Source organism: Scatophagus argus, chromosome 4 (assembly GCF_020382885.2).
Source record: "Scatophagus argus isolate fScaArg1 chromosome 4, fScaArg1.pri, whole genome shotgun sequence".
Lineage (NCBI taxonomy): Eukaryota > Metazoa > Chordata > Actinopteri > Scatophagidae > Scatophagus > Scatophagus argus.
The window spans coordinates 2,400,704-2,544,882 of NC_058496.1; the positions used below are offsets into that span (position 1 = coordinate 2,400,704).

At 43.1% G+C, this 144,179-nt stretch overlaps 1 protein-coding gene across 7 annotated transcripts; it reads right to left on the reverse strand.

Annotated features, from left to right (window-relative positions):
• Positions 1 to 40,116: 40,116 nt before the first annotated feature.
• Positions 40,117 to 97,871, reverse strand: pbx3b (pre-B-cell leukemia homeobox 3b). Of its 7 annotated transcripts, none has more exons than XM_046386804.1 (10): positions 96,314 to 97,871; positions 95,721 to 95,794; positions 52,764 to 53,005; positions 51,736 to 51,926; positions 50,601 to 50,736; positions 49,801 to 49,830; positions 45,091 to 45,256; positions 43,892 to 44,004; positions 42,959 to 43,048; positions 40,117 to 41,331 (listed from the first exon to the last, which is right to left on the reverse strand). In XM_046386804.1, exons 1-10 carry the CDS (start codon positions 96,559 to 96,561, stop codon positions 41,239 to 41,241), a joined length of 1,383 nt encoding a protein of 460 aa, XP_046242760.1. In that variant the 5' UTR covers positions 96,562 to 97,871; the 3' UTR covers positions 40,117 to 41,238. The 7 variants fall into 7 exon arrangements, with proteins under 7 accessions (XP_046242760.1, XP_046242762.1, XP_046242761.1 ...); XM_046386806.1 differs by lacking the exon at positions 43,892 to 44,004 and adding an exon at positions 44,437 to 44,514 and having other exon boundaries at positions 96,314 to 97,868; XM_046386805.1 differs by lacking the exon at positions 49,801 to 49,830.
• Between the last annotated feature and the right edge of the window lie 46,308 nt (positions 97,872 to 144,179).

Below are 144,179 nucleotides of genomic sequence, written 5' to 3' on the forward strand. Positions count from 1 at the left end.
AGAAAATGCGAAACAAGCAATAAAAGTAATAAAACTGTCAATCTGACAATAACAGGCTGATAAAGTGATGCTCCTTAAAGCAGCTGTAATCAGTATTGTTATATTAACTAAGGATCACATGCGTGACAGCAGTCGGTCGCAGCGATGACCCAACCGGCCGATCATCGAAGGACTTCAGCGGTTTCCCTCAGCTCTGTGCAGCACTTCAGCGTCTTTCAGCTCATTGTTTTACATTTGGGACAATGTAAGAACACAACTCAACAAAACACATGACAAAGAATGAAAAATTATGTTATATTATGTTACTATGTTATATGTTTTTGCACCCTCTCACTGTTCTCTGTTGAACAGCGAAAATTAAATCAGTGAAAAAGCTAAAAACCAAACTGCATGTAACCCATCCATCCATCCATTTTCTATACCGCTTATCCGTCAGGGTCGCGGGGGAGCTGGAGCCTATCCCAGCTGACTACGGGCGAGAGGCGGGGTACACCCTGGACTGGTCGCCAGTCAATCGCAGGGCCAACACACAAAGACAGACAACCACACACTCTCACACTCACACCTAGGGGCAATTTAGAGTAGCCAATTAACCTAATGTGCATGTTTTTGGTATTGTGGGAGGAAGCCGGAGTACCCGGAGAAAACCCACGCAGGCACAGGGAGAACATGCAAACTCCACATAGAAGGGCCCAGACCGGGATTCGAACCTGGAACCCTCTTGCTATGAGGCGACAGTGCTAACCACTGCACCACCGTGCCGCCCGCATGTAACCCAGCTGTAGGCAAACTAAAATTAGCAACTAGCTGATGAACATTATGGATCATTCAGCAGCTGAAATGTTAGATATTTCATTCACGACTTGATGGAGAATAAAACTTAAAATAAAAAAACCTAAGAGGATTGTGAATATTCAGCTTACTGTGCATTTACAAGGTAGAAAGACAAGAAACACAAATCAAGGGTTAGGGTTAGGGTTGGGTTAGGGTTAGGGTTGGGTTAGGGTTAGGGTTAGGGTTAGCCCATGTCACAAACTTAAATGGCGCTAATGTGTCAGGTTTATATTCACCTTTTTTCTGCTGCCCCCCAGTAGCCACAAAAACTGTTTTGGACAACCTAAATAATTTTGATGTCAGTTGTTTTGTTATATTTAATAGCCAAACGTCCGATTAATTTTGTGCAACAGCAAAACAATGTGACACGTATTTATTGAACTGCGAACCTGCTCTTCTCAACTGCAAACGCTGCTTTTCTACTTGATATTCTGTCGTGTTTAGGCCCACACGTGTGTCTCAAACATTTTTCTCTCGCTATCTCCCCCTCCTTCTGTATCATATAGACACAGACAGAGAGAGAGAGAGAGACAGACGGACTGCCCGTCCCTCCACCCCTCCACCCCTCCACCTCCATGGCTATAATAACCTCCTGGTGTTGGAGCAGACTCTCTGAGAGATATCCTTGAGCCTCACCTCCATCTCTCTAACAGGTCACGCCGAGATCCAGGAGATAGTGAGCTATAGTTAAGGTCCAGATCTGCTATCTAGACTTGAGTGATGGAGGAAACCATGTGGCGACATGTTTATTGTCACCCAGATGGTCCACAATGCAGTGGCTTGGCGAGCCACATCCGTCCCTAATATAATTCATGGGGTGGCACCATTGTGGGGTGACTGATAAGGCCTTCACTTAGCCCTGCACTGGTCACTTGTCTCAAGGAGACTCCAAAGAAACTTCACTCTGTACAAATGGTGGCCAAAATATCTAATCCCTCCAAGGGTTGCACTTTAGTGCTAAAACTTGTAGCGAGGTTACTGGGCTGGGCAAGGCCATTTATAATAGGAGAATTCTTTCTTTACCATTTGGCTCCTTGGAAGAGTTCTTGTTTAGAGAGAAAAAGCAATTCCTTGTGAGAAAACAGAGCAGGAAATGTAGAGCAGATGAGAGAGACGAGAATAACTCAGTGCAAGCCCACCCACAGTGGGACTCGGGCTGTCGTGGCTGACCAAACAAAAATCAGGCCTCTGGAGTCTTTTGCCTTGGCATGTCAAAACATTTTGCCACCTTCAACTTAAAAAATTTCCCTCAGCGGTAAAAAGCTGGGAAAATGTTATTCTTACAAACGACAAAATTGTGTTGTGTTTGGTGACATTCTGAAAGTGAAGGATGCCATCAAAAGTTCAGCAGGGCGAAGGTTAAATGGAACCAAATGCACGGCTGCCTCAGAAGTGAGCGACGGGGTCACCGATGGGTAAGATCACAGGGGATCACAGGAGATCTGCCTGGCGTTGTGGTGACTCCTCAGATCTGTTTCCCATCAAACCGCTGTGGTTCAGATTGTCCAGAGAAAAGGAAAACGTTTTTAACTGCATGAGGATCTTCAGAAATCTGTTCACCATTATCATAGCGTGTTGTCATTCCCTGATGTGACTCTTTCACATTGTTCATGCTCATGTACAATTTTAGCATAATTATCAATACCTTCTGTCGTCTGCACATGAAAGATGGTGAGGCTAAAATAATAATCTTGTGTGGAAACAGACACTGCATCTCCATGTCTGCTTCCATGAAGCCATTCGCAGCCGCGTCAGATATTTCACCTGATAAATATTAATATTGTCCTTGTCTTTCACCTTTTCAACCTTTCGGCATCACCTTCTGATTGTTTTCTGGCTATTGCAGCGTTAACAAAACACACAAATACAAAACACACTCAGATTAAAAAAACAGAAACACCTGTGATGATGCAATGCAGTGCAACAGAGAAGTCCTGCAGTGAATCCTTCCTCACTGCCTGACGTCTGTGGCACGATCTGAGGCCGTGCTTGTCAAGTAGCTTTACATAAGATGAAAGTTTTTATTAGCAATTCGTCTTCTTCATTTACACATTATGAAAGAGCAGATGTGTCACAAGTGGGAAACCACATGGAACAGGACTGAAGTGCACAGCTCTGGGAACAGGTCTGGATTTAAAAGACTCACAGTCTTTAATTTCCAAATAGAGTTTTGTACGCAGGTGACAAATCAAACAGGTCAGTAGAAAGAAAGAAAACCCAGAGAAAAACACAAGAAGGGGAATATTGAGGCTGCAACACCAGAAACAAACAGTACTGAGATGAACAGAGTGGACACACACACACACACACACACACAACAGGCTTTAAATACTCAGGTGAAGGGAACGGAAACGAGGCACAGGTGGACCAAATCAGGGTGTGGACAGGAAGTGGGGAGGTCTGAAAAGAGAGGACAAGCGAGTAACAAAATAAAATACGGAAACGTGGAGTATGACTGAAGAAGCTGGACAGGATGTGGTGAATAAATTCAACAGTGCATGACAAACCTCGGCACCACCGACACGATAAAATCGTTCACGGTTCACTTGCAAATCCATTGATTGTGACATTCATTCCAACTCACTGAGTTTGGTGTGAAACATACAACACAGCAGTTTGTCAAATGAAACAACGAAACAAAATATAATCAACAGGATTTATGCACACAAACCTTAATTTTTTTGTGACTCTCAGCACGACTGCCTTTTGTGGAATCAGGAGGTGGTCGGGGTGGATGATGGGTGGATGGTGGGTGGATGATGGACTGTGACGCCGGAATCCAGGGTTCAAATCCTGTCTGTGGTTTGGGTTAGGGTTGGGTTAAGGTGAGGGAAAACTCATGGCTTTGGTTGTATGTTAATGAAACATACAGAATTCATGTACATCGACATGACGATGAAAGAAGTGGACATTTCTCACCCATGAGAATGAAATTTGGCCACTTTTTCGTGAACTGCCGTGATGCTGGATTGGAAACAGCATGAATGCTGGTGTTAATCTTGCTGTACGTTTCTCTGCGATGTCGTTTTGATTTTATCTCTACAAACAGGAACGCTTACCTGTGGTTTCCCTTTTAGTCTTTAAACTAAAAGACTGACTGTACAGGAAGACAAGTAATTTAAGTTCAGCATGCTGAATGACAACGCCCTCTTAAAGGAGATTTTTTAATGTTGTGGCAAGTAATTACATTCTTGGCTTGTTTGTGAAATGAGTGTGTAACATAAAAAACAACAGGAACATTCAGCCGCTCTCGTCTTCATATTCGCTGCAAGAGCAAACACACGAAACGAATCCTCTGACAGAAACAAAACTGTGTACAAGTACTAAAAATTCAGAAGGCACTCATAAGTGGACTTCCAATCTACATCGGCAGCCAGGGCTTATTTTTCAGCAAGACCAATAGTTGGAGTTCTGCCTATCGAAGCAGCATCTTTATTCGGATGGAAAATGAATCCTCAAGGAACATGGCCAGGCGCTTTATTGTGTATGCAGTGTGTGGCCAGGTTCAAATTGGCAATCAATTATCCAATTAAGACTGACAGAAATGCACATCAGGAATTCCAGCCCATCAGTCCAAGCTTCTGATTGGAACACGATTAGAGGGACTTAATTAAACCCTAGGTGCTGGGTGTTTAAACATCATTTGTGTGGTGTCGGAGGGGCTTGGAAAATATAAATCTGGACTCCGGATTCTCCTCACTTATCCCAGTTACAGACCAGAAAAGACAAGAAAAACCTGCAAAAATGTCGCCTCGATTCCATCCTGTGTGTGCTGTTTATTCAAAGGGGTGCGAGGAGCATGGAATTGAAAAATTAAAATACATGCCCTTGGGAAGATCAGAAGAAAGAGATAAATATTTGTGAGAATTGCACAGTACAATGCAATAACAATAGCCGCCATGATATTGTGTCACATTAGTCTTAAAACCATTCCCACGGTTTAGCGGGCTCTGAATAATTCAAGGACACACCACACCATGGAGAGCCGTATAAGTGTGATGTGTAGAATGAAATGCAGCTTGCTTCTCACATTCTTGGGGGGTGTTTTCTTATGTGGCCAAGCTCTCCTTCTCCTGTGTGGTTGTTTAGTGCCTGTATTGATTTCTGAGCTGTTTCTTCCTCCTATGTCAGACAGTGTGAAATGGAAGGCACTGCATTTTAATATTGGGGTTGTGAATTAATCATTTTTCCTGATAGCAAAGCTCAGCTCCATCCCTGTAGGAGAACACCTTATCACAGCAAATAGGATTCAAAGGGAGAGGAGCGGTATAATCCACAGCTAATTGGATGAAATGGCTGTGCTCTCTCCCTCCTTCCAGGGGCTAGCGTCCATGCAGCCCCCTCCGCAGGGATCTCGGAGCCACCGAAGAGGTTATTACAGTTTGTCCTGAGGGAACATTAATACCTTAGCCCTTGTTCAGACATGCAAATAATCTAATTCAAGGTCTAGCTAATTAACAACTTAGCTACAGTAAAGATAAAGAGGCTCAATAATAAGCCTGAGCTGCACCACCTACCTCAGATACACCAATGTCACCAAAACAGGAGGTGGACTTAGAAATTAGCAAACAACCTTGTGTTGTAATGAAAAAGAGGGCTTTGAGCAAAACGGAGAACGATTAATACGCTACTGGCCACTTGAAGGGACCGTAGGAAAATTTAGATGAAGGGGATGTGGTCTACATGTAGAGGAGAGGTGGGGGAGGGTTTTTAATGATCCAATGTTATCTCTTCAGAGAGCTCGTCATGTGTCACTATCCCCATAACAACATCCACCTTCACTTTATTCTGCATCTGACGGTGTAAACGTGTTGTGTAAAATTTTTGTTATGTTGTTGTTGTCAAGTTTTGCTTTGGCTTTGTGAACACTATAACCACATTGCTTTAAATTGGAGTAAACAATCTTATGAAATTCTTACACACTTTCAGTTATAAATTGTAAAATTAATGGAATGAGACAGTAGTTTTATATTACTTTGAGATATTGTGGGAATGTGTTGCAGTTTTTCCTCTCGGTCAAGGAGAGTCTCCACAGTAAGACTAATACCTTGATGATTTTTCATAAATTTAAAATGATAAGATGTGCATATTTGAGGATACCAGGAAGACCTACAATCAGATTTTCAACCCAAGGCAAGGCAGCAATTTAAAAAGAAAAGTAATTTAAAAAGATTATTTTTTTATGTTGGTATCTAAGATTAAAATTAAGGTATCATAATAACTTTAATCCAAAAGAAGCATTAAAAATGCTGAGGGCACTGCTTTTTAAAAACATGTTTAGCCCCACTCTCCACATCAATAATTTTCATACAGTCCCTAAAAACAAAGAATGGAGTCCAGTAACCCTGAAATCCTCCCTTTGTTTTACAGCAGCCATCCACTCACTGCTGTCTGAAACAATCTTTACACAATGCAGTCATGATCATGGCCGCTCTTCACATTAATGTTACTACCAGTTCCAGCATTTAAGTGTAGGCTACTGCAGTTCTGCATGTAGTTTGTCCAAGTGGTGTTGCCGTACTCCAGCAGAAGCTGTCGCTCGTCTGCTGTGGTACAATCAATTCACAATAACAATATAATGGTGTTTACTTCATATTTGACGATATGAAGTATCAGTCAACTTCATTTTTACATTTGTTTATTATTATTATAGTCAAAATATGAATATGAAGAAGAAAAATCTGTAATCACAATTGTACAAAAAAATCAATTACACAAAAGATCCACAAGGCCACAACACCTGCACTGGATTATTTATGCAAAATTATCATATATGCACTATTAACACAATATCAATGTTTCATTTTTAAGTATCACATTTTTGGTCACCGTCGTCACGTCACAATAACCCTGACTACAGAACTTTAATAAGAAGTTCACATTGTCCCTGTTGTTCAGTGAAGACACGTTCCACTTGTGTATTATTCACAACACGTCGACTGATATGCATGTGATGTTTTCAGCGGGTGATCGGATGGACATGTCAACATTTTTCTGACACTTAGCATGCTTAGGTCTAATAAGAGTTTCTCCTTGAGTGCTCACGCAGTGTACTATGGGCACTTATTTGAATAGCCTCTGTGTGCTGTTGTCTCATAATAAGCGGCAGAAAAATGGAACATGTTTTAAGGCATCTCTGGCTTTTCCAGGGTAAAATGTTAATCCAGCTTTAGCAAGGTTACATGGTCAAGGTTGCCAAATTACCAACAAGCACTAATCACCTCTGCCTCGGAGCCAGTCTGGCTCAGAAGCAAACACTGTGGAACGTCGCTCCCAACCCCCAACCCCAACCCCACCCCCACCCCGCTGAAAAGCCTCACCACACACACACACACACATGCGCGCGCACACACACACACACACTCTGTGCCTTTCCCGTGTATGAAATTGTGATTTACAACATCAATTTACATCTGCCAATATCAAATAACTTTTCCTTAAGAAGTTTCTGGTCCAAAGGGTCTCCCTCTGAGGTTGTTTAAAACACACTGCGAGCGCACATCAGACTAAAACAAACATGAAGATCAGTGACCTTTAGAGATCACCATCGAGAGAGGATCAGCATCAATTAACAGTGAAACATTTCAGACCGGGAAATCAGCACATGTCTCTTACTTTGTTTGGATTCTTTGGAAATTGACCGTGAAAAACGAGTAAACATGTGCTCATCCAGAATAGGATTGACATTTGGAAAAACAAAAAAAATAAATATTCCAACTCACATGCTGCTTTTTTTTTTTTTTGACAGAACGAGTAACAGCAAATGACTGGCTGCTGTATAACCTGAGCTCTTCTCATCTGTTCAGTAAGCATAAGGAAGGTATCATAACGACCACCCACGTTCAGCTTCAAGCAACGTTACCAGCGACGGATGAGGTTTCTCGTTTGTTCATTACGTTGCCTTTATTGTTTTATTCCCCTTCATGTCAACAAAAGCAACAACGCTCTCACCTTAAGTTTTGCCTGTGCCACGTTCCTGTGAGCTCTTGTCCCAAAAAACCATTAAAAACACAGTCAAGTTATCGTAATGTGCGATAGGTGGAAATGAAACACATCGAGTGAAACATTTTACACGAAAGTAAAACTTCTAGACTCACACAGCGAGTAAATTTCTGACCCAGTCGTCCCCTGTTAGCATGAGGTGATGCAGACAAGACAACACATGATGTGCCCACAATCTGCATGCTGTACTTAGCAGTACGTCTTTTAGTTCCTCTTATTAAAAAATGTATTACAAAGGGTTAATGAAAGTATAGCATAAAATATGGTATACCAAGTGTTAGAGTCCAATCACTCTTTTTAATAGCTTTGTAGCGGCCAGAAAATCAAGTATTCATGAAGATTGAGGAAGATGATCCAGTGAACTTCAATTTAATTGGTGCAAATTAAAACAATCCATCTTTTGCAGCTGTCTATCTATCTGCTATCGCCACTTCATTGCTCGTCTTGCACCTTGATTACAATTATCTTTTAATAGCAAAACTTGTCAGCAGTTTCTCTCCCTTCTGATTTACACGCCGGCCCAACACAGCGTTGTTCCACTCATATAATTCATGTTTTAGTGTAATGCAGAGTGAGCCTCCACTGGGCAGACGCAAGATGTATTGACACCATCACCTCATATCTGCTGGGTGCTGTGACATATGGCAAACTGTCTCTGTGCAGCCCAGGCTGGCAAATCCTTCCCTCATTCATACAGAAAGAGTGTGTTTGCATGCCTGGGGTTTGGTCCCCATAGACTGCGCTTGGAGTGAAGTACACCAATGGATTACAAAATAAATGCATATGCAGACGCTATTTTTTTCTTTTGCAGCGTCCAATAATGGTTCCAGGCAATTAGATCGAAAGATGACACTCTGACTTTTAATTTGGGACAACGTGATCTCTCTCCGCTCTTTCATCCTCCCCGCCCCTCACCTGATATGCTGAGCTAAGGCCTTTCCAAAGACACATAGTTGTAGTCTTATTTTACCATAAAATAGGATCTTGCCATTTCCCTGCAATGAGTGGAAGTTAAAATACTCGACTTGAGTTTCATAGGTGACACAGATGGCGGTGGTGCTTTGGGAATGGAAGCCATCAACTGACGCTGAGCTAAACAGAACATCACGTTTAACAAGACCCAAGCAAAACAGCAGCTGAAAACACTGTGAAATACTGTGAGTGAGCGGGAACAAAAGAACTTCTGTATTCGTGGTGCGCTGCCCAGCGTCTAAAGCCACACTGCGATCTGACTTTTGGAAATCAAGCTTAAGTGTACCTCTGCATTGGTTAGTAATGTCCACGAGCGAGTTTCAGAACAGCTTTCATCAGAAAAAAAATCATATTCTGCGTAAATCTTCCTCCCAAAGTATCAGCAGCAGACTCATTGTTGCAGCAATAAAATACATCCCAGTCAAGGGTTCGAGCATTCGAAATTGTCGGACATTACAGCAAATGAGCCATGCATGGGCAATCATCATCAGACAGGTGGAAGAAAAAGAGCAAATATTCATATTTCATAACACTTCATATCCAGATATGTCATCAATGGGAGAAAAAGCTTTGCTCTCCAGTTTTTTATTGTCAATAATTATTCACTTACCGAGTATCACAGATGCATTATGTTCTTACAATTCCTTATAAACTGAACAATTAGAAAAGCAAAACAAACGTATTTGCACCTGACACTGATTTTTGTTTGTATCTCTGTTGGTGAATGAACGTGTTCCCTTCGCTTAAAAAAAAATAAATAAAATGAAATAAAAAAATCTGTTGCCGCTTTGGGGAATTGTTCGGCCATTTTCACTATGCCCCAAATAAACTTGGATGTTCTCCATCCATCAGGTGACTACATGGAGAGCTGACCTGTCATAAATTCACTCTGTGGGGATGATGACAGGGCCGGAGCCAATCTTCATGAAAGAATAAAAAAAATGGCACCGGGTCCCCCCCCCACCCTCCAGTCACTGGGCCCCCCCCTCCAGTCACTGAGCCCCCACCCCTCCTTCCAACCCCAGCTCACCCTTTACCCTCAGCACCAGAGCACCTCGCTCCCTATCTCCCTGCCTCTCTCTCTCTCTCCCCCTTTTCTCTCCATGGGTAAGCAGGTAATCATGAGCTGTCACAGAAAGGTGACCCATTAATGTGATGGATACGGTGTGAAAAACAAATGGTGTGAAACGTGTGGATTGCTGTCCTTACTGCACCTTGGCCTTTTGTTCTGTCATATCAATATCCACACAGGGCCTCATTACACCGCTGCACTACACAATGAGTGGAGCGCCAGGGTCAAGACTGCGCCACGCTCCCTTTGACTGGCTCCGACTGGGCTTTTCAGCTCAACCTCACCCCAAAGGACTCCCAGGTAAACAGGAAGAGGGGCAGCTTCTGGAGCCAGAGACAGCACACATCATCCCAGACTAAATAAGAAACCCCCCAGCAGTCCTGCATCCGTCAGGGGGCCTGAATCTGCTGCCTCTACTGCATATGTCTACAGACGAATGAAAGAGCTGGTCTTCTTGTCCAGTATGGGTTTCACTTTGAAATTCAGCTTCGTGTGAGAGCCTGGACATCACCTGTATGTCCATAAAGTCGCGGGTTTTATTTAATGTTACATCCACAAGGTCAAAAGCATGGCTTCACTGCATTGAACCCACGCTGCTGCGCTCAGTGTTCGACAGATTTCCTTTGTTTTGTTTTCCCTGCAAACTTTCAGCTGGCTGTAGATCACATTTTTCTCAGACAATGGCAGGTCGCATAGTGATAATTGAAACTCTACATTGCCAGACTGTGTGTGAACAGCAGCAAAAGAATCAATAAGTAGGCCTTAAATGAATGTGTATGGACTTCTAAATTGCTTCAGGCATACTGTAAAGATGGGCACTTAGATTTTCAAAGAGTCATACTGCCAGTCAAGGTCAGCAGGGGAAGCTGCGACGAGCTACTGCATCACGGTCCCGGCCTAACCCGGGACTGTCCATTACACTCCCCCACCGGATGGTCAAGTGCTTATTAAAGACCGAGGCTAATTCCACTGCCAGGACCTGTGATCCACACAGTTACAGCTAATCACCAATTAAGAAATATAATGGATTACAATCAATTGATTTTATGTGCAAGATACAGACTCATGGGCCCTGGAGACCTGTGTGCATGAAGCTGCTCTGAGTTTCTTGAAATATTCAGAAGCTCTGATGAGCAGTGCCAATATTAAAGAAAAAGAAGGATTTTTCTTTTTTCAATGGCATGACCTGTGAATGTCTCCAGCGATACAACAGCAGTGAAATGCACCGCGGCAGTAAGCCAGTCCAAGAGATGTCGATACCCCCCCTGTGTTCCCCCTGAGGTCTACAGCGGTGGTCTGGTGGACACCTCAGATGAAACGCTGGAGACTCTATTAAGGACAGTGGTTACGGGCCACAGACTAATCTAGTATGACAAACTGGAGGTGTCCTGTTATTTCCAGACCCGGTGATGAATCGAGGGCTGTAGTCCCCCATGCTGTCATGTCAGAGTGGAGCTGAAACAGATTGAGGGGGAGCTGACAGCAGATTGATGTTGCGGGCTTCTTCCCTCTCCTCTAAAACCCACAGAATCAGTCCATTAGCCCTCCTCCCATTTGTGGGCCCACATTCAGATCTGAGACTCCCCAGAGGCTGAACCAAAGATGTGCAGGCAGGCCAGTCAGGATATTATTTTCATTTTTCACTTTTTTATTGCTTAAAACTATCAGGAACATTTTTATGTAAAATCACAGAGTCTATCTTATGTTTTATGCAAAGCGCACATGTTGTGTTAGTGGCAAACATACTTGTGTCCGTCCGTGAATCAGAATTAAACTTTTAGCTCCTGAGATAAATATTTTTAGATTAGATTCTTAGCTTTATGAGGAGGACAGACGGCTCACTCCAAACATTTACCCTGTCTGAACCTGGGCAGAATGATCATTTTTGTGACTCAGCTCACCTGATCCACAGACTGTGATTTGGTTAGGTTTATGTTTAGACATGACTCCTAAGCAACTGAATCAAAAGATCATGAATGGGAGGCCTGCCTTCCATTTTCAAACAATTAAATTTAAACTAAGTCCTGCATATTTAGCTGTTTGGTGGCCGTACAACCACTGAGGCCCAAAATGTTAGCAGGCTGCAATTCACATTTACTTATCCTGACTATATGAGGAATCTTCAGCCGGAGGTTGACTTTGGTTATCGTTAACAGAGGAATGAAAACAGTGACAGACTCCACAGTGGGTCCTGGTGTGTCTACTCTCCCCCCTCTCCTCACCCTCTCCCCCTGCGATGACCGCATCCCCACTGTAATGTACCTGTGTGTGTGAAGGACATCCCGACCGGCAGGGCTATCACAGACACAATCTCACAGCACTTTAATAACTTTGAGAGCGGTCAGCACCCTGCGCTTTAATAACACTCCCTGTCAGCTCACCCCACACTGCGCAAAATTGTCTCGTTGGAATTCTTTATGGTGGAGGCCAAAGAACTCTGGTGATGGGGATGGAATATAGCCACGATCAACCCACTTCTACCTCTAAATGGTTTTCCAAGAGTATGTTTTTATCTTGGGCTCAAAACAAACAGGTGAGAAGACAGGCGCTTGCTTTATGACGCAGCAATAAGCTTTTAAAATCGGCTCTGTCGGGTTTGAAAGAAGAAAAAAAAACACTTTAGGTAGAGCTCACCTAAAGTTCACTCACTCATATGATAAAAATGTCAGAGCTGGCGTAGCTGCTGAACGCACACGGACACACAGTGAAGAACTTTCCTGCAGAGAGCTCCTATCAGTGGTACTAATCGATGGTTTTAACAGCTCAGTCTGGGACGTTACACCTGCTGAGGTTCACTATAAACACCTGTGTGGCTTCTTCCATGTCTTACAAACACGGTGGATGTAGCTCACCTGACATGGATTTAAAACGTTGCTCAGATATTAAGAGAATTTATTATTCTATTAATTTGTTTTTTTTATTTTAAAATCATGGCATGTTATGAACCTGCTGAGTAACTTTTATGTTAGGATGACTTATTGGCTGTATTGTAATTTTAAAGGATCTGTAGAAGCCAAAAAAGGTAAACAACAACAGGGTGTCCATGTGTATCTACAATATGTGATGTTATTATGAAATGGAAACGATCATCTTGCTTCATAATGCATCTTACTGCATTATGAAAACACTCATCACTCATTATGAATTATAAGTTCAACTATCTTATGGATGTTCTCGACTAGTTATAAGCTAGAGGTTTACTGATGATGCATTATGACTACCTGTACTCACCTGTATACGCCTCAATGATCACTTGAAATGAGGACTCATAGCGTGCTATAACAGTTCATGCAGTAAGTCACAACTATAATGTTTCATGACTGTTGATATGTGCAGCAGAAAGCTTTATGTGCATTTGTAATAAAACGTTATGAGTTCAATTTGAATGAACACATCACATACGTTAGATGGAAAATGTGTCTAATTAGTTTGAGTTCGAGTTTATTATTTGATGTGCATATAAATAAGCAAATATACAAATATAAATCTATGGACAAAATGCAGATTTTGGATGCTCTAACGATCTTGTTGTGTCTTTGGTACAATTTGGCTGCTAACATGAGCTGCGAGTGTTTGAGTTGCAGTCACATTAGACGATTTCTAGATATGGAAGTTTAACATTTTCCCCTCGCTGCCATTTGGAGCTGCCGACATGCAGAGCTGCCTGGTGTAGCCTCAGTGTCCTTATCATTATGCAAATATTTGATTATCTGTTAAGGAAGATCACAGCTAGCAGCCTCCAAAAAATGCAGCGTGTTTATCTCCAGAATACACATTAAAGGAAAATTCAAGCTGAGCATGTGAAGTGTAAATCACCCTGTGCTGCTCACAGTGTGCAGCGGTTGTGTTTCAGAGCTAATGATGGGCCCGGGCTGTGTTTTTGTGATGCGTCTGAGATTATAGCTCTCTCCTGCAGCACTGGTGCTGCCTTCCTGGTCATCACTGCCTAGTACTACTGATTAACATAATCAGCCAACATTAGTTATTCATGTGATGTGCAGAAGCGCTCGGGGGTCAAATCTTTGCCCTGTCTAATAACCTATGTTAAATATTAAAGAAGTACATGGGCTGCCTGATTTACATGCCTCTCATCCTGCCTTTAGATGCCGAAAAAAATCACTCCATGCCTGTGGTCCATTAGTTAGACCAAGAATAAATATATATTGTGCTGAAAATGCATTGCTTTGAAGATGTGAGGGCGTGCTGTTGTTATCTGACTATGTACAACAACTGTATCCAGAACTACATCATGTGCAAGAGCTTAAGTTCATGTTAACTGAATGTGCGATCGTCTCCTGTACAAACCAGCCGCCGTTAGCTGACATTTCCACCCTCTTTTCATCTGTGTGTATAGTATATAAGAAGCCTTTTCCCCTTGGTTTCATCTGCCCGTCTGACAAAAGGACCCCACTGGGCATGCATGAACTGACTTGCTGCATCTTTGTGCCTCACATTTCTTGATTAAGAACAATGAGCAGAGAGGCTAGCCAGGCGCCGAGCTGCCCGTGTTGGCTGAGCGGGGGGGGGGGGGGGGGGTTGCTGTGGGCTGCAGAGAAGGAGGCCGGTTGGGAACCCTGAGGAAGTCATTAGGAGACCAGTGACCTCACTGGTGCAGAGCTCAAAAAAGCTGCCCACTGGCATGATGTCATACTTCACATGTCAACCTTCATCACAGCGACACAGCGAAGAGTCCCAAACTGTAAAAACTGCATTGTTTACCTGACAGCTTTACCTCTGTTTGATATGCAGCAGGTGACTCAGCTGCGAGTCGAGCAGATGAACAATACAAACAACGAGCGGTGCTGCCCTGAACTGGAACCAGTGGGACGTAAATGTATATTAACTTCTCAAAGATGTATGGATACAGCATGTAGGACTTGTTGATGAGTACACCATAAACAGGCTGTTGATTGTCATTCAGCTAAATTGGTTCTTTGAGAGAAGTTTGCAGAGTGATGTTGGGCGCAGAGGATGAACAAGTGATGTTGAAGTGCTAGCAAAACAAAACTTAATGAAAGTCTTCTGAAAAGCAGCTTTAATGTCTCAAACGATTTTCAGCATCGTCACGTCAGTTTATCAAATTAAATTCCATATTATCTGTCCCCATAGGTCTTGATAACAGTCAAACATTAGCATTGTTTGTATTTTATTTTGTGCTATCATGTGTGAGTACAGACAAGTTTTCATCCCAAAAGTTTAGTGCTGCACTTTGCTGACCGTCAACAGTGAAACATTACGGTGAAGCCTGCAGTGTTACAGATGCATCAACATGCACTTTACTTTACCAAACTCATACAGTGACAACTTATGATACTGCATGGGCTGTTAAAGCACACTGTGAGTCCTCACTACTGCTGATTGTTGAGGTGTGCTCAGGTGAGTATAGGCGGTCATAATCATCATAAGCCCCATCAGTCAACTTCTAGTTTATAACCAGTCAAGAGCCTCCATAAGACACTTGAACATATAATTCATTATGTCACATCTATAATATTTAATAATGGTTGATATCAGAGGACATTATGTGTCTTTATGAGTGTAGTCATAAAGCAATATGAATGCATTGTAATAAACTACAGATGTTGTCTTTTCTACCGTTTGCTCTTCTATAAAATGCATTACTAAAAGGAAACGTGGGTCCATTTTTCCTAGTGTTTATAAACTTTGCAAGGCTAAATTGTTGTAGCTTCAAAATACAATTAAAAGCTGTAACATACCTGGTAGTCTCAGTCATTCTCTCTGGGAGTCATAAAAGTCTCCAGCCCTGCAAAATAAATACAAACACAGTTCGAGCAGCAGGTGGATCTCCAAGGTGGCACTATGTTCCAATTCCAGGTTGGGCCTTTAATGACACCTTACACTGTGGAAGTGAATGGATGCACAATTTATCAGCCATATTCCCTCACCCTGTAGGACCAGGAGGACCAAGTGTGTAGACTAATGAACTGCAAACTCTCCTCCAGGCTTCCCTTTGTAATGATGGAACAACTCAGGATTTTCTTTTTTCTTTCTTTCTTTTTTTAATTCGGTCCTTAAGAAAATAACAATCCTCCTTGGTCCTGCTCATTATGGCATGGCCGCAGTGACCATTAGGAAATGAAAATAACTTTGCTCATTTTGTGCAAAGCAAAGGCCTTTAGGCTGAAAGAATTGAATTTCTAAATATAACTTGAGTGTGCACAGTTTGCTGTGCTCTCCCATAAAGGCCTGGTGTGATGGGCTGGCTTACAAGGCCGCGTAAATTGCAAATAGAATCACTGTTTGCTGCAGACAGATGAATAAGAGATTTGAAACAAAACATAAAAAACATCATTGTGCATTTCCTTATTACCCTGTGTGGGAATATGCAAGTGAGATCTGCTGTGTGGAGGCATTATCTCACCCCCATATGGCCTCAAGTGTTTTCAGCCCAGTGGCTGGAGCTCGTGGGCACGTTGTTGGGAAGTTTTTAAATGTCATAGACTACAGATTGCTACTTACATTGTTGGGAATGTATGTAATGTTTTTGATTACTTCATCAATATAATGTATGCATTTGGTTGCTTTTTAGCAAATATTTTAAACTGGGTTATTAAGCTTAATAAAATATAAATCTGTAGCCTAATGGAAGGACACCAACAACAATAAAATAAAGAGGTAAAATATGGATGTAACACTTTTGTAATCACCAACATTTTGTCTTCATTGTTAGACTTCACTGTCTGACTCTCCTGGAAGTTACAGCAACCAAATGAAAGCCACTGATATCTTGAGTAAAATTACAGATTTCTCTGGGTTTGACCGTTGCTTTGAGACAATGCTTCATTTTAGATCTGTAGTTATCATGTAACTAGTTACTCCCCAGCACTGCTTGTGTGTTGGGTACATAATCTGAACTTAAATCAGTCAAACATCACCACAGGTCCTACAGTCAGTTTCTACAAAAAGCGAGTCTGTAATTACCAGGCAGATTGAACTTGTATTATTCTAAGAATTAACAGCTCCAACAGTCCTTAAATGCTCCCATAGGATCTGGGGATACATATGGTGAAATTGAATGTGCTGTTCAGTATGGGGGCATTTTAAAGAGAACGATTCACCATATTTTTAGACCTTACTGTCTCATCACAGGGTCCTTTTTGGTTATATCTAAAGTAACCACAGAGGAGAGACAGAAATGGGTCAGGTAGAACTTTTTACTCTAAATTTGCTAAGCATGTTTTGTGAATGTTCAGTTGCTAACATTAACGTAAATTTAAAGTGTATAAATGTGTCTAACTTTTGCAAATGTTAGCCACTATGCTGTGCAGACAAAGTAAAGCTGAGGCAACGATGGTGTGTTTCACTACTTCTGAATTCATCTCTTGTATTTGTGAAAAATACAAAAGGGAAAAAGTAAAAATGAGCTATTTCTTATTTCAGAACTGCATGGTCTCATATAATAGCTGTGGGCACAAGCAGGTAGGAAGATAAAAATATCCAGATTGTCCTAAAGAGCTCCTGCTCGAAGCCGAACGCCGTGAGTAACGCTGCACTGAATCTGCTCTTGTCAATACATGTGCTGAGATTTGTTTTGTGCTGCGTTAAGGGAACATGTCACACACAAGCAGTGTAGTCTCACGGCGCTCGTACGCCATCGATTCTCTCACTCCAAACACAAATGTGGTGGCAAGCCCGACGTATTTGGCAGAGACCAATGTCCAGTGGTTACTGGATGAATGGGCCACAATATTGCACTGAGTGAGCGCACTCCCACATCGAGGCTGGACTGCTGTTTAAATCAAGCGGGCGGTCACACTCGATGTGTACATCACCACTGAGGCATGGTGAGCAATGAGACGCCTGTACAAGGCCCCTGCTGGCCTATTGCAGGGCTGGACTGCCGAGGCCCCTGGGCTGCCTAATCAAATCTGAAACCATCACATTCACTAGGCTCTCAGGCAAGGATGCATGCAAAAAGAAAAAAAAGAAAAAAAAAAAGACTACATCACCAATCATACCCCTCCCCCACTGCTCTTAAATACCACCATTAGGAAGGCATTACAAAGGAATATGTAAGTAATGGAAGTGTAGCATTTCATTGCTTTCTCCTGGCTTCCCTTGAAAAACAAAGATCTGTGTTTAAGCAGAAGTGGAATCCATTGTTAAATCTGGTTTAGGAACACTTGTGATGTACAGTGTCAGTATCATCAACCATATGCAGCTGATAACAACAATCTCTAACTTTCCAGACCTATGAAATTGATGTGTTTATTTAGCGTGTCCAAGCCGAGGCAGAGCAGTAATAGCCTTGTCTGGGGAGGGGGTGAAGATGGAATCCCGTCGCTTTACCATCGATGTAGGATAATGGTTTCCTTTGATGGAGATTTGGGCCATCTAAACATAATTAGGCAAGCGTGAACAATGATCTCCATAAAGTGCAGAGTACTAATTAAAACAGTTCAGCTTTACAGCATTTCAAACATGACAATAAAAATAACAAGAGGACCCAAATGGATTGCACACTGTGCCAATAGTTGGGAGAAAAACAGATATTCAAAGGGCATTGAAATTACTCTAATGGAAATGTAGCTGAGCAGAAAAATATATAATTATAGAAAAATATATGTGTATTAAATTAATGACTTCTCCGCTTTCCTTTTAGCTGTGAGATGAATTATAGGATTCGAATGCAAACATGAGCTCAGAACAAGAAGGAGGAAAGTTATCACATCAGTGATGCAGAAGTCACGGCCATCAAGTGATGGGAGTCTGTTTTTATGAATAATAACAGACTGAAAATCTTACTGTTACTGCGTGTAGAGTGTGAGTGCAAACTGTATATATTAAAGCACCGTGTTTTGTTCACTACTTTGACCTTATTTTCTCTCCTAATTAACATGTTTCATAAGTGTTCAGTTAAGCACCATTACATGATAGCCTTCTGATTACTAAGTGTCTGCAGTCCATTAATGCTGGCTGTCTAAAAGCATTTAAAGCCCAGAAGATCAGAATAATAACAAAAAGGTTTCCTATTGTGTGTGTGTGTGTGTGTGTGTGTGGGATTCAAATAGCCAGTCTCTCGAGAGGTGCATTGATTCCTAAATGAATGCAAGGCTAGAGAAAAATGGATTTCTTCCTTAAGATGTGACTTTATATCTCTTCTTTAAATCCCTGCAGCACTGTGTGCATTTGATTACACACTGAGAGGGAGGAAATCTTTGCATCTTTATAAAATATTCATTGGAGTGGATGGGTGAGGCAAGGCTCTGTAGATGGTTGCTTGGTGATGGAGGAAATCTTTGGAAGTTCGAGTGGATAGAAAGAGAATTTGGTGTCTGCTGTGTAAATCACATAAGTAGGTCAGACGTTTTAATGTCATAACCGTTAAAAATCAGCTGGAATTTTGTACTCCTGTTAAAGAGACGGTCCAAAGTATTTAATGAAAGGCTTTTTTCCTTTTTTTCCTTTTTTTTTTTTTTTAGTCCTTTAATGAATGGTGTGCATCTAGTAAATGAGCTGATCAAGTGATTTACTGTTGTGAGATGGCTTTTGTTACAGCATCCTTCATCCATTTTACACTGACAAAAGATTGATTTAAGATACAATCGTGATTAAATTATAGCTGGATCCTTTATTACCCACTTGGCGGTCTATGGTCTGTGGTGCTAACATTAGCTGGGGCCTTCTTTAAATTCTCCAAGTTGATATAATCTTGTGGTGACAGTCCTGCAATTCTGTTTACAACAACTATCTGTTGTTGCAAAAATAAAACAGCAAATACAAATTGAGCTCAGTACAGATTGTTGATCTGATAATTGGCCGACAAAATGAATGGTGAGTAATGAGGTTTTAAAACACAAACGCTAAGGCAATTAGCTTGTGCGCTCTCAGGAGTGCATGCTGCTGGCAACCATTGTAGACCGTATATAAAGATGGACGACGCTTCAACAAAAATCATAATATCCCAGATACAAGCACTAGTGACGTCATTTGGAGCCAGAGTCTGTGCAGTAGTGATCGCCTGGTGGAGCAGAGTTACAGAGACACCAGTCTGAGCCAATCAGGAGCAGTGCTCAGCTGTCAATTATAATGATGTTCCGGCCCCTTTTATAGGATTAAATGATTAATTAACATTAAACTTATCAGAAAAATGAGCTGTACTGCAGCATGTCGCTCATCTGCCAGTGACGTGGATATAGATATCACTGATAAACTGAACACACGGGTGGATAAAAGTTAGCTTAACAGCGCTATGCGTGATGTGTCTGACACAGTAACTTATGAATAAAGAAAGAATTAAGAAGTATATTTATATAACAAAGAAAGAGTCCCAACAACATGTGGCTTCATCTGACTTAACTACAATGCTTTATAACAGAAATGTGTTCCTAGTTTTAGTGGCCTCAGGGTTTCTTTAGCTGAACTTTAGGAAATACATTTACATAATACTTTGTACTGCAACTGCTGCACGACAATTCAACAACTGTGCCTGCATTAAGATCTCTCTTCTCGTATCTTCTCTTCTCTTCTCCTCTCCTCTCCTCTCTTCTCTTCTCTTCTCCTCTCCTCTCTTCTCTTCTCTTTTCTTCTCTTCTCTTCTGTCTGTGTGACCGCTGTGTGTTTTCAATGTGAAACATCCAGTCACACTTGGCCTTTTCACAATGCCAGAAGGTGTCACTGTTCGTGCAACACTTCCACACTTAACCCTGAGAAGCTGAAATCACCATCCTGACACAGTGTGTAAAGACTGCCCCGATTACATCTGATCTCTGAATACTTCATCAGTTTATCAGGTAAATAAGGAAGGTTATTAACACATTATTTAGAGACTGAGCAGATTTACAGTATCTTAAAACAAACAGAGTTGTGTGTTTTTTTGTAAATGTCCTAAATGATATTTCATGCATTAAAAAGACATCCAGTGCTTTGGCTCAAGTGAGCTACTCTCATTTACTAACGTTGTGATGTAAGTTTTGGGACAAGCAGTACAGTTCCTAAACTGCTTTTGAGCAAACAGGGAACAGCTCTGAAACTTCAAATTAAAAAAAGGAGTTGAGTGAACAGAAAAGACAGACGCAGCACTGACACACACACACACACACACACACACAGATTGAGTGGAAGGGCTTGTCAAAAGACTAATACCCCTTGCTTGGTATCTTCAGAACTGACTGGATGACAAACATGTCTGTCAGCGCTGTGCCAATATAGTTTAGGGCCTCTCGTGATGGGGCACACACCCAATGACAGAAGCAGGTCATTTCCGCTCCCTGGCATCATAAATCCACCGTCTGGCCCCTGTCCGGCTGCTGATGCTGCAGAACACCACACAGGGTGGACCTGTCGGAGCTCCATGAGCTACTGCACTGTCCCCATAACACGCACGCACACACACACACACACACACACACACACACACGCTGCTAACACTCTTTATGTATGTGCTCTTGTATAGCATCTCAGGTGAGGGAAAAAATCTATCTATCTATCTATCTATGTATACTTTTTGTAGTGGCTTACAGAGCATCTTTCAGGATTTTTCCCCTCTCTTGTCAAGGAAAAAAGCAAAGCTGTCAAGCTGTGGTTCACCTGTCCTTTGTGCACAACCTGACACCTCACATTCCTGTCTGCAGTAAAAACTGCACTTAATATACAGTAGCATAGCAGGAATACAGTGCGAGCACGTCAGCTGGGGGATGAGGGATACTGCGCGTAATATATTCAGTAATATGTTTGCTTAAATCAGGCTCAAGGTTAAAACAACACCTATTTCTCTTGGCGTCACATCTCTTTGGCAGAACACAGAGTTTCGATGTGCCAAACATGACACCTCCACTCACTAATACAAGAGAAATAAAGGGTGAATGATAAATAAGTCTGCATTTTCACACCCTTCCAGCATATACCTCACCCTGCTGCTCCTCTCCTCTCCGAGACAGAAATGCAAATAGGTCATTGAGCTTCATCCCCCTTTTGCCCTAACGTGCCATGACAGTCTTTAAATTTCTGTTTAAAGCCACTTCCCTTTGAAAAAAAAATATATAGGAACCTCTCCCATTTAGCATGAAAAGGTATTAATGTTTCCCTACGTTAAGGCTGGGGATCAAAATATGTGCTTAAGGGAAGCCATGACCGCTTCCAGGAAGGCATGACCGGGGTTGAGCAGAATGCTAAATGCCATACATCCTCAAGGTTATCTCTGAAGACAGAGCCCTTTTGGAATCTGCTTTATTTTCTTGAATGCATGCATCAAGTCAGCTGAACGGAAAAGATGAAGGTGACTCCCGGTCGAATGCTTTCTCCCTCTCCCTCTTCCTCTTTCGCGCTGTACACCTTGCTGTGTCTGCAATGAATGGTTGTAATTTGGAGGGTCCGTAGCAGCCGGCGTGCAGCGTGCGGCTCCGTCTGCGGACTGGGATCAGGCAGAGGTACAGTAAGCCAGGGGCTAATACAAAGCACTTAAATGTGAAAAGTGTCATTTCCATCCCCAAGTCCCTGAATATTGAAATTAGGTCATCAGTGCAGCAGAGGCCAATTTTCACCCTCATATATCATAGCTGCCCCTGCACCCGAGGTCTCATTACGCCATACATGGTCAATAAGCCATTAACATGCAGCAGACAATACAATGTTCACACAAAGACAATGTGTCTACTGTACAGTAACAGTCGTGAGTCGGCGTGCAGTAACTCTGGGCAGAAGTACACGTTTTACAGTATGGAGAAAGAGAACTAACAACCACGATTTGAAGTATTTTGGATGGTTTTGATGCTAGTAGTCATTTGGAAAGGAACGGGGAGCAGCTTTTGTATGCAGAGTCCCCCCTTTTTTTTCTCCAACATCAGTTTGCCAGTGTGATATTCATTTGTTGGAAGCTGTGCTGCATAAACAAACAACGCCCAAGGCTACCACTGGCTGGTTAAACAACCACAGGCTGTTTTCTCTTTCCTCCACCACAGCACATCGCAAATTCCTTGTTGGACCACAACATGCTCTGCTACGTTTATTTAACAAATACATTCTGACAATTTCACCTTACCACATGTAACACCCTGGAAGAGTTTTATGTCGAATCTTTAATTAATTTAACTTCATAACAAGGCCAACATCGGAAAAGTGTCGTAGTTGTAGTAATGAGTGGTTCACGTTGCACTTCCTCTCTCGGCTGTAATGGTATAAACGTTCCTTTGTTTGTCGGCATCCTACTTTCCTCCTCGCCATTACCCTGCAATAAACCGAAGGCATCAACATTCCTGTAACAAACCAAAGGCAGATCGAGGCCCCTGCCGCTGCCGTAACAAATGGGCCAAATCATTGTCACAAGCCATGTTTCTTTCTCCTTTAACGTGGTTACACGACTGTGCCGGGACATTTATGGACTGCCTGATCCAGTGCTGGCAGATTAAAACAAAATCAAGCCAAACCGGGTTAAACCTCGTCTGTGACGAGTCTGTCCAGCATGTCGTACACCAAAAACAAAAATACAAAAGAAAAAAGAAAACATTTTATTAACAATAAAACATTGCTTTATCTTATTTTCTCCCTCTGATTCAATCTATTTTCCTCAACATTTTTTCCAGAGTACCTTCTTCCTGCTTGTGAAAATGGGGTTTGTATTGATGAGCTGGGCCCAATATTGATTTCCCATCATTCCTGGTGTGGACATTTTCTGGTCTATTATACTACAGTCGCAGCATATTCCCCCAGCAGCCGTAAAGTGGATATATGGACAACCTGACCTTGGCAATATGGAGATAATGAAATATCCTTAATGACCCTTCCTGAAAGATTTTACAGGCCGGACTATAGACTGCCAGCCCATGTACAATAATAGTTAGTGGAGGAGGATTTTAGAGGCCCAACTAAATCTCGGGCTCTTCCACATGTTGGGAGGACTGTTAACGTGTCTATTTTACCAGGTTAATGTAACCATTAAGGGCACACAGTTATATGATGGTAGCTAATATTGAAGACTGGTTTATGTTTGAGGGCAGAGTCAGCTGTTGCACCGCGACACGCAGCATCAGAGAAGAGCAAAACATTAAGTACAACATGTTTACAGTGGAAGATGTTCAGCCATCATTATTTTGAATTAATTTTGATAAAGATTTCTGTCACACTTTATTTCAGCCTCTCCTGTTCAGTGGTTACAGTCACTGTGGCACTATAAACACTTAGTAAATGGTTATTGTATGTAGATGTAAGCAAACTTAAGAATATTTGAACTATTTCTTAACATAATATAACTTAATAACACAGCAAAACATACAAATATGTAAACAGAAGACATAAATAATTCATATAAACAGCTAATACATCATATATAACACACCGTAACTCACTACCATGAAGCTGTAGGCAGATTTACGGATATTTTTAATCATTCGTTGTCTTCATTGACTTTAACTATATAACAATTAATAATATAATTATTAATATCAGTGACACAGTAGCTCATATCGTATTTGTAAATATATACGATTAGATCTTCAGTTTTCACTTGTTATTAAAACTCCCACAACACGATCTGTGGATCATCTTGAGTAACCTGGTCATGATTTCTGCAAACAGACACGACTGCCACTTTGAGCACCACAAGTGAAGTGTTATCCAAAACTCTGCAGCTCATAATAAAACCACCCTGATGGACAAACAGCACGACAGGTAAGAGGAGACATACGCAGGTTTGACTTTGGGCCTTTGACCACTTTTGTTAGCATTGCTGAGTTTTAGTAAAGCACACGGTAGTTTAAGAATAACACATAGTGAACATGACATCAGTATTTATTAGTTATTTGAGTTATTTGATGTCCTTATAGCCTTCCGCTGTTTCATACTGTAGTATGTTTACACGCATTCATAGGTTGTCTTTGTAATTCCTTAAATGCACAGGTACATCAGGTTTAGAGCTGTTTATCATATATACAACATTATCTATGTTTCCAAGCATTCATTGACTATATAGTGTCAGTTAGAACAGCTTCAGGAGCAGGTTTAATTGTAGTCATGTGACGTTAATGAATACGTATTAATTGTCTCTGTGATGCTTTCAAATACAAAGTAAGAGAGTCTGGGTTTCAGTCATTTCCAAGAAGACACTGCAGCCAAAGACAGAAGTAAGAAATGAATGTCTGAACTCTTGTGGTACTGTAGGTATTTGGGTGTCAGAGTTGGTTAGGCGTCAGCAGGTGGAAAAGGGAGATCATTATTCACATGTCACGCTGACAGTTGTTTCAGAGATTGGCGCCGATAGCAGCTGATAATCATCCCCAGAGCGAAGCAACAATGAACTTGCCCTACCACTCCACTGTCTTCTGAGCACTTCAAACATGCTCCACTTCAAACACAAAAGCTCCATCTCCTTTGATGTCATTGTCAAAAAATGAGTTTTGTTCCGTCGCGTTTAAACTCCACCCCCTCGGCTGAAACCTAGACGGAGACGTGCGAGAAACAGATTCTGAACATGAAAAGAGCAGCTGTGTTGTCTGATACAGCCCTTTATCCTCAGGCTGCCGTACTTCTCTCCCCTCGCCTCGCCACAATACACTCAGAGCTGTGCAGCACCACAGTACATAACCTTTACACAGTCTTATACCCGGAGCCGCTCGTGTTAATGTGAATAATGTTTACGGCACAGAATACATATTTATTAATAATTCACTCCCAGGTTACGCCTTAACTGCTGGAATCTAAGGCGAGTCAGGAAGTGCAGCCGAAACATCCAGCATTACATCCCCAGCCGGCGGCTCTTTGTAAGGCTCCTTTACTAAACAGGACCTGGTTGCAGAGGCAGCTGGCTGAGCATGTCTGCTCCTGATGAAATCTCACTACAGACACGGCTGCTTCATAATGACTATAATCACAGCAGATAAGCAACTAGTGCATGGGAAGGAGGGTGGAGATCAGAGGGTGAAAGAAATAGAAGGAGAGAAAAAGTAATTGAATCTTTTGGAGGCACATTCAGATGAAAGCCACTGGCTGTGTGGGAGATGCTTTTCAGGGAATGACATTTAGATTACAGAGGTGCCCTGTTCACCATCACGGTCAATACCTCCTTCTTCACAATAGCACTCCGAAGTCTCTGCAGCGCTGCTCTCAGAATAAAGAAGGTGTTTGAGCGGTGATGTGGATTTTGTTGAGTTTACCGTGTGGATGGTTTCGGGATTTGGGAGGGAGCTGCATTAAAATACAAGAGTTTTTGTTGCGGTTCGTACAGTAGGTCATCTGATTTGATTGCAGGGGGGGATCATCATCATTACCACCGTTATCGTGGTGATGCACCAGAGCCGTTGTCACACTCAGATGTAAGGATGCTCGGCTCCTGCTGTGTACGGTCATTTGAAATATTCATCGAACCGCCCCATCAAAATGTAACCCACGGCAACTTCCTCCCCAGCACCGCCGCCCGCTTTTATCCCTTCTATCTCCTGTATTGACACAGACCGGCATATTCCAAATATTAGAGGGATCACATATTGCCCCTGTGACACACTTCAAATGCATCTCAGATTAATGATATATCACGGCGGGGGATCTACAAAAACCATTAGTAAGCCTGACACTTTGACATCAGATTTTAAAAAATTTCCAAGTAATCTTTTTGATTTATGAAAGTGTGTCCAGGTTCATCGGGAGTGATTCCAGATTTATCACATCCTGGTTAGAATTATTAATGATTTTCAATTTGTAAATCCGATGCTGCCATGTTCAGAGGAGCTCCGTGGAATCACCAAAGGCTGATATCGGAGTCCGAGCTTCGCTCCTGAAGCATGATTACTTTATCAAAATATTGCTACCTGTGACTTACATTTCACTTATTTTCCACTCTTGCAGAGCCTTTCCCGACGCTTTCATTTCGCTCTCCTCACGTACGAGTGCCACGCACATTTTTCAAAGAAACGTCTTCTAAACACCGGAGCAGCCGCAGCTTATGCCGCTGCTCGGCTAATCTCCTGAAGTTGGGCATTGCACTATTAGTTCCGAGTTCCTGACACATGCACTTTTGAGGACGCGCCGTGTCAACATGTCAAATGGATGTGGCGCGCAGACAGCTGTACATTGCAATCTTTCTCAGTGCTGATGAGAGGCACAGCGAAGATCATCATCACTTTCCAAAGATAGCCGACTATGCGTTGATGTTTGCCCTGATGTCACGTCAGCGCGGGTACTTTACTTCTACTTACCGTGTGCGCTCACAGTGACGATGATCCGCTGTGTCCGAGGGCCCCTTTGTGTGGCATATGCCAACTCAGACCTGAATGAGAATGGCACTTTGCAAGCAAGCACAACAAGACGTACCGGAGTGACACCTTTTGCTGATTAAAGCCGTTCAGGACAAACCAGCAGACGTGGACAATAAACATAATTACTTCAAATGCTCTGCTCCATAAGTAAGTACAGGATGAAGATTTTGCAAACGTTTCTCTCTAGTTGCTGCTCCAGTTTTTACGTCTTTAGTCTCAGGTGTGTGAAACTGTTGACAGGCCTGTTCAGTCCCTGTTCTCAGCCCTTCACCACATCCACGATCCACTGCTCATAGTGCCAACATCAGTTTGTTAGTAAGGGTGTCTCTTTAATTATTCAAAAGACTGCATTGTTTCCTCTACTGAATACCACAGACAGTGTGCTAACACCAACCAAAGCGTGTTAAATGAAGCCATTAACTACTCACATTCCCGCAGAGCGTTAGATGAGACTGTAACGCGTTCACGTGTCCGCTAGGCTACAGCTTAGCTTAGCTTAGCTTAGCTTTAGCTTAATTAAATATACAGACTGTGAATGAGTGGAGACATTTTGATTATAATTTATCTGACAAGGAAACAAAACACACAATAAACAACTTTAAACTTAATTTCATTGGTAGCATTATAGAAAATGTATTTATAACTTATAACTTAACTTATATAACTATACCTTCAATGAAATAGAGCTCAGCAAAGTTTTACATTTACTGAGCACCTTTTCTGTCAAAGTGTTAAATTACCATCACAAAACTGTTACAGTAGATTACAGTCCTTATGACTCCATTATGACCTTCCTCCTCATCGTGCTTTTAAACGGCGATTAAACTGCAACGACTGCAAATGTGAGGAGCAGAAGTGTGCTAACCGGGAAACAGACAACTTGGCATTTACTTGCCACAGGAAACCCAGCCAGAGCGTGACGTGTTGCATGTTGAAGTTGGACCAAAAGTACACAGTATTCTCTGTTTTAGCCCCAGCACTGCCTGCTGGGCTGCTGATTGTGTTTTAAGATGAAAACGTTCTGTGTACCCGCTGCTTTCATGTCACTTTTCTGCTTCATCCAGCTGGTAAAACAAAGCATGCAGGTATGCACGTGACCATGTCATTAAAATAAGCAAATGGTGAACTATTTCTATGAAACTTAGAACTATAATTCAACAAGTGAAGGCAGATACATGCAACAGTGAAACTGTCTTAATCTCTCTAATTAAATTATCTGAATTTCCGACAAAACGGCGACCATGAAACTGACTAATCTAAAACTAGAGGTTGAGAAAACATGATGATGATGATTGTCCTTCACAGGCTTTAGATTTGATCACATGTCTGATAAGTAAGCTTCAGACTGCTGTTAGGTTGTTGAAAGAGAACAGCTGACTTGGTACCAAAGAGTCGTTGAAAAGAATCAGATTGTTGGCGAAGGTAACATCAGGAACAGCTGACCTGCGTCAGTCTGAAGGTGTGAACACCTCACTGGTGACAATAACAACACCTCATGGTTTTCCTGGTATTCCAGTTTTCCTGAATTTTCTGTTGGTTGCCAGGCAACCCCGCCATGACCTCAACACCCCAACATTCTGACATGTTAATGTGTGAGCTTCAGAGGAGCTGCGAGGTGGGTTTTGTTACCTGCGTACAGGACCAGGTCAGCTGTCTCTGTCTTCGTGCTAAGCTACGCTAACTGGCTTCTGGTGGCAGCCTTTAATGCACAAATATTTTGTGCATTAATCCACTCCATTTTAATCACTGTACAGCTTTCTATTTTACAACATATATAATTTTACATATTTTAATGGTAAATTGATATTATATATTTATTACTCTTGACTTTTGCAGCACTTTTTTCCCCTTTTGTCTCACCTCTTACTGTTTATTCTGACTGTCACACACCACAACACCGAAGGAATGGCAATAAACCATTTAATAAACCGTTTCTGATTCCGATTCTGAAAAGTTAAAGTGTTACCAATCAGGGCAAATTAGGTTTTCTGTTTAATTGGTTACTTTTATTCTTGTTTCTTTTCCGACTGGTGAGTCAGTGTGGTACAGTGTTTATTGCTTTGTGGTAAAGAGCCCAGGGGAATCTGCGGATTGCTGTGGATGTAATTAACAGAGATGGAGGGGTGGCAGCAAAAGAATTTCAAGTGAAATGACGGCTGACTCCCCACCATCAGACATTTTATTTTTTCCTTTCTGTTTCCTCTTAATGTTGTCCTGGAGTGCAGAGTATTTTTAGATTCCACAGGACTTCTGTTAATATTCTCCTGCTCAGCGTTGACTGTGTCAGTTGTCTGGGTGATGATTTCCCAACCTGCTCATCCCATTTCCATTATGTGTGCTTGACTGGGGACATAAGGCTGTTAACCTTCAAGAGCTGCCCACAAGAAAGGCCATAATACGCTGTTTCACTGTGTTAAAGGCGATCTAGACACGCATCTGCTCATTATGGCCCTGACAAAAGGAAAAGACAGAGCCTGATTCATTAGTCACACCTAAATCTGTGTGTTTTCTGTGGTCCAAACCTTTGCCCACCACAGCCCTTATAGTATCATTTAGCATTTTCACCCCTCATTCAGTTTTCCTCTGTAATCATCGGAGTTGCACTTCATTTGAGCAGGGATGTGTTGTAAAATCCAGATGCTCGGAGAGGAAACAGAGACAGGTTGATTTCTCCTGGGGGTGAAAAATGGAGGAGGGAAACGTGTTCTCGCCACCAGTAAAATCCTGATTTGAAATAAGGGGTTTAAAGACAAAAAAGGCATCATCTTACAGCTCGGACTTTGTTGAATCGTGTCTACAGCGCTATCATGTATACTCTGTCCTGTATGAATTCCTGGAAGTGCATATGAAGGGAGACAGTACAACAAGCACTTCCAGTGACTATATTTTACATTTTGGCTCAGAGGCAAACAAGAGTTTTGCAGACGTTCTAGGTGGGATCAGAGTGTGAAAATCTCGTCTCTCGCTCCCTGCCAGTCTGCTCAGCCCTGACAGCCTTTGACAAAGGGAGCTGCAAGCTAACAGACTTGACAACAAGTGCCTGCGACAGCCATACAAATTAAGGATGACTTATGATGAAGTATTGTGGTCTGAGAGGCAAGGCAGAAAGTACCAGGACTTAATTTGTGTCAGACTAGCAATGATGGTAATGAATTCCTGCGGTTGGGTTGGACTCTGTGCCAAGGTCTTGAAATTCATGCAGTGAAGATCCTGCATGCGGATTCCCCATCGCAGCACAATATTTTATTGTATCAGACGCTATTCCTCTTGTTCTTCACGTGAGTCATGCCTTCGATTTTATGTCCTTGTTAATTTTGTAAATAACGCTGCTATTTTTGGTCACTGCCCTGGCCCCAATTTTCAACTTCATTTTAAGCTATAAGGTTCTCAGGCAATGGAGGCTGATCATTTTATCCATACAGTAAATGACCTTTTATTGAGAATGTCAATAGGAGGATCTGGTTACCTATGTTGAGGGAGAGGGAGGAACTTAATTGCTCCCAGTGAGTGCAGTCTGAGGACTTGATTAGACCTTGAACCACTTCTCATGTTTTTCATTTGTGTGGTGACGACCTTCCTCCTGACTGAAATCAGCCCGAGCTCATTCCATGTCCACCGCTCTCTGGAGATTCATGCCCCAGTGACTCCAACTGACTGCTGACTTCATTCTGGTAACGCTGGGAGAAAAAAAAAAAGAAAAATCTGTTAACTCTTCAAAAGGCGTAGGGTTCATTATATCCATTCTGAACAAAGTATTTCATTTTTTATTTCAAGAGCAGCAGTTGGTTTTGTGGAATACAGATACAATCTAAGTGCCACTCAAAGGCTTAAATTACCCGAAATCAAACAGTAATTTGGTACAACTTCACTTTTTCTTGAAATATAAAGCATATTTCTCTTTGGGAAACCAGTTCAGTCAAATGCTTATGAATCATCTGAATCTTGACAATTTGTGCTTCCTTGTTTTTAACTGAGAGCTCAGTTGAATGTGCATAATGAGACGGTAAAGCGAGAGCTGCTTCTGCTGTTTTTATTACATCAAGGAACTACAGCCACAAAGAAGAGAGTGAGAGAGAGGGGAAGAAAATGGAAATCACAATTATAGCGCTCAACTGACCCACCTGCCATTAGCAAGATGAATTAGCCGGGTCCATGCTAGTGACAACAGCTACAGAGGGAAAATGATCCTGGTGCCTCATAGACCTGGGCTCCCAGACACCACCAGGAAGCAGACAGGGGCCACATGGACCCCAGAGACCAGGAGAGGGAGAGGGAGAGGGAGAGGGAGAGGGGGAGAAATAAACAAGATAAACACATTTACTAAGGCTGCGATTGTGTGGAAGAGTGATAGGGCTTTACTTGTTGTGCAATAAAATAAATTATGCAGCACAGTGGTGCAGATTGTAGCACAGATCAACACGGCGGCCACACTGGTTTCACTGCCGTCTGTGGTGATTCTTAAAGCACACTGAAGCTTAATGCGGAGACATGTGAAAGGCCTCATGGGAGTTTGATGAATGCAAATGTGCACAGTGTTGTCTGAATGCCTCTACCTGATTTACCAATAAGCCTGCAATTATCCTTTCCTTTGGTTCAATCGTGATGAGTCGGTGTCAGTTAGTCGAAGGGCTGCTGTGCTGCTGTTCACAGCGTACAGCTGCTGTCTGTGGGCTGCAAATAAACTTTAATCTAAAGCTTCCCTGATGATCTTTAACTGAACAAAAAGCATGTAAATATAATAATAAATGTTAATAAATTTAAGGTGCACATATTTGATTTATGATTATACTGTAAAATAGTAAGAAAATATGGTTTGGTCCAAATATAAGCTATTGTAGCAGAAGAATGGACAAAAGTATTGGGACACATGACCGTTACACTAACAGGGACTTTAATAACGTCTCATTGTAAACACACAGACGGCTTTGCAGCTCTAACAGCTTCCACTCTTCTGTGAAGGCTTTCCACAACATGTTGGAGTGTTTCTGTGGGAATTTGTGCCCATTCATGCAGCAGAGCATTTGTGAGGTCACACACTGATGTTGGACCAAAAGGCCTGGCTCACAATCTCCGTTCCAGTTCATCCCAAAGGTGTTGGATGGGGTTGAGGTCAGGGCTCTGTGTGGGCCAGTCAAGTTCTTCCACACCAAACTCATCCAACCATGTCTTTATGGAGCTTTGCTTTGTGCACTGGGGCACAGTCATGCTGGAATAGAAAAGGGCCTTCAACAAACTGTTGCCACAAAATTGGAAGCATAGCATTGTCCAAAATTGTCCAAAAACAGCTCCATAAAGAAGTGTGTCTGGATACTTTTGTCTATATGGTGCATATATGTTTGCTTTAAATTGCACATCCTCTGATCACACATTGTGTAATGAGAAAATAAAGCAACATGCTCAGGGTTAAATCAAACTCGTTGTAAACAAAGTAAGCACATTAGGTTTAGGTGTGGTCGCTTCAAAGGCCGACATCAGAAAACAACCAACTCTTGAATTAACATGGACAACATCTAATTTATTAAAAGTGAGGATTATTATGAGGGTCACATGTGCTCTGAGTGTGGTGGAGGATGTTGCCCCCGAGGTTGATTTTTTCACCTCACTGGTTTTAACGCTGGAAAATGTGTTGTACTGAAAACAAAATGTCCGCATAAAAGCGAGCTCACTTTCCTCATGATATCGAGTGGCCAGTGTGTGTGTATGCTCGTCAGGTTCGATGGCCAGCGGTGGCACAGAGACTGATGGCATGTAAAATATGACATCGTGCCAGTGGGCAGCTTCTCTGCACCAGTGAGGTCACTGGTCTCCTAATGACCTCCTCAGGGTTCAGAGTCGGCCTCCTTCTCTGCAGCCCCGGGTCTCCGCGTCCACCCAGTACATGTGCATCAACACGGAGCTGCAGCCTCTCTGCTTGTTGTTATTAATCAATAGTCAGGAATAAAAATCCTTTACATTTGTGGAGCAGCTGAACACAACATTTTCTCTTTAGATTCCTCACCACACTGAGTGAATTTCAGAAATTCACGCTTTTATTATGTTAACTAATGACACGCATCCTGCGTCACTTATAGGATTAAACGTCCCGTTCACGTCCCTGTGCGAGAGAACAGCTTGATGGTGTTTGCACCATCAAACTCTCGTTGCTGGACCAACGTGTCCTCGGTATACCCGCCTCACATCTGTATTTGTTCTGCTCTGAATCATAGGTGGCCCAAAGCTGTCTTGATAAATAGCTACTCCAGGCAAGTATGGTGTATGCTCTCTGACACTATAGGTCACATAACCTTGTTGTCGGGACTAAGACTAATGCAATGTGAAGTGTCAAGTTATTATACTGAAACTAGACTGTGGAGTGGAACCTGAGCCACTGTGGTGATAGCAAGTAGGTGAAACAAGGCAAGGTGAATGTAAAAAGGTCATAAAAGGAGGAGACACTGAGCAAATGAGAGGGTATGGAAGGGAAAATATTCGACACTAAGTGGGTCTTGTTGGCAGTGAAAAGGGGCACCGAGGCTCTCGGTAGTCGACGTAAATCATAATTGGCTGCTCGGAGCTGGAGCGATGTAACACAACACACAATGCTGACTTGGTAGTCGCACACGATGCCAGGAAGAGAATGTGTTTGTTTATTTCGGGAGAACTAAATAATGCAGTAATAATCCCCCTCACCGTGTCTCCCGAGCAAATGCCTCAGCACCTGTCAAGAATTTGCAGTATGTTGTCTGTTGAGAGAGTTGCAAGAAGAAAACATGTTATCATTACAAAGCCAAGTAAACTAAAGTAATTGTCTGCAGATGGCAAAAACAAGCCGCAGCTGTTAATACAGAGTGAAACATAAGATATGAAATATAAATGTAGCAGCAAGGGACTGAGAACAAACTGCATCAGACCAAAAAGCTAATGACTTCCCATTACACGATGTAGCCTATAGCCACACTGCACCAGTGTTGCAAAAATTAGCTGTTATTTCACATAATTACCAGAATCAAAGCAGCTGGGTGGTGGATTTCAGGTTTGGAGATATTTCAGTTTAATTTTATGTTCTTGTGGTGATATGCAGTTGTTCATCAGGATTTCTAAACAATGTCGTGAACTCTAAACTAAACCAAAACGAGTCTCAGAGAAGCCATTCTGCACGTTCACTGTCTTACTGACACATATGATATCTGTCCATATAAAACCATCAGCAGGTTAGCTTAGCTTAGTATAACAGAAGAAACCTGCTCAATGTGGACAAAAGTATTGGGAAACATGACCATCACACCAACAGGGACCTTCCAATCACTGGAAGTCAGGGGCCGAGCCCAAAGCTTGAAAAACGGCGCCATGCCACACCTGAAGTCAATAATAAAGAGGTGTGTCCCAATACTTTTGAGCATATAGTGTAGAACATGAATGCTTCTGCATGTTCTACACTATACGGCACAACCAACCTCTTGCTGAAACAGCAGTGACGAGGGTGAACATCACACTTCGTCTGGGTTCTAAACCACAAACGCAACCCCTGCAGAGCTCCTTCAGCGGCTCCAAACCGCTCTGAAGACTTGCAGAAGCTTTCGATAATCTTCCTCAGCATGTTGTCATCCTTCTTTGAATCATCCCACCTCCAGCATGAGAGAATGTAGCAAACAAACTATTTTATGTTTTGGACAAAAGAAAAAAAAAAGACAGAGAAAACATCAGAGAGTCACAAACATGTTGTCACTTTAGGTGGGCCTGTCACTTCATACCTTTTCTAAAGCTTGTAAATGAATTTCGTCTGTTGTCTCGTATACTCATTCAATGACCCGCTCGCCTAATCTTGGATAACAAATTGGTTCTGCTGCTTTATCTTTTTTCCAGAAGTTGACAAAAGGATCATTTGCTTTTGGATGTCAGCACATATATATCCAGGAAAAGACATGGGGACGGAAATGAGACACACTGAGAGAGTGAGACAAAGGAAGAAGACATGAGCCTTCTGGATTCAGGATTCAGCTCACATGGGCAAAAACACAACCCGTCGCCTTTGACTTTGGTGTCTTAACGGGTCACTTTGGATCTGAACCAGCATGTTGAAACACCAAGAACAACAGAAACAAACCAAGAGGTGATCTACTGGATCAATCCCACAAAAAAAGTCATTTAGACCCCAAAATATCAAAAGACGTAAGCTTCTCAGTCGCTCCACTCACAGCGTGATAGAAACACACACAGTTTGAGCTCATGGAGTGTTTTCTTTGTGTATTTTTAGAAACGACACCCGTGTATTAACATTTTCTTAAAAAGAATAAAGATTAAGCATGAATGAGGCCATGAAGGACAAATTTTAATCAAAAGCAGACGCTGCAGCTCTATAGATCAAATGAATAGAAGAGCTGTCAGCGTAATCAGTTTTATATTATGGTACTTGAACCCTTCGTTGCCTCGTATGAAACTGTGCGCCACGCTGAAGGTTACATCGATCATCCGCCTTGGTGACTTGCACCTGCTTTGTAAGTTGTGCACTTCAGTGAATAGTGAAGTAATGAAGTCTTTACGCAGTGAAATTAGAAAGGTCCAAAGCTTAAACAAAAGCAGCTACTGATTAATTAAGTTATATGATATAATTTTGGAGTTTTTATTGTGAAATGGATGTCTGTGAGAGAGAGCGACAGACAAACACAAAGACAGATCGGGTCCTGGTTTTTCTTGGTGTTTTGTGTGACTGGGACCAGAACCCAAATGCACGACTCTCGAAGTTTCAAAATAAAGTTTTCATTCACAAAAGTACAAAACTGAAAATCACTCTTCAGAGAGGAAAAAAACCTACACCAAACTAAGAAACAAAAACCCACTAGACTGAAGCTTGCCAAAGAAAACAAAGCAACAAGGCCTGATAACACAGTGACATGGAGATGACGCCGACTGTCTGACACAAGGGACAAGACGAACTGAAACAGGACAAAGGGAGACGAGGACTATATATACACACAAGGTTAGGGCACAGGTGGAAACAATCAGGGCGGAGACAGGTAATCCCAAAGGAGGGAAAACAGACAAAGGGGAAAAAGCAAAGCTGATGACAATAGACACAGACAGGAAGTAGTGACAAAATAAAACAGGAAATCACAAGAGAACACAAAAACTGCTTAAATAAACTTAACATCGCTTCCTGGACGTGACAGTGACTTGGTGTCAGTATTTCTTGCTCGCTGACTTACGTCTGCTGAGACACACAAACCTTCACACGCCTGCTTGTGCCCAACAAGCAGCCAGAAGCCACCAGAGGAGGCTGAGGTCGTCGGCGCCGCCGTCGAGCACCAGGACGGGCAAATGGGTTGAAATGAAATTGAAAATGAACTTCCGAAAGATGTAAGGAGGTGTGGGATCAAATGTTAATTAACTCTGCTGTTTTAAGCTCAAAGGCCACACAGGACTCATCTCTTAATAGAAGTCAGTGCAGCTGAAGAGATCAGCGCAGGAAGTCTGTGCTCCATTACGCTCCCTGCTCAGTAAATCAAACCACTGCAGGCTCCTCTCAGGCTCCTCTCAGGCTCCGGTCAGCAAACTCCAGCAAAACAAACTAATCAAAGGAGACAAGTGAACCAGATCCACTGAAACTGAGATTCATTAGTCAACTAGAGTGCTTCTTTAACAATTAAAATAAAATACGAATTCAGATCAGCATCACATTCAGCTGCACCAAGAGCAAAGAAATTTTACTGAAAAGGAATTTTCTGTAGGAATTACTTTAAACTGGGCTACAACCTTTATCACAAGATCCCCTGCACGTATATGAAGTCCACATCACACTCATCCTGCTCAATGCTGGACTGCCATTGGCCTCCAAACTATTTGTGATGTCACAGATTGTGCTCGTAGGCTCCGCCCCTTAAAATCCGACTTTCACAGTGAAGCTCAAACGTTCAACTGTAGAGGAAGGGGAAGAAAAGTTTTGCCTGGAGGAGCATTAAGCATTTATAAGCAGTACACAGACATTTCATCAGTAGTTCATCACACAGTATACAGCTGTAAAGGGATATACATGATTATTAATGCATTTGTCAAAGGTGTGAATTCTTCCACCTGCAGGCACCCACACGGTAAACAGAGGCAGGTGAGCCGACAGGTAACGTATGATAATACAGCACATCACGGCTGTAATTACAGTGTGTTGTAAAGCTCAGCAAGAGGATCTAAAACCAAAGGCAACCAGTCGTTTTAATAACTCCACAATACTCACCACAACCTAAACTACTTTCAGTGAGTTAAGATCCATGAGGTTTGCTCATGCTGTACACGTCTCAGTCTACAACATCGTTCATGATGTCTGCGACACACTCATCTAATCAAAGTTATTTAAAGTACCTGCAGACTTGAAGGATGCTCTCAGGTGTTCACTGCTGTCCATAAAGAGTCCCATTTAAGAGCAAAAATGTGTGCCAGCTTCTGAATTTGAGTTTGAACCTGATTCCAATTTAATTTAACTACAGTGTGATGTAATTACAGCTTTTTACATTTTAATAAAAAACAATCTCCCCATTGAAATGCAGTGTAACACGGGTCTGTGAACAATGCACTTAAAGCTATAAATCAAAAAAATTACCTTTTATATTTAATCTAATATGAACTCTCCCTTAATAATATAAATGATATCTTTCTCTAATTTAATTGGCACCAGCTCTGTGCATATTGCTAATATAACTCTGGATTTCCATATTTAATGATGCATGCTTTTCATGGTGAATTTTACTTAGAAAATGTCATCTTTAATGAACCCTAGAAAAATCTCTAATAGGCATAACCTCAGAAAATGTAACTTCTTTATTTGAAAGGTTCTGGGGCCAATTTTGCTGAGTGCGGTGCTTAAAATCCAATAGCCGAAGTCTCGAGGAAGAAAATGTATCTATTTGTAAAGGTAGAATGAGCAAATAGATTGTAATCCAAATGGCAGCGCTGGACGTCCAACTAAAAACGCTTTCAGGATCCCTGTGAGAGCAAATCTGTATGCATATGCACGCTCCGTTTTATTAGGAAAGAACAGTGTAAAGCAGCGCGGCCGTGGAGAAAGTCAGCATGTTGCTCTAAACGTTTAAAGCTGCAAAATCTCCCTCAAGCAGAACTCAATCATAAGTAATAAACATAACAAAAAAATATTGAAAGTTCATAGTATTCGTGGTATTCATACTTTTCTGATTTACCCCAAAGACAACATTATTTCTTTCATTTAAACTGTCCCGGAGAAGAAGGCATTTGGAAATCTGCGTCATGTGATATCAGGATGAAGATATGATTTCCAGAGAAAGGTGTTCATTGAAGTTCTGCACTGGTTGACTGGACAAATGTGCTCTCCCGGGAAACAGTCTGTGCTTTGCGCTTGAATTAAACTCATGCTATGCCGTCACATCTCTTTTTCTTGTCTTTCTATGCTCATATGTCGACATCAAGACAAATATGAAACACGCACGCAGACAAAAGCTTCAAATCAGCTGCACGTATTCTGCACTGGCTGCAGTGTACAAACACAGCGTGTTGGTATTTCTATGACTGAGAGACACAAACGCTGGACACCAGAGCGGGAGGAAGACAGGGACGAAGAACTCTGAGAGAAAATGAGGATAAATGGATGTCAATCTCCATGTGGAATTGGTAACCAATGATCCATTAAGGCAGCCTTTCCACAACAGACAGACAAAATAGCCTGAATTAGAAGAGCCTGACATTTCAGTTAATTGCACTAACCGTGTCAGCTCCACAGAAGCTGCAAACCAGGTTAAGTCGTCTTCGACCCGCCATATGAAACAGGAGCAGAGGCCTCGTGCGGAGGTGACGTGTGCAGGGACGGCTGCATGCAAATAAACTTGAGATGTTAGCGTGGAAAGTGGAGCGCTGTGGGGCCTTCAAACAGCAAATTTCATGCATGCTGGTGAACTTCTATTCACCGATTTGTGCCAATTGTGCTTCGCTTGTGCTTCGCTAAAGAAAAGCACAGAATTTAGGCACCAGGTGATAATTCAAACTATGGTGGACTATAATGTCTCAAAAAATGCATGTGTTGTAAATACTGAGGAGACCTTTTGGAGATGTGGACTCGAGTCACGTGACTCAAGTTTCATGATTTTCGACTCGATAAAATGAAACATCTCGACTACGTTTCTCACTCATTTGGTGCTGCAACGTCGTGCACCCAGTGAACTCTGAAATCTGTAATCTGTTGCTGTGCATGGCAAACTCTGTGGCCGCCAACGAGGGCTTCATGGTGCGTTCAAGTGCACCCTGTAAACTCAGAAATCTGTTCTCAAAAGGCCACGAAAGAAGTTCAAAACAGGAAAGTGTCTATCTTTACCTTATGACTCACGTTGGACTCGGAACTCTAACTTTCAGGACTCGTGACGTACTTGTGACTTCCGGGTAAACAAATCACTTGGTGCCCACTCTGTAAATAAGCACTGAAGAAAACACGAAATGATATAAAAGTCTGGTTTCTATCTTTGGTGAGGACAAATAGATGAGGTTTAAATGAGGTGAGCGTCTGTGATGGAGAAAAGTCTCTCGATGTGCTGAGTCACTGAACACGAAAGAAGCACAACCTGCCGTCCCGAAAGCAAAAGGTTTATTCATGTTTGAAATTACACAACTACCACAAGGAAGACTTTTCAGTCCAGGGTGTAGTCTGGTTAGAAAGTAACACTAAACATCTTTAATACATTAGAATCACTGCCACAAATCATTTGTCATGACTTTTCAGTTTCAGAATCACATACAATAGAAAAAAGAGAAAAGAAGTTTTGAACCCTGTTGAACAGAGCTGAAAAATGTACAGTTCTGAATACTGAAACCTCTATGCATTACAGTTTTTATAGTGATTTTTTTTCTTTTCTTTTTTTTGCATGATTTAGTAACAAGATGAGCAACATTCAAAATGTTTTCTTTTTTTTTCCCTTCAGTATTTACAACAGTTTTACTGTTTGGCGTTAATTTATCAACAACGTTCATCGCACCCCCTCGTAAAAGCCACAGACCATTAACTCCTTCAGCCCCACCCCCACCCCTCCACCCCCTCCACCCCTCCACGTCTCCCCGTCCATTTCTCATGGTATTAATATTGTTATCACTTTTTTTATTTTTTGTCATTTTAGGCTGCCGTACAGCAACGGCATTTTATTAAAAGATTAAAATATACATTAGATTACATAGAGAATGAAGAGTTTACAGTGTTACAAGATGTACTCAAAGTAACTGCGTAAAAATAGAGAAAAACATTAAATAAAGGCAAAGGAAACGATGGCGGTGATATTGTTTAGAGGTAGTAAGTGAGCACTCTAAGCTACAGAAATGTCGGGAATTATTGGTTTGTATGAATTTGAATGAGGTAATAAAGCTGCGTATTGATTGGTGGGATGTGTAATCACTCTTCAGCTATATTATGTACAACTTTTCCTGTGTAACGGGGGCTCCTTCCTGTGCACCACGAAGGAATGATCTACTGCGTTGGGATTTGTTGATAAGCAGTACCAAAAAAAAAAAAAAAAACAAATAAAAATGTTTACATATGTACATACTAAACATCAAATTATAAAATATGGAACGGTGTCATGTTATAGTCAAGCAATCAATTACACTTCTGTAGGTTCCAGAGTTTGAATTTTCCTCCCTACTAATGTACACGGCTGTAAGGCAAAAATAAATCTTGAAAGTAACTACAAAGCTGCCATTGAGCTGTCAACAGCAGCATTGTTGAGTTGCTGGACAAGATTGCGAGCGCATTACAGTCAAAGAAACAGCTGCTTTAATCTATGCGTCGTGTGAACTGAAAGAGAAGCCAATTATCAAAATGGGAGGCGGTAATTAAATCAAACAAATGGCCGTCTAAAATGAAAAACGAGTATCATCCCGTATTTTGGGTTCAGATCCTGAAAGTTTCATCTGTTTTCTGTTTGTACGTGTGCGTGTGCTTACCCCTACGTCAAACAAACAAGAGCGCGGGTGATTAAAGTTGATTTATGGAGACAGAAAAGAAACCGTCAGGAAACGCTGGGCATCAAACATGGAGGATGTGTGTCTGTGAGTGTGGCATAAAATCTGAAGGAACCAGAAAATGAATGGAAAGTTTTTTGTGTACGTCCTCTGCCGTTGGTCAGCCACTGAAAAGAGTCCATGCCCAGTTTGAGGCGAAGATGCATTAAGAGCGGATCAATTCGAGGTATCGGAGTGCACACTTCCTGGTCCTTCTGTCGGAGATATCACAGAAGACGGAGTCGTTGCATCTTGCCATCCCCCATTAGCCTGCCACACAAACGAGAAAAGGTTGAGATTACACACACACACACACACGCTCTCTGCAACATGAGCTCGGTGCATTTTTGTTCATCCAAAAATGGAAACAAGACTTTTACTTTCTGGTCTTGTCGGCTGATATTAAAATGCCGGGTGTACAGTGATGCTGTGCGATTAGTCCGGGATTCTTTTGCGTCGCAGAAGCATCAGCAAAGAGAGAACAAATTCGTCTCGTGTAACGGCCAATGGGAGCACTCCCTGAAATCAGTGTCTAAGCAGATTTCAGCAGCGGCCGACAGCTTGTCGCTACATATTCTCCTGTCAGTCAGGAAGAGGGAGGGCTCGGGCCGGGTGAGGTGGGGAGAGCTGAGTGGAAGTGACAGGGCAGGGCCTCTCCAAGAGAGCCAGTCTTAGCCAGCCTGACTTTGCTTTGCTCCAGGCATGACCTAGCCTTTACTGGATCCTCCTACGTCACCAACAACAAAGCTAAAGGTTAGTCTATGCTAATGTATCTATAAGGCACGTCGAGGGCTGCTCTGGCAAACCAGGAGCCACAGTTTGGTTTGTTCAAAATATTTTCCTTCTGGTGTTACTCCCGTCGTTGAGGCTCCCTCTGCCCTCTGCTCTCCTGTTGTGTTGTTCAGGTGCTGTTTCGGGGGGGGAGATCATACTGAGCTGTGGTGAGCCAGTAGGCGCAGCACTGAGCATGGAAGTGAGAAACCCTGTGAGAAAGTGAAAAACACTTGATCCTGGTAGGAGCTGACATGTCTAAAGAGCTTATAGCAGTGAGGCTTCAGCAAAACCGAAATGACATCAAAAGGGCTGAATGCTGGTGACGTTTGCTTACATAAAATGTGCTCTGTCTCTTTTTTCTTCTTCTTCTTCTTCTTCTTCACTGAAATCATTTTTTAATTTCCAGTAACACGGCTGTAAAATCTTAATGTTGATGCCGAAGCTTTAACTAATTTCAGGCTGTGAATATGCGTGCGTTTTACCCAACAGGCATAACAATATAAAGAGAGCAAATAGAGAGATTTTGATATAATACAGACACACACACACACACACACACACACACACACACACACACACACACACACACACACACAGCTGTCTGATAACATTTCTCTCTCTCTTCATCCTCTCTCTCATCAACAAAATTAATCTTTACTCTGATAGCTTCAGATTATGCTCTGCTTTTTTCCAAAAAGGCGCCATATCAAACCTCATCAAGGAAGATGGAATTCATGTCTGCAAAGGGCTGCAGGCGATCGCATGTTCATATTTTATCACCAAGATAAGGCTGTGGAAAATTCTGCAAAGCATTTCAAAACAGCCAAATGCAACGAGATACCGTGCAGAGAAAAGACCCCCCCCCCCCCCATCTCATTTCAAGTCAAACAAAGTATTAACAGATGTTTATTAAAGAAAAGCTGGAGGTTTATTAAATATAACTTTTATTGATATCAGGTAACAAAGCGACAGGACGCGTCTGACGCTGCACGGCCGCGGGAAGCCGAGACACACGCAATCGAATGCACTGCACTTCTTTAAATCCAATCAGAAGTGAGCAGCAGGGTTTGATGATGAAAAATAGCAGTAATTAATTTCTCTCTTTGTCTCAGTCTCTACTTACATTCAAGCCATGTGGACTGTACATCGTGTTTCCCCCCAGAGCATCATTGTATCCTGCCGTCTGACTGATAACATGGCGCAGGGTATCCACCTGAGGGGGGAGGGGGTGAGGAGGAGGGAGGGACAGACAAGGTGGACATCAACTCAGAGTCTCAGAGCGGGCCGGCACTAACTGAGAACATGCTCGGTGAAGACACTGACTAGTGTGAAATCACAGTCCTGAGATCAGCAAATGCACTAAGCAGAGCTGTAACACTGTTGCTAATGGAAAAACACCATAATAATAAAGGGCATACTGATATGACTAGCATGCTCAAATCTAGTGGACTTTCTGTCTATGGAAGAACTAAACTGGCAATAATTTAACAAAAAAAAACAACAAACAAAAACACTATGGCTGTTTTAAATTAGCTTTAATTTTTACCTTAATCATGAGCGAGCTTACTGTACTGCCATTTTTGGTGCATGGTGGTGATTGTGTGTTTGTTGTGTGGCTGCGTTAAACTTACAAAATGGAGGACATCAACAACACACAATAACAAGATGAGACAGCAATATAGAAATACAGAAAAAAGGGGGAAAACACGGTACCAAAAACCCAATACCAACCCAAGAGTTCAAGTCAAAGCCAAATGCATTCACAAAATCTTTACTCAAGATGTTTGGAATACCAGTGAATTGTGGCATGACAGCAGTGGGGTGGGATTATATTTTGGCGGCCAAAATATTCCATCCAAAGCGAAATAGTCAGTCAACACGTTAGGTCAATGGGAGGCGGTAATTTGAACTGCCCGCGCACGAGCAGCGCGGCTTTTTCTTATTTTCTATTTTTGGCTGTGCTTCAGACTGCACTGTGGATGGCTCAGTACACAGGCAAGACAAGGACAGCTCTCTGCACTGGTAGTCAGGAACTGTCCCCGATTGTTGATCCTACCTGTGACTGTACATTGGCTCCGACTTGTGCCCCTTGGTAAGAATCCCCATTCAGACTCTGCATGCTCAAGAACATGTCCCCAGAGTTTGGGAGGTTAAAAGAACCTGAAGAACCTGGAAAGGGAGGATGTAAGTAGCTGAATACATGAGAAGGCTATAAAGGGAAAGCACAGACACGCACACGCACGCGCGCACACACACACACACACACAAACAAACACACCATGTCTGCATACACAGACCCAACTCAAGCAGAAAAATACGACCACTCCCATAAAGCAGGCAACTACAAGGGTGGAGAGGAAGGAGAGGAAGGGAGGCAGAGGAGCAAACAGAAGAGGACGATATGCAGAGGATCTTTTCACGAATGCGGTGGACACAAATGAAATGGAAATCACATGACACAAGGGGGACCGGTTCTATATGCGGCTTTGGTCGCTTAAGCTCCCAATCGTTCCACATCACCTACTTCCAATCTAACGTTGGCAAGGAGGTATCACATGGTAAATGACAAGGACAATAAGAAGCTTATGAAAAGACCAGTACCAGTAAACATGTTGGTTAAAAGAGTGTTTTTGCTCTCTGCAGAATCCAGCTGAAACTCTTCATCTTTCATCTGGAATCCTGGGTGCAAGAAAAAGGGACCACTTCATAAGCTTACCACATCCCGACGCAGGTAGTCCAAACTCAGCATTACATCAGTCAACAAACCGGACTAAGCATGCCCTGTTAGGCTTTTTATGCCACTCTCATTCAATATGAACTTCATACAATACCATTACTGTAGGTAAAAATGCTCCCAGCAATTATGTTTCGCTTTATTTAGCAAAAGGAAAAAACAGCGCTACCATTCAGACGGACTACATACCATTACATTACAAATGACAGGAAGCTGACAGAAAGTCAAGGGAAAACAAATCCCATGGCATCCTTCTGAATATTTTATTTTTTTATTTTATTTTGCCAAAAATACATGTGTTCTCGGTTCACAAGTCAGGAACGCTCTCTTTATGCATGAGTTTGCTCGGCATCAGCTGTCTTATAGACAGGAGACACTGTGATCCCCGAGCTGGGAGCAGAGCCTGTCACTCCTGCCTGTGTGAATCGTGCATGAGAGAGTGAGGCAGCAGGTTAAGGGCTGAGGTAGAGGGCAGATTTCTTTTTCTTTTTGTCTTTTTGTCTATATGCAGGAGTGCCTACCGGAGTTTGGTGTGGTAGGGGAGTTGGCCTGGCTGTTCTGCACTGCAGCGGCTGCAGCGTGTGCTGCATTTACAGCAGTCTTGGCGGCGTACAGGTTGGCCTCTTCCTGAAACTTGCCGATATTTTTCTTGTACCGGATCCTTTTGTTGCCAAACCAGTTGGATACCTGCGTGGGAGAGCAGAAGAAGGAGGAGGAGCAGAGGAGTCAGACGTCAAGCAGCCACAGCACCGTGCACTGAGCAGTGTGATTGTTTCAAGATGTCATGTTTGGGTCCATCAAGTACCCAATTCCCAGCCCCTGCAGTAATGTCCGCCGGGTACACAAGCTAATTAAGCCATAATCAGGAGCCACTTGTGTCTTCTCATGGATGGGAGCGTGACACGCTCTCAGATCCGTCTCCTGGCAGAACTGAAACACAAGGGGCTCCTATTGCACAGCCTCTAAAGTCAGTGTAGTATGTGCATTTCTAATATCAGGGCTGAGTGTTAAAGGTGCAAATCCTTCAGTGAAATTTGTCAATGTTCAGATTTTACCCCCTGAAGAATATTCACTGATTCCAGATCAGCCAATCTGGGTGATTGACACCTTATGTAAATATTAAATTATTAAATGTTATAAGGCAAAGATGCAAACACAGCCTGAAGTTGTTCACTACGCATAAGTCGCATGTCAAATATGACACATACAGTTTTTACATTTAACACACCTGTCCTCGCTGATCGTTTGTGACAAAAATTCTTATTGACGCACCACACAACCTCATAACCACATAAACAGTCGCCCTTGATTAATGGCTGGCCTGAGTAGCTGTACTGAATTGCTTTGGTTTTTGAAAGGTAACATGACGCTAGCACAGCGATGAAACACATACATGCATGCTAAGCGAAGCAACTTTCGTTTGCAATTATCAAAGACGAGAGTTAGGCGGTAAAGTCACGTGAGGCGGTGAACACAGCGCGTCGGGGGGCACTCGGCGTTAATCGACGCGTTTAAAGACAAGTTTTGAGCGAAATAAACGGAGCTCTGAAGGCGAAATGATGACACCCTGCATCAGTCAGACGCAAAAGTTACCGTGAGGGGTTGAACCTTATGTGTGAATGCTGGCTCTGCAATAACCGTGGAATAATAATGAGATGATGCTTGTTTTTAATGGCTCTATAAATTAGAGTGTCTTGTCGCTGTGCTGCTGACATCCCCCCACCCCCTTTCAGGCCCTGCAGCCCCCGGCCGGACCAGCCAAAGAGCAGCTGCCCCTAATGACGCTTTATTTAATTTCCACCCATGTGCTTAAATTTTAATATCCCCAGCAGCCCGCCAATGCTGCAGCGTAAAAAACTGACTGGATTTGCAGGACATCAGATCATTTCTATCCTGCACGTCTCTGCGCTCTAAATCTTTAATATCTAGGCAATTAAAATTAATGACCATTCAGGCGAGGCCCACTGTTGGCAGGGTTTCCTTGACATCAATTGTTTGATGGGTTTACCTAGAGGTTAAACTAACAAGCAAGGTTTAATTGGAAGCAATGAAAGCCCCGGCCATCATCCTTTTTACTTAACCTGCTTATGGTGGATGGTGGAGCCAAAGACGCCGCAGTGTTCTCGCTCTTTTCGACAGCTCACAAAGTGGCCACAAACCCCAGGAAATCACAGAAAATCTTTCTCTGGAGCTCATCAGTTTCTTTAATTTAACAAAATGTTCATGCAAACAGTGTATTAAACAGAACTGCGTTTATTAAAATGTCAGCTGTGCACATGAAGACAGATTTGTGTCATTAAGCCTGATGGTTGACTGTGGCTAACACTAACACCAATAAGGCAGCGATGCATGCAAATTCTGGGCTTTTGCATCGAAATGTGATTATTTCACAAGTTAGTGACAGCTGAAACACAAACTTTAACCACTTTATTTCATCTCGTCCTTTCTGACAAAGTGTGTCATGACTGTAGTCCACCACAGGCCTGGACAGACTCGAGTCCTGCACACCAGCCGTTTCTCTCCTGCCCACTGAACTCCGGCTTCAGAGATTCTCGGGTTCAGCTAAATATTGAACAAATGCGCTGCACTGTAAGGCGCGGAGCACAACCCAATCTACAGAACTAATTCCCTTTTATCTTGTGGCAGGCCATGCATTCAATTGACTCCTATGTGTGGTGAGAAGCAGGTTGTGAGATTGAATTACCTGACATCAGCAGCCTCAAAGGCAGCGATTGTATAATGACCACGCAGACTCCTTGCAAGAACGCGATACGGCTGCCTTCAGTGCTGCCCAGCAGAAAGGCTGCAGAGCTGCGGTTAATAATTCAGACCGTTTCGCCCTGCTTCGGCCCCTCGCTACTCAGTGTAAGGCAACGCACGACGTGACGGAGATCTGAGTACATCTGAGGTTACTGCGCTCTGCAGCCTTAAACACACATACGTGAGGTGGTCCCACCAGCTGTAATACCATCAATTATACAGGACGCATTAATAATGAATAAGAACTCAAATCTTTGCTCACTGTGATCTGAAATATTGAAAAGTGTCACTCAGAAGAAAAATGTAAAGGAATCTTGAAGCGCGTTATTAAATATGGCCGCCCTCATTCAGGAGTCCATGACAAAGAGATCCTGCGATTAGAGGAACAACGTCAGCACCTCGCAAGCAGGATTTGATAGTCAAATCAAACACACTGACATCGATATCAGAAACATAACAGATTGGATTCCGTGTTTGTTAGACCTGCGGCGTTTGGACATAAACAGCGATGGAAGAAGTGCTCAGATCACTTACTTTACCAAAGTTTTAAAGTGTAGAAATACTCTGGTGCCAACTCTGAACAACGAGTCTCACTCACATTATTGGTGCATCCATGTTCAAGTCACTTTAATATTACATACATTTTAAATACATATTACTTCATATACTGTAATACTGTTTGTGAATTGCCCCCTGAGGCTCAATAATGATATAATTACATCATCATTTATTGATTATATTGTATACTGTGTTCATTTGAATCTGGAACCTCAAAATCGTACTTGAGCACAGTACTTGAGTAAATGCACTCAGTTACTTTCCACCACTGGATATAAATAAAATAGTGGAGTTGACCTGCGGGAATCTTTTATCTGTGCACCACTTGCATTTTAAGTACTCCCTGCTAAAATGAGGCAGAGCGTTTCGTCGGCGATGATGTATTGAGCGAGACTGCAGACCGATATTGGCACACCATTCACGACGGATGGTTTTTACTTAATGAACTGCTCGTGCAATCAACAAAGCACGCAAAAAGTATTTTGGGGGTGTGTGAGAAATGACTTGGCTGAGCCCTCGTGCAGCCGCGGCGAGCAGTTTGTGGCTCTGAAAGGCCGGCACACGATGACGGATAACACACTCACGGTGCGCCCGGCATCTCGTCGAGCTTCCGACTTTGCTACTCACTTAAAATGAGCCAAAGCACTAAGAATAAGTCAATAAGAATGTCTGCCGTGGCCTCCGCTTGTCGAGGACTACGCCACTAATGGGGCCTGAGATGAGTTCAAGTGAATTTTTAAAAGCCCTCTAATTTCTGCACAGACTGATTTGTTCTCATGGGAACTCGTACAGTGGCCTGCATTGCCAGGCACTCAGAGAACAGAGCGGAGCTCCATTTGCAGGGGTCGCTGGCCATTTCTTTAACAAAGCACACAGTGATCATGGGGTGGGTGGGGGGCTCGATAAACTCAGAGCGCAGTTCGAAGATTCAAAAGACCACACAATTAGCTCTACAAGGAACAAAGAAATAATGTGGTAAACAAGAGCCAAAAAGTAAAATTTCATGTGACACATTTGTACACACATAATATGGTGATAACATGGGTGTAGTTTACAAATATGACTCAGGAATAGTTTGTTCCCATGTGAGTTAAAGGGACACTTCACTCCAAAATCAAAACAAAAAAAAACCCCAACATATTTCTCCCCTCACCTGTAGTGTTGTTTATCCAATCGGATAGTTTTGGCGTGAGGTGCTGAGTTTTGGAGAAATCGGCTGCAGAGGCGTCTGTCTTCTCTTGAATATAATGGAACTAAAGGGCACTTTACCTGTGGTGCTCAAAGCGCCAAAAGAAATCAGTTTGGAAAACTTAACAACAGCGTCTCTTTCCAGAAATCATGATTCAGTTACTCAAGATGATGAGCTGTGACATTAACCAGCTCACATGGCTTAGTTAGCAGGCCTCTTCCTTCTGCATGGAAGGAAAATAGTTCCTACAAGAAACTGCTCACAACAAGGTGTGTAGATCATCTACCGGCTCATGTTTTCTGGAAAGAGACATTACTGTTGAGTTTTTCAGATGGATTTTTTTTGGCGCCATTTCGTACCATTTACTTCCATTACATTCAAGAGAAGGCAGGCGTCTCTACAGCTGACATCTCCAAAACTCTGCAGCAGCTCACACCAAAGCTGTCTGGATGGATACGCAGCACTGCAGGTGAGGGGAGAAATACGTGTTTTTAGATTCCGGGGGAAAACTGTCCCTTTAAAAGTGGGATGTAAATGCCTATCCAGTCTTTTTAAAATGTAAATTCAAACTTCAAATAGTGTAAATCATGATAGCATTAGCATTGGTCCAGCAGTGTGAGGGAGGGAGGTTCTGTGCAGTGGAAAACTGTGAGGCTATTACATACATAAACAGAGGAGGTACAAAAAAATGAAAACAGTGGATCAGGAGGAAGTTATGACATACCTGTGATACTGTGATGGTGCTTCCCACCCCCTGAAGGCAAAAAAGAATGGGCTTTTACAGTATCTGACTCTTCATGACTACACTCAATATACCCCTCAACACCCCCTCCCCACACAGAAAAAGACACTGCAGATTATTGTATAGATTCATGTTTCTCTGATACTGTGTCTCACGAGGACAACCATAGAACAATAGAGTATCAAAAAAAATCTGGTCACAGTCATAGCAGAAAAAGGAGAGCACAGGATAATAATACTTTGGATGTGGGGGTTAGGTGTGAGAGATATTGCCTTCAGGTTTACCCAGCAAGCAGGCTATGCCATGTATAAAGTGGGAAAGTTGCATCTTTAAAATGTAACTGTGAATTAGCAGAGTCCTGCAGACATACAGATAAATATCATCCGGCGTTGTGGAGCAGCAGACTTCAACTGCTTTTCTTAAAGTAATGGATGAGGCCATTTTTCTTCCCAGCTCATGACCTGAGTGGCTGACCGGGCAACAGAGAGAGCACACATGGTGGATGGGAATGAGGGGGTAAAATGGCAGGGGACCCAGCGTTGGGGCGACTAAGGAAGGACAGCATAGTGCCGTGATTGAGGCCAAGATGATATAGGCCTCCCCTCCCTGAGGCCCAGCTGTGACTGACTGGGACCAGCCTTGACTGAAGCATCATTAGGCAGCCACAATGTCAAGGTTAGCTAAGGACATTGTGTCTTGGTGGTGTGACCTACGGTGGCTGTCCCTCTAGGCTCTTCCCACCCTGATTACCCACCAGCTACTGTTAGATGAGCACTACCCACCTGGGAAACTGTGATGCTGCACTTCTTGGCAAGCTCCTCTTTAGCCTCCTCGCTGGGGTACGGGTTGCTGAGGTGCGAGTAGAAATATTCGTTCAAAATTTCCGTCGCCTGCTTGCTGAAGTTTCTCCTTTTCCGCCTGAGTGGGGAGCAAAACGAGAGAAAGGCCGAGCGAGCCTATTAGCGGGACCGGCATTAACTCATCCATTTGGATCGCACAAATTGCACAATCAATCTCACACATAAATGGTGAAAATAATGAGGAATGGGCTCTAAGGGCCCTCAGGAGCAGAATATCGTGTCCTGCTCCAAGAGTCTCGTCAACACACAGAAGACCAGACTCCGACCAATAAACTGACAAGCACACACACACACACAAACAAACAAAACACATACAATGTTTAATTTGGTCTGTTGGTCTCCAATCTCCAGCCCAAGCGTGTAATGTGTGGAGTTTAGTGCGGCGGATGGGTGGGCTTTTGTGATGGAGCGCAGAGCCCAGTCGGAGTGCATCTCGGTACATTATAGAAATCACGGCATGCACAGTTGAGCATTGTTCCTGAAGTGCCACAGCCCCAGGGATCTCCAGCAGAAACAAGCAAACTCTAACTAGATCTGGGTCCCCGTCCCTCCCAAGGGCACTACTTATCATGTTGTTGAGCATTTGCTTATTTTGCCTTGTTTACCGCACTTCACACAGGCAGTGGGCAGCAAATGTGCTTCCACTTGGCTTGCTTGGCCCGCACTTGTGCCGCCGAGCTCCACGCTGCACCACACTGTTAGCGATTAGAGTAATCCACAACACCTGCCGATGACCTCCCCTCCATCCATTACACATGACTCGGCCCCTGTTTCATCTGGTCTTAACTGCTCTCAGGTGCGGGTGTCATGATAGTCTTGAAAGTGGATGACGCATGGAACAATTAAAACCGCGCATCCCTGCAGTGCTCACACCGTGTGCTGTGCCAGAAAAGTTGGCTAGAACACAAACTTGGGACTAAAAGTGACCTCGTCCAATGCATTCGCTTATGTGGGTCATACGGAAGCAGGAAAAGTTTCTGGACGTCAAACACACACACACACACACACACACACACACAGACGTATATATACGTGCTACCTCACACGATCCACTGACCTGGCATCAAGGAATCTGGAGCGCAGGATCATGACAGCCTCACAGGTGCTCTGCTTCAGCTGCATCTGGATGGAGCTGAACTTACGGTGGATGATTCCCACCATGCGCTCAATCTCTTTGGGAGAAATGGGCCGCGTGCGAGACTGTTCCCTCAGCAGGTTCATCACATGGGTAGTGAATTCGTTACATGCCTGCCAAGTGACAGACAAAACCATCCCAGAGTCAGTTTGTTAAAATCGCAGCAGTGAGCTTTTTACAACTCGCGCGAGCTCTCTGGCTCCTGTTCTAAAGCTGTGCACACTTTTCATACAGGAAATGAGTCCATTACACGATAGCCCTTTCTGTTAAGTGTGAGTGCACTCTTTAGATATATATATATATATATGTATGTATATATTCATATATCACTTTGATGACATAATAGGTGAAGTCATCTTTGAATATAAATGCAGGCTTGCAGTGAGGCTTGGCCCTGGTGCAGAGCGAATTCAAACAGCTTTTCGTTAAACCAGTAGTTCATACATGATTAATTAGAATAACTCATTTACGTAGTGCACACTTTAGCTCATTACTCTGAGTAAAATTCGTTAAGTATTTACATTTAGATAATTAAAACCTGGAAACACCCTTAAGAAAGATGCATTTACTCCAGGCGAAGTGTTGCGTGCCCCCACGTACCCACCTCCTCTCTCAGAGAGCGCGGAGTAAATTAGTCTAATTTACCTCACCGACTTGCTGAGGCATCACTGCTACACCTTCTATTTTCACCCATAATGCCTCTGTGTTTAATGGCCGGCTCAAAGTTCGAGGTGAAGGAGCTGATTGTACGTTCATTTAACACACATGACTCAGGCTCCTGTGGATCTATAATCAGCTACAACACTGTGAATAATACTGCAGTTTCTTTTCCCCGTCATGCACACTCTGTGCAGCATTCTCGCTCGCTCTGGGAATAAAATCTCAGATTTTAAACCTTTTAACAGTGAGAAAAAAAAGAACAAAGTTTATCTGATTCTCCTCCTCCTGACCTGTTCGTATTTCTCCAGCTCCGTGTGGTAGATCTGTCTGATCTGGGTGAGTTTGGCTCTGTAGTCGGAATGTTCGATGGAGTTGTCGCCTGCTCCGCCCGAGGCCGCGGCTGCAGCTGCGGCGGCGGCAGAGCCGCCGCCCTTCTCTGGTCCTGCCACGCCCTCCGCCAGCAGCATGTTGTCTAAACGCATGAGCTGGGGGTCCGGGGGGTCCTCCTCCTGGGCGCCACGGATGCTGAGACCTGCAGCAACACACGAATAGGAGCAGAGGGTCAGCTAATGCCATCCAGGGACATGTTAAGACCGAAGACAATCACCGCGATAATGAAAAATAAAAGAGATGGAATCGGCCCACGCTGACGTGCAGAGTGCGATTAAAAACACGGCGTCTGGGTGGTGTGCTGCAGTGTGATGTTTCCCCTGCAGGTACGAACTGGGTGCCTCCTGTGTGAGTGTGTGTGTGCGTGTGTGTGCTGTGTTCCTGTCGCCCATGTCTATGCCTGTTCTCTTTTATTTACACACTGCGCTGCACACTGTGTGTACAGGAAGGCTGACATGACAGCAACATCCATAAACTGACAAATGCTCAATGGTGAAGTGGCACTTCTACTCTGTGAAAGGATGCTAAACAGAAAACTATACCTCTAGCAAGCGTCTCTGACTGTGACACAGTGAATGCCGGGAACTCCAAAAAGTAACTGCTGCCTCCCTCATTTCCATTGGCTCGAATCTTGAATTTCACAATCCTAATCGTGCTCTAAGAAGTGATGAAAATGTGCTGGTGGAATCTAAATTGGTGACCCCCAGTCTGTCATGTGCACACCTTGATGCATCCGCAACGCAAGAACAACACCAGGCTTTACAAAGAAGAAAACAAACAAAAAAAAACCACACTGAGGGTCAGAATTACAACAAAAACAAGCTCGAGCAATTCACCCTAATAAGTGGATAAAAATGTGGCTCAATGGGCAGTAAATACTGAGTGGCTACTCGAACGTTATGATTACCCGAGTTGTTTCAATTCAATAATCCCTCCCGCAATTCAGGGATTTTCAACAGCTCATTACAGCTTCATTAAGATATGGCCGGCCTCTGGATTCTAAATAAGAAGATTAGTGGCTCTATTGTGTCAGCCAGTAGGCATGCAATCAGAGGAGCCCTTTTACGGCGCTTTGACCGACTGACCCAGCGCACCATCGGCAGGAGTAAATAAAGAAAACACTCCTCTTCCTCCATCCTTCTTCTAAACACATTCTTGAATAAAAAGGGAGAAAAAAAGCAGGAAACACATCATATGGTGGCCACTCCTCTGATGTTTTCACCTCTGTCTGTGTTTTGTTCAGCCGCAGTGCCACTGAAAAACAAATTTGCCTCTATTTATGGATCGGCTGGCTTCGAGTCTTTTAGGTGTAATGGTGTGAGAGGAGTGGATGAATGTGGCTATTTGTGTTGGAGACATTGAGATGCTGGACAAGGCTCCATCAGGCTTGCAGGAGCCAAGCCATCCATGTGGACAATATGCCGCTGCTCCACTAACCCTCATCCACACATTCACGCTGCAGCTGCACACAACTCCACCCAAAGCTCTCGTTCTGGACAGGCTCGGCTGTTTCCATTCCAGTTCGTGCAGCATGAAACAAAATGATTCAAATGTTGACTGACCAGATGCTCGGCTACATATCTCAACATGCTCTAATAGCTGGTGGTTTGTCTGCCGCCACAGCTCATATTTTCCTAATTCAGTATTTACTCCCACTCTCTGGTTCAACACAAGCTCGGCAGGCTGCACTTTCCTTTGTGCTGCAGGAGGCGGTAAGTAGGTAGGCATGTTTTTCATGTCAGGTATATTAAATATAACTCTGGGACGCGGCGTACATTTCCACACCAAACCCAGTTGTCACTTTCACTCCACTCACTCTACATCCAGGGGAAATGCAGCTGGGGGAATTTACAGGGCTTTTCAGCTAAATGGGCATAAATCACTGGTTTCATTCAACCTAAATAATCACAGGCCATAAACAGCTACTAGACTCTTACCATATATTACCTTAAAGTTCCTGTGTGCAATAATGTGGCCGTTCACGGCAAAGGAAAACAGGGCGAGACATTAGAAAGTGACATGTAATCCTGTTAGTCTGCTGACATGTGGAGTGGCCGTGACATTTTTATCATACGTGTCCATTTCTATTTGGGAAATCAGCGGGATAAAAATGATTACTGCGCTGCCCCAAGAAACACTCGGCCCTGCAGGAGTCCACCAGGGTGCATTTGTGCCACGGCGGCTACGGCTGGCCATTCATAACACGCGTGTTGGGAGGGATGATGTCTGGAGCGTACAAAAAAAAATTAAAGAAAAGAAAAGAAAACGTAGCCTGCAGAAATATTTCAAAAAGAGGTATCTCTGCCTCACTGTCTCTCCCTGTGCACCTTTTGTTAGGGGAGCCAAAGATTGCGGATTCACTGTCTAAGCTCAGCATCATCACACAACTTCCACAAAACAGGCTCGAGCAAGATAATATCTTTAATTTGCTGTGCGCTTGACAAATCTGTATAGTAACTTGCAAAGCCACAGTCACATTCTAGCCGCTGCAGTGCTGCTCAAATCCTTATCCTGTTTTTGTCTGATGATATGGGTATTAAAACAAGTTTGGGCACCCGAGTTTAGCTCTAATCCACCTCCACAGTCAAAGTGGGATTAATCTCAGGAGTCGTGTCACCTTGGTAAAGCCTGCGAGCAATAGGAACTTAAGAATGAAAAATCTATATAAGGTATTTCACATGACTCCGACGATGCTGGCTCACTTAATTACCAGGACCAATTTAATGATGTAAAAGAGAGAGAGAGAGAGAAAAGAAATCTGAAATTGTAATAATAACATGTCCTTAATCTGCCTCATTTGTCATTCAACAATACAGGTGGAGTAGCTGTGGAGAAAGCACTTGCCTTTATGATTGTTCCTCATTTCTCCTGTGTGACGGAGACAAAAGGAGACACTGTGATTAATCCATCCCTATCAGTCAGGGGTGGTTCTTCTTTTCATTTTTTACAGGTTTCACCGTCGCTATCAGATCCGAGGAAGTAACAAATTTGACAGATAAAGACAATGCAGCCCCCTTTTCTCTCATATACTCTCCCCTGTTCTCTGTTTATAATCATTTCCGGTCCTGGGCTGTTGTCTCGTACATCATTCCCTGCTTGAAGCCCTGACAGTGATCTGAGCACTGCCTCGGGCCGCTCTCCTTCTCCTCCCACCTCTTTTTCCCCCTGTGCCCTCTTTTATTCTGTGGGCTTAGCTGACCTTTGGCCCGCTGCTTGTTTACTCTCATCACTGAAGTGTGAGCAGGAGAGCCATAAAGGCAGAGCCCTGCTGGGTTAATGTGGCCTGCTGAAGAGGAAAGGGGGTGGCTCTGGGCTTCTCCACCTCATTCTGCTGCACTGACTGCACTGTCAGGCGCCAGGCGATACGCTGCAACAGTCCTGCACACAAAGCCGGGGATTTGTCTTTTTATGTAATATTTTTCTTTCTGCCGCCCTGCCTCGGCGTTCAGCTGTGTCTGCTTCCAAAACATCCTGTTCATTACGAGTAACCCTGACCCCCCGCAGCTCCTCTCCCCGCCAGCGCCGCCGGTGAGCAGTTCCGGCCACGTATCGACACCCTGTTCATCTAATTGCATTGATCCGCAAAGGTCTCCCAAAGCTAACTGATCGAAACAGAATTTATTTTCTGTCAATACTTGCAAAGGTCATCTCTCTTAAAGCCGCGGAGAAGACGGCGTGAGCAGAGAGGCGGCTCGGTGGAGGAGGTGGAGGCGGAGGTGGAGGAGGAGGAGGACCGTGGCATCTAGCCTGTTACTGAGGCTCGTCCAAGGTGAGCTTTAACTCTGGCTTTGGCACTCAGGATCCAAGGCTTCTAATCCACCGTGTTATTAAAACCCGCTGCCAAAGCAACACACTGGAGACTACAGAGAGCTTAGGGTATCCATTTCACAAAGAGGCCAGTGTCACTACAGCGGCGTTCCACATCTCCTTTGACTTCATATCATCTCCTTTGTCGTGGCGCCCGGATCAGTGACTTTCAGCTCCAGAAAGCGGGGAGCTGGATCAAATTACCATTGAAAATCTTTTGTTCTGACAAATGAAACATAAGGATCCTCTTTCATCGATGTTCTTAAAGGCTTTTTTAAGCTTGGCCTACATCCACATGGCACAAAGAATCTGAGAGAATGCCTGCAGGCTCTCTCTAGCATGTACAGTAATTAACATGCCATTAACACATTAATACACATTAACTATTCCCAATGTTAATGGCAGAGTAATTACCATACCTGATAGCCCACTGTGGGGAAGCCAAAGCACATTTGCCACTTTTGTGTTTCACTTTTCTTTGTTGGGTGAGAGAAGAAGATTTGAAGAGTCTGCTTTTGTCCTCACAGAACACATGAGTACAATTACTCAAGTACTGTCCTCAAGTACAAGTTCAAGGTAAGTTTTTTGTGTTGTTTTTTAAATTTGGGGTTTGTTCATTTGGAATTTTTCTGATAAACTAAAGGACAAAGTTAGCTGATTAACAAGCCAACGGTACATATTGCAGCTAAAATGAGCTCAGCCTTAAGCATCTTCAGCAGTTAAATGCTTCAATACTTTAACATCTTTAGAGGTTGGAAGAATAAAAGAAAGAATTCTGATTGCATGCTTTTCTTCATCTTCAAACCTAAAAATAAAATCAATAATCAAGTTTGGGAACCTCTGATCTGACATAAACACTGAGAAGTGGGTTCATACAACAACGCAGCAGTTCTACCTGGAAAGAAGAAAGTTTGCACCGTGAGGCTGGGAGGACGGGCTTTAGAGCTGAGGCTGAACCACCGGAGGGGACAGAGTCTGGTGATTAAATGCGGAGTAAAAGGAGGCAGGGAACGGGCCCTAAACTGGGGAATCCCTGTCTAGAATGATGATGTATTTCCTCCCAGTGCGGTGAGTGATAAGCTAATCAGCCACGCTGACAGTGAAGTGTTACAGCCCCTCAGTGCTGGGTCAAGACTTCTCCCATCATACACCACCAGCACACACTAAACAGACAGCGCATGGAGGTGGTGGTGGAGGTGGTGGTGGTGGGGGGGGCAAAAAGTGGCTCTGGTCAGAAAAGAAGATCTCTGTCAGTTCAGGTAGCCTTTGTCCCTTGATGATGATGAGCCCCCACCTCCGTGTCCCACCCTAAAGAGAAGAAGGAGGAGGAGGAGGAGGAGGAGGAGGAGGAGGAGGAGGCGGCTGTGACAGCAGGGGTGAGGGGCGTGAGGGGAGGGTGAGGGGGGGGTGCTTGCCAGTCTCGACCCACGACTGCAAGACAGGAGCGGAGGTGGGCAAAGGGGTGGGAAAAGACAACCCAAACAAACATCTTGAAGACATTTTGCCAAGCACACCAAAATTAATCACTGTCCCACGGTGGCACTGACATTTGTGGGAAGTGACACACAACATGACAGACTAGAGGGAGAGGATGAAAGGAGGGTGAGGGAGGGTGAGGGAGGGTGGGAGGGCTGGGTAAACAAGAGCCACTGTCACTCGCTGCGATCATGTGTGTGTACTTGTGTGTGTGCGTGCGTGTGTGTGTCTATATGTGGACGTGTGAGTGCCCGCTTTGTTTCCTGCCCTCTAAGACTCGGTGTGGGCAAACGGCCAAGTGGTGCAGTGATGGCTGACCAGGCCTGGCGGTGGCGGCCGCACGCAGCGGTTGGGGAGGCTGGCCAAATGAGTGGACAGGACCTCCGCTACAGATCAGCACACTGACTGACCCTACAGAACACATACAGCACGGGGCTCCAGCGTAGGGCTCACATGGTCCGCTGCTCACAGAATGAATCGCTGAGACGCTCGTGTGTTGTTAAGGCAGACGTCCCAAATCTAAGATGAACGTATGAAAGAGTTAAAGAATATCTGAATGCTTTCGCTGCAGGTAGACGTGTTTAGTTTACGACTACGAGACGAGTTTAGACTGCATGAGACAGTTATTGTGTCCTGTGTTTCAATATTTCATTTTACCTCCCCTATTGTGTTAGCATGTTTGGCTTATTTCTTTTCTTCAGTTTCATTTTATATTTCATGTATTGATGGTCTAGCTGCTAGCCTCAATTTGCTGCAAAGGTAGGCTGATTTGTTATTCAGACCCCAAGCAAATAATGCAAATGTGGCACTGAAAGCCACTTATGAAATACCCAAAGGCAACTAATCACTCCTCCTCTCGTTCCAGCCTTTCTGCAGCCTCCTAATTAGAAGATGGAGATTGCATGAAACCAGGTCACACAGCAGGTCTTGTACACACTGATAACCAGGCAAACATGCAGGCAAAACTCCATCCAGACACCAAGCCAAGCATGCATTATTTTAAAGGCTAGAGGTGAAAAAATAATGCTATTCAGGTTATTAATCCCATATATTTCACTGTACGCTCCCAAAGAAAGGATTTAAGCTTGAAGCATTTTGTGTATGTGCTCTGCACTCGTGTGTGTGTGTGTGTGTGTGTGTGTGTGTGTACATGTGCACTCGCTCATGTCTGCATGTGTGCGTGTGAAGGCTACATGCTCGCATAAACAAAGAAACGGCATTGGTAGCATACAGCCAACCATGATCCACTGCCAGAGAGATTATTCTTTGCAGTGGCATTTCTGCAAGAGAGTTGACAGTCCATCATTTAGATTTTGCAGTGTATCCACGAAAAGGCTGCATTGCCTGAAGCAGAAGGAGCTGCTCTTTCCTTCAGTGTCTTTTATAGAAGAGAATTCAGCTTCAAATTGTAGAGCCAGAATCCTTTGCTAGCTGTGCTAGCGTGTAAGGACTCTGCTACGAGGCAACTGAGGTTATGACACTGGAATAAACCTGCGCTTGACATGCTCATTCTCCGAGTGTCTCTTGGTGGGGACTGATAATGCTCACAAAAACACATCCACCTCCAGTTTCATGGGTTGCACGCACCTGTACAAGAGCGCTGTTTCTGCAGACATCCTGAGCCTGATGTTGCTAGGTCTGCAGAGTGCAGTGCGAGGGACTGGATGGGCGGATCAGGTCCAGGCCAAACAACAGCTTGTGACAGAAGCAGGCCAGAGAGGACGCTGAGACACGCAGAGACCTAACAGGCAGCCGGCCTGCCATCCACTCTTTTTCAGCTCTCCTTATACTCAACACATCACTTCGGATTCATCGCGAGTGTCTCTCAAAGAACACGGCATGAATAGAGTTTCACATTAACATAAGAAAGGCGTGAAATAACTGTGGAGTTTTCAGAGCAAATGAGTGAATGATTGCTGGGAGAATATCATCTCCCTCATTTCATTCGAGCGGCTCAATCGTTTTATTGTACACCTACAGATGATAGTCCACCTTTTTTTGTCGTGCGATACCCTGCGAACAAGGTAGCAAAGAAAAAAAAAGGTTATTTGGTGCTAATTATTCCCAGCATGTACTTTACACACCATTTAATGAGTTAGACTGGAGGCATGGCCATTGGCTGTGACTTGCTCGCCCAGTTATCCAAGATGAACCGTGCAATCTCCCTCACGTCACCCCTGTCATGTGTACCGAGTCCCCCTCCGCATCCAATTCCCTGCTAGGGCTTCACTGGAGCAGAGAGGAGGCGCCGCTGAAGCAACACAACAGCTCCCGTAGCGTCTCTGCACACCGGCGAGGGGGCGGGGAGGCGGTGGGAGGGGGTGGGGGTGTGCGAGAGCTGGGAGCTCACTCTCATAATTACAATAATTAACAGTTGCAGATTTAATTGGAAGGGAAGGCATTAACAGGACGAACATTGTGGCGGCGCGTGCAGAGGGAACCTTTGCTGCAAGAAGCTTTTGTCTTCTCTGTACCTAATGGCGCCTTTGCTGCGGATGGCGAGTGCTGACACAACACAACACAACACAAACCAAGCTGAGGGTTCAGACGGCGGGGCTTGTCAGGACTCAGACTGGAGGCAGATAATTAGGTGCCAGGTTAATGAGAGCACAGGCTCTTGATGGCATTTGGTTACTGTATGTGGGCAATTAATGACTTTGTTTTTGTGTTTTTATTGCCCACTTGAGTGGAAAACATAATACATTATTTACCTCAGGCCTGAGTGCGGCGTTTGATGGAGTGGCGCTGACTCTGGATAAAGAATTCATTCATCGCGGTGCATTCAAAACATGGGAGTTAGTGACATGAAATCTCAGTTCAGTCGTGACCTTTTCAGAGTGTGTTGCCTCATGGTCGTTGTCAAGCCAACGTTGAGGCTGCAGGTCAGGCGCAGGACGAAGCGGCCACAGAAACACAGCAGAACAAAGAAGCCAAATCCCGTGGCCGCGAATGTTCGGTTAATTCAGCATATCAGGTTTCATAATGTATTTGCGAAATTCCACAGCCCCGCTAGAAAAGCCCCACTTTCATTCTCGAGGATTTATTGGCAATGAATCCACTGAGAGGTCTTTAGACATCCTCTTCTTTAGCCCAACCGCTCGACGCCTCCTATTTTGGACTTAGTTGTTCTCTTGCCTGTGGTGGCCAATTAGAGTGCTATAAGATAAATGGGCACCCACAACTTTGATGTCCATCTTTTTAATAAGCTTTGGTTAAGATGACATCTGTGTGAAAGAGTTCAATATCTTCACAGTGGGAGAGAAAAGAGGTTTATTCTAAAATGAAATATCATCTAAATACTGCTGGAGGTTTAGGCTGGGCGGGGTGGTGGTGCTGGTGGTGCTGGTGGTGCTGTTGGGGGTGGATCAGAGTGTCGGCTGCGACTCCGGCGTTGCATTCATTATCTTCTGCTGCAGTTGTGCAGATTAGTCAGCGAAAGATGATTTTTAGAGCCTCGTGAAATCTGTGCTTTAACACGACTGATTCAGCCTCAGCACAGACACATTTTTTAACGCACACATATGCAGAATATATCAAGCCTGAAAAACGCTGGTGGTTTGGGTTGTTTTGTTTTTTCAAACAGAGAAAGCCAATTAATTACCCCGAATACAAACGTGCACCGCCAAAAAAAAAAGAGAAAAAAAATCATTCCATGTTGGGAATATGAAGCAGTAATAGAAGAAAAGTACAGTGTAACAATATCTAAAATGCAGGGGTAATAAAATGGTGCATGAGAGAGCTGGAGAGAGAGCATATATCTAACCTCGCCTGCGGACGTGCTCCTTTATACGTGTGTGTAACTCAGTCAGGAATAATGTAAATGTCTGGAGAGTCTTAAGACTGAGCAGGCCCGTATAAAAGCACCCTGTTTCAGGCTAGTAAAACAAGTCAATAAATACGGCAGAGAAGCCGCTGCTGTCTGCTGCTCTCTGCTGAATGAAAACAGAGGTGAACTGCTTATTTTCAGTCTGGCACCAGAGGTTGACAGCGGCATAATGGGCGCTCATACATTCTGACTATCACTCGTCACAAGCTATATCTGTCAATATTACACTCAAGTGCATTTTAGATGTAAAGCAGGCGGCCTCCGGAAAGACTATTTACGGCCCGATGTGGTCAGCTTCTAAACAAGCGGCCGCTGCCCGCCGTCGTTGTGGTTTTAAAGGGCTTTTCGGTTACACTTTTTACTAAGACCACTTCTATGGTGTATTGTGGGGGCATGCATAGTGTATTATAATGCATTCATAATTCCCTGAAGGACCCCTGAGGGTCCCTGGACCCCAGTTTGACAACAGCTGATTTGTAATAATTCAGTCATCATGTGGGTGAAGTAAAGTGTGATGCATTTTCACACATTTGAAAGAATCTATGCTGCTTTACAAGTGATTATTATGATTATTGTTAACATTATGAAGAATTTCGGTGTATGTAAAAAAATATACTGACAAAATAGAGTTTGAAGTATGTATAGGTGGGTACAGGTAGTCTTAATGCATTATAAACCAAATGAGTCAGCCTCCAGTTTATAACTAGTCAACAATATCCTTAAGACACTTGAGCTTATGATTCATTACAAGTCACATCTATAATGTTTTATGACTGTTTACATCAGAAAGCATTTTGTGTGTTCATGAGTGTGGCCATAAAGCATTATGAATGCATTGTAACACACCATGGACGCCCACCCTGTAGACGTAGCCTTCACAGAAACACTGCTGCTCCCCTCCTTCGATTCATCAGTTTGTCTTTTTGTTGCTTCTCGCAGGCAGAACAAACACTAGACGCTGAGCGCCGGCGGGTTCGGCTCTTACATTATGAGAAGGCAGATTCTTCCCGCTCCAAATGGGGAGCCGATGACACAGACTCACACAAAATGGAAACACCATTAGGTTAGCAAACACTTCACTGCGATAACTGCTACCTGATTACAGCGGGAAAGCGCAGCCGTTGTTCTGCTTTTCTTTTTTTTTCCTGCATACTGTGTCAACACTTTGGGAAAGCAAATATTTCAGTGACTACCCTCCTTGTGCTTTAATCCATATGGTGCATTCTGTTTGTCGGCCCAGATGTTACAATACCAGGATGGGTTTTTCAGAATAAGAGGAGCGGCTCGCCTGCTCCATGCTACACAATGACTACACAGAGGTCACACACCATATCACAGCAGGGCCAGCGTCAATCCTTTATTAAATTACCCACATATCTCCCTTTCTGTCACCCCACCGATACGACGGTTATCTTTTTCATTTACGTAGCGGATTTTCTAGGGATTATGCATTAAAGATTAAGGGTGTGTATACCCAACACCTCAGCACAACAAAATGCAATGCCTCAGACAGCGCCTGGCTGATGTGTGTGAGGCGAAAGGAGGTGCTATAAAACAAATCCTCAGCAGCCAGAACCGGACAGGGTTTATTCTCCTCAGACAATACAAGCTGTGACTACACAGAATGTTTCAGCCCTAAAATACTGTGGTAAGCAATACAAATCCCTCGGACAAAATGAAATGTATTAAACATGTGGATTTCATAAATCTCCCTCTCCTCGCTCTGGGTCAGAGGTATATTCACTGTAGAGCTCAGCAGGCACTTTTCCCTCAGCATTGTTACTCCCAGTCGCGAGAGCTCCGAGTGGTTTCAAAATGAATGTCAGCAAAAGCTGCACGTGTACGGCGAACAGCAGATCCTCGCAGCGAAACAGTTCAAATCACTTACCCCTGCTACTTTATAAGGGTATTACAGTGGTGCAGGGATTTAAAGGTCTGCTACAGAAATATTACTGCGAACTAGGATCTACATGGTCAATGGAAAAAAGGCTCCAAAGATGGATAGTTCTGTGCGGTTCTCCAGGATCACTTTCCTCAGTGCAGATAGCGTCAGAAAAGGGGGAAGAAAAAGCCATTCTGATCCGAGCACAGCACTGTTAAACACCCAACTGGGATCCCTTTAACCTTGAATAGCACACCAAAGGTAGAGGCAGCCTGGGGCTATGGGGGGACTGGCTACCACAACTCCCTGTGCCATGCTGCTCCACAGTGGGGGCCCTACATGGCCAGATTGCCTGCGAGGCCGGCCGAGGTGGTGCCACAGAGTAAGCATTCATCTGCAACGTTCATTTAAGTTGCTCCATTATCTATTTGTTTTCTTTTCGGGGCGATTTGTTTCCGGAGCGCCCATGTTCACCTTGTGCGTGCCGGAGCATCTGTCGGCGGCCGCTTCACGCAACATCCGCGCTAATTTTCCAGCTAACCTGACGTGCAATTAAATCTCCCGTCTTTTAAGCAACGCGCCAACAAGCTTCAGTGTTTTTATCTGCTCCAAACTAAAATCTAATAAACAAAAGTATGAATGATGTATGAATGTTGTGCGTGGCTCTGCTTTGTGTGGGGGGCCTTGGAGAAAAGATGAATAAAGACAGAAGATAAATTAATGTGTGAAAGGATATTCTTTCCCTCAAGCTCACGTTACGGCTGAAGCAAAAAACAAATAATGAAGCCTACAACCTATGAGTCACTTCAGTGCCATTGTATAATTCAATCATTTTTGTGACAGCTGACGATTACTTCATCACCGCATAAAGACAGATTAAAAAGTTGTCAAATTAAATATTAAAGAAGGACTGCAGGCAGCGGTGAATTTTTAAAGGAATAACACAGATTGGAGATGAAATGAGGCACCTATATGCATATTTTATGCCATAGGGAATGAATGCATATATTTTCCTCTAGGCCACCTACTTTGTAATAAAGAATGGTGAGTGTATAGATGTGGTAATGCAGCACAGCGGAAATGATATGAAAGAGAAATTGGTTTTACATAATGATGTCAAAAGGAATATGGCTCTGCATGGTCATGCGGAATAAAGATAAGATTCTCTTTCTCCGTGAGTGAATATTTCGCTAATGGTTTCTTCATTTCCTTAAAGAATAAAGAAGTCAGCTCTGAATGAACCTTGAATGAGGTTTCTATTGAACGAAGTTAACATTTATCTTTCCGCAGCAGAGGAGATCTGTTGGAAATACCCACGTGTGGAGCAGAATACTGAACGTGAAAGCTTTGTCATCCGTTGAAATAAAGAGAAAGTGACAAGTGACAGAAACGCTATCAGCCCAGAGAAGGTTTGAAGAGGAGAACAAAGCGGCAGAACGCAGCGCGAAGAGGGTTAAATCTCTATGAAGAACACAGCACAGGGTGCGTTTCACCAAGTCAGCATCGATTGGAGTAAACAATGACTGATCAATACGCACATGAGAGGATCCCTCTGACAAAGACTCGCATGTACGTTTCATACATCTCCCAAACAGACAGTGTTTTCTCAGGGCTGTTGAATTAACAGCAGTGCACCTCTTTATGAGCGCCGTTTGCTGTTTGCTCTGTGCGGCGCGGATACACTCCTGTGTCCGCACACACACTTACTCATGCATTAAGCATCGTTGTCACAGAGGCCTCCTTTCCAAATGGTTCAGCCTCCACCATCTGCAGGCGTTCCCAGACACACCGCTTTGAATCTGCCATAATGATGCATGACTAAGTACAGTTAAAGTGTTGCAGTCTGTTGGCAAAAAGCAGTCAAGCACTTTGCTATAGTGTCACAACGGATAAACCATACAGCCGAAGGTTGACGATGGATAAAAGGCAGTGACAGGCCTAGTGATGTGACTCTGTGTGTGTGTGTGTGTGTGTGTGTGTGCGGATCCACATGTGCACGGGAGGTTAGAAACCATGGCACAGCAGATCTGTGAGTGTACTTAACTAGGATGTGAAATAGGGTTGGACACAGTGACATAAAATGCTGTGCTGGAGTCTGTTGAAACTGGGACACGGTTTAAAAGTTATTCCCTGTGCCAATAAGCAGGCATCTCCCTCCACCAGTGTGGTTTTCAGGGAACCACAGAATCATGGATTTGCTAAAACTGTTTGTCACAGCACAATATGAAATCTCACCCTCACCAACACAGTGTTCTCTTCTTGGCTTCCATCTTCTCAGAAGCGCTGTAATTCTGTCCTCTTTTGGTTGAGCTAAGCAGTGAGGGACCGAGGCCTCCCTCTCAGCTCTGTGCCCTCCTCGCTGCTCATTTCACTGACTCCTCCAGTCCTCTTCAGGGTGGATACTCAGCTTACAGTGAGCACAGAGGAGACAAAGAACTCTCCATTATACTGTACTCTGTTTGCCAAAGTCTTTAGTGTCAAAATGCTCCGCAGACTCTGTTGCTGCTTTGTCAAACTCACCGCTGCAGCCGCTTTCATGTAAATGATCTTGAACGTTATTTTCTAAAGAACGCATTTTAAAGAGAAATTCTCATTTCTGGCTCTGCATCTTGTCACAAACCCTTTTCTCTCCTATCTCCTCCCCCCTCTCTCCCGCTCCCTCCTGCCGCAGACTGCATAATTGATGCAAATACTGTCACATGTGTCAGGAGCGGAGGCTCTTCTAGTTTACTTCTGTGCAACACTTTACCGGAGAACATTAAGTGGAGAAAGCAGCCTCATGCCAGGGGTGGAAAATCAGCTTGTCAGTGGTCTCATTCACGCAGCCGTTGCTTCGGGATTGTTTCATCGAGGTGATTGAGAACAAAAAGTGCGGGCGCAAATTCCAGCTTATGTTCAGGAGCCCTGCCACATACATTATTTATATTTGTTGCCCACCATAGTCTCCCCAGTCATCTGAATGCATCATTGCCTAATTCTCAAATATTTTCTTCAGATTTCCTCCGATTTGCGCTATATCCTTTCCACATCAACCACGGCAAACCATTAGACTCGTACAGCCCACTTTTTGTGAGTGACACGGACCTGAAAATATAGATAGCTGCTTTCAAGGAGTGCCAGGCTGTGATGGGGAGGCTGTAATGGCTGTTGAGTGACTGGAGTGCAGCGAGAGACAGAAACAGGATTTCATTTACAACAACGATACAGGAGGAATTATGTAAAATGGTAACATTCCATGCCATTTAATGAGCCATATTCACTAATGTCTATGGTCTAGCAGTAATAAAACGCACCGCCTGCCAGAGCTCGCCCGCTACACTGTTTCTGTCTATTTCAAGCTCTGTATGAAACAATGGTGCATAACAGAACAGGCAGACATTTGCAGTTCTTTACCCTGTGTGCTGAATGCTCTGCCCTCAGACAGAGTGAGGCGCTTGTCTGCTACCAGCTCTCCCCCTCCTCCCTCCCTCGCTCCCTCCCTCTCTCTCCCATGCTCTCCCTGTCCTCTTTTTGCTGGTCCTGGTCTGTGCTACAGATTAAGTGACTTGATCCTGCAAACATGTGAAGAATTCAGCTCCACAAAGGGGTCAGACAAAGGCCAGGGGATAGCCTTACAGGTCCTCCTCCATTAGCAGATCCACGGAGGTGTCATCAGGAGGGCTCTGCAGGCAACAAAGACGCCTCAAAAAGAGCAGATTGCCAATTGATGTTTATCTCCAGAGTCATTACTAAAACCCTCACAGCCTGCGTCTGCTTGGACATATGATCCCTGAAATTAATGGGAAAAATTGATTAGCCTTGCACTGTGCACATGTCATGTGTGATGAGTTGCATTGGGAAAAAAAATAAATTCATGGAGTGGTAAATGGGATCCTACACGTTTGCTCTGTGTCACAATCTTTACAGTTTTTCACAAGGCAATTTTTTCTTTTTTTTTTTTTGCACAAACAAGTTCTCGCTTGTGAACGGCAATACTCACGCCAAGTGAGCTGCAAATGCTGACTGTCTCTTTGTTCACATGTCTCTTGATATAGACAAAAAAAAAAAAAAAAAAAAAATACCCCATATTTTCCAGCATTCACAAAGAATATCTGGGGCTCCTAGAAAAACATTTCAACTGTAATAAGCTTTCTCCAAGAGAGTCTGAAACATTTCACTGGGCCTCTTTGAAGCTCTCACTATGTTGACTGTTCATACATAGACAGAGCTCGGAAAGCCTGAGCGCCATATCGCTGTAACCTCTCAGCGCTTCTGCATTAATAATTAATTGCCTATGTGAGTAAACACCACTGTAGATACAAGAATGCCCCTAACGACACAAACTGCTGCTCCCACTTAAAGCCGCACTCTCAATAAATCTGGACGGGTTTCCAGTTACGTGCTAATGTTGCATACATTCTGTCACAATCCAGCAGTAGCTCCCGTGTACACATTCCTCTTTGCAATTTAACGACGTTTGGCAAAAAATTTGCTCAGTTCTGCGCGATTCAAGCAGGTGGCTCCATCGTTCACCCTGCAGAGTCGGAGCTGCTCAGGAGGAGATTTGGAGGCGTTGCTCTTGTGCAGTTACCCTTTAGCTTCCAGGCAACATGCTGTGAGTTTACGGCTAACACAACCTCATTTATATTACTTATAGTGAGGAATGTATGTGCGAGGCCTGGAGAACATGCTGACCTTGTCACTGTTAGCAGCCCCCCCCACCCCCCCACCCCCGGTGCTAGCGAGGAGCCTTGCTGGTGTTCAGGTTCTGTTACCCAACGGCTCGCTGGCCTCCTGCTTGTGTTATACATAAAGGAGGAACTAAGGGCTTCTGAGTGGGACTCTGGTGAAAAGATTTTATTACATGAGTGCAAATCATAGCAAGAGGCAATATCTGGTTTTGAACATATCTGGTGCTTATGTCTGAATACAAGAGGAATGAAAGGCAATGCAACAAATCACATTACTGCGGCTGTGCATCAGCAATGAGCCTTATTTAGTCTTTGCGGCCGGCTATTCGGGATTCAGGAGCAAAGAGAGCGTCTTTTATCTTACTATAAATCCTCATTATTTCTCATAGCACTTGTGAAGGCTAAAGAGTAGAGCAGAGCATGTTCTCTTTATTCTGCACTCGCTGACAGACATGGCCAAGCACTTTGGGTTAATGTAATATCACAGTTGGATGCCTCCTCAACTCACTTACATTCCCTGTTAGCTTAAAAGTCCTTATGTGGGGGAAGAAAAAAGCATGTGATGCATGAAAGAAGGTGGCGGCTGTGGGAGCCTGTAAAGGCAGAGGACCCACAAAAAGTCCAGATGAATTACACTAAATGAATAATCTTTGACAGGCCTCGCGAGAGAATAAGGCTGATAGATTAGAGGAAAATCATATTTAAATGTTTTTAATCACACAATACATTATTATGGAGAAAACAAAAGACTAAAAAAAAAAAAAAATCACATCTGTGATATCCTCAGTCCCATTTTGTCATGGGGAAACGTTAGTCTAAGAATAGAAAAATGGACTGTAAAAAGTCCATGGTTCATCTACTGAGACTGGCATATCAATTAGGATTGTGAATAAGAGTGTAATTGAAAGCAACAGGAGCAGAAAGAAGCGGAAATTCATCAAGGCAAGCATGGAAAAGCACAAATGAGATCCGAGCGAGACACAGAGAGCCTCGTCCCCATTCTTCTGCTGCCTCGTAGCCTGGAACACTTCCACCTAATGTCCCCCAACAATGAAACCAGCAGCCAAACAAACTCTGCCCGCCGTAGTTTCCTTTAATAATTCTAAGCAGGCTAATTGTTTTATTAGAGGTAAATATTTCTTGGACTATCTCTCCTTCCAGCCACAGTGGATTCATAAACTTGGTGTTAACAGCACATTGGGTGCTAAAGTCTGCAGCCTCAGGGGCCCCAATAAGTGGTAAATCGAGTTGTATAAAAGTGAGAAAAAGGGAGCTCCATGTGCACCAATTACGGCAAGCTCATCAGTCACGACTTGTTGAAGTGGTTCACCACCTCTTAACACGTCATTTTGGGCAAACTAAGAAATTTAAGTGGTGCCGAGGTCAGGGGTCACCTTGCTCGGACTTTTATAGGTGGTTTTATTGGGAGCGCTGGTGCTCGGTGGCTGTGATTGCTTCCCAGGCCTGGCTCACTGGCCAGCAGCATCTGTGTGTCTTCCTGCACTCTTATCTGTGCTGGCAAGCGAGCACACTGGTGCACGCCTGCCACACAATCACTGTAGCACGGCTCCACTGTCACTAAATGGCACGTTCTCTCAGCCCCAGTCCTCCCTTTCCTCGCACGGGCTTCTCCAGCTGCAGCCTAATTTCCTGTGACTTGCCTAATTACTGTAATTAAGGATTAATTGCCATTAATTATTCACACATAAGCTCATCGCAAATCATGGGGTAAATGTCTTATGAAAGCTGCCATACAAGCCATGTATAAACACACTAGGATGCTCCAGGCTGCTGAATCGATCACTCAGCCCTCCAGCAAATCTCCACGCCGCACTTAGGAAAACAGCGATAACTCTCCCCAAAATCAACAGCCTATCCAGGTGATGGAGGAATCAATTCACATGCTTTATTCGTCTCAGCTACGTTCGCTTTCTGCTCCCAGGATCACCAGGACAGGAAGCAGACAGAGAAAAATGTCTCGAACGTGTTGTAAAGTTTTGATAGAAAGGACACAACGTCTCAAAGCACAAGATAATGGAGGGGATAAGGATGCGTAAAGGCGGCTTTAATCTACTCCTGTCATCTTATCCTTGCTGTTAGCAGCATAAGAATCCATTCGATCTGCAATCGCAGCAAAGAAGAACATGAAACTCTAGTCGAATTCGTCATGATTAAGGTCATTCCCTGAAAACTGGTAGGAAATCCATTTGTGTGGCACTTTATTTTTCATTCTTTCTCTAAATTCTGGGAAGCCCACTTAAACCTGAGAGATTGATTTTGGGTCAAGGAGAAACATGTCATTAACCCCTTCCCCCAGGAGGAGCTTTTATCTCCTTGAAAAGAAAATAAAAAAGTGCCCAGTGACGAGTGGGACGGTCCGGCTTTTGGTGGGAAAAACTCAGACACGGCGTGGGCAAATATTTACACTTGCCAACACTCTGACAAGTCCCAAGAATTTTTAGGGAAACTGTTTTCGAGGCTTCAGCATCATAAAATCATAATAATGGTGATAATGTGAAACCGCCGAGTACGAAATGTCTTCCACAGGCCTGCATGCAAACAGTGTTTAAAATGAGACGTTTTTACAAGGCTTTAAATCAGCAGCGGAGCCATGTGTTGACAGAGAGAGGGGAAAAAAAAGAAGAAGTCAACTTTCTGCTGCTTCGAGTCTGCAAGAGCGCACAGTAACATACAGGACTGACAGTTACGTTCTGAATCCTGGTGGGATCTCTGGAAGCTGCTGACCGGCGAGCGCATGGCGGACGAGACGAGAGGCGACTAATTGTTGGACCGAAGGCAGCTGTGGCAGATGAATGCAGGAAACATCTTCATTTTGGGTGCACAAGTTTGTGCATCTGATTTAAACATTTATGTTAATGGACCTTCTGGCAGCTCTTTAATGCTCTACACTCTCTTGCAAACAGCCTCTTTGCAGATCCATCATTGGGCCATCCTGCAACAACAACAACAAAAAAATATCCAAGCTGCACAAGGAGGGGGGACCAGATAATACGATTTCACATCAAGACGAGGGGATAACAAGACTCCAGACATACACAGGCAGCTTGAGCCAGTGCTGGCAGAATTTCCCCTGATCAGCATTACTGCAGCCACAGTTTAATTTACAGAGCTGAGCCAGTCTCGTTTTATGTGTTTGTTAGATTAATGTGCAGAGCCATACTATTTTTACTGCTGTAGACTTTGATCAAGTTCAATTTATTGGGATTAACCTGGAGATCAAGTGCGGTCTGTGATCCATTTTGTACAAGAAGGATCTATTTTCTCCAGCTGTGACTGAGTTTCTAGTCCTTGTAATTAAACACAAGTTTAAACTGTCAAACCTGTCTTCCAGTTGTGACGGTTCCTTGCTGTAGCATATTAATTTCTTCTGATTTTGAACTAACTTTTATACCCTTTGACTTTGCCGCGTGCCCCTTAAATTAGTATGTGTTAATTGTTACCTTACAAGCGGCGCAGTGCTGTGATAAATGCTACTTTTCACTGAGACACAAGAGAAGGGCCCGATTGTGTCGTGGTGTTAATATGGAAACGTGCTGTACAGTCAACATGTCACCGCGCCGCGTGTCAGCTTGTGAGTTACAAGACCCCACAAGCCTGTGCAACTTTCAGCAGACCCTGCTGCCCCCACACATTTCACACTCCCACCTCCCTCGGCGTGACACCTCCCAGCACGCACATGCATCATCGCGTCACTGATGCCTAATTGATACTTCCCTATTTATCGTCACCTTCCCTCTCTTGTCAGCTGACTCCATTCTCCGTGTCGCTTTGCATTTATGGACTCCCGGCCGCCTTGATCTCGGTAATTAGAGTTTATGTGCTAATTGGTGTAAATACAAAGATGGGAGTTGCAGGCGAACACTTCACACCGCAGCTATAAATTGTGTCTCTGATAAGTGTGGGTTGTAGTGCTGAGGGGACAGCAGACGTGTCTCTAGGAAACTGATATTTCTGTCAGCAGCCCTCGTCCTCCTTTACGCATTCAAATCGCAGCACAGACTGAAAAATATTTGGACAGCTTAAGACATCTTTGCATGGTCCGGATACGAAATTCTCATTTTACCGTTGGATGTCAAATGTCACAGAAACTATTTCAGGACAAAGATGTCAGCGTAATTGTCAAGACAGGAGAGTGTTTCCATCCTGGATTAGATGAGGATATATGGTCCTGCATTTGTATCAGATCTGCTACCTTCATTCAAGCTCTAACATTAAATCAAACACAGTGAATTTATTTAAAGCATGAAATCACTTGCAGAAACCTAAAGTCCTAAAATGCCACCGGAAATGTGGCAACTTCATGTCTGGTACTCTTTATTCTTTACTGTCTTTGTGTTAGGAACATGGTGGTTTGTCTCTTTTATTATTCAGCTACCTTACAGCAAACTCTTTAGGTGATGCTTTTGTGTTGTAGACATCTTGAGGTTATGACATGTTCATGACTAACTGCAGGGACCTAAAGAAGACTGAAGCCTCTCACTTTAATAATAATAATGACAATAATAATAATAATAATAATTTTCTGGTTCATGGAATGAAATGAAATCACAGCCTTGTGAAACCAGTTCCAATCATTTGTGCTCAGAGCTGTATGGTTTGAAGTCACAAATATAATGCTGTTATTTAAAATGGTGCAAGTTCACGTAAATTTTAACCGTGAATGGTGACTTACACCACTATTGTAGTTGGCTTTGACAGTCATGACGGTCACAACGCTTCAGATTTCCTCCATTCTACTTTTTAGTTATTTATTTTACACAATGCAACCTGTATGTGTTAAAAGAGGATCAAGTCAACAGTTATTCATTGTTTCACTGCAGCCTTGACAAAGAAAGAACCGCAAAAGGTTTTATGCAAATATATGAGGGGAGTAAAAAAAACAAAATTACCGTAATCTCTCAAAACTAAAGCCACAACTCTTTAATGTTCAGTGATTAGATCCGACTCAACGGCTAAAATAACCTTAGTTCAAAGACAAAACATAGAAAAATGTCTTTTCACTGCTACATAATTCTTAAACCATCTGCTTCAAAATGCTCCATTTCACTGTAATGTAAGACATCATTATGCAGATATCAAATAGCAAACTTTTGCACTGAATAAAATCAACCATGTGCCTTTCACATGCAAACACACAGATGTATGTTTCTTTCCCAGCCTTTTCATTTTCAACTTGGTTCTTTTTAAACTCTGTGTTGTCAGCAGATGTCCTTCTGACGGAGACAAAGAAAATGAGAGGGGGCTGGATATCATCAGCATAGAAATGAGCCTCCTCTCGATGCCCCTTCTAAGGCACAGCCACAGCGCCGCTCCAGCCACTGCACTACCTTTTCAACTTGCAAATGACAGTGTCACCAAATGCTATCCTTCCATCAATCAAGTCGAGGGGGTCATGAATATACAAAAGGCAAAGCGGAGACTGGCTGCCTCCCGCAGCTCTACTTGGCCCAATTATACAGGCTCAGCCTTCTCCTGTGAGCTCCCACTTTTTGTTTCAGTCTAAAGGGTACAGTCCTACGAAGCCCCGGGCTTAATCAAGGTAGGTCACGCATACTGGACCTCTCAAGTGGACTGCAAATGCAAGTTAAATGTGGACACCAAATGTCATCTTTCTTTTACATCATTAGTGCTGGGGGGCAAAGACAGCAGGGGTCAGTTCTGCACACCCCCCCACCCTTTTTTTTCCATGCACAGTCCGCCACATCCCATGTACTGAAGTCCTCCTCTTTACCCAAACACAAGACCAGACCAGGCCTCTGCAGCCCCCCCTCCTCTCTCTGCGGCAGCCTGCTTGTCCCTTTCTTTACCCCAGCTGTCAGATCATGGTAGTGAATTAGCATTCTAACGGATACGCCTCAACCCGGGGATGAATTAGCACACAGGAGTAACTAATGACCTCCCTGCTGAAAGTGGACCTTATAATCCATGGCACAGCTGATCAATACCACCGCTTCAGTTCGGCTTACCCTTTCTTTTCTCTTTTTCAGTTTTTACGGAATTCTCTCCACAGCCTCAGAGAAGATATCAAAGACAGTTTAATGCAAAATTAAGCCACAACATCACAGGAGTCATACGATGAAATCAAAAAGAACCTTGAAACTCATCGACACACCTGGCTGCCGAACAAACTGGTCAATAATGTCTCATTGTTACGTGTTCATTATGATGGAGAATGTAAACAAGACAAATCCATGCGTTAATGTAAGTAATGTTACCTGATGGCATCAGTCACTGAATACAGCGATTATGCTCCTGCTCTGTGTTGACAAAGTGTTGCAAGAGCTGACTAATCAAACATCTCATTAAAACTGATGATTCTAATTCTAGTTTTTGATGAGTGTGCCACTGATGCAAAGGTTAAGACCATTTTGTTACGTTGATAGTTGGCTGGATGAACGACTTGAATGTGTTATAAATTTGTAAAATTTCTCCACATGACACGACCATTTTATGCCCAAGACGGAGGAGCCAATGAAAGTACATGCTGTAAAGACATGAAAAGAACTCGCAGTCAGTTCTGTCCTAATTTAGGACCTTGTGCAAACAAATTCGTAGATAAAATAAGTACTCAGAATAGATGCGACAAGCTCTTTTGAACAAGCTTTGATCAGCTTTTTTGATGTGTTAATGTGTCAGCAGAGGTGCAGCAATCAAGCCACAATAAGTCTCATAGGAGTGTGAGAAAGCAGAGGGTTAACGTGGGCCTACGGCTGAGAAAATAAATTACTCTAAATATGTAAGTGGACGCTGGAATGGGCACTGTAAGAGCAGAGTGGGTTTGGGTAAACCAACAGTCTGTCTGCCGTAATTTATAGGCAGCTATGATAAATACTATTTGTCCATGACAGTCACATGAAATAATAAACCATGGATGGCGATAAACATTACTAAAACCTGACACTATTGATTTATAATGTCTAACAGTGACATCAAACCGAACAACTGACAGAAACAATGGCAGGGCTTTAGGAGCAGTTTGTCAACTATTAATTCTGTCAAAGGGGGTTTCACTCTAAGCTGAGAGAGCTTGTCTTGCAGTTGTCAATCCCTTTGCTGGAAACGAGTGCAGCACGTCCACAGGCAAGGGCCCAAAGCACTGCTCCGTTAGCCCTAATTACCCCCATCCCTGCTTTGGCAACGACAAGACCAGCCTCTATTTAAAATGCATGTTAATTATGCAAATTATTAATTGGGCTGGTGCTTGAGGATTTGTGTTTATGCCCGGATTAGAGTTAATAACTGTATCAAGCTACGTTTTAAGCCTGACCTATGACAAGTAATGCTGAGGTGCTGAAAGGGATATTTTCCAATACATTACCCTCTCTTCTCTTCCAAGTCTATTCCCCATTAAGGGAGGCTGAATAAATGACACACAGATTCTCCTACCTCGCAACAACAACCAGACTGTTTGGATCTACAGCATGTACTGCATAACATCATACTAGACTGCTGCACCACAGTGTTTTGTTAAAACTCTTTGGCTGTGCAGCAGTTTATATTCCCTGGTAACAACAGTATGCACACATACGGGCACAAGAGCACACTCCCAAACACACACAGTCACATAAACAGTCAAAGATCTTTTTCCAAGGCAATCCAGGACTAGCTGTCAGGCTAATTGCACACACCTGTGATGGGGACCACACATGCTCTGTCACCACCTGCCATGGAGGACAATCAACAACTCTCTGCACTCTGGTCATCCACTTATCATCAAGTTCAAATAGATATCATATTACAGAGGCAAAGGTTTTGCACTTTCTCCCAGTCATAAAATCCTGCAAACAACATGCACAGTGCTTGGTAGAGATTTCACAAGCAAATAATGTAAGCACTTTGCATCTCATTCCTCACACCTCCTTCTTGTACATACCTCCAATATCTCCTTATATTATGACGATGTGTACTGTATATGTCCCACGAAACCATGCGTTCATTATGGATTTGCCTCAGCTCCTCACAGCCCTCCACATCTTGTCTGAGCCTGCCAAACCTTTGGGAGCTCTGGGAGTGCTCCCTCAGTAGGGTTAAGCTTGAGTTTGTGTGCCGACAGTCATGCATGAACGAGGAGCTGCCGCACAATACCCAAGAGGTATGGCAGGAATATCAACTGCCCAAACCTTGGCATTAGAGGACCAGATAAGCACTTCATTTATCATTGTGTTTTCTCTTGTTTAGTCTGTTTCTTTTTTTTCCTTTTCCTTTGGAGGACATGACAGAATGTACCAACATTTAATACTGATTTGAAAACAGAGGATTCAAGGTGTAGTGCTGTTTATAGTTTTAATGTTAGCGGTAGCTGAGATGAAACCCAACGTGACCTTTTGTGTTCTTGTTATATCAGTATCAGCTGTATCATAAGGTTAGCTGGTTGTATGACGTCTAAAGCCTAACCAAACTATATGCTTACGTCACTTTCTGCATAGCAAAGTGAACTAGCAAGTTTACTAAAACAGCTAGCTTAATAATTTACTAGAACAGGTAGTTTACTATCTGTTAGTTTACCAAACAGTCAACTTAATTATCCAGCTTAATAAACAGTCAGCTTACTGAACGGCTAACTTGATAAAAATAAAATAAAATTCTTCATCTCAGTTCCATCCATTCTATTTTAATACACACTTTATTTAACAAAAACAGGCTGGAGAGGTTGTGAGCCAGTCAGCAGTCTTTCCACTTCCTGCCACGATTGAAATGGTTAAGGGCGCATTAAGCTGTTTTGCTCAATGGCCCCTGACCAATATAAAGGAGTACTGAGATAGCATGTTCTGATTTATGCCCTGCGAAGACATTATGAATGCATGCAAGCACAAGCATGAACACACACAGTTGTTGAAAAATAAGTAAATGTAAAAAGAAAGCTAGATATATAGGTAGATTAAAACATCATCTGTGAGACTACGAAGATATAAGGTAATAAAATAAAAACATATTAAAGGACAAATTCTGTAAAATTGCAAATGGACTTTCCATTTATTTTCAACAAACCTTTTGTTTGTTGGATCTAAATTATAGCTTGATTAAAGTCAGAGTGCTACAGTAAATCCTGTGTGAATGTTTGCTGCAGTTCCTCTAAAATGGGAAATATTGATCAGTATGATTTCCCTGGGTACTAGGGAGCTGTAGAGGAAGAGTGAGAGACATTATTTAAGGGACATGGAGCCTAAGTTGGAAAAAAGAAAGGAAAAAAAAAAACCTGTGACATTATGGTCTATGCCTTGAAACATGGCTTCGTCTGAGTGGCCTTTGATGCTAGGGCGAAAAGGTAGTTCATCATTGTCTGCATGGGAACCAGGGGGGTGGTTGTCTTGTGTTGATTTTACATTATTAATTTGAGGCACACAAGGTCATTGGGGCCGCTAAAGTCATGAGAACCAGTTGTTATCTTAACACAGCTGTCGGGCTGAATCTGCATTGACTGATTATGCCATTGATTGGTAACACTGTGAGAGGGGAGCCTTTGGGAAATTGCTCCAAATTCAAAGCCTTTTCAATGCCACGACTTCATTCTGTTAAAAATCTCCCCAAAACAAGCCTTATTATTTATACTTTACAGTATCTGCTGTGTTAACTAGCACTGCAGCTCCGAGAATATTTTATAATCATGTCTCCAACACCTTCAATCCACTGTAAGCAAATCAAACATGGATGTCAAGTTGTTGCAAACATATGCTAATGCAGGAAAAACCTCATGTGTGAGGGAAGAGGGGGTAGAAACTAAATAGAAAATAAACATTACAAAAACTGTGAAATCTTAAACAAAGGGGGTTGAATCCTGAGCAGCTGGCATGGAATGAACTCTTCTGGAGAGGGAATGCCAGTTTCAGAGCGCCCCGAGCATCGATTTGGAGCCAAGGCAGTAAACAGCTTTTATCAGCAATAATGATGGCATAATCCCAGCTAAAGAGGAAAGTAGCATATGGTGCAAAGCTTACAACTGCAATCCCAACAAAGTAGGGGGGGATTTTCATCACTTTGTCCACTTGAAAGACACTCTGCCAATTCATTTTTTCCCCTCTCCTTCCAAGGATCATAATCTACACAGTAAAATTAACATCACTTGTGTAACATACAGACATTTTGCTCATCTGTTGACTCTAGGCCAGTATGATTTATGGGGCTGTTACATGTTTCCAAAATGTTAAATTGCACTGCAAACACTGTCATAATATGCTTGTATTTTACAATGCGACAACCATTGCCCTACAAGCTACCAGGGAGTTACTGCACTGTGAGCCAACACGTTAAGTATGGATATCGAAAATCAACAGCAAATCTAAAGTTGAATTTCAAACAGTGCATAGCTGCCACCTACACTGAAGTCAAACAATCTTTGGTGCAATGTCCACATTTCATTCGTCAGTTTTATCGTAGCCCCCTTCATTAAACCTATCAAGTTTTCCTTTTGATCAGACAGGCCAGAAGACAGCTCTTTTTCCAGGAAGAGTGTAACACTGCCAAGTAACACTCTAGACTGGCTTCAACCTCTGTCATTGATTTTCCCCCAAGCTGTGACCATTCATTGTTTGTGACATTCTCCTGTCGGCTCTTTAACACCCTTCAACCAAATCAATTTCATATTTTTGTCAATGCCTTGCAACTGGATGAGCCAGATGGGAAAGGACGTCACATGATTTAGGATGTCGATTTTCTGGCAACAGTTTTATCTGCAGTTTTTACAAGACTTAGAAAGCTGGCACGATGGGTTTATTTAAAGATATGTAATAGAGGACAGGCAGAAATACGCTGCCGTGCATTATTGTAGAGCTGAAACAATTACTCGTCAATCAAGTGTTTGATTGAAAGAATTTTAAAAGGCAACTATTTTGCCAATCGACTGACGCTACTATCTTGACACTATTTTGGATTTTGGGATTTATAATATTTTTTTTGATATTCATCTTTTTTTTGATTCCCAATAAAATAAATTCAATTAAAAACGCTGGTTCTGTTGCTGGTCTGTAGTCACCGCTTTGTGTTGTCACTCAAGGTTCTGCCCACAACACAATTTAATTGGCTACACATCACAGAATTAGCCAATCAACACTGAAGGCTAGAAGGAAATGTTAAATATTCTAATTTTAAGTAAAGTATTATGACTCAACACAACAAACAAGTCGACAAACCAAAATGTGCTAGCTGTAGCACCATACAAACTAAGGACGAACACCACACGAGCTCAAAGGGACGTTTGTTGATCATCAAAGTGTTATTGTCAGCTATTTGTTACTAATTTAGTTTCATATCTGAATCCAGCTAACGCAAGCTAACGCACAGCAACACCTCAAACCTGACGGACTGCATCAATTAGCCCACGTAATTATTGACGATGATGGTCATGTTGCTGTTTACACCGAGTATTATTGCACAATGGTGCTGTCACAACCACTAAACTAAACAACCACTAAACCACTTCTTTCTGCAACTCTAACAAATGGCTAAATTTATTCTTTTGCCTCTTCATAAACCTAACAGACCACATGGCCCATTCGCCCTCTATTATACTCTCAATATCACACACTAACAATGACAACAATAATAGCGCGAGTGACCTTGACTTCCCGTCTGGACTCTAAGAATAATATTTGATAGCAATATTAAGTGCAACAATAATGAGATGAATATTCCCCATTTAGTGTGGACAGCTTTAGGACAAATTCTGAAGGGAGAGCTGCCTGCTGCAGCTACATGCTGGTCACTCTTAGTTGTCAAGGCTGATTTATTGCCTCCTAGCTGTTCAATTTCACATTTTGTCCTCGTCATATCCCCGACTCATGATCATTCTGCACTGACCCTTGTAGGGCAGGCAGGGAATATTGATAAAACAATTATCTGCTTGCCGTTCATTTGATTTTCCATTTCAATTACGGATTGGAGGAGGCAAAAAGAAAAGATTGCAGCATTGATTTTTTTTTTCCTACCTTACAACAGGAAGGAGGCAGGCTTTGATGGGATGCTTTGGTGACATGGAATCGAGGCAGGAGAAGGGTGCAGTAGCTTTAGGCGCTATGCTGCTGTAAAGGCTTTGCTTTATGGACCGTTTGTGAATTGAGTATGATTTAGCACAGCCAACTAATAGTACTTTAAAATGTACAAAGACACACAGGCCATGCATCCCCTACTTTATCTTATTCCAGACACATGCATCCAGTTTAACTGCATGTGATCTGATTATTGATCTTGATGATTCAGATGTGATGAGCGCAATAGGCCAGGCTTTTCGCCATGCTGGGGGACCAGCATGTTGACGCTGCTGCTGACCTGAGGTAAACACTGTATGTGCCTTGCACTCTGGAGGCCAGAGGACCCAAAGGTCATAGCAATTTGTCAGCGACACCATTCCACTCTCTCCCCCTTTCTGATGGTCTGCCACTGTCTATTTGTCACTCTTAAATGACAACAGAGTTGCATCATACTTGTTTTTCCCGCAGCACTGCCACAGTGCTCCACCACCTCTGCACTGTGCAGTATCGTACTGTGATGGAAAGCATAGTGTGGGGACGGTTTGAAGCCATGCACGAGACAACCACCACCGTAACAGATAAGAATAAACCAAAATACAGTAAGAGATTGAATTGGGGGAGAGTGCGTGTTAAATGCTGAGTTTCTTTAGAGCAAGCCAAATGAATCCATTACCACATAAAGTAAATAGATTCTTCTGTAAATGATTTGGAACATTGGTAATGGGTAAAGACCTAATGGGAATCCTGGTAAAATAGCCTTTGGGGAGCCTGGGAAAATCTGCCTCAGTGAAGTGGCCGGCTCTTGGCCAAAACCCTGTGTAGAGGGGAAGGGGAGGGGTGGGAGGCTAGACTTCACAGAGATGACAGACAGCAAGAGAGGGAGAGGAAGACAGACATAGAAGGGTGAGAGAGAGCCAACTCTCAAGGAATCTCCACCCATGGATGATGTTAAGTTCCACTGTTGAGCATAATCGCGAAAAAATGCTGAAGACTTGAAAGGGCTGATGATAATGCTATTGCTGTCCAGTGATCCAGCACGGTCACAGGCAGCAGCAGCAAGGCACAGTGCTGTACTACTTCCTATACCGCAGTCCGCTTCGGCGAACACGGCGGCTCCCAGGGGATTTCACATGGCTGACCTTAAATAAGTTTGGCTTTGATCAAAGTTTAGTGCGATCGGTCTGCTTGCTAAGAATCAGGGGATCAGGGAGTTGGGACCCGGGCTTGGAGGTCCTGGCAGAGACTCCTTCCCAAAGCTCCAGTGCACCCTTCCAACAGCGGATTATGTTGGGTAATTAAGGTAATGAACTGGCTAACGTAACAACGCATAATGATCCTTTTTATCCTCGTTCTCTAAGGTGCTCCTTGTAGTTTCTCTGACAAGTCTTTCTCTGTATCACTTCAGCTTTGTTTTCTATTCTGTGTCCTGCTGACTGGTGTTTGCAGAACAGGAAATGATATCAGAGGTAACCCAAGACAAAAGACAACCGTCGCTAGTCATGTCTGAGTAACACATACAGTGTTCAGCTGTACAAGTCGAACAGTGGAGCTCTTGATAGGCCCAATAAGCGTGCACAAGCTTGGTTGAAGAGGCGGCGATGAGGAAGAGCACCTGTGCGGACGCGCTCGCGGGCATTTTGCCTGCATCGGCGTGCATACGAGCGACCAGACCTCGCGTCTATCTGTGTGGCAGTGAAAGCCTGCATTCCAGTTTCCCCCAATCAACCTCCCACCCCATCAGTGCACAACTTGTCTGCCTGCTCCCTTTTCATTTGAACACATTTTCTAGCCAAAAATTTCACTTCAATCTCACCTCATCTCTCCATACTACATTAACCCCTGGCAATTGCCTTCCAAATGACCCCATTAAGCTGTAATTGCCTCAGCAGGCCTGCTCCCTCGCTTGTAATTCTGTGCAGCGAACCCACCAGACGTTCCCCCGGCATTGTTTCATGTTCTGGCTCCCATCAGCCAGTTCAGACACTGACCCCCCCACACCACAACCACCACCATCCCCCGCCCCCTTTTTACTCCCCACCTACTCTCTTCTGTCGTGGCCGAAGCTGTTGGTGCTCGCCACTGGCGGTGCCACTGGCAGGCTCTTCTCGTGTCCACAGTGAGCTCACACAGGAGGCGCCGTGCCCTCACTTCCTCCTCAACTGCCCCGCTCGCCATCAGTTACGTAAGCACATACATTCACTTACGAGAAGCCCAACAAACTAAACCTGGCTTTTTGTTACGTCACTCCTCGGCCTCCATTTAATAAACACAGAACACGAGCAGTGCAAAGTGATGAATACGAGCTACCAAACGAGATATTTGCTTTTACCGTTCACATGCTCACCTGTCAATTAGAGAATTAAATGTGGCATCATATTTGTATGTTAACCCATCATCACTCGCTCTTCACTTGTCATTAGGCTGCTGTTGGGTGCAGGGAGCACAGCCGGCGAAGACGCCCGCCATGGCACCTCCCAGCACAACTTCACCTTTCCTGTTCCCACTGGGGAGCTCATGTCAAGACTGCTCAACTTTTTGACGAAGGCCTCCGCGGATAACTAACGCACAAATGCAGATAGGTGGAGAAAGCGATCCTGACAGTGATGTATTGCAACTAGTTGCAGGTGTGAAAAAGGAGATGCTCTGTCAGCCATTGCCGCGCATGCACTGTATGTATGCATGCATGCACTCGTCTGTGGCCCTGCATGTTTTTCTGGACGCGGGTACCCGTGTGTGCGCTCGCAGACATTTGATGGGTGTGTGTGTGTGTGTGTGTGTGCACATGTCCATGATGCCTTTAAGCCTTTACATGTGACCTGCTATGGGGGAACTCTGACTAATAATCCATTCAACACTCCCTCCATCTCAAGCAGCACATCCTCCCTGCTGCCCATAGCAGATTGGTTAGCTCATAAAGGCTCGCCGCTGCCACAGACTCACACGCTGCCTCAGTCGACCTACAGTGTACATAACATCACCATCTTCTAACATATATTTTTCTTAATGTAGAAAACCTCTTTAGGAAGCAGGGAACATTGTATCTATATTGATTTTTTTATATATACACTACAGTGATTTGCTGTGATTTGAAAATGTGGCTTCTAAATTAATTCCAAGCCTGAGATACGCAAGCTTCTCTGAATACACAAACCTTCAAAAACACTTTAGATCATTTCGTTCTCTCGTTGCCCGTTTATTTAAATTCATTCTTTTTTCCTAAGCAAATGTTCCCAGGAATATCAAGGTGTTTTTGTTGCAAAGCTCTAACTGATCCAGGGGGATTTGCTTCCAACAGCCTGTCTCTCCCTCGCCTTTCAACACAAAACTCTGCGCTCCAATCAAAATGAACCACCAGGGACCCCCCACCACCACCACCACCACCTCCACCTCCCCCCCCCGAGCTACGCCTGCTCCGAGTGCTGTGATAGCAGCCTCTGTGCCATTGATCGCGGAGTTTAGCACAGAGCATGCAAACCACCGTTAGCAGAAAACAAAGACCTCTCCCTTTAATAGCGGCGCACGCCATTAATGCAGCTAACGTCTTCTGTTCCCCTCTGCCCCGAAGAATGAATGAAAGAAAGCAGATAGCAATTAAAAAGGTTAACGAGGGTCCACGTCTAGTCACAACTCATCTTTTTCACACAAATCTTTTTACCTCATAAACAGATTGATATCTTTTGGGGGGGGGGGGTTGCCACAAGTGATAAAAACACGCATTCATGTCTTACTTCTAATTGCATTCCACGTTGCAAATCTAATTGCAGACGCTGAATTCAAAAAGGAAACACAGCTTTATTGATCCACCTAACACAGACCAGGAGGATCTCATGAATTAGGAATGAGATAAATCACCATTAACCCCAGAGAGCCCAGCTTGTGGTCGACCACTGACATACCACACCGATGTTTTTTCCTAATAATCGGGATAATTCTTCCTGGCAAAGTATAAATATTACTCTTCAATGAATACAGCATGTGTCTGTTTATTTAATCAAGGGCTGATTTACTTGTGACAGAGAATAAATTCTTCTATTTTCTGTGAGCCTCTATAAAATTGCCATCATTTTTAATTAATTCTTAATTAAAATATATTACACCACAGCTTCTACCCATCTCTCTTGATATTCTAACATAATCAATTCAGAACCATTTACATATCATTAATTAAAAGCTTTCCTCTCTCATCCTTAAAATCATAATGAGGGCCGATTCCTCATTAGTAACCTATAAGGGAGAAAATAACAATACAGTAGAGAATGGATGGCGCGTTCCACAGTGAGTCCTTTGTCTCAGAGTCTCTTTTATTTTTTTAAGGCTTCACAATTGGATTTAAGAATTACTGAGTCAATTTTGGAGACTCGGTGAAAATGAGTGAAACAACACAGGTTCTTTGAGTGTTTATTTGTGGCTGCGTGTGGCTTTTAAAATTAAGTCAATCAGTGTTATGAGTTGTACTGAATTTGGTCTAAACTGTGTTTAAAGAGCTACACAGTTCAGTTTATACGATCACACAATCACATCTTTTAGGCTTTTTTTTTTTTTAAACAGTGCAGGAAAATTTTTAAACTGAAAAAACTTTTGTCATTTGCGAATACGTAATACGTCTAAAATGCCGCACAGCTTTTGTACACGAATCAGACTGCATTCTCTAAATAATACACCTGTGAACAACGCTGCTGGACTCGAATAAATAAATGTCCTAACCTTGGAGTTTGTTTACAGCGAGCCTGCAGACAAATAAACATGCTCCCAGTAATAGACAATTCTGCATGAATATAAAAGCCAGCTCAGGACTTGTTGATATGCCATCGGAGTGCATAATTCAACTTCACCGTGGATTTTAAGCGCATCACAAGATCATTTATTATCCAGACCTTAAAAGAAAAAAAGCCAACACGTGCACACTATCTTTCCATCTTGAGCTCTCTCTTAAAGAAGAGCAATAATATCAAGTAATGATAGGGATTGTTATGCCGAGGATCAGGCATATCCTGATTTTTATCGCCCGTCTCTCACAGGTGCTGCGGCGCTACTTGTCAGGACTGCATGTCTGGGTCTTCCACATGTCAGATAAAAATCGCTGCACTTGGTGTTCCGGCAGCCTGACAGCAATTTATTTGAATGTTTTGTCACACTGGTGTTGGTGCATTTTGTGTGGGCTGCTCACCGGAATGGCAACAGCTCGTAGCTTCCTGACACTTGCGCACACACACACACACACACACACACACACACACACACCTGGACGAGCACGAGATGCATTACTGCATGTGCTGCATGTCTGCTTTGGGTAATTAAAACCTGTGTGTGTTACAGAAAAATTAAAAATAGTGTTGGTAAACTGAATGCATTCATTAATATTTCACACTCCAGTAAAGCAGCTGACGTTACATCGTTAGCACTCGATATCCTTTCAGAAATATACATTTTCATTTGCACCTCCTCGACCACACACACACACACACACACACACACACACACACACACACACTGGCACCTTGTTTGAACCTAACAGAACATGTCAAACAGGCTGCAGTATCAACAAACAGTCATGAAGAAATACAGTCCACATTTATACGTAAACCCACCGATTTTTTCTCCTTCTCTATGGAGTTTGAATAACGTCTAAATAAATTGATTCAAAGCATGTTAAGCACAAACGTCACTGTGATCTCGCGGTTCTCTGAGCTGACATGGAATATCGAGTAAGTTAATGAAATCCTCTCAAAGACAGGAACTCTATTTTTACACCATGATAATTAAAGTACGACACAGTTATAATTTACAGCCCTCGCTTAATTGCATAGGAAAAGTAAAATGGGAGAAGGTCTGTATGAGAGAGGAGATTAAATGTGTGGATGTGTGTGTGTGTGTGTGTGTGTGCGTGCGTGCAAAAAAAGAAACGAAAAAAAAAAACGTGTGCGTGTGTGCGCCTCTTCACTCACGAAGAGCGAACGTAAAAGAGCTTCCTGTGCATCCAAACAACAGGATTGTATCTTTCAGCATCGTGGGACGTATCACAGATTAGGTAATGAAATATGCACTGTCCTATTTTTCTGCTACCAGGCCCTTTGACAAATCGAGTACAATCCAAAATCTCCATAAATCACTATTAAAGACAAGTATATCATCACCAGCGCATATATCTTCCCCAGCCTGACCTGTAGACTAATGAGAAAAGGCCCAGACTATCTTGTCTGATTAATTAATTCAAAATGTCGGCTGTTATTCAAATGTGAGGCTGGTGTTATTTGAATAACACTTGACAGCGACGCCTGAAGAAATAATTTCTGGTTTGTGAGGCTGCTGCGGCATTACTGATGATGGCTCATGGAAATGTTAGAAGCCGAGGAGTATTTTTTCCCCTCTTTGCCAGTCCCTCCCTCACCTTCTCAGTCATGATAGCTCCAAGAAGTATTTCATTACTTCAACCCCCCCCCACCACCACCACCACCACCATCCTCCTCCATCCCACCCCAACCCCCTCTTTCACAATTATGGCTCTTACTGGTTTTTTCCACTGTCTGTCCTCTCTCTGTTTGTATTCCCTCCCACAGCCAGCCCAGATCTACAGGGCAGAGCTTTGGCTCTGCGAGAGACATGCTGGCAAAGAGGAAGGTCACGGTTTTTACAACTGCAGCTCCCCAATGCTGACAGCCCGCGCTGCCAAAGTGACACACTCTGTTTGGCTTTCCCACGTTCATAGAGCTCCACAGCACTTTGTCTTTATCACGGGGCACGCCACACACACACATTTAATCAGCCTCAGAGCTGCTTCTCCCGTCCCACAAAAAATCACATGCACGGACCAAATGGCAAAATATGGCAGAAAAATTATCCTGCTCTGTGGTACGTTTTTCCTTTTTCTTAAATTCCTTGTTTTTGTGCAAAAAACCAGTGGATTGTGGATTGTGGATTGTGGATTGTGGATTGGGGGGGGGGTGAAAGGCACCACAGAGAGAAAAGTACGAGCGACGGCCTGCGGGCAGTGAACACCCCTCTATCGCTTCCCTCATCAAGCATGGATTCTAATCAGGGCTGGGGAGATATAAGACGCTCAGTCATTAAATAAATTAACTCTGCCACTCCACGCTCTCCTTCAGAAGCCGCGAGAGGCCCGCCGTGCTCTGCATACTTACAGAGGCTCACCTTCACGCCACAGCATAGCAGGCCTGCCAACACACACACACACACACAGGTTCAAAACCTATCGTGAATATTTCGAGAAGCAGAGGAACCACACCTCCCGTCTCTCCACTACTGATGCTCACGTTCACGTGGGAAGCTTTTACATAATTGCGCTGAGAGACCAACCCTGAGGGACGCCGAGAGCACCGGCTCGGCCTGTGACACTTTAGCATGAACAAATCTAAAAGCACACGAGTGATAAACAACCTGCGAAGGCCAACGCTGGTTCACAGTGGTGGCGAGACAGCGTAGACACGGGTTTTCTGAGGATCTGAGCGGTGCGCTGCCATTCATCATGGAGGAGGCGAGTGCAGTGACGAACAGTAAGAGAGCTCAGCGTCGGCTCGGATCACTGACACAAACAATCAAAGCTGACACAGTCTGTGTGTAGCACCTGCCACTCCGGCAGCACAAATAGATCAATACGAGGGGAAGTCGTTCACTGTTTAAAACTCATATCCTCGCACCCACATCATCTTCCAGAGCACCGTGATGTAAAAAGTGCATACTTAATACATATCAATCACCCTGACAGAGGAAATGCTTATTTGAGGAGCCGACGTGAGCCAAAACACGCCGCGTCAGCAGAATGTCCGTTTGTCAAAACTTGCCATTTGAATTTTCAAGCGTATCGTGCGGAGACGTACGTCCTCAGAAATCCCTTACATTGCAATTTATATCATTCTAATGCACGCTTTAATTCTCCATTACTCAGAGAGGAAGTACCTGGGAGGGTGGAAACGCATTAGAGAAAGTAAGAAATGAACAGAAGGGTCTGGGGATCTCTCGAGCAGACACAATTAAATATTCATGTGTCTCCTCCTAGGACACAACAGATACAGATCATTATCATGGCAACAGCACACCACCATTTTGTTCACACTCTGAGCGTGTGTGTGTGTGTGTGTGTGTGTGTGTGTGTGAGAGAGAGAGAGAGACACCGTCAGAGCAGCAGTTATTAACTCCATCATTAGAATTAGAGCTGCTTCTTTCTGAGTGCAAATTATCAAGCGATCCCGAGTTAAGGAAAAAAGAAGACATATCTGTAATTATCAGCATGATATTCAGACTATTAATTATTGCAGGTGAAAATTTTAGGAGTAGTGTGGGAACGTTTCTGCAGAACTCTTCCTGCCATGGCACTAAAAGCTGCACTGATTAGCTGATTGAAAGAAATTTCCATAATTTTTTTTATGCAAAATTGTCAAACTTTTGCTGCTTCCAGCTTTTTAAATGTCGGGATTTGCTGCTTTTCTTTGTCATTTATGATAATAATGTAGGAGTCTTTGGGTTTTGGACTGCCGGTTGGACAAAATAAGCAATCTGGAGACGTCATTTTGGGCTATTTTGGCATTTTACAGGCTTAAAAAAATTAATCGATTAATCGTGAAAAAAATCAGCAGATTAATGGATAATGTTGGGTTAATACAGCGGCTCACTAATAAAAAACCTTTCCTGCTTTCTGCTATCGGAAAACGCAGGAGAAGAACAGCACTAATGTACTCTGGATGACCTCCACTTGCTAAAGAGAGGAGAAACCGGCCTTATTTTTTTAATTTTTTTTTTTTTTTTTGCTTTCAATCCCCATCAAAGAGGAGCAAAAAGGAGGGACAGCATTCCCCGGCTCGCCGTCATTAATCATAGCTTTCTGGGAGCAAGCGCATATTAATTTCTGTCATCCCAAACATCATTTGGTATTGTTATGCCACGGCTTAGTCCTCATTCAGCAGCAGACGCCGGCCGCTCCTCCTGGTCTGAGGGAAGACAGGGCCTGCGTGGCTGCGTTTCAGAGCGAGAGGCCTTTATCCCTGGGGCTCTGACACCAATTAAGCCATTTCACCGGGAGACGAAAACAGGGCCCGCCGTTCCACTGTAACATGAGCCAGCACCGAGCTGCTGGCCCCTCGCCATCTTTCCATTACTTCAGGCACAAAAAATGAACTTCAAGGGCTTAAGAAAATAAAAAGATGGGAGTGAGTGGTCATACTTTGCTGACAAAGTGACAAAGGGAGGAGGGGGGAGGATGGGGGGTTGGGGGGAAGAGGGGGGAGGAGGGTTCAGGTGTTCAGTGCTGACAGACAACAGCAACAGTCTGTGGTGATCCGGCAACACGGCTACTTAAAATTATTTGAAATAAATATTTAAAATCACAAACAACATCAAAACATTGTGATAGTATTATGCAGCAGCTGATAAGAAAAACGCTCACTGTGCAGTTCCCTTTATTTGGTTTTTCCCCTGCACAGCTGCCTTTTGGCAGGCGGCGGAGTGGAGCTTGTCTTTGGGCTAAAGCAGAATAATGCAAGGTTTGTTATGAATTAAATATTAGAAATCTTAACACAGCAGCCAATAAGAATTATTTGCCTTATTAAAGCAGCAGAAGACGCTGATTAAAATTTCATTGCATTGCAGTCTTTTTCCCATTTCTGCCTTCAATACATCATTCTAATGTATGAAACATGTGGAACAATGGCATATGGAACAATGGGAAGAGCGGCTTCATTTTCAAGCTTGCAAATGAGGAGAAGTCAGCACAGAGTCCTCGTTTGTGTGTGTGCGTGCGCGTGTGCGTGTGTTCTGGTTTTGGAAAACAGTGTTGTGTAAAGGTGACAGCAGTGTGTCGTTCTGTTTGTGTCAGGTTACAAGCTACAGGCTGCTCCAGTGTCAAAATATTTCAAATGAGGTTTAAAATGTGTACGTTCTTTCATCACTTTATCTACAGAAATCCCTCACCTGTAGGAGTCTCACACACACAGACACACACACACACACACTGCAGTCTAAAACACACACTAATATGTGCCTCAGTATCTATCAGAAAGAAAAGAAGACAGAAAAGGCTGCGAAGCTGGATTGTGTTGCGCTCACAGATGATGGGTCATTTAGTTGTCCACATGTAATGTGTACAGAGTAAATGAATATCGTGGTGTCCACCGTCCCACGAGGAAAACTCTTCCCTGAAACACTAGAGCTAATGAAATAGGGACCTATAAATAGCAGAGTCATTACTGAGAGAGGACTTGTTTTGCACCAGTCTTTCACTCTAACCCTTTTTACACTAATAACCAGCTCTATGGCATCACACAGACTCGGCCACGGAGAGACGCCGTAATGAACGCCATGACACGGGAGGGTCAGGGGAACGCGCATGTTTAAAAAAAATTCTCTCGCTGTAAATAAATATACTCCGCTTCAATAAATACGTGACTGCTGAGAGCACATGCACACCGCCTGAAATAAAGCCGAAAATAAAAATAGAGAATCATTTTTCTTTATTGTCATAATATTTTGTGTGTGTGTGTGTGTGTGTGTGCGTGTTTCATCACGGCGGGTTAATTTTTTCTGGTGACAAAAATTACAAAAGAAGCAATAATTTCACTTGCTGTCCAGGTGAAAAGTGAGAAATATTAAAAGTTTGTGGCATTAAGTGATATTGGAGCTTGCAGAGAAGAAAAATCAGGTTTAACCATGTGCTCAGGGTCAAAGGTCGTCGGCTGTTTGACGAGAGCGCAGCCCCCGATGCATAAAAAACAAACAAAAAAAAATCCTCGCAAACTCCTGCTGACAACAACTTGTATCGTCTCTATTTACATATTCTCTTCAAATGGACACAAAGGTGAAGCCTGTTTCTGCAGGAGGTCACAGCTTCTCCCTCTCTGCTTCACGTTTATTTTCCCACCAGGTTCCAAAAGCAGAAAGGGGAACGCAGAGAGTCTCCAACACGAGCCACACTGCTGCTGCTGCTGCTGCTGCAAACTCATTTCAATCAATCCTTCCTCTTTGCATCCCAAGCAGCCTCTGCTGGCTGCCACCGCCTGAAGATAACTATTTCACCACCTCTGTCATGCCTAATTAACAACTCAGATGTACAATTCAGAAATTTCGCAATTAACCTACTAAAATATTGTTGGAGGATGCTAATTGTTATGCCAGTTTCCATAAAGCCTCATTTGCATAACGTATGTGCAAAAAACAATTATGAGCTGTTGATCGGCGCAGGAGCCCGCAGAAAACGCTCGGAGCGGCGGAGGGGGAGCGAGGGAGACGTTTGCAAGATGGGTGCTCGTGTGCGCAGATGGAGGGACAGCACTGAATCATCGTGCAGAAGAGCAGATCTGAGGAGCCGTGCGTGCAGATAGCAGGCAGCGGCGGCGGCGGCGGCGCAGAGGCATCTATCTGCACCGCACCAAAGCATTTCCCCCTTCCAAATGAAACTGATATGTATACTCTTGTTTTTCTCTCTCCCCCCCTCCTCCTTTTCCTCTTTGTCTGCCTCTCCTTCTTTTCATCTTTGCTGATGGGGAAATGGAGGGTATTTGGGAGCTACTTAGATAATAGCCCCATCTTCCCCGGTCCCCCTCGTGCTTTAGAGGAGGAAGCACTAGTGGCCCTGCCATTGAGCCAGTCAGGAACCCAGCTGTGTGCGAGCTATTCGCCTCAACACTATCTAGTCACTGCAGCCGCACCGCCGGGGCTCTCTGAGACAAAAAGCAGCCAAAGTCAATTGTCTCTCCTGCTGAATAGCTTTCTGTTCTCTGTCATGCATTTGCTGGAGCTTTTTTTAGTGTGGAAAAAAAGGCAGCAAAGGTAGAAAAATACAGTGAAATACATTTTTGTTCTCTTTTTGGAAGAAGGATTCTTTTATTTCATCTGCAGCTGCTATGATGATGATGATGATAATAATACTAATAATAATTATAACAATAATGATAACAATAAAATAATACGAATAAGAAGAACAACAATAATAATAATAATACATTTGTATTAATAATTATAATAACCCAATTGGAGAGAAGGGTCATTAACTTTGTCAGGAAACATTGAAATTAATGTTCCCTGTAGGTTTCAGAAATGCTTACCTCCTCAGCCCTAACTCTGTTTACTCCAGGTAATGCTTTTAGTCAGCCTTGCATGTGGTTAATTACAGGCTCATCCTGAACTGTATTTAATTAACGCAGCCTTTCCTAGCTGAACATTACATATATCGCAGACAGACCGATAAACATACACGAAAGCGTGCTCGACGGTTTTCAGACGCCAAAGCCAACATGTGCAACAACACAGCGACATTGGCTCGGACTGTGAGTGCAGTCCCTCCCTAATCCACTGCTATAAACACTGGGTCGGAGCATTTATCAGCCTGAATCTGCCACAGTCTCCCTCCCTCCCTCCCCTACCTCTCCAGACCCCCTGGTTCTGAACCTGATGAGTCAAAGGTCAGGAAAACAACAAGTCAATACGCAGCCAAAAGAAGCGCCGTGCAGCTGAGAGAGCTGTGGAGAGGGGCTAAGCCTCTCTGTGGCACTCCGTGATTTAGCCTGTAATAGTTTTCTGTAATCTCGTTCTATTGATTAAACCTCACATCAAAGAGGAGTCCTGCTACAGAACCTCTCTTTTCCTGGTCAGAAATACCATATGGAGGTAATCTTTCACCTTTGTTATTCTTGCCGCTCCCGCTGCTGCTGCTGCTGTGAGCCTCTCTTGCAAGCTCGAGAGCAAGACGAGGGAGTAGCCAGCAGGATAAAACAAATCCAGCACACAGGAATAGCTGCAAAACTCATCTGAATCGCAGGCAATTTTCACTCAATGCATTCATTGTCCTCTCGTGCAGCCAACAGGGAAAAAGGTACAACATGAATGTGTCCTTTGTCCTGAAACAGCTACAAACACGAGGGAATAAAACATTTTAATTGCCTTCTTTTTTCTTTTTTTTTAAAATAATGTGTGTTCCAAAAGAAAAACATGACACGCTGAAGGACAAAGAACCAGACTTGCCAACTGAATCTCATGCTCAGCTTATCTAAATGCAAAACCAAGAAATTTTTTGGGGAAAAAAAAAATCCCTCCTGCTAAAAACACTCAATTTAGTGACAGGCAAATGACTTCATGCTGCCACTTAATCTCATTTCTTGCATAATGCTCTCTAATTAGCATATCAAAGTGAATTAATACTTCTAGGGCATTAGCAATGCAGAAATACACTGTGGCTCTACAAAAACACTGAGAGGAGTGCCAGAAACTTCTAAACACCCCGAAAAGTCCTCACAACATCTTGCTAATACGAGCAAATGCACGTCGTTACCTCTGCTCTGCAAAAAAAAAAAAAAAAAATCAAAGGGAATCGAGAGGAAGATCCTTCTCGCCACTTCCATTTCGTCTGACAAAATAATATTTTTCACATAAACACTCCTGAAGCTTTGCAGCTGAAGCCTGGACTCACACAGTTCAGCTGCACACCAGACAGCAAGTCTGGATAACAGGACACACGATCGCAGTAATTACACCGATGATTCTCAGACTGCTCTCACATTTATTATCAAAAGTCGTTTTCAGCCAGCGGTGGATCCCACGGCTAAAAGAGCGCGGCCCCCCGGTGCCACCCGAGCGGACATGAAAGGGCCAAAGCGGCCCTGTGAGCGACGTCAGAGCAGCCGCTGAAAGGCTCAGTGTGTGCAGGAAAAACAGGCCGGTCAACAAGGCCACCAGACCAGCTGAGCTCTGTCAGTGGCTGTGACTCCAAACCACAGGTTAACCACGCGCACACACACACGGTTCTCCCTCTCCGCCTCACACAGTATACACACACACACACACACACACACACACACACACATCTGCATACATTTTACTGCAAAGTTTTTGTGTTTTCGTTTCCTTTTCCAGGCTTTTTTTTTCTTCCAGGTTTATTTTAACCTGGCGAGCTTCGGCTCACAGCAGAAACACAAACACCTGACTGAAGTGACCTGCAGAGCGACGCCGACGCCAGGGACGGGATTTTTACGTGACTCCATCACTCGTGTGGGGTTTTCCGTTTGGTTCGTCTCGCTCTGATGTCTGCACCGACGCTTCTGCAGTGGGAACCTCTTTCACATCAAATCAGAAACCAAAGTGTGTGTGATGTGTCATCTGCATCCCTTGTCACATTGTTGTCTACACTCAACAGGCGCGTGCACACACACACACACACACACACACACACACACAGTACAGACCCTCTGCCTGCCCCTGCGGACACCACCTGTGTTGGGGAAGTCCATAAACTTTTACGATCTCTCCCAAGCCGGTTTCCTCTTAAAGTGCACAAAGGTCACAAATCTGACAGGACGTCAGGCTTGGTAAAGCAAACACACACCACCGTCTTCTTTGTATTCTTACTTTTCTTTGACCGAGAACAGACAGTGATGTGTAGCAGTTTTATATTTCATATTTTCAATGTGTGTTCGCTTTGTTTCCAGCACACAACAGCCACGTCGGTAAAAGGCGAAATAAAGAGTGTCTGTTCAAAGCTGTTAGAGCTAAAAATCTTCATTTAAGAATTTAAATTTATCTGTGTGTCGTAAAAACACTGTGGGAAACAGCACCTGTCTGTACAAAGGTGACATTTCAAAAAAAATTAAATCTAAAGCAAAGTGTGAGTCGTAACGTACAAAAACATGAACTATAATTTCAGCTGGGTCTCGTGTGTGTGAAAGTTTTCAACAACACCTAAAAGAAATCTGCAGGCTTGATGATTGTGAAAACAGAAGATGCTCCAAAAATATTTTAGCAGTTTTTCCCTCTCTAAAGTCCTTATTTCAGTCACTTCCTACAAGCTGAGTCTGTTATTTGCATTTTAACTCAAACCGTCCACATTTGTAGGAAAACATTCGAGTGCGACTCGAGTGCTGGCTGAAAGCAGGGCAGCTGAATGAATTTGTTGGGATCTGAGCTATGTGCAGCATATGCTACGGGATCTCCCCATCCCGCTCAGTGCCAGGCTGCTGAGGGGGAGACTTTGTGTTCAAACCCAAGCAAACCGGTGCTGGACAGACAAGCTCGTGCAGAAACAAAATGCTTCCAGCTCTGACTGTCTCTGTGTGGCACCAGGACGGATTTTAAGAAGAAAAAAAAAACCCCTGAGTGATTAAACCGGGCAGAGGTCCACTGGGACGTGGACGCGGGCTGCCATCGGGTCACTGCGAGGTAAACAAAACAAAAGAAAAGAAAAGAGTTCATCTCGTTTTTGTACACAAAGAGCTTACCTGTCTTTTCTTTGATTTCACAGAGAACGCTGAAGAGTGCTGGTTTCATTCTGTGACAGTTCAGTCCATGTTTCCTGTTTCAGTATAAGACAAGACATAATGCTGAAATAAATTCACTGATAAACCACATGTTACATGTTAACAGGTAAATTGATTATTTTTTACACTGACTTCAGCTGTCACTGTGTGTGTCAGCTCACTGTGTTACACATTTGCTCAGAGTGCAAAATAAAAGGAGTGTGTGTCAGTTGGTTTAGATTATTATAATGCTTCATCATAAATGCAAAGACATCTGATTTATAGTTGATTTTTTTAGCACCACTTTTGCAGATTACTGAAGCTTATGTGTTCACACAAACTTTGTGAACACAGTCAGTTTAAATCAAACGCTGCTGTCCCCTCAGTGACAACTTTCTGGTGTGTTCAAGCTCTGTGGGGCAGTAAATACACCTGAGTGGAGGATAATCATTAAAGCCACTCCAGCCTATTGTTATGCACGGGGGAGTTAAGTTAAGCCACATCTCAATAATGATGCGTTCAGCGTTTTGGGGAGGGAGGGGAGCGAACTTAATAAAACATATAAATCAACCAACTTTGCTTGCGCCTCGTCCAGACTTTGATCAGTTATGGTCATGATTTGATGGAGAATGTCACCAATGTCTTGTTTTCTTCCGTCCCCGTCCGTGCCATCGTGTCCATGTGGAGGCGGCAGTGTCATGCCTCCCTGTACCGAGTGGCCAGCCAGACTGACACCGCCGATCGACTGCATGATCCGGGCTTGATCGTCCATAGTAGACGCTAAAGAGTCTGTGCACTGAGCCACACAAATTGAAAAACTCATATACGAAATGGGCTACAACATGTGCCGCAGACGGGAGGGATGCACGGCTGTGTGTGACTCCTCAGCGACGCGGAGCACACACGTTTCTTTTCTCAAAAACAAAATGTCAAGCAGCGATGCGTTTTTAGCGTCAATCTCGTGTCCAAGTTCTCGCTGTCCTCTCGCTTTTTTTACGCGCGGTCCAAAGTGGCAAAACGCGTGACTATGTGGAAAAATGCATAAATCTTCAGTCTTCTTCTTAACACTTTTTTGTCAAAATTGACGGTCCATCGTATCCCGCACGAATCCTCATGCCAATCTGTCTTTTCTCGGGGATTGGACGGCTGGTCAGCGACAGAAACGCTCCTTGGTGATCTCTCATTTATTAGCGCTCTTCATGGGATTCCCGGCGCATTTCCTCTCCAAAGGAAAAAAAATGTCCAAATCCACCTCGTGAAGCACCGGCAACAAAAATTATCCAATGTGGAAGCGTGTAAACAAATACAAAAAAAAAATCTCGCAGGTGTCGACAACTAGAAATGTTCAGAAATGATTCCCGCGACAATTAAAATAAAAAAAATCTTCGGCATTAGGTGTCCAAATGTGACTATAAAAATATGAAATGTACAAAAAAAAGTTGGGAGATTTTCAGTTTAGAAAAAACAAAAAGCACGAGAAGAAATTAATGAGGACACGGCGCTGTGCGAAGGCGACGCGCAAAAAAATATCTCGCCCTGCTGAAATTTATGAGCTCCAGCCTCTGCCTGTGTGTGTTTTATGTTGTTTGATGGCAGCGGTGGTGAGCGATTGACAGTGTGCCAATGCCACTCACTCAGTGCAGACGTGTCAGAGCAGGGAAACAGGGGCAGGGGGGGAGAAAAAAAGAAAAATACAAAATACGGAATGAAAACGCACGCTCCGCCCTGCAGAGGAGGGGTCTGTGTTCTTGTCACTTCTCGCCCGAACACCGAAAAAACAAAATGTTAAGAGCTGGTACTTAGGATGGTGATTATAATGATGAAAGCACGGCAGAGTCCCCCTCTGTCGCTCTCTCGTGCGGCGGCGGCGGCGGCGGCAGGATGTCCTCGTTCCCTCACGCGCGCACGTGCAGCTATGTGCATATTCCCTACCAATAATAAAGCTTCAGTCCTGCGACAACGCAGGCAAATACATAATGAGAGTTTTTATACAGTTTGATGTAGAACTGCATAGTCCCTTGTAAAGCCTTGCTTCAAGCCAGGCAGGCAGTAGACATGTTTATATTATTGGAAAGTAAAGCTCCTCCACCAATCCCGGGCCAGGATGACGAAGACTGACGATCGGCGTGTCCTATTACTGGCAGATGCATGATGCCGAGAGCCCACCCACTCCATCCCTCCATCTTCACTCCGCTCGTACAAAAGGACGGCAACTTCTGATTGGTCGTTGCTACGAGTGACATCCACTGCACAAGCAGGCGGCGCTGCTCGGTGCTCCTCCGCAGTTGCTATGGCAGCAGACAAGTTGTTGAGCTGGATGCGAGGCAGCAAATATACTGTGCACCTCCACAATAAGTATCCAGATCGTGGATTTGCAAAGGAAAAGAGACAAATGCCGTCATGTTTGGGGGTGTTTTGTGGTGAACGTGCAGGGATGAAGACACAACACAACACACACAACAAGCAGCAGAGCTTTCAGAGCGACACCAGGCCTCCATGATGAAGCTGTGACAGGTGGACTTTGTGCGATCTGTGTTTGATGATGACCGTGGAGTAAAGTTACAAAGTCAACAAAGGACAGAATTCAGTGGCAGCGTGTTGTCCAGCAGCCAAAATCACTTTCATAGATTTCACCAAAAGCCAGAATTCAAAAGTCACCCAAGAGGAGGAGGAGGAGGAGCAAACGTGCTGCTGGGAAATCCTGCTGTGTTTGTGTCCACCTTCTCATCTCATTTAAGTTCACATTTTCATTCTTTTAATTTCAGCCTCATCCTTCTCTTTCCCGAAGTTGTGCGTCGACGAGCCTGACAGTCCGACCTCCTCACAGAGGATCCTGCAGGGCTGAGAAATCACTTCTGTGTTTCTGCCCTTCACCAAAGGAGCTGAGCACTTCAGTCCTCCAGAGGCACCTCTGAACAACACTCGTGTTGTCGGTCCTGTTTTTGTTCTGCTGATTGTTTCACAGAATGATGCCACCGTGCTGGTTGTTTAGCGATAATCGCTCACGGGATTCTTTGACCTTCTTACAGGCAGACAGACAGACAGACAGGCAGGCAGGCAGACAGATATGCAGACAGACAGCCAGTGTTGGGTGTCACAACACAAAATTGAAAAAATGACTAAAGAACTTAATGCTTCAACATGTACAACGTGCCAACATTCAGTCTTGCAAAATGGCTGCAGAGGATCAGTTTGAGGTTTGAGGATTGAGGTACGACGTTGTGATGAAGTACTCTGTTGTACGCATACTGCATGCAGCAGCATGTACTTTGTATCAGGGCAGCTGCAGTATGTACTGAATGGAAAACGTATGTGATTTGGAACTAAAGTACTTAGAAAACCCTTCGACTCACTTTTCTCAGCGACAGATGGACATCGTAATGAAATTCATTTTTCCATCAAATTCTATCACATTTCATTATTTGTATTAACAAACACCTCAACGTGTGAGGCTGCTGAGTCAAGTGCACCCATTAAAATATTGTCCCGCTGCTAAATACTGTGTGTTCGTATGGCTCAGTACAAAGATGCATCGTGATTCACCTCACGAGTCAGAGACAACAACTTTTACTAAAAGAAGTTCAGAAGCTCAGTCCTGACTTTGAATAACGTCTGATTATCTCAAACGTGACGGGAAATGCAGGAAAGTGTAGCGTCGCCCTGCTGTTGGATGTTCTCAGGGTTAGACGAGGATGAGTGGAAGATGTCTGAAATAGGTGAGGAATAAAAGACGCTAGCTGTAGCACATTCAGTTTGATGCTATCAGCACAGATGAGCTGATATGGCTTTTACTCTCTGCTTTTAGGCAACCTGAGGACATCAGTGATTTTGCCAAAGTTCTTTGTTAATCACCAGCTTGTGTGCAGCAGGTCTGCGTGGCTGAGCTCATTCATTTGACCTTGAAGTATCGGAGCGACACACTCTTGAGTTTAGCGACTGGGAGTCCCAGGACTACTGCATTTATCATTGAAATACTGAGCTGTCAAGTCACACTACATACCTGTCAGGAAGGGCTCAAAGGTACAGCTCCGGCTCCTCTCCTCTGTTGCAGTGCATGATTCTTCATCGCATTGCATCGCTGGCCTGTTCGCCATTGTTTTCAGCCATATGTCAACATAATTCATTTCCTCATGTGACAGCCCCTTCCAGCGAGGCACTGCTAGTTCACAAAACCTTGTTTACATAACCAAGAGGTTGTGCTATCGACTGGCTTTTTTTTTCCTGTACACTTCATCTCTAAAATCACACCGACTGTAAAAAATGTCACACGGGTCAGTTGATTTGAAGAGAAATAAATCACATGTTGCTTGACAAGTTGTTTCCACATGCTCTGTGCATTAGGTTAAATAAAATGACAATATTTTTACAAACAAGCTAAGCGAGGCATAAGAATTAGCACCTATGAGTGCAGAGACAACACTTTGTCATCATGCTCCTCATTGTGACATCTGAAAAGACCCACAGGTGCTGTAGAAAGTGACTGTGTTGTCATATTTCATTTAGGCATCCTTCTGCAAAGCTGTAATTGCCTAATTAGCTTGTTAATTAGGAGATTAGCATTTACTGATAGAGTGGCTTGCTCTGTTGTGACGAGAGTAATACAGATTAAGTGAGAAGTTATGGGTGCATGATTTCACAATTTCACTGTCCACAAAAGGGGTCACAAATCATTAAAAGATTTGCGAAATCACTGCGTGTTTTACATGCGAAGATGACGCTCGCCTTTTCTCTGAGCTTCCTTCCTGTCAGGGTCGGTGTGGAAGGCGGTGAAAGAACGCTGGAGCCCGGCGAAGGCAGCCTGTGACGTGGCAGCGACTTAGCTGCCTGGTTTGACTGTCGCCTGTATGATCCCCTGTTGCTCGGGGAGATTGGAGGAAATGACCGAGCAGACGGTGCCAGAGACATTACTAACCCAATTATGAACAGTCTTTCATTTGGTTTGGATACTTTATTCTTATTTATTTCCTGGTATTTGTCGCCGGCATGCATGCACTTTGTCTTCATTATGGTTGCACATGTGAAAGCTGAGAGCAGGAACATTCGTCGAATCTGCCCCTCGCACTGAACTGATATCTGAGAATCAATGCATTTGCTCACATGTGTGTTTCAGAGCTCATGTTCAACGATGAACATGCCAGGTGTTGTGTGGACAGACAGTGGAGGAATTCAGATCAACAAGCTTAAGAAAAAGCACCAACAGCACCACAACGTGTTACAAACTCCGCTACAAATAACCTCCTGCGCTCAGGCTTTCATCACAATGTGCTTTCATTCATCCAAGCCTTTATTTAAACAGAGACAAGCCCTGAATGTGACACGGCAGACCACGTAATAGCCAGTCAAAAGGTTTTAAGACGGCACAAAAAGGCCAGTCATACTTTTGAATGACTCTTCAAAATGTCCAATTGTTTGTGGAATATTTAAAAGGCAGTAACCCGATCACAGCATGAACGCCGAGGCCTAATGCAGTGTGGTGTGTGGAGTCAGCCCATCTTTAACGATGTTTGTCATATCACCCTTTGTGTCAAATCTTCATCTTAAAAATAACTAGCAAGTACATCTGTCGAGTAAAAGTACAATATTTACCTCTGAAAGGTAGTAGGGTGGAAGCAGTATTTGAGTAAACGTACTTAATTATTTCTTCTGAAAACAATAAGTACAAGTATTGATAGTGATGCTTAGGCTCGTGGTCAGCACTTTACTGTCGTAGCTCGTTGTATTTAGCACGTCGCAGTTTATGAGCTGATCCTGTGTTCTGCAGTGGAGTGAAAATATAAAGCGGCAGAGAAGCAAAGTACCTTTAAAACTGCACTCAGTACTTGAGTGTATGTTGTTACATCCCACCGCAGACTGCGTGTACAGTAGTGAGCTTGGAAGCTGGATAACCATGTAGGAAATATTGCATCTACTCATGAGTGTTGTTAACTCCCCCTGCGGTTATTAAATCATTTCAAGTGTTAGTGTGGGAGGGAAACTAATAAACTGTTAAGAAGCTTAAATGCACAATTAGAGAGTTGATGCATCTCCGACATGTTTGTGGGACAGGAGCGATTTCAGCCCGTGACTTTGGAGTTTGTTTCTGGTTTGTCGGTTTGGACCAGCTGGAAGAAGTGCGGGAGATTAGACATCCAAAACGAGAAGCTTCACCGCCCGAATCAACCAGCACACCACACCCACTGCGACCTCCAGCGTCCGCTTCACCCACACGTACGAGCGCACAAACCAGAAGCAGGATTTTCCTCAAAAAAGTCCGAGCTTCAGTCCCAAGAGTGAACAGAATCGCATCTGAAGGAGCAGTTTCTTTGTGAAGTCAAGACAGATGTGAGAGATCAGGAGCAGGCAGTAATCAGAGGGGGAAGGTGAGAGGTACACAGCCACACCGCTCACCGCGATCAATCATACTATACTTGTCCTCCCTCGACTCGCTCGCTGTTACTGTCTCCACTGAATGCACTTCTCTCTTTGCTTAAAATTATTACACAGGCCATAAACCCGGAGAGGTGAGAGTCCTGCTAATGTGGGTACATGCAGTGGTTGCAGTAACCTTTAAGACTGGCTAGCGAGTGGTGCTGGTGGCCTGGACACGGGCCATATACCGTGGTCAATATCACAGACACGGATTGACTCGAAGAGCCGCTTTAAGGCCTTACATTTTAATTGTCACCCAGGCTGCGGCCCAAATTGATTCTCTTTTTCGCGGAATAAAATCAGAGCTTGATTGCAGGGCCTTTCGCTGCATTAGTATTCATTTGAAAGATTTTAAAGAGTTTTTATGTGACAAAAAGCTGAAGGAAATTGCTGCAGAAAAGGCCGTCTGGAGTGCTCTGAGATCAGCAGCATTAATTCACAGTTTCTCATTTAGTTTAATTACCAACATGAGTTCATAGTTTCTTACATTCCTCTATTTATTTATTTTTCACATTACATTACTTGGATTTAGTGGCCAATCAGATTTCAGGAGTGCCCACCCCAGGCTCCCCTTCTGGATACGCCCCTGATCAAACCCAATAAATCTCCTACTGGTAATTTCTTTTGAACAAAAGCTACTTTGCATCAAAATTTAAATTTAAGCACAACTGTGTGCCCATTTTGTGAATGTAAAGTCCACTGGCAGGCCACAACACAACACTGACTTTATCTCACTTGCTTTATCTGCTTCATATATTTAATTGTAAAGATTTAAACATTAAATTTTACAACTTTTTTTTCTCCCTTCAACATCAATTTGTCTGGTAATGAAGAGAAAATCTCTGAAGAGGTCAGAGTGTAGTGTGTCTAAATCACCGTGGCCAGACTGCCCTCAACTCAGCTTGAGTATTGACATTATGCCAGCTATGACACCATAACTCAGCCCACTGCGATGGTCATTTGATAAATGGTATCATAAATTGTTGACAAAACAATTTGTGATGTATTATGTTACCGATGGGTTGTACTGCTTATCAAATCAAGTAATCTGGCAGGGCTCTCCATTCATCAGCAAAATGCAAGCGCTCGCTGTAGATAGTGATGACTTTGTTGCTTTTGTCGACATGCGGTTCAAATGTAGTGTTGCTGGAAGCGGCGAGAGCAGCGAGAATCGGAGTTTCTTATGGAGGTGCAGTGTTGGTGAGCAGTGCATCGTGTGTGGTTCAGAAACAGCTTGTTTTATCTTAAACTGACATTTTATTGATGATCACATCTTGGATAGAAAATTGATGAAACAATAGGAAAAGGAGGCACGATGGACATTTTGCATGCAAAACCTAACAATGTTTTCAGTGGTGACAAAACCTAAAGTTTTGGTTTCGACTTTTGAGGCGAGTTTAGTTGTATGGCGCCTTCCGACAGTAAGGTGATCCAAGGTGCTTTTCTTCAGACAACATAAAGAGACACATTGAAATTGGCAGGTTATAGTCGTACTTGGTGTGGAAGGTAACGCTCCTAAGTCAGACGCTGCTGCTCTTCCAATAGGAAAACAATGAGACAGCCAGCTAAAGCAGTTTTCCCACTGATGATGCGTGTGAGTCAGTGCTCGTATGGGACCATAATCACCTTAGTCTCATTGTATAACCCTGTGTGTTGACCATTTGTGTGATTATGGTGAGATATTTTGTTTTTCGTAATCTGCACTACTGTTACATACGAACAGAAGAAGTCCGAGAACGGAGCCTTGGGGAGCTCCTCAGATGTGTAATTACTGATGGAGGCAAAGCAGTCGCTGCACTTCAAAAATGGATTTAAACCAGTTTAGCTCTGTGCCACCTGGTTTTCCAGCCCCTTTGGAAATATGTTGTGGCCAATTGTGTTGAATGCAGCACTGAGATATAACACGACTAAGGCTTTTGTACTGTTAAGCCGAAGAGGAGGAGCTTTTTCAGTGTTTTTACTTAAAAATAACATGTTTGGTGTGGGGCTTCATTACTGAGTTGTTCTATGAGTGATTTAACAGCTGCTTTCAGGGCCTATAGGAAATAATAAAGAGGTTTACTTTGTAATGTTTCATTCTGACATGCTGACACACATGTCAGGCAGTAGTTAAGACAGTTGTTTTTCCTCTTTCCAAACATTTGTCATCTTTTATTTCTCATGAAAACACACCAGAAAGAAAATAATCCTTGTGCCTAACAAGTCGACAGTGGGTTCATTAATGTTGGAGTGCTGACAGGTAGTGGTGTGAATGTGACCGTACTCACCAATCGCTGTCTTTTCTTCTCTTGAGTGTCCTGTACGGCGGGAGCTCAAAGAAAAGGAAAATGAAAACAAAAAGAAAGCAAAAGAAAGATCAGGTGCTTCTCAGCAGTCAGCCTGGCTTGTGTAATCAGGAGCGTTTTAATAAATGCTAAAAGCAAAATTCTTTATTTTTAACTTCTATGAAGTCACAAGATTATACTTTTTATTGTCAGCTTTCTTCAAACGTCTCCAGGTGAAATGTCTGTCCCGCTCGTCTTGTTAGAAAGGCATTCATGTGAAACATACAGTACAATATTTATGAAGTGCGTCAGCGTAGTGCCTGCGCTACACCCAATTCTCAGTTGAAATATTTGATCTTAAAAGCCAACGCAACAGAAGCCTCGTGCTCTTGATCAAGGAACGGTGTTGTGTCTTTTCATCATGCCGTTCTTTGGTGGAAGTCGCCTGTCCATCCCGTCTCTGACAGAGCCATCTCTGTTTGGCTGGCAGTGGGCGACCCCTGGGCTTCAAAGATACATTGAAGTTCTGCAAATAATCTGTCAAGCATGGAGACCAACGACTATAACAACATCTGTCCACCACATCTCAGCACACCTATTCATGAATACACCGTTTGTTGTTGACATGAGGGAAAATATTTGTTGTCATCGGAGTATTTTAGCACGGTGGAGCCCTCCAACACAGCCGCTGCTTATTCCTTATCATTGTTTTAATGCAGTTTGTCGAGGAAAAGGGATTAGATGACCCACTGGTTTGTGACATTTAGTATCCACTATCTCACTGAGGAGGCGATGGGATTTATGAAATGGGTCACACACATGCACATGAGTCTTACTTAAGCCTCCCGTTAAAGCCACATGACCTTAAGAGAGAGAGAAACGTATCACTGGAAAATGCTAATGTGGTGCATTTGGTGCACATTAATTCTGTGCATGACTACGACACATATTTCACTTCAGGAAAAATAAAAATGAAGCTTCAGAGTGATGCGCTCTTTTCTCTATCTTAAACATTAGAGGAATCTGCTCTTTAGCAATTAGGGCTACATGTAATTTGTTAACTGGTGATATCATCGTGGCTGTAATTATTTTTCTTGTGATGATATGCGAATTAGGGAAAATTGCTGATCTGAAAGGTTTTCAGTGTGTCAGCGAGAGCATCTTGGAATTCAGTAATTATACTGTGTTTGTGTATGTCAGTCCCCCAGAGGGGCACAGGGAAGTTGGTGAGTGCGCTTGAAGAAAAGCAGGTTTTGTTTTAACAACACTGTGAGATATGTTGCAGGTTTACATCAGCCTGACTTGATGTGTTTGCTAAAAAAAAAATGTTCTGCGTTTTATCTCAACCAAATTCTCTGCAAAGTGAACTGCACTAAGTTCTCAAGGTTAATGCTTCTCAGGAGCCTTTACCTCTGGCCTTCTGTGCAGATCACCGCAATTAGGCTTTTCACATGTGAATTAAAGCTGTTTGAAAGGAGGAGGTCAGCTTTCACCGTCTGACCATGTGCCCCCACGGAGGACGATAGCAAAGAGTTCAAAGGTGCTGCATTACGAGGCCGTGGTGAATTCTGAGCGGTGAATAATTTGATGTGCACACTCTGAGTTTTGACTGCTTTTCTTGTAAATATGAGCACATATTTGGTCTGCTCATTAGGCCGAGAGAGAATCTAGCACCTTGACTATGTTCACTGGCTAGCTGCTAATGTTGTCTGTGTGCACTTTGTTGCAGTAGTCAGTTAAATCCTTACAATTAAATATATGGAGGAGATAAAGTAAGTGAAGATAAAGTCAGTGTTGTGCTGCCCTGCTCAGCTTCACGAAGACTTCAGGTTCACAAAATGGGCGCACAGTTTGACTTAAAATAATAATAATAAGAAGACGTTTTTGTTCAAAAGAAATTAACAATAAAAATTATTTGATTACTGTTTGATATTTATGATTTGTATCAAAATCTTATCAAATTTGATCTAAAGATTTTTTTCATCTATCTGTCCATCTTCTCACAGCTGAGCCAGGTGGGCACCCCTGAACTCTGATTGGCCACCCCAAATACCACCTCATTATCCTTCAATATGATTGGCTATCTGACCAGTGAGAGGCTTTACTTTTAAAACCAACTGTTTGACATGAATTTTTGAATGTGGATGGTTTTCTTTTGTATGCCGCTTACTTTTAGGGGTTTTGGAGGAGTAAAAGAATAAAGTATGAAAACTTAATATTATATTTGTTTGGTTCCATTCTGTTGTGTTGTTAAGACTTATATAAAAAATATATATTTTTTTAAATGCACATAATCTAAATTTAACTATAATCTAAAAATCAATAAATGTGTCAGCATGTAATGTAAAATAAATTAAATAAATAAATAAGAAAATCAAACACAGGAATGCAAGAAGCTTTAAGACACATTAAAGTAGATAAATGTAAAACTGTACTATTGTGATGAGTGTGTGCACTTCCTGCCCCCCATGCATCAGTCAATGCCCCACTTGGGCCACCCCAGCTAAGTCTGGACACGCCCCTGCTTGGCAGCAGCAGCATCTTTCTCCCAATGTATTTACTTTTAGAAATTTGTAGTCCATAAATTCATAGGAGACAAGACTGTCAGCTCAGACCACAAAAAAACCAAACAAACCCCTTTTTGTAACGAGAACGTAACTCACGTCTGTAGCATCATTCTTACTGCAGCGTGTCTTAGCCTGTTTGCTTTTAAAAATACTAACTTAACTATCTTAATTATCTTATCTTAACATCTTTTCCTGAGGAATCAAAGAAAATGGACTGCAACATAATTTTAGAAAAACGTGACTGATGAAGACAGCATTAATAAGATTGACCTCGATGGCAATTAACCACGCGTTTATTGATATTCTGAGAAAACAGTGCACATTGCAATTCAAAGTATTGGAATGCTGCTCCGGAGCTGAAGATGGAGGAACGTTGCCTGTGTGAGCACAGATAGCACAAACAGTTCTGTTGATCGGAACATTTTTTTTTCACCATTTCATTGTACTGTGACATATCTTTCATTAAGCTTTAAGCATTAGATTAAACTGGATCCAGTATCCAATAGTAATTAACTTGAGTATATTGGGAGGCCATTATTCACATTAAAGTAACCTTTTAATAGCTGAGCCTTTAACTCCACTGCAGGTAATGACTTTAAAGAGTGCTTATTAAAAGAGAAATGGTAATGAGCTTTAATAAAGCAGAACAACTTTGAAATGAAGAGCGCGTTTCAATAGAAAAGGATAGAGGGATTGGACCTGTGATTCCATTAACGAGACTAATGATTCTTTATCAGTCCTCTTATGTGTACATGGAGTTAACATTAACAGTGATTGAGGACGGGTTTCAGTGAAAAGATGGGCCTTTTCATTGCCCTTTAAAAGATCAGATAAGAGAAAAAGAACTTTGGTCATTTAAATCATTGGGAACTGATAACACGAGTCCTACGACCTCAAACTCAGCGAGCGGAGACGAAATCTCCTTCAGCACTTATGGACTGTAACAATACAGTACATCTGTAATTATAAAATGAATCTGTCTCATTATGTGTGAAATTGAACCGAATGAAAGGAAGTAGATTAAGTGACAGAAGAGTCAAAATTTCGCTTAGAAAATGTGAGCGCTTTGAGATGTGAGGAAGCAACGCAGGGAGGGGAGCTTTACATTTGCATGAAATTAAATGTGTAGATTTGAATATATATATCATGTATTGTTTTGACAACAATAGACCTTCAGGTTTTCATATCACCATGGAGTCCAGACTGAGGGAGAAGCCAAAAGGCAACAAGGTAGAGAAGACAAAGAATTTAAGAAATACAGGGACAGAGGGAATGGAAATAATTAAATCAATCTTTGGCGAGCAGCTGGAGCAGGACTCCAGCTGACAACAGCACCTGGGTGTGCTGCCTGGGGCTGCGCTGGCTCCCCACCACCACCACCACCAGCCCCCCACCCGCTTCAAAGCCCCCTAACGGCCCCCGGCCCCTGCTGGAGCTCTGGCTGATACCTCCAGCCCCGTGTCTGTGTTTTCAGACAGAGGCGGCGGTGGCGGCGGTGGCGGCGGTGGCGGCGGCGGTGTCACTGTGATTCTCACAGACTAATTAGAATGATGATTTGTGAAATGCCATCTTTTTATTCAATTAATCACCAACACAAAGCCAAAAAAAAAACAAAACAAAACATCATCATCGAAAAATGCTCTTATTGGTTTGCTGTGTACCTAATAGATTAAGGTACATAAAGGAAGCGACGGGATGATCTATTTTAAAACACGGCGACCGAAAAGATTGGCAAACCTCCCAATATTTTTAAGGCCTGTCAGTCCATTTGGTGTGTCAACAATACAAACGACTCCCTCCCGCTATTAGTGACAACAACTTGCTCTGTGTTCGTGCATCACTTTGCTTCCTTTAAACAGAAGCCAAACATACGTGTCTGAATGAATGACTGTGCACTTCTCAAACAAATGCTTCCCTTCCTCCATGTTCCTCCTCATCTCAACATGTTTTAATTAGTGGTGAAAAATGAGTTCATTTGGAAGATAAATAACGTGAGCTGTGCATGTCTGTTTTTGGATGGCAGGGCTAAAGACGAGTGTTTTTCACCCGCAGAGGAGAGAGCCATTTGCATAGCTTACGAAGCGACTTAAACAATGAACGCTGATGGTTTTAACATGCTTTAAAATAATCTTAAATTAGAGAGTAGGCCGCAAATAAAACAGTGCAATATGTGCACTGTGATCATGACCAGTGCTGACTGATTAAAATGTTTAACGAGTCGAAAAGGCGAAGCCGAAGTAAAGTTTGTGTAAAGCACCAGCACAAGCACATTACGAAAGCAGCTCACATTTCTAAGTTTTGGAGTTTAGCACAGTGAGCGGCGTCATGATAAAAGAGATAAAACACGTAAAAGACCAACTTCAGAGGCCAGTTCATACTGAAATAATTCAAGACTACAACATCCAGTATTGTCGAGGCACAGCTCAGTGTTTGAGCTTTTAATTGCTCGGTTTCAACTTCAGTGAATTCTTTCAAGTTTTCCACCTTGAGGAAATGCCCCTGGCTCTTTTGCACAATCTGCCTGCAAGCGTCTTCTTCATCTGAGTTCAGCATTCAGCATTTTGTTTTGAAAGTTTCTTATTTCATCTTTATTTTATAAAACAACTTCACCACATGCTGGGAAAATTTCACATATCATCAATAAATATTTATTCACTGGTTGTGGTGAGCAATGGGTGTGAACTCAGGTGTAATTTGGTTTCAGTCTATCAAGATTAATTTTGCCGGGAACATGATGAATGCAACGCCGGCCGACGCTCCGATGCATCAGTGTCATTCCAGATGAGATTTTTCACGGGAGTTGAGAGTTTCCAAGATTAACTGCGGTATTAGTCAATGTTTTTGGGATAAGACTTCACACTAATTTAGTGAAGAGCAACAACCTGCAGAGGAGGCTCCATTAGCAATGACAATGAACTACAGCTCTGGTGGGACAATCTGATTAACGCTGGCTTGCTGGAATTGTGAAGTCGTTTTGCTGGTCGGGCGATAATTCCACTTTTGCAGGAATACCAGCTCATAAAAAGTGCCTTTGTCCAAGCCTCTCTTCACTATAGCTTTGTCATATTTCATGAGTCCCCAGAAGGTGACACTGTGGTTAGTTTTGACACTAAATTCACAGACTGTCAGGGGAATGCGGTGCAATAACATATCTGGAAAAACCACATAATGACAAAGGTATTTGTGTATCAATTCAAAGAAATGTTACTTCTCACTCATGAAGAAGCTTAATGTGCCACATTTCAAACAAAAGCTCCATGAAATGTGGATTGTAAGGTGTAAAAAAACATATCTATTCTCGTCAGGACTGTGAATACTTACAGCACAAGCAAAATGTTTCCTCCTCTGTGTTTTAACTTTATTCACAATGTGGGATTGACCTTTCACTACCGAATATCTCTTCATTATTCCCCTTTTCTCAAGGAAGTTTCTCTATTGAGATCAGATGTTGTGAATATATAACGCTGACATGCTGCTGTCAGCATTGATTTCCATTTCTCACAGAAATATGGCGCTGAAATCCTCTCCAGGCAGATAAGTATCTTTACACATGACTGCCAGATTTGATTGCCTTCTGTAAAAGGGGGCTGTGTTGGAGTCACTCTCAATGCGTGCCACAGTACATTGTATTCCCCCTCTGTTATCCCATGCTATGCCCCTCGCGGAGCCCTCATCTAAATAAGAATATTTCTTCCATGCTTGGCTGTTCTGCGAAGGATTGGTGAAGGATCGGAGGGGTGGGGGTCTCTGCTCGCTGTAACAGAACATGTGACCTTACCAAACTGGAGATGTCGGCTCGTATTGCTGTAAGAATTGTTTTGTTTTTTTTTCTCATGTGCTGTACACTTAGGATGTCTGTTTTATCCTGAGACATGAGAACCAAACTATGGATCAGACTGACCTCCAGCTGGATGCAAGCTTTATTTTTTGTTTATGTTTGAAGGTGAATTCAGGTGAAATCATCATCTTCATGATGTGCTGAAGTTAATATCCACAACCACAAAGGAAAGGATCTCGCTGTTGGAATGTAACATGAACTTCTCTGTAAATACAGTTTTGAAGTACTTTACTTGAGTATTCTATCCATACCTGTACTTCACTACACATCAGAGAGTATATAGTAAATATGTTATAGGCATAATATGAGAAAGTCTAAGATGTGGTGAGCAAAGATGGATGATCTAAATATTGCAGATCTGCAGTGTTAAAACTTTTTGAAAACTGGAATCACTTTGTCTTCCTCTGAATTTCTAAGAACATGTTCAGCTCTCTGGTCCACACATTCAAAGTGTACACCAACTTTAAAGGTGCACACCGCCATTTTTCACTGCATATAATTTCCTGGGTGTTGCATGTGTGTTCAACTAAGGATGGGTTACATGCAGAAGAATTCAGTGTGCGTATGTAAAAATATGTATACTGCCAATAAAGCCATTCTTCTTCTTTTCAAATGTGGTACTGCCACTTTTCACTTTGCCAAGGGATCTGAATATTTCCCCTTTGGAGGCCACAACAAAAAAAACTTCTCCACATTATGAAGTGCTGTGTTCACTGGTGACGGGAACGTCTCCATCAAAGGAAATGACTGAAACAAACAGGACAATAGTTTGGAGGCAGACATGCCTTATAGCAGGCTGCTGTTTGGAATCTGAAAGTAATTAGATCTCATGATTATACATCTTCAACCCAATTTATATTAAGAGTCTGCTAACGGTGTAATCATTCTTATGAAAAATAACATTTGCAGTTAACAATGCAAACTCTCAGTAATTATTTAGACATAATAATGAGCGAGCACTTGGCCATTAGACAGAGATGTTGTCGCACTGTGTGACACCATGAAACGTGTCTCCTACTCTGCATGTTTGGATCAATACTGACTCAAAACACTCCACAGCAATATGTGCTCCTAAATGCATGTTTCTGATGCTGGATTTATTTTTCATAAAAAACCCCTTTTATTCTTTACAATGTGTAACAGTGTGGAAATTAATATCTAAAAATCGGTGCATTGTTACAATAATAAGTGTAATAACCAGCACCAACTGATGAGAACATTAACGGATGCTAATTTCAAAGCTAGCAACTCGACTGTGTTTGTTCGCTAATGCATGGAATGTGTGCTAACCAGCTAATGTTCTGACAGGAATTTAGCATAACACTGCAAATTCCTAGTTTCATAGCACTTCACAAAACATAACAAAATCAACAGCTTCATGTTACATTCTAGTTTAGTACCAGCGGTACTAGTAATTTGTTTAGGTATAGTTTAGGCATGATAATAATTACTACACTCTCTATGAAATGTGTTATTGAGGCATTTATAGTGTATTATAATGCATTCATAATGGTTTATGACTACACTCATAAACATACTTAATGCTTTCTGCTTTATGCATTATATCAACAGTTATAAGACATAATAGATGTAACTCATAATGAATTACAAGTTCAAGTGTATGTATGGAGGCTCTTGACTAATTAAAAACTCGAGGCTGGCCGTTAAGGCTTATAATGCATTATGACTACCTATATTCACCTGTGTACACCTCAACAACCAGCTGCAGTGAGGACTCAAAGTGTGCTATAACAGTCCATGCAGTCTAAAGTGTGATGCATTCAATGTATTTATGCTGTTTCATAAGTGATTATTTTGACTATGAGTCATAAAGCATTATAAAACACTATGAATGCAGCCATACTGCACTATAGATGATTACATTTGATGTATCACAAACATTTCCCTGATCTAAGGGGACAAAAACAGAATAAATAATGTGATTCTGTTGTACTCTCAAGATTAACTATCCTAAGTAGAGATTTTATACCAACTAAAGGCATTTGCGAAATTATTAAAATTCTTACACTTTATACTAAACATTCTCACATTACATGTTATTGTCTCCAGTAAAGTGACTGAATATCCCATCTAAAGGGAGGAAAATGGGAATGAAGTGAGTCAGAGATTGTGATGTGCGTTCAGAGCCTGATATTCATTTCATAGTGTGAGAGCAGTGATGAGTGTGGCGTGTTGTGATGAGGGGCACCAGGTTTGATGGTTGCTGCTTCACACAGTGCAATAATAAATTTGGGGCTATGGGGGTCTGACATTGTCTGCGCTCAGTATAATTAAGCGGTGCATTAGAAAGAGGGCTGGAATAAAACATGAGTATGTAAATGCAGCCTGGAGCTGATGTTCTAGTGATTATTACAATGCAGATAAAGCATTTCTCACAACTGCCTGTGTCTACTGAAGCCTCCAAAAACATCTGGACCTTTTAATTGAAAAATGGCATGGTGTTTGGCTGTGCTGCTTTGTGCTAAGTGAAGTCAACAATTAAGACGAAAATGTAATTGATAAGAATTGCATTGCTTCATTATTTGGTGTTCTAGTCAAGAAAATTGATTTATCAATTATTTACAGGTCACAGAGCAGAGGCCAAGCATTTCTGTTCCTGTTGCATCATCATCTCAAAACATACAGTGCAGAGCTGAGTGCATCTCCGGGACTCCCCCCACATGAAATCAGTCATAACATGCACATCACGTTTAAACTAATTACTTTTTTGTGCAGGTGCAACATGTTGAATGCATGGTTAATTTATTTATTTTACTCATGTAGCTGGTTGTTAAATGTGAAATGATGAGACAAAGACACAACCAAAAATAAACACATAAATTACTGCAAAGTGTACAGTAGGCAGTGTTGATGGTATTTTTACCCATCGTACATTTTAAAACAAAGGTGGTGCACATTAACATGTATGTTACGGTAACTGTAATCTGTGCTCAAGTTATTTTTTTGCTTTGATAATCACATTAAGGATGAAATCTACTCTAAAAAATGGCAACAAAAATGGCATAAACATGAGTGGTAGTCTGTATGACAGTATTCACACTGTTATCATTTAAGTCGTGAACCAGATGCAGGACTTGTCTCGTGTTATCACCTCTCCAACCTGACTTCCACCAGCCACGCCTACAGGAACATGCATGCACATGTTTACATGATAATCATCCTAATCAAGAGTCAAACCACAATAAAGGCTGGCATTGTATGTTTCTGCAAACCGTGACTACGCTGAAATTTTGCGTTTCAGTCTTATGTTTTACGCTGTGGCAACATTGTGTTGAAGGTCTGGTTAGTTTCAGGCACAGAATCCACTTGGACAGGGTTAGGAAAAGATCCTGTTCTGGCTTAGAATTCCTGGTTTTGTTGCTGACACCTGGGCAGCCATCTTGTCGAGGTGCCAGACCACCATCCTCCTGATCCTCCTCCAGTCATCTCACATGGGCCCACATGGGTCTTATCTGAATGTTACGTTGTAGAAATGTTGACATGAGGCCAGTGTTTTATTGTGGCGGCTGGGAAACAAGAGCCTGTAAAGGCTAAGTGTTTGTGGGATAAAGTTGTTTACCCCCCCTCCCCCATTAATCGTTACTGCCATGCGGATGCTGAGTGATGAGCCAAAAAGTGACAACTAACAGAACTTTTGAACAAGTGTCAGTGCTACTTATGAGTGCAAACGATAAATGATTAACACTCAAACTGTGATGAACGGGATGAGTAAAACAGCTGAACACCTCAAACCTTTTTCCATTAAGTAGCTTCAGAGTTGGACTTTTTCTTCCACGGCGTCTGACAGCGTCTCGTATATATTCTGTATCAGCTCTTCACCGAGGCTGCATGATGTTTACGCTGAAATATAAACCCAAGACTTCATGTTTTTTATGGCCGCACCATGCCACCAAATGAAAACTTTCTCTGAGGTCTTGTGCATCGTTTTCAGATTTAAAGAAGAAGAATCTTTGAAGCTGTGAGCCGTAGCCGTGTCTTTACATCTCCGTTACATTTCAAAATAAAGTTCTGGTGAAGTTCCTCAGGTAACGTTTGCGATCTCCATTCCCCGGCTGCTGTGGTAGAAGAACAGTAACCTGAGAGACTTTATGAAGGTGTCTCGCAGAACACAATCAAGACATAATTATGTGTACATCAGCTTTAATTATCACACCTTTTTTGATTTTTTTCTCCCCTCTGTGCTGAGACGATGTGATCCGAGCGAGTCCAGTCGCTCTGACGCTCGGCGAACATTCCTTCATCCTCCCCCGTCTGAAGTCTGCAGATTAGTGAGCCCGGGGCAGAGGCTGTTCATCTGCCAATATGGCACCAGCCTGAGTGATGGGCATGTGGCGATGTCACTAATGATCAGACCATAATGATTCGCTGACAGGGGAGGAGAGCAATAGATTGTCACTGGGGGTTGAGTTAAAGAGGGGCCCTAATGATCTGCCTGCAAACACTGCCGCAGCACCTCCTATATCACTCCATCTCTCCAGCATAGCCCTCATCAGGTTCCTCTCCAATGGAGGGAGCCACTGCGTTGTGTCTCAATGCCATCTCGCGACGCACTGTAAACATCTGTCACCTCCGTATCTATATTTCATGCTATTACCTTTTAGGCCTTGGGCTGCGTGCTGTAAGCCTCGGGGTACTTGATTTCCACCAGCGTGAGCTTTCAGTGGAGGAAGGATCAAGTCGTAATCATGGAGCTGCATGGTGGTGTTTTAGCAGCGGGTGTCCTATATACCAACATCCCAAGTGGTTCCAGTTCTGTAGCACTCAGCGAAATGAAGAATACCTCATGACCTCTATTTTTATCAGTATGCTCTGCTGCCCCTGCCTCCCTCCTGTGTTGTACTGTAGTTTTTAACCTGCCATGAGAATAAATCTGACAGCTTATCGTTTATGAAATGTAGAAGTAGTTTACAAATAGAAAACATTAAAGCCTCGTTCCTTTTTTCAGCATATTATATTAATGCGGAGCAGATGATTACATTTGCTGACTCAAAATGCTGCACTTTTTCTTTTATACTTTCCCAATAGCCGGTGGGATGAGTGTTTGGTGGCACGATAAGCTGAAAGAGAGAGAGATCCACAGGACTTTTATTTGCTGCCAGATGTTTCCAACCCGAAGGCTCTTTCTCAGGCTCAGAACACGTGACCCATCTGATTGCTGCTGTCAATGCAATGGTATCTAACATTACAGTCGTCATTAGTTTGTGTTTACAGCTTCACAAATGGGAAGATTTGCTTCTTTTCCTTTCAGTTATTTTATTAATTTTAATTTATTTATGCATAGTTGGCCCCAAAGGATTACGCTGCAGCCCTTGCAGCTGTGTCTGTAAATATAGCGCCCAGGTATAAAATCTCTCCTTTAATTCCATTCAGTTTATTCATGTTGCGTCAAATCACACAAACAGAGCAGGTCTAGACGGGCTCTTTAATTTAGTCTAATACAGAGAGGCTTTGGCGAGAGAACATTTTCTGAGTTCAAACCACATTCCTTTTTTGTTTATTTCTGTATGTTCTAAAAGATTAGATGCATATATAGTTAAAATGAGGGGCGTAAGGTTTTCGTCTTGTTTTTTGGACCGTATTTCTCTTCAAGCACACGTCCTGTACTCTTATCCATCACCCTCCCACTGACTGCCATGAGGATTGAGACATGAGTGATCTTAACTCGCAGCAACATTTTCAAACACCAGCAGCAGCAGAGAACACTTTAACCCCATCAGTGTATTTAATTATGGCTGGACTTGATTCAGCGCTCATCCTCTCAATATTATTTTATCTCATTTAAGGGGAAAAAATGAAAGGTGGAGGGGAAAAAAAGGCAAGTACTTTCGTAATTTAAGAGAGTGTTAATGAGTTGGTGCTAACCTTTCTCAGTTATCCATCATGCGGTAATGGAGGCGAGGATCCCTTTTCCAATCTGCTTCATTAAAAACTTTCTATTAAATCTAAATATGACGCCACGTACTGCTGAAATTAATAGAGTTTCTGAATGTCTAATTCATCCTCACGGCGCTAAAATCCTCCTTGAACATTTTAACAGCATTGATTTTATATGAATATTATTTAGGAAGACAGAGGTCCTTAAAAGCGTGTCTGAACAATAAAATGCTCAACCAGAATTACTTGAGACTCAAGCTGCATCATTAGCACAGAGCTGCTGTATATTACGGCGGATCGTGTTGAAGTTCGTCACTTTAAACCGTACGACGGAGGAGGAAAAACAAACCAGTGAGTAAATTGTGAAGCCTGTTTGAGTGGGCTAATGGTCTGAGGTGAGCACAGGATTTCCCTTTAATGCTACAAATCTGTTAAAGAGCAAAGTTTATGGGACAGATAAGGAGCTATTTGGCATCTCAGGTTACAGTATTTACCATATTTTTATGAGTTTGAATAAAGCACTTGACCCGAGGTTCACGTCTTAAAGTAACGTCAAAATTGATCTGAAAGTCAGGATTACGCTGAAATAAATGTGGATCATTAAAGCAGAGAGTTTTTGTTTGTTTTTTTAATGCCAACCTTTTGTAACTTGTCACCATTTGTAGAATAAGTATTTATAAAAATAGTAACACTACCATGTAAAATGTTTTATTATGAGGAAAAGCCCTGCATTCAATCCCTCTCTTTAGTAAAGATATGACTGTGTAACTTCTATACTAAACAATGAAAAAAGATTTTTAATTGCGGCTGATCTGCTGTCACTTTGTCTCAGTTGGCTCAGCTGTGAACTTCAGAGGGGAAAAATTAGACGAAAAGGGGGAAAAACAACACTGCGAAATATTTTTTAAAATGTAACTTTCTTTTAGTAAAATATGTTACAGCAAAAGGCCAAAGGTGATGTTACTGCTTTCCTTTAAAATAGGAAAATCTTGTTGATTTAGATTTAGCTCCGGCTACCGTAAATGCATCACATTTTGACGTGATTTCCATTCCACTTAAATCTTCCAGTCAGTCAGGTTGCAGTAATAATTCAGCTGACACACCCCGCAGAAAACCTGTGCTCAGCACTGTTATTTGAATTACCAGTCAGCATCCAATATTTCTGCATGTACAGAACATACAGTTAAAAGATAAATCCCCTCCATAATCTGCACTTACTTAAAAAAGCTCCCGAGCACATTAGTCATGAGTTAGAGACGACTTGACAACAAACTCCTGAAATCCAACAATGTGGGACCTTTAAAAAAGCAATAACAATCTTTGTCATGAATACCATTCCTTCATTTTCCACATCATATTTCCATTTTCCCATTTCCACCTATTTCCTTCTAATGGTCACTGGCTTGAAAAGGGCCTGGTTGTATCTCCAAACCAGATGTGTGCAGTTGCTGTGTCAATCCCATACCCCCAAACTCCTTTTGGATGATATGGAAAAGTGCAGGAGGGCAAATGGTGAAGTCAGAGATTCCCCCCCTCCCTTTCTTGTCATAAATCATGCTTGGCAGCACAGAATAAGCTACTTCTAGAGACAACGCTACTGGCACTGGACCCATTGCCATTCATCACCTCCGAGGAACTACAAAAAGCTAAAAAAAAAGAAAATTAAAAAAAAGAAATTCACCACAAGCTACCTGTGTAACCTCTGGACCGACACCACCAACGTTAGCAAAAGACAATGTTTTCCACCTGTACAATCAGTCCCTGTTATTGCCGCTGTGGCCTTTTGGAGAATTTAACTGAGCTAATTGCTCTTCATTTACTCGCAGGGGGATGATCTAATGAGGCAAACTTTCAGACATGGAAAGACTTTTCAAAAAGGAAATCTGGTAACACTTTCTGTAGAGACCACATCTATAGTGCATTATGGCAGCATTCATTATATATAATAACATTTTGTGACTACATACATAAACTCACACAAGAATCCAGTGTGTACTTGTACTTCACTTTACTTAACTCATACCATGATAACATACTGCATGGACCTCATTACAGCTGATCGTTGAGGTGAATATAAGCAGTTATAATGCGTTATAAGCCCCATCGATCAACCTCTAGCTTATAACCAGTCAAGAGCATTCATAAGACACTCATAAGACAGATCTTATAATTCATTATAAGTCACATCTATAATGTTTTACGACTGTTGATATGGTATATCAGAAAGCATTCTGTGTGTTTATGAATGTAGTCATAAAGCATTATGAATGCATAATACCAACACACCATGAATACAGTTGCTGTAAGTGTTTTTCTAAGTGCTGAGTGTTGAGTTGAGGTCACTTTTTTCTTTATTTTTTCATCCAATCCTGTCAGACTGAAATCAAATCCCAACATGTCCACAACAGTTCCACAACCGTTACTGCAGTTTCTTTCCAGTGACATTTTCAAGGCCAGATACCGAATTCTGAGGTATTTCATGAACTTTCATTACACCTTTTGCAGCAATATGCAGAGAGCAATACAAAAGATGTGCACAAGAAGTGATGTGCCAGACTCCCACTACATGAACTAACCTTTAGCCTGCGCCTTAAAACGACTGCTGTTTTTCATTTCCTTCAAAGACATCTGACAGGCATGGCAGTAATGGTGCTGATGAATGCCAGAATAAACAGACGGTGGGAGACATGACAAAGAAGAAGATGAATGTGTCTGAATGGTAGGATTCTTGGCAGTTCTGAATTCAGCGAAAAGCCTGGATTTCATTTTTGGAATTCATCAGTTTGCCTGAAAAAGACTCGCATCGCTGGTCCAGACAAAGATGCACTTTCATGTGCTTTTTTACGTAGAAGTTTTGGCCACGGACCACAACAACAAATTAGCCCAGTTGGTCGCGGACAGAGAAGTTTGTTCATCATCCGCGATTCTCCTGCCAGCTTCAGATAGGCCACAGCGTCAGTCAGTGTGAACATGGAGGATGAAGGTAAAAAGGTCTGCTCATGGATGTCAGTGTGTCCAGAGGTCTGCTGGTTGGAAAGCTGGAATAAATGTCACCCATAACATAACTGCGCTTGTAACGTCTGATTAACACATTTTTCCATTTGAGAACATTTGATTGAATACGAAAAATCATCAGTTTGAGGAAAAAATGCTGCATCCCGCCCAGCAGACAGCAAAGTCCATGTACTGATATGAAAGTGTTTTCCTGCTGCTCAGTGCAGTAAATTACCCTCAATGTCAATCTAGTGCTGAGCTTAGCAAGCTGGACCGCTGACTTATTTATCACCTGTGGTATTTATGTAAAGTATTTACATGAGTTTATGTTAGCAAAAAGTATGATCCGTCCGTCGTGTATTGATGGACTTCAAGCAGGGAAGCTGATTACCAAAAATGTGACAAGTCAAGTCAGTTTTATTTATATCAGCCCACCCGTCCCAAAAAAAAACTCTTTAACAGGGAAAAAAATGTAAGAAACCTCAGCATGAGCAACAGAGGAGAGATCCTCTCAAGGACGGACAGACATGAAGCCTTCATCTCATCCTTATCACATCGTAAATCTCATCATGACAAAATGAGGAGCCTGATGCTTCTGAATGATTACATTTGAAACTAATTTTCAGTTCAGACAAGTCAATAAATGGCTAATAACACACTTTAATGCAATAGTAAGAGCAGATTTAAGGACATTTGTGAGTGTTTATTGTATTAGTTGTTGTTATTGTTGTTCCTGATACCATTTTTTTCTGTCCTGATACTGAGTCCGATACCTGAAATGTGTGGCCCAGCTCACTTTACACTGCGATTAAAACATGAACAAAAACATATAAAGAATGAATGCTATAAAACTTCATTTTATTACCTAGTTTGGCAGTGAGTCATGACTGAAAACGAATCAGCTAATGTAAGTTTGTCGACATGTGCTCTTTGCACTTTATGGATGTTGGCTACTTGTGCAGTAAAAACTCTGTTCAGTTGCATTCAGGTGCACGTGTCACTGTTGGGAAATAGCAGCATCCTGTTGAGGGTCTAAAAAATTACATGTTATTGGATCAGAGCGTAGACTCACACATGCACACCGACAGCCCATCAACTTAGTGTATGAAGCCACCATAACTTGTGTGTAAACAGTTAATTGATGACTGATAGCTGATCAGTATGTTGATATAATTTAGGTTTAATCCAAATTTTTTTTTATACAATTAGAAGTTTAGAACTCATGTTGTGTGTTTGCAACTCGTGAATAGATTTTGAGTTTCATAGTTTGGGCCAAAAGTAAGTAAAACAAACAGATTATAATAAATCATCTTAACTCAGTGTCCCCTAACGACAATATTTCTCGGAGCTTTCGGTCATATTTGCCTCAGTTTGCCCAGTCGTCATAAGACGGTTAATAATGTAATAAATGAACACAGTTGATGAAAATCATGAATAAAAACTTAAAACTGTCCTTATATCTACTTATAACTGCATTATACTACACCATGACAGAGAACCATAGCTGATGTTGTTGCAGTAATAGTACATGTGATCTGCCACACACACACACACACACACACAATCCCCCACTTTAACACCTGAAGGGGCAGTTGTCTCGGTTGCCATGATGTCATATTTCCCATCATTCCTGCAACCCTGAGGGAGGAACAACAGAAATGGTAATTCACAGACAGGAGGTGGAATGGAGTGTCATCGTCCTGGACTGTTGGAGACGCTTTCTTATTTTTTATTGTTTTATTGAGAGGATCCAAACTCTTCGGGAGCTCAGCTTTGTTGTATCCCACAACAGATCTTAAATAAATCAAAACCTGTGCAGGCAGCCGAGGAAAATTTACATCCACCATCAGGGAGCCTCGCAAACAAATACTGAGCACACGGAACGTGGATGCATTTGGTCAGAATTCTTGTTTCAATTATTAAGATGGTCGTCATTATGCTCTTGGCTCTGAGTTTTCCTTTAAGATCTGTGAGGGACTGTCCTGCAAAAACACACGCACTTAGTGTTGCAGTTTTTACCGCAAAAGAGTCGTTCTCAGCTCATCCACAAGCGTTTCCTCCAGACTGTCCTTCACACGTCTTCCCAAGATAATTCACCTGTAGCTCCGAGAACCAAAATACCAGATTCCTCCCAGATACTTGACCTTCCAGAGGACTTCCACTTTAATTTGCATTAAAAATGTGAAATATAGATGGATTTACAATGACAAATGTTCTTGGATTGGTTTCTGCAGAGCAATATGAAAATTTACAGTTTTCATTAATATTAATGCATCATTATCAGCTGTCCGATTTCATAAATAAGTACAGCAGTGTCAGGTCTGGTGTAGATCACTCGGGTACAGGGCACACTTTGCAAAACCACACTTTGTGAATTTAATTGGTAAAATTGCAAATCAGGTAGTCAGCCGTATAACTCATTGTCACATTTAATCAATAAACTTTGTAAATCAACTCATTTAATTTATAAATGATCTTATATAGATCAGGCAACCAATTAAACAATTAGCATACATTTAGCAATTAATTAATTTATCCATTAATCACACCATTACGGTTGAAATTTTAAGCCAGCGGATTTGGGAGCAGACGTGCAGGCTGGCGTCGGCGCAGTACATCATGCCTGCGGAGTGCAGATTGTGACACAGCGAGATTTACTGTGCTAAAAATCAATGCAATTAGGAGAGAGGCTGGAAGCTGGCCTGGGGTCCAGCATGGGCTTCAGGAAATTTTTTTGACACACACACACACACACACACACACACGCACGCGCGCGCACACACACACATGCACACACACGCACGAGCGCACACACACACACACGTACACACACTCACACACACACACACACACGTACACACACTACACGTACGCACACTCACATACACACGCACGCACGCACACACACGCTGAACGTTGTTTCCTTTTTTCATTTGAACGTGAGGTATACTGAGGTCATTAGCAGCAGCACAGCAGCACACTAAAAATATGTGAAGTGCTGCTTAAAGGTGCAGTGTGTTGTGTTTTTAAACATCAATATGTCTTTGTCAAATTAATTGTGACACGTTGGTTTAATTACCACAAACAAATGAGACAACAGTCCACATGATTGGTTGCCCCTGTCTCACACCATCCTTATTGATGTTAGCGTTTATCAAAATGAAGACCACATCCCCCATAAACCCCTTTGGTTATGATACCTCTGCTCTGGTCCAAGGTTTACATGTGGCCATCAACATTTCACTCCGTCTAGCATCAAGAGGAAGATTTACCTCGATGTGTGTTGGAGGAAAAGCAACTCTTGTGTTTAGTGCCACACAGGAAACTGGGAAAGGAACTTCTTGTTAAAGACATTTAATATGTACACTATGTAGACAAAAGTATTGGAACAGGGGCTGTTTCTCAGGGTTTGGGCTCAGCCCCTGACTTCCAGTGAAGGGAAATCTTAATGCTTCAGCACACCAAGACATTTTGGACAATGCTATGCTTCCAACTTTGTGCCAACAGTTTGTTGAAGGCCCTTTTCTATTCCAGCATGACTGTGCCCCAGTGCACAAAGCAAAGCTCCATAAAGACATGGTTGGATGAGTTTGGTGTGGAAGAACTTGACTGGCCCACACAGAGCCCTGACCTCAACCCCATCCAACACCTTTGGGATGAACTGGAACGGAGATTGTGAGCCAGGCCTTTTGGTCCAACATCAGTGTGTGACCTCACAAATGCTCTACTGCATGAATGGGCACAAATTCCCACAGAAACACTCCAACATGTTGTGGAAAGCCTTCACAGAAGAGTGGAAGCTGTTAGAGCTGCAAAGCTGTCTGAGTGTTTAGACTGAGATGTCATTAAAGTCCCTGTTGGCGTAATGGTCAGCTGTCCCAATACTTCTGTCTATATAGTGTATGTTTACTTCACAACATATGCAGCTCAAAAGAAAAAGAAAATTTCATTATATTACCAACATCTCATATTGCATTCAACATTAAAGCAGCAACAATGTTTGGTGTTTTGACCACTTGGGAGCAGCACAACAAGCTGCTGACGAGCAAACGTGATAGCAAACGGTCGCTTATTTACTCGTCCATCAGGCTTGAAGCAACATTCCTCTGGAGTTGTGTATCTGGCCAATGTTCACTATTAATATTCCCTTCAATAATCACTCATAATAGTCTGAGACAAAGTATTTGGCAGTGTTTCAGTGCACTTCGCTGTGTCACGTCAGCTTTTCCTGGGCAGGTGACGTACTATGAGTTTATCAGACATTTTTCCAATTTTCATCTGCAATTCATGCAATTAATTTGTAGATTGGGTGGGACTACTGACATGGATTTTTGTTTTAAATTATTAATTAATGCAATTAGTTGTACCATATTTGTAATTTCCAAGTATAACTACAGCAAATTTAAACCCAATATAGAAAGTTTAGATTTACATTTACTTTGTAGATGCTTGCTACTGTGCACACAAGAGCCTAAATGACCTGGGATTTGGGTTTTTGTTAGAATTAGCATCATCAACAGAGTACATCTCATACGTCTGAAGATTTCAAGTACCTTCTGCAGCCGTGGCCTGAACCTCCACACTGCAGCAGAGTGAAGAGTGAGTTCAGGTTTGAGACGTCGTGGAAAGCTGCCCTCAAACACAGGATGCAGGCAGGGTTGAAGAACTGTCCGGGCCTTGGCTCGCTGATTGTCTCATCTGTCTTGGCTAAGTCAGCAGGATGTGACAGCCGCCCTCTCTCTGTTACCCGCTGACCACTGGGCTTGGCATCCCCTCCACTCACCTGCCCCATCACCGCCTCCACCGTATCTCTTTCCTCGCCTCACTCTCACCTCAAAGTGTTTGCAGCGAGAACGAGGATCAACGCCTCGGTGTCAAAGAGGAGAGATGTAAGCTAACAATTTCTGACTGCGGACTTACAAGCATCGGTTCCGGGTGCTGACTTCGGTTTGTTGGTTTTTGATAATTCTCCCAGTCTGACAAAGTGACAAACCTTCACTTTAAAAGTAAGTGACTAACACAGAGAATGCAGTTATTTTTGGAAGTAGTACTTTTGGTGCAAAATATGTTTTTTTTGTAATGCATGTACTGCATAGCATACACAATGCACTGCTTGGGAACAAGCCAGACAACTTTGATTGAGCGAGTTTGGTTTGTAGAAGCTGGAGCTTCCTCCTCGTCCTGACGAGCTGCAAATCGTCATTGTCACAGTGATTGTCTCTCAGGTCGCCCAGTTCACTGTGTCATCGCGTCCGTATGCCCGTCACTCCTGTACATCACATACATGCCTGCCTGTGCTGCTGCTGCTTTTTTACAATGCAGGATGTCAAAATAATATTACAGTGTGTCATGTATGATTACTGCACAAGGAGAAATATCATTTTTAGGAGGGTTTACCTTGTCAGATGTCCATATGTATCAGCTAACATATTATACAACATGTGTTTGATTTTATCTGCATGTGGTCTGTCAGTTTTGACAATAGCACGCATCCGCTGCTACTTGCTGTTTATTTCCAATTTGGCATTACAGCATGGAGACGGAGCAAAATTATATCCTTTTTAAGGTGCAAATTGTCTTTGAAGATTTGATTCTTCAAATCTCAAAATCTCAAATTCTAACCTTATTTGTGTGTGTGTGTGTGTGTGCGTGTGTGTGCGGGTGTGAATTTCATTACAGCTCCTTTCTACTCACTGCTCACCACAGTCCTCATCCCAGACCTGAAGCGGCGACAAAAGGCGGCTCGTCAGGGATAACAGATGAGCGTAGATGAACAGTGTCAGGTAAAGTGCTGTGAAAGACATTTAATGTGTTTTATATCAGTGTGTCTGAATTGTCCAGGAACACTTGAATCACTCAGTGTCAACCAAATACGGCGTAATGAGACTCGCCTCCTCTCATCTGAAGACACATGTCTCTCTGCTGTCACTCAGGCTAACGGAGGAAAAAGGGCTTTTCGAGCCTTTTGAAGCACACGGGCTATATGATAGCACTCCGCTCTGCGTCGGGAATTGCTCATGCAGGATTATTTCATTGCGAGTCTCCCAGAGAGAGAGCGAGAGGACAGAGGTCACTCTCTGAAGCTCATTCAAACATCTGGAGTTCGGGAACATGAATTATTAAATGAGGCAGCAATCTGGATTGAGACACCTAACTGTTTTTCACGGTGCACTTGAAGGCATCCGGTTTCCAAAGGCTGAAAAACATTACATGTCTTGACATTTTCTTTAACTTTTCATCTTTCGAGCAGATTAGTCTTGGCTAGGAAACACTGTGCCTGTGGTTTTTCTGCTGCTTCCACCATGAGGACACAGTCTGGCCTGACAGGAGAATGTCTGCTAAAGAGCCTTTTTTCCTCCAATGGGATGTTTCTTTGTGTCTGTTTGGAAAATTCAGACTTTCCTCCATTGTCGCCAACACAAACCAGAGGTGGAGTCCAGCGGTGTCACTGACTGTAAAGAACAAGCTGCACGTTTGATTGTTCTTACCGAGGCTGCGATGGGGTGTGGGGAGGTCGATGGTGGGAGGGGCGTAGCCTAGCATCCTAGCCTGCTTTCGGTTGTCACAGCTGGAGAAGAATCGACTTTGAGCGGCGAGAGGGATCTCTAATTATCCCCACCTGTGCCCGGCTACAATGGGAGGGTCGTGATGAAGCCATTAGCTGTCTCTCCACTGGCACCACCAAGAGTTTGTATACATCTGTGTCTTATTTTCTTTTCTGGCACAATCAGTCCAGCAAGCTAAGCAGGCATGACCGGATTTGGCAAGTTCCAAGGACTTTGGCAAAGTTAGACAAGGAGGAAGCGGTGAGATGTAGAGGGGGATGAGCTGGCATGGACTCTGTGTTTGCCTTCTCCCCTGCCTGTTACTTGAGCTTGGGTGTGTTGCTTGGAGAGGCTGCAGTGTTGGTCAAAACAATCCGCTGAAGGAGGAAGTTGCGGAGGGTGAAAATGCGGCGTTCCCATGGCGCGTTAGACAGAACGGTTTGTGCAGTTCTGGTAACAAGCAGCGGCCTTTCCACCTTCCAGGTTATCTCTGTTGTGCGGGTGCTGCTCAGGATTATCAGGATACTTAAGCTCATCTCCCATTTGACTGTTGGTGCTTGATAGAAAAAGGCTCGTTGTGATTTCAGTACTGTCAGTTCTGATTAGCCGAGTGAAGCCTTTGTCTGGCCATGCAAGTGTGCATGTTGTCAAAGCTATTTACGAGCAATGACCAGATATGAAGCCCAGACTATTGCGGTCATGTAAACAGCCACATCTGTTTGAACCCACCTGCTCCCCAGTGTTTACTGGCCCTGTAAATAATGAAATAAGTTTGGCGTATTACTATTACTGCTGAAGAAATATTACAGCAGCATCAGCATTATAAAACCAAACATTACATTAAAGTAAAAGTCTCGGCACGGCACCCGCGCCATACGGTCCGTATTTTCTTTCTCAGGCACAGCTATGTACCTTCATTCGTTCAGCCCCTCATTCATTCATTTCTGTCTTTATTTATTTATATATCTCCTTGAGTGTTTGTTTTCATTTTAGTCCCTTGAACCTTGCCACCCCGTGTGTGACACCCGGGCTGCGAGCGAAGACGGAGAGGCGGGCTGCTTCAGAATGATCACTATCATTAACATTCACGGGGGGTTCACTTATCATCCCTGACTGGAGGGACATGGCAGCCATTATGAGACGTCCGCAGGTGGAGCGCCATGATACATATTGCATCTTGCCACAATGGATTTATGTATTCAGTAACAAAAGAAAAGTCTAATGAAAAAATACAGAAGGCAATCCTTTATTCCTTGCTCGACTTCAAGTGAGGCCACCATGTCCTGCGATGAGGAGGAGCGTGGGGGGAATTCCAGGGCTGCACGCTGACCTGTCAGTCAGACCGCGAGCGGGCGGCCGCGCCACACCTCACATTAGCTCCAGGTTTCATTGGCAACACGTTGGCGCTCTTAGCCGACGTCCTAACCCCTCAGAACAAGGACAGGGATGTGACTCCTTATATTCTATATTTTTCTTGTTGCAAACGCTGCGAAAAGCCAAACTGATCCTCGACTGTCAGGTATTGTCTGTGGATCCAAAGCCTGATGTATCCGAGCCACAGAGCTCTGAGAACATCAGTGAGCCACACTGTTGCACCGGCTGACACGTTCCTTCCTTATCATGGACACACACACTGTAGTGTATTTTGAGTCAATCCCACGTAAATGTCAGAAATACCCACTTGTGCATATTAATCCACGGCTGAAAATAGTCCCCAACAAAATGCACTATTTATCCTGTTGGAGAAATGTTTGTTGAAATTAAGGAGGCTTAAAAAAATGAAAGCATATATTTGTGATTAATTTTCATGACGATTTGCACCTTGAGAGCTGAATCATAACATCTTAATAAAAAAATGTGCTGTTTGATGCTCCTGGTCACAGTCAGACACAGGGACACCTGAGCTTAATATCTGAGCTCTGCTGTGTTTATAAGCGAGGACGGTTTTTAGTTTATTTTATCTGGAAAAGTTCGAGACGTGACTACACATGACAAAATTAAATTTCTTAATTGGCAGTGAGATAAAGAAAAAAATCACACCAATAAACTTGACATTCATTTTACAGGCTGAATATCAGAGCTGCACATGTTATTGATCTCAACTGCTGAAACTGAAGTGTTGTGAAGTAGCAAACGTTAGACTCTTTGTAGTTTTTGGCCTACAGCCATTTCTGTGTGCTACTGGATTTAGCTGTTAGGTCCCATAAGTTTACTCATTTTATCATTTTTCGAAAAGGAATACGAGTGCAAATGTAGGATTTTGTCATTTTGAACAGCTCTGTCGTTTTCTTAAGAACGCTGCAATGCTGTTTTTATGAACTTTCATTTCTGGGCGAACTGCTCCTTTGAGATCAACTTGTGCCGTAGCCTCAGAGAATTTAGTGCTTAAAATTCCACAGCAGACACTAATCGATGTTTGGGTTAGGGTGTGGTTATGGCAGATAAACTATGCATGAGTTTGGAAAGCTGAGGAAGAAGACTGAGGTTCACAGATTGACAACACACCCGCCCATCACCATCCGCCCAGTCCTCCACACACTCACTCTTCCTGAATTGGCTGCACATGCCTACGCTGGATTTAAAGCATCGTCATCAGCCTCGTGTCACTGACATGTGGTCAAACTGCAGGACAAACACACTCGGGTTTCCTTCCAGTCAGACTATTTCCTCAGTTTGTGATGTTTTCATGACTAACTCTAAAGCACATAATCAAAGCACGGAAGTCGTATGAATCAACAGAATATTTACTTTCATTTAAGATTGGGAAATTGTCACTGATGCACAGCAGAAGGAAGGGTTTCATTTGGTGAGTCCGTGACAGATTTCCTCACACTTGATTAAAGACATAATTTCTATTCTGAAATTTCCTTGAGTAGAAAGGCTCCCAGACCAGTAATAACCTAATTGGAGAGAAGCCTCTAACTAGTGTTGCTCCTCTGTGTCCCTGTGTATAAATAGAGTCTATAATGGACCGAGGTGTGATGCCATCATTCATCTCTGCTCAGAAACACTCCAGGTTCAGGTCTTTGCTCATTTTCCTAATGATGCTCTTGTTTTAGGTATGTTTTCACTTTAAGGTTTGTAAGATTCCACCTTAATGGACACTATTCATCACCGGCTTCTGTACCCAAGTCCAGTTCACCCAGCAAACTTATTTGACATAACAAATTGCCAAAATGAAAGGCTCCTCAGCCGGGGAATTGGTATATTTTTCAAACCAATAGGTAAATGTGTGGAAACAACAGAGCACATCCCCGTCCTGTCTTCGAGGTCAGCCTCCATTTCCTGTTTACCGCGTGCATTTCCTCTGCTGTCGCTGCAGCGTCACTGACAAATGAATCTATTGCTTGCTAATTTACTTAACATGGCCATGTAAAGTGCTTTTTAATTTCAAATGTTAATTGACTAAAAGAGGCTTTTGGTGCCAAATTCCATTGGCACCAAATAATGAGAGATCTCCTATAAAAAAACCAAACCAAAACAAAACAACTGTGTCTTTTGGGAAACATGTCCCATATGATAGCCCCCGGTTATGCCATGCCTTTATGTGGTAGATTACTCCCTGGCTCTGGCCCAAAAAAGCCTGCTTTTTAACCACTGCTTCTCCCATTTGCCTCAGGATGCTCGTGGGCTGGCAGGTTGCACAACACATTACCATCCTGCAGCAGCTCTTAAAACACATTCTAGCCCTGAAACACAGCTGGCATCTTGGCCAGCGCCGGCGTGTTGGGCATGGAATTACCAAACGTGGCTGCTAGAGAGAAATTAAAATGGAGTCCGGTTGAAATAATAAGAGTGAATCTATGCTGCGGCGTTCCTCTCCTTCCCGACGCCTCCCCGCCCGTCTCAGCTCTTACGAGAGCAGGCTTTGATTATCGCAAACTAATTCGAAAGACATTATGTGTTTGAGTTCTCTGTAATGCAGTGTGTGAGGGAGTGCTCACACGCATGGCTGCCCCCGTGTGCACGAGTGTGTGTGCGTGTGTGCGAGCTCATGCCAAATTCAGGGTCCATGTGTGGAGTTATGTGTTGCTAAACATCACTAAGATCCAACAGCCCAGTGTGATGCCTTTGGATTCCAATCTCATGCTTCACGCCTGCTGCCCAGCTATCATGGATTCTTATTTACAGGCAGGACCCTCAGCGAATCCCCTGAGGAGCAGATGATGTGCAGGTCTGGGTAGAGAGCATATCCCATGAATACTGTCCTGATCACTATGAATACCGTTCAAGAGTTCCAGTAAGCGATCCAGCTAGCTTCAATATGTGGCGGCGGGCAACGTCAGCCAAACAACCTCTTGGCTTCACAGTCAGGTTTTCTCACGTGTGACGTGTGTGCGTGTGATCTGAGGAATCAGCTGGACAGAAAAACCCTGCAGATTATCAATCTCTGGGATATAAATGAACTGATTCTTTTTCTATATCCTGGAGCTGCTGTGGTTTTATTTAACAGAGCGTACAACTCGGCTGCACATTCCCTCTTTTTAAATGCATCATAAATTATGTCCTATCTTTAAACATGCCCAAAATGAAATGTGCAGCAGGAAGAGGAGGAGGAGGAGGAGGAGGAGGAGGAGGAGACAGTAAATATGAGCTGTCCAGTGCTCCTCTTGTCCATGTCATCAAGATGAGTGCATTCAAAAAAACAACCTGAAAAGCTAAATGTGGATTTCTGGCCCAGAAACAAACCCCCCCTTCTCTCTCTCTCTCTCTCTCTCTCTCTCTCTCTCTCTCTCTCTCTCTCTCTCTCTCTCCATATATATATATATATATACATACAGATATAGATATATATTTGTTCATTGTTTTTAATAATTGCACAGATAACTTTGCCAAGAAAAAACAAAAACAAGATTCATGTGAGGGACTTCATGCACAGGCGCTCAAACACAAAATAATGATTTCTGACGCGGCTGAATAAGTCACCCTGTCACCCTTCTCCATAAAAACTGATTTTATTTCTCTGCTTCAGAAAGTGTAGCGATGGACAAGTTAACTTCTACGTTATGATAACACATTCATTTAGGTTCAAAAACCTTTGCAGTGTGTTTACGAGATACTGCGCACAATAACACGTTTTAAAGGTGCAGGGAACATTCGACGCATGAATTCTTCATTAATGTTGATATTTCACAAGAAAACAAAATTCTGTGAGAGAACAAAAATGAGAAGAAGAAAACTATTTTTCCGCTTCTCTTTTTCAGAGGCAAAGCGGAGGAGGAGTAGCCTGACACTCTGGTTGTTGAGAAGACATCCAGCGTGTAGTAATTCTCATTCCTGAGACCGCAGCCCAGCGCTGACGTGGACGAGATGCACACTGATGAACTTTGACAAAGACGCGCGCCGTTTTCAGCATTCGGATGGATGCAGGAAGTTTGCTGAAGTAACCCGATGTGGTGGGCTGACGGTGGATATCCCACAATGCTGCAGCCCGCCACCTCCTTTTCTCTTGATAGGGGAGCAAGAGATGTACAGCGGCCTCAAATGGAGGTGGCATCTGGTGCCCAATTTGTCATGCCTGAATTACCCAGGAGCTGATAAAGGCTGAAGTTTTAATAAAAGTTGGGAGCAGCAGATAGCTGGGTGAAGGACACTGATGAAGTGTCTTGGGGCCTATTTCCAGCCAGAGATAAGAACCTACAGAGAGAGGTGGGTCGAGGGTCTAGCTCAGTGTGATAATACACTGACGCTGAGGAGGAAAAAAAATAAAAAGTGCTGTTGAAATGCAACACAGCATGCATAATGGAAAAAATAATAAATAAGCAAATAAATAATGATGATGATCTAAACGAGGAGAAGCCAGGGTGGAGGCTGTGGAGTCCTGAAGCGTCTCTGCCTGTAATTTGGCCACCCGCCAGCAGCCATTGCTCACCCTCAGCTGCGACGGCAAGCTCCAGATGTGCCAACGGCACGTTTTGGATTTTGCCAGCTGACTGCACCGTTTGATAGCCCGCTCTCTGGATGCCCATCACCGGCCGCAGAGATAGAATTAAATGATGATGATCTTCCCACAAGTTGGGTGAGGAAACAACGCATATAAATCTTGATTTCATCTCAGCGTGAGAAGTCTTTATCCATCATCACTCTTAATGAACAAGTCATTAGCCGCGATGAATGGCGCTCTGGGCTCCCGCTCGCCACTGCTGCTTTTGTTTGCAGCTTTTCAGGGGCAACTTCCTGTGCCCTTTGAGAGGGTCAAACTCATTTCTCCAGATGTGGGGTAACCTCTCTGCTCCTGGGGTGGCTGCACACCCGTGTGCTAAACAGGGCCTGGAAAAATGAGGATATACTCTGAGTTTTTCTGTTTGTGTCTGTTCCTCAGCAAATCTCCGCATGTCCTATCATCCACAGAGGCACATTATCAAACTTGATGGCTGCCTATTATTGTAACTGTATGTGCACAATCCTCCACTTGATGCAAGCTGGCTATGTAAACAGAAATAAGGCTGTAATAGAAAACTACTGAGGAGATGCAAAACCCACGTTGTGCTCCACAGCTACACAACACAAACACCATCAGCACTGTGACGGCACCGGATCGCGTCTGCATCTGCAAACTTTTATCTGCGCTGATAATTCCTGAACAAGGTTTTCTTCAAGACAAACATTTCCTGGGAGCCTTCATCTTTATTTACAATCACCGCTCGGCTAAAAGCGCTGTTAGAGAATTTTTACGGCGTGCAGCGTGTACCCCGAGGCCAGCAGAATCTAAAACACCTACATAAAAGTTGGATGAAACTGTTGTGATCTTCTCCTCCTCCTCGTCTGAAGTACAACAGCGCTTGAAATATGAAAAGGGGAAGGCATCAATCCGACTGAACGGCAGTAAATGTGAGGAGATAAAGGTTGACATGAGATAATTGAAACTATCTGGCACTAATACACCAGAGTCTGTGTTTGTATTTGAACATAAAGGAGGAGAGTGGCATGTGACTTTCCTTGTTAGTGACAGCTGCCATGTTCCCCAGTCTGCAGGGACGTACTGTACCGGAGGATTCATCTGACTCGTACAGTACGTCTGAAGTTCCTCAAATCCCCCGAGACGCATCTTTACATGTTTGATGATTTAACTGTAAAGGTTCCAGTTAAATATTTTCAGAAGTTTTGAATTCCCTGAACGTTTAAGTCCGAGGAAACAACAGAGAGACCGAACGCAGAGTGATGGTGAATTTGTAGAAGCTCTGATTTTACCCCGTGGGATCACTTCAGCTCTTTTAAGACAATGTTATGATTTCAGTTTCTAATAGCAGTGCGCCAAAGGAGCGGCGCTGCCAGCACAGTGTGGTTTTCTTAGTGATCATTCTAATGCTTCAGTTGATGAAATAGAAATTTACTGATGTTGTGGATACGCACCATATTTATCTGTGTTTCCAGTTTCAACACGCGCTCAGTATAGGTGCCGAAGTGAAATACCCATTACTGCATGTGTCAGTGTCATAAACAATAGCGTCGACTCCTCGGAAGGAGGCAGGGCGGTAATGGAGGCAGTGCATCAATGTTGAGCACAAGGTCTGCAATTCACACCGGGAGAACGCTCACCTGAGCGGCGGCAACGCTGCGAGGAGGCGACATCACCGGGGAGCAGATGTGTAGAGGAGGACCGTCTTGTGCCTGACTTAAAGGGTCAAATCACAGAAACAAAAAATAAATAAATAAAAATCAGACATTTCCTCGGTTACCCCTGCATGGTATCCAGTTGTGCAGATAACGTCATGAGCCGAGGGTTTGAGATAAGTGGCGCCACATGAAAACAAAGGAAGTGAGTGGAATATCATCTGTGGGCCTTTGCTGAAAAATGGCATTTGATGGCGTCAGCAGCGATGGCTCTCCCTCCACAGGGCTCTCTGAACGAAATGAGTTAGAATTAAAAAATAAAACAGAGTAGTTGGTTCGATCCATTGATACTGGAGCCAGAGTGTGTGCGGTCGTGATCGGGTGGTGGAGGTATCGAGGACTCAACATTCCCTCACAGCACATCTACTGGTAAAAAGTGCACAGGGTAGCTTTAGCAGTTACCTCTTTTCCACCCAGTTAGCTTAGTCTTTCCATAGGTTTAAACCAACTTTTCAGGTTCTGAACCAATTTAATATTGGTTGAAGTGCTCCCAGCTGTTCACAGTTGGATCCACAAACCGGGTCAGTGATGGCTGTTCCTGTGATTGCTGTCAGAAATTATTTAGGTTTCAGGTATTTTAAATGAAACTTTTGATGAATTGAAATGAAATGCTGATTGATTTCTTATTAAAATCACCCACACTTGCCTTGCACAGCCCATCTCTGACAGTCTCTTACAGTGCATGTAAACTGCTGAAAAATGAGCTGAAATAAAGGCCTTGTGAGGCTCTAATGCATGTGCAGTGTTTGGGACGTTTATTTTGATCCTCCAAATTGCAGGTCAAAACGTCTGCTGCACCCTCACTCAGCATACGTGCTTCCAAATTCAGTTTTGCCATTCAGTGATGAATAATAGAGGAGCTAACAGTCTTCAAGGGCCTTAAGTCTATGAAGCGGTTCCACAGGTCTCTCATGGCCTGTAAGGTGATGGTGCCTCGGGCAGAAAGTGCAATTACTTGAAAAAGAAAACAAGCACAGAGGGGCTTCCTAATCTGCGTGGGAACACATTTAAAAGTTTGGTTCAGGTCATCGCGAGAAGAGAAACGAGACTGAATCAGAGAGGAATCTGATGTGAAAAACAAGTTCCATTCAGGATAATTAAGACTAATTGCGTTAACCTGTTTTCCAAGGTGGAAACTGTGGTTGCTGCTTTGGAAGCTTCTTCACCCACTGTTGGAGACAAGTGGAAATCTTCAGGAAGGCAGAGGAAGTGCCATCCAGTGAAAGTTACACTCGTCTCTTCATTCCTTGTGGCACAAAACAATCACACAGCAGACCGTTTGTCTTCAGGGATGCAAAGTCACCTCGTTGCTCCCAGTAGTGCAGCTTTGAATATGGCAGAATGATGTCGCTTGGTGCTTGATGAAATCGCAGTAAACCGCAGCAGGAGAAACAGCCGCTAGTAACCGACCAGCACAAAGTGTCGCTCGGCAACCGAATGCTTTTACTTTGACTGCCTGTCACTGGTCAGATTTCCACTCCACACTCCGTGTCCTTGAGCTTAGTGCGGCAGGGAGCCTGATGTTTTCCCAGAGGACCTCCCTCAGCCTTTCTGCTGCCCTTGGGACCACAGTCTCAGCGGAGTCTCTCACCATCAACATTGTGAGTCATTCTGGTCTTACGACTGCAAAAATTCTGAAAATTGCTATGCAGTGATACTTCGGCTCCAGAGGCCTGTAATACTGAGCTGAAGTTCAACAAACCCGGGATATGTTTTAGTTCTCTGGCTTCGCTAAGCCTCACAACCACATTCACACTAAGCTGTAAATCAGCCGAGGATTTCCCATTGAAGCAATGAAGAGTGTGCACACGAAAGAGGTGGAGTATGTGTCATGTGACCAATCCCAAACATGACAAGTCTACTGGCAGCAGAGCGGCATAATTTACAGGCAAACAGCAAACTTTATTAGTGTTAAAGTTAAAGTTGAACACATAATCCTGCCTAAAAGCCACACGGCTGCAGCTGCCAAATGCAGGAAGGACAGCTTGTGTATTGTGTTAAATGAATGTGCTGTGATGAGATGTATTCTCATGCTGTGTGATTTACAGGTTTATTCTTCGCGTGGTGTCAAATGGAGCTCATAAAAACATAAAAACATAACTCAAAGTGGTACTTTCATACCTTATAAGTACAACAAGTACAAGGTTTCAGTGCTGATCAGTCTGCCTCTCAGGATGACTTCGGTGTGGAACGAAAGCACAATGAGGCGGCTTTGGCGTTGCAGCCAACAGGAAAAGAAAAGAGTTAGTTAGAATTTCGAATGTCTTTATTCCATATTAGAATCTAAATAAATCCATCTAAATAAATAAACGGAACCCTCGTCCCCGTGATGCTGTGAGCTACAGCAGCCCGGCAACAGGCACAAGTGCAGTCCCTCAGATAGCAGACTCTGGCTGTGGTAGAGCTTGATGGCACGGCGGCTGCAGGCAGCTTTTTTTCCCCCACAGAGCTGTTATTTCCCAGGTTTAAGGTGAATGTAATGCAGCTGCTGATGGGTGTTGTGGGAGAGAAAGGCAGAGCGATACGGTGATGACTGTGGCCTTGTCAGTAATTCAGCAGATCAGATGACACTTCAATAGGAGAGCGAGAGTGTGGGGTGGAATTTGAAAATTGAGTTGACAACAGCGGCTATAAAGGCGTTATGGTCTCTGGTATTGGTCTTTAAACGGCTGCTGATTCTGTTGTTGAACAATGTGCTGGTGAAAGATTGCTCTGTGAAACAGCAATATTGCCTCTCGTGCTTAAAAGTTCTGGCTTTAATATTTTTGTGCAAATTGAATAACAGCACAGCAGGAAGTCTCAGTAGGTGTGGATGTGGTCTAAATGTTGCCAGTGTAGTGTGATGAATGCTCATATTAGGCTTTCTGTAATTCTTATGAAAATAAGTCAGGAAGCAGCACTTTTATTCTCTAAGACCATCAAAGAGTGAAACTGCACACAGATTATAACCCAGCAGTGATGCAATGTTTTTACGAGGTGTGAATGCGGCGGGATTTAAACAAAAGCAGCTGTGGCGTAACATTAACGCTGCACCATCCTGTCAAGATTCCCGTTTAAAGTGGCTTTTTTCTTTTTTCCACCCTGTCTGATTTAAAATGGTTTGGAGGAACAGTCCGCAAATCCTCCTTGAGCGGATTACAGCTGAGGTTGGAAAACTTGGGGGCAATTTCATGTACTTGCTAAATTGCATAGATATCAGTGAGTCAGAGGCATAAAATACTGTAAAGTCCATTTTCTCTGTGACTTTGTTGACTCCCTGTGCTGAATTTGGAAGTTCATCTCACACATTATATCATTTGTTACTGATAGAAAGAGTGCATGCATTTCATCAGGCCGACGTGCTAAAATCCCAGTCGTGTGTTAGCAGAGCTGCGAGCACTCGGCGTGCACAGAGAGGTGCGATTTTTCTAAAGAAATTGCATCAGCTTCTGAAGAATGCCTTTATGTTTCCAAACCCGACTCTTTAACACACATTTCAGAGGAGGGCTGTCAGCTTATGGCATATTAGCTGGATGGGTCTGTTTCCCGTGGGACACGAGAGGCTTGCTTGGAGGGATCCCAGGGAAGAAATGGAAGACACACTCTGTGAAATGCTTTGCTCTGTCATTCCAATTCAGCACAATAAAAATCAAACGCAGCTTGGCCACAAAGCGCAGCTTCACCTGGAGCCTCCCTCAGTACAGTATCAGCCTCACACACTGCACAGCTGCTGGAAAAACACTGCTGTCCACATTCATTTCAGAGCCTGCACAGCAGTGACTTCCACACAGTCATCTTAAACATGCAGCGTTTGGGGTTTAAATAGCATGTGACTGTTTGCATTAAAATTTTAAGTCCTTTATTTCATTTTGTGTGTCGTCTTTTTGTGATTTCCTCAAAGCTGTGCTGTTTAGCAGTGAATCTCTCAGCGTGCTCTTCATGCTGCTTTCTACTTTGCCAGCCGAGTACAGTAAAACAACCTCCGCCACGCTACTTGCCCTTATGGACCCAGAAAAACATGAAATCAATACTGCATGCATTTCAAGCAGGAAAATTCTGTTATTGAGTACACTGCTTTATAATGGTTTCCATTATTGACAACTATGAGTTATGAAATAAAACCTAATGCAATGAGGACGAGGAAAATAGTATTTGAGGGTTTTTATTGGATCAATTTAAAGTCAGTGCAGTGTATTCTGATGACAATAAAATGCTAATCCCGGCCGGTGCACACGGCATCAGAAAAGGTTAGAAAAGTGCGGCGGTATCGGGAATGCTAACACGAGGGAGCAGGGAAAGGAATCGCAGCGTCCACCGACTCGTCTCATTCAGCTGGAATTTAACGTGACAGCAGTGAATGTGATTGGTTAGGCTCACCAAACACGAAGCGATCGAATCCACGTAGGAAAATATTTATTCGCAGATTGTTCGGGTGCAGAAAGCTGATGTGATAAAAGGTGAATTAATCACCTTATCTTGTCATGCCTGTGACTGAATTTTGATTTTGGTAGAAGGTTTCTCTGGGTTTTCTGGAAAAACATTCAAAATGAGCCAAACCATTTGGCTGGAAAGTGTTTTCGGTGTCACTTTCTGTGAAGATCACAGCGACAAATGTTGGAGCATTTTTTTTTTGACATGCTAAATATACAAAAGAAATTCTATCTTGAATTTAATTTTTAAACTTGATGATCGATCCCAGTGATTATTAACATGACTGTGGCCCCAGAATAAAGTATGGAGATGGAGTAAAACCATCAAATCATATTGCAAACATATCACAGATGCTTATTTTGTCAGTCTTGTTTTTATCATTATTGTTTCCCGGTCTTGTTGTGCGTAAAATCCTGATGCGTATTTAACAATCGGTTCAGCAAACAGAGCTCGTGCATACAGTAGTCGGCGGGCCTTGTGCGATTGATGCAGCCCTCTGAACGTGGCTGATCTCAGATGACCCTTCCTCTTTTCTCCCCCACAGCCCCCCTTTCTTATCCATTACATGGGAGCTGAATGATGGTGATTTGGTTGAGGCCCAGTGAGTGCCTGTAGAAAATTGGTTGGTTGATAAAAACCCTCCTATCAAAGGGGGCTACTTTCTCATTTACATTTAGATGAGTATTGATTATTTATTTACTCAGTGGAGTGGGATTCTTTTCCAATCTTATCTCTCGTCTGTGCCTGTCACCTGGAAAAAAAGAGATAGAGTTCTTGACACGGCACTAAGATAACGGCATTTTGTAGACCAGATAAAACTTGGAATGGTGGTCTCTGCCTCTGTCTTCCCCCTCTTCACCCTACCCAATTTTGACGGAAAAGAGAAAGTTTGGAAAATTAAAACTGATAGCCCTTGTTCAAAAGAGGGATTCAGGTGAAGGAATCTCAATTTGCAGGGGGAACAAGTCAAATTGCTTGTCCAGATACAGCCAGGCTGCCCTCCACCAGGAGGAATCTGATCGTAGTTGTCTCAACAGTTCAGGCTTTCTATCAGATATAATATAATATTGTCTGATAATTGCTGCGGTGAAACAGTACTGTACATTTTTATCTGATGCTACCTGCGATAAGATTTGATCACGTCGCACGCTGAGCTTCATATGATCCCAGTGTTTGCAGACTGGGTGGAAATGAAGCCCCCGGACGTGTCTGTCATGTTCTAAGTGCTAAACTCTGCTGATGTTTGGCTGGTTGAGCTGAGGATTGGTCATGCATTGCCAATGAGTCTGGAGGCTTGTGGCAGCGTGAGGAGCTTTGCGAGACTGACTAAAGGTGTTTAGGGTGGGAGATGCAGCATGTGGGTGCTCTGTAGGAATTGGGAACCCCTGACAGACCCTGCCTCTTCTTCTCAGCTCTTTGATGGAGAGTGAAGAGTCTCTTGAGGTGGCCTCTGTCAGCTCTACTCGTCCTCAAAGCAGACACGCGGCTTCAGCGCAACGCCGCCGCGCCTTCTCACCCTTCAACCCCGGGGCCACTCCCATCCTCTCGTGGTCACTTTTCATCTCCTCTGCCTCTGCACAGCGGAGGATGTTACCACATGTAAATGGACTTGTAATCACTCTATTTAGAGTGTATCTAACGAGACGCTTGCATATGCTTTGACCCCGGAGTACGTCGAGGTTGGCTGTGCACCGCCGTACACAGCGAGCTGAGCTACATGGACTACGACTGCGCGCTCGCTGCTGCCTCACAGAAGGTGACTTATTATGCTGCTCAAGGATTAAAGCTCATTTTTCTTTGTTAGCCAGTCAGTCATTAGCCTAGTTACACATCTGGATCCCCACAGCAATTTAAGGATATGGAAGGTTCCCTCAAAAAAAAAAAAAAAAAAAAAAAAAAAACCTAATTAGTCCAACTGGAGAGGAACATCTTGTTTTCCTACACCCCCTAATGGATTGGATCAAGGTCTTTTGAAATGCAAACCCATCAAGAAGATGACTGAAAACAGATCCCACCCCCCCAACCAGCACCACCACGCCTCACAGCAAACATCCTAACTGCTAACCTCTGCTACCGTTGGTGCTTCATGGAGCTTTCATATTATTTCATAAATCTAAAAGCTATTTATTTAAGTTTAGCCTAGCGCCACATTAAAAGCCACCACATTATTATAAGCAGCGCCTGATGGACCTGAGACAGTTTTTTTTTTCCAATGCATTTTTATATATTTCTTATGGTGCATTTTGCTGATAACTTCAAATATGCATGTTTATCATTTGAAAACATCTGAACGACATTTATTTTTGAAAGGATTAAAGTCCTACACTTGTATAGCTGGGTGTAACAATCATGGTTGTCAGATACTTGCCGGACGGTAAAGGAGGGCCAATAAAATCCAGAGGATCGTCGTCAGTCAGCCTGTCATATCGCTCACGTAGAGATAAGTACACAAGCCAGAGTCTCTTGTAAACTAACCCACATTACTCTGACTGTTTGCCCACAGGAGCAGACCACGACTGGAGCTGTGTGCCATGACAAGTTGCCATGTTGTGAAATCCAAATGTAAGTGACACGGAGCCGCGCCACATTTCATGACCATACGCATTAAGATCTTGGTTATCTTGAAGGGGTGGGAGAAAACCTGATGCACTTCACTCGTTCATTTCTTTGTATCATGATTTCATTTTAGTCTATGCTTATGAGACAACATATGAATAAGTTACCATGATTATGCCCATAGAGACCTTTGCTTATAGAACTAGGGTTACAATATGGCCACCTTTCGATCAGCCTGACATGTTATTTTAATTATTCTTTTCTCAGGGCACAGCTAAATGTAGTGGTGTACTTCAAAAGGGATTTTATTTACCAGTGACTGACTGACACGTGATGTGGCTTTAGTTTTTGTCAATATGGGCCCTGGTTTACAGTTTGTGGAAGCGTATGATTCAACTTTTTCACAATACATATCAAACCCAGCTATCATGACAGCATGAAATGATCCCAGCCCTGCAGTCAAGAAACACTTTTGTTTCCTGTTTTCACCAAATTCTTTTTTTACTTGGGATAATTAAGTATTCCTAATCTAAAACAAAATTTTTAAAAAAAGCAGCACACGTGAAGAATCGTCCAGACGTCTCCGACTGCAAGCGTCTCAGCTTTGTTACTGTAGCTGTGAAGGAAGAGAAGCGCATTGGTCCATCAGCTTCCCAACACCAACACAGAGTGAATGGCAAGGTAAGTGCAGCACAGACTTGGTTAGCTCGCTGATTAGATGACAAGCTGTAAGGTTCGGTCAATCAAGTACCCTTCAGAACTGCTCATTTCAGGCTCTCGCTTGGAAATGACGTTCTCAGCTATCCCCACAGGAAAGCACGAATCCAAGAAGAGATCTCATGTGTCTATTTTTTCCTTGAGCTTGTTGTAACACCAGGATGAGAGCTGGAGATCTTCTCTGTCAGCTTCTCAAATTCAGCTAAGGACAGAAAAGGCAAATGTATGTTTGTCTAATGGAAAAATAAAGGATAAAAAATAATATTATTTTGTTTCAGCCTTTTCAACACATCATTATCAGCAATCGAGATCAATTCTCTTATAATTACAATTCAGTATTAAGTCAGTCATGTCAATAAATTCCAGTATTTTTCACTGATTTTATTGTCATGTTGATATAATTAATATTATTGTCCATTAATTGATGTGTGGTGCCTTCTAATAATACTGTTTAAAAATGTATTGTTTTTTAATTTAAAGCTGTTTTGGGGCATTTTTCCAAAAAATAAAGTTACTGATGGTCATGTTATGTTGTCCAATTATGGTTCAAAATAAAAAATATGAACTCAACATTTACAATAGAATTGCCCACCGATGTTCAAGCTTTTTTAATGGATCTTCTTTCTTGCAACCAAACTGTTTTTGTTTCATGTTTTAAAAATATTGTCTTTCAGTGTTATTTGTCTGACCACACTTTTGACAGGTTGCTTCTGCAGACTTCCAGCTGCCAAACTTTTGCGAGCTCCAGAAAAACTCCCGTTTGTTTCAGACTCCAACGACCGTTTGGCTTTCTGCAGCGTAGCAAGGCCAGAGGTTGGGAAGAGGACCTGTCTGAGGCATCACTACCTCCCTTCCTCGTGGCTACGTCTGCCAGAGCCTCCTCCCACCTGTCTGATGCTGCTGAGATTTATGTGGCTGTATAGGAGGAGGCCAATCCGGTGCGCCAGGCCATGTGGAGGCCTCCTTTTCTACTGACAGTTGTGTGTCTGATACTGTAGCTGGCTTCCAGTGAGGCTTGGCCCTGTGTATCTGAAATCTGTCATAAGTGAAAGCTTGGAAAGGTTAGGACAGTTCAGGGAAGATAAATGGTGAACTGGGAGGACAGCTGATGTAGGAACACAAACACTTCAAGACGATGGAGTGGACCATACCTGCTCCACACCAGGGTGGGTTCCTCCTCGGCTCGGCTACAGACGGGATAACCAAGCGTTCATCGCCGTCCACATGAGCCACTCTATTACTCTGATCTAAACAAATGATAAAGAATGGTTCCTGGGTTTTCACAATGTCTTTTGTATAATAAAGCTCGTTAACTGCATTGCGCAAAACAAATGGGCAGAATAATCAGTATACTTATTGACATTGTGTCATTTCTGGTTAGAGCAGGAAGAGGGCTCTCACTATGGCTCCGGGCCTCGCCTTCTGTCTCTCAAGAGGAAGAGCGCTAATGGCTTCTGAAAGCAGGGATCGAAGGAACTCATAAAGCTCTGCAGGATGAGACGAGGAGGAGGAAGAGCGTTATTAATCCTTTTTCATCTGAATACATGACGCGCTGCACTGTACAGCATCCAGACTCGAGACCAGGACCTGCATCACCTTACTGATGTTGTGGACTCTTGGTCGATAAAGCTTCAGGTGAAGTTTTGGTTGATTTCACACCTGAAGGTTCAACAGTTGTACAGTCAGAGAGTATTTTGTCTAAATCAAACAATTCATTTAACTTGTGCAAATTCATGTTAAGTCAAGTTATTATATTAAGTTCAGCAAACCACTGGCATGTTAATTTGCATGTCAGATGTGCTTGTAGCAACAGAACCAGGTCCTTTAAGTCAAAACGTGATCTTTTCCTAAAATCTTTTTGTTCCTAAAACTAACCAGACCTTCAAGGTGCGATGTGTAAGATATGACCAGAACCACAGTGTTGGCATTATGTCAGAGGTGTCCGCTGTATCGTGTTAATGTTAGCATGCTAACCAGCTAGCCTTGACTTACTGTCTCAAAACCACTTTGTACCTCTAGAGGTCCGACAGCAGGCCAGCTGTTGCTTCCAGTGTTTATGCTTTGTGCTAAGCTAACTGTAGCTAACTGCAGCGTCTTCTCATCTAACTCTGCAAGAAAGGCAGTAAGCACATTTTTCCAAAATGGGGAAACTATTTCTTTAAGCATATTTTGATGCTCTTCTTTATGCACTGCAAGAAAAAAATATATTATCTGACTATGTTAACTGCTCTACTGCTGTTTTAAATATTACTCATGCTTCACCCCCTGCTGTTTTATATTTGCTAATAAAAAGCTGATAGAAAGATAAATCAAAGTGTGTGCATGTGTGTGTTTGTGTGATTGTGGCCTCACGGGTCAAACCCACGCCGAGTGAGCCGCTCTGCTTCCCCGTGACGAGGAGATGATTGGCAGCTGTCATGTCTTCATCACTGCAGACTGATATTTGTCAGAAGCCATCTCTTTGACAGAGGATCCGAGACGGCTTACTGTATGACTGGCTCAGTGCGCTGCGAGGCTTCAGCTGCAGCAGGGCCCTGCCTGTGATCAGCCTTCGCAGATGAAATTACGTCTGTATTAATTTACATTACATTTTGTCATATCACAATACATCCTGTGCTTTTTATCATTGTTAT

Excerpts from the sequence above, each read along its gene's own strand:
- pbx3b (XM_046386804.1), bottom strand. The coding sequence starts at position 96,561 with ATGAGTTTTTCAATTTGTGTGGCTCAGTGCACAGACTCTTTAGCGTCT. Across the intron at positions 53,006-95,720 it reads TGAAATCAAAGAAAAGACAG|GTCTCAGCATCCGTGGCGCC; the intron begins GTAAGCTCTTTG and ends GTGTTGCTGCAG. Across the intron at positions 44,005-45,090 it reads CCCTACCACACCAAACTCCG|GTTCTTCAGGTTCTTTTAAC; the intron begins GTAGGCACTCCT and ends CTCCCTTTCCAG.